This window comes from Ceratotherium simum, chromosome 12 (assembly GCF_057802395.1).
Source record: "Ceratotherium simum simum isolate JZ-2026a chromosome 12, ASM5780239v1, whole genome shotgun sequence".
NCBI classification, from domain to species: Eukaryota; Metazoa; Chordata; class Mammalia; order Perissodactyla; family Rhinocerotidae; genus Ceratotherium; species Ceratotherium simum.
This window is the reverse complement of record NC_141911.1, coordinates 2072486-2213085: the sequence shown is the minus strand read 5'-3', so window position 1 is coordinate 2213085 and position 140600 is coordinate 2072486. Positions and strand designations below refer to the sequence as shown.

Sequence of the window (140600 nt, the reverse complement as noted above, 5' to 3'; positions counted from 1 at the left end):
TCAGACGAGTAGACATGGCAGAGTCAGATGTGGGTGGAGAGGGAGAAGTTCAAGGTCTAGGATGATTAATTCTATGTGTCAACCTGGTGAGGCCACGGTGCCCAGATATTGGTCAAACACCAGTCTAGGTGTTCCTGTGAAGGTGGTTTTTAGATGAAATTAACGTTTAAATCAGTGGACTTTGTGTAAAGCAGATTACTCTTCACGGTGTGGTGGGCCTCATCCAAACAGTTGAAGGCCTGAAGAGAAAAGCGATGAGTTCCCCTGAGGAAGAGAGAGTTCTGCTAGTGGATGGCCTTCAGATGTGAGCTGCAACATCAACTCTTCCCCGGGTCTCCAACCTGCTGGCCTACTCTGCAGATTTTGGATTTGCCAGCCTCCACAATTGCATGAGCCAATTCCTCTGTTTCTCTGGAGACCTCTGACTAACACAGGGTCCTGTGGGAGTGCATGGGAAGGGGCTGGGGGCATGAAAATCTTCCTGGAGGAGGCAGGCTGGGCTGTGACATGTCTGCAGTTAAGGAAGAGGAGGGAAAGATGTCTGCGGCAAGTGCGCCTGGAGGGAAGGAGAGGCGTGGTTTGAAGAATGCCAGTGGCTCAGGCCAGCTGAGTCTAGAATGTGTGTAGTTACTGACTTGACTTCTCTAAACTTCCATGACCTCCATTATGAAATGGGAATATTAGCTCCAACAACCTCCTTCAAAGAGCTTTGGGGAGGATGGGAATGAGACGGTGGAGGTGACCAGCGCAGTAGATGGCGAGGAGCAGAGGAATGTGAGGGGGTGTGGGGTCCCTTTGAGGCTTTAGCAGGGCAGTGTGCTGGTGGTGGTTGTGCAGGCGGAGGGCCTGGTGGTGCTTCCTTTGGGCCTGGAGCACACGGGGCAGCAGCAGAGGTGCAAAGGGGTCGGCCTGGCTGAGGGGGCAAGAGAAGGAGGTTCTCCCCTGACCTGCTGCAGGGACCCCCTGGGCCTCAGTGTTCCCATCTGTCAAACGGGGGTGGACAACCCTTTAGGGTTGTCTTGAGAATCAAACGAGATAATGTGCTGAATGCGGATAGGCTGAAAATGAATCAAGTGATAGAACGCAATGTGTTGTTATTGTTGGTGGTCAGGAGGAGGAGGAGGAGGTGAGCAGTGCTGGGCCAGGGCTGGGGCCAGGCAAGCGAGGCCCCTAGGGTGCAACATTCGAGGAGGCGCGCCCCTCAGGTGCAGCCCATGCAGTTTTTGGCCCCCAGAGGGAGTGCCTCCTTAACTGTCCTGCGTAGGGGCCTCACTCCCCTCCCCCTAGTTCAGGCCCTGGAGGTGAGAGCTGGCATTAATTCATGCAGGAGGGATGGGTACTTTGGTGGCCAGCTGGATTTTAATGTGCTTTGAAAGGTTTGGTTGATGTTTTTCTAGGTGGCTTGGGTGGTGAGTTCCTCTAATGCAGAGGTTCTCAGAGCGGGGTCCAGAACTGCAGCATCAGCACCACCTGAGAACCTGCTAGAAATGCAGACTCTCGGCCCCACCCAGACCCACTGAATTGGAAACTGGGGCTGGGGCCCAGAGAGCTGGGTTTGAGGAGCCCTCCAGAGGATTCCGATGCCACCAGCGTGTGGGAACCACTGTGCTGTGGACCGGGCACTGGGCAGGCCTGAGGAGCCTCTGTTGACTGACTGGAACAATTCAGAAGACAACCTTTGCCTTCTCTGCTTCCTCCTCTGCCACATTTTCCCTCCTTCTTCTCTGTCACTCCTTCCTCTTTTTCTCCCCCAGATGTGAGATTAACCCCCACCAGAGGTGGACCCAAGACTCAGACTCTCCGGCTTACCCTGGGGAGTGGTAGCCTGTTTCTAACACTGCTTCCTCCTTCGGGAAAAAGACCAAGTGACTAACAAGTATCTGAAGAGAGGTTCAAATACTACGAATCAGAGAAACGTAAACAGTGGATATGACTTTGTGCTCATAAGAATGGCCAAGGTCAGAAAGGTGGACAAACACAAAGTGGTGAGGACATGTGAGGACAAGGCTTCTTCCGAATCATGGTGGAGTGTAAACCAGCATGATTATTTTGGAAAGCAATCTGGCAAATTTAGTGCTATTTATTTTCTTGAATTATTTTTATTGGACACCCCTCACATAGTACTTACTGTGGTTTAGACACTGTTCTAGGCACTTTACAAATACCAGCTGAGATAATTGCTAACTTATTTAACTGAGGATGTGCATGCTTTACGATCCAGTGACCCTACTCCTAGGAATGGATCCCAGAGCAGGTCTCCCACAGTCGATAAAGGGACATGTATAGAGTGTGTTGGTGGTGGCAGAGGGGAGCGGAGGCCCCTTGGTGTCCATCAGTGAGGGATGGAGACTGTGATGGGTGCATCCTGCGGGATCCTACACCATGTTGGGATCACCTAACCAGATACCTACAGCATCAAGGATAGATCTCAGAAAAACAGTGTTGACTGAAAAAAGTAAAATGCAGAATAACATTCATAACACAATACCATTTATGAAAATTCAAAACACATACAACAACGCTCCATAATTTGCAGGGATATACGCATCTTTAAGAACACACAGCAAATACATGGGAGCAGGCGCCTCTCTGGGGGAGACGGGTGCGGAGTGGGGACGGTGATGAAGGGAGAGGAACACTGGGTGCAGTCTGAGTAATGTGCTGTGTGCTGACGAGTGTGGCGAACCTGACTGTCTGAGCCTGTGCCCAAAAACACAGGAGAAAGATGAAGATGGTTTACAGCTCAGGAAAAACAGGCCTGAGGCCAGTGGGCTGAGCACACAGGGCAGGTGTGGAGTTTAGCCAGAACTGGACTCTAAAACCAGTCACTTGATCTAGGTAAAATGGGAATAATAATAATAATAATAATAATAATAATAATAATAATAATAAACATAGTTATGCAGCTGTGTCCCACGTTCTAACGTGACGGGCCTGTAGGAGGCATCCAGCAGTGACCTACTTTCTCATATGTGCACAAGGAGAGAGAACAGAATAATGACCCACCCCCACCAGGTTCAGCAAGTGTCAACATGTGGCCATTTGTTGAGAGAAGGGACCATAGATAAGAGTAACAACCACGCCTTACATTTATACAGAACACCATCAAGTCCTGTACACAGCGTCTCTTACATGCAGTATTTCATTACGTTTTCACCACAGCCCGTGAAGCAGATGTTGTTATTCCCATTTTAGAGATGGAAAGACTGAGGCCTGGTACGGTGAAGTGACTCGTCTGAGGTCGCTCTGCCAGGGCGACCCTGGGACTGGCCCTGGCAGTTCTGGCTTCCAGTCCAGCCCTCTCCTCATGCCCCACGAGTAGAAGCACCGTAGGCAGGGTTGCTAGTCCACCCCTACCACTTGGTACTGGGGTGGTCTTGGGGGAGTGCCCCCTGCTACCTGACCCTGAGAGGCCCTTCCTTGGCCTGGGGGGTTCTGTGCATCCTGCCTGCCCCTCTTGGAGCTCAGGGCATCACTCCCTGGCGTGTCCTACTTAACGGGAAGTGGAACAGTCTAGAAACAATCCAGAAAGCAGAGAGAGGCATCCCATGTAGCCCCACAGTCCCCACTCCAGGGGCCCAGCGCTAGCTTCCGGCCAGTGGTTGGAGACAGGAGCCCTCCGGAGGTGGTGGTGATGGTGGGTGGGCTGGGATGGAGGCCCCCCGGTGTCCCTGGTTTCTCCCCAGAGCTCATTTTGGCTGCTGGGGCCCAGGGACTGGAGACCTGGTGGCTCACGCGAGGCCAGGGAAGAAAACAGGGAGATCTCTACAGCTCCCTCAGGTGCACTCAGCTCCCAGCCAGCACTGAGACCGACTTCCAGAAACAGATTTCTTCTTTTTTTAATCACTTTTTCCCCCACGGTGACCCACTTTTGTAGCTGAGGCCCCAAGGCACATGGCCACCTCACTGAGTTGTTTTTCTGAAGGACAGGCTCCCTAGCCAGTCCTTCCTCCCTGCACTGTGGTTGGGAGGCAGGGCCACCAGCATCTTCTGGGGTGGGGAGGGCCTTCCAGAGGCGTGGGGCTGTGGAGCAAGTGCTCCAGGTTCCTGGAGCCATCACTCACTTCCTCCTGTCTGGAGCCTGGCTTGGTTTCTGAGACACAAATGGAAACTTCTGCTCCTGAGCCCTCAGTCTCTTGGCATGCTGCCTTCGGGAGGTGACCATGGGTGGGAGATGGCCACGGAGGCCATGGTGCCGGCCAGAGACACAAGGTCCAGGGATCATCCAGCATTTATGTAGTGACCACTCCCTAAATGTCCAGCCTGGAGGATGCGGAGGGCCTCAGGGAGCTGCGGGTGTGGAAGGGGGCTCACTGGGGGTGGGGTGGGAGTGGGCGGTTGTGCCCATGGGGGCAGATGGGGAGAATTCCTGTTTTGTGACTGTGTGACTGGGAATACTGAACACTCAACGGGAACAGGGCCACCTGCTGCCCTCAGGGATTTACAATTTAGTTGTATATGAACACACATGCACACACACACACAGACATGCCATACTCTTACACAGATAGATAAAGACACGCACAGACACACACACAGAGACGTGCCCATACTCTTACACAGATAAATAAAGATGTGCACACGCATGCACACACAGACATGCCCATACTTTTACACAGATAAAGATGCGTGCAGACACACACACACACACACACACAGAGAGATGTGCCCATACTCTTACACAGATAAAGACGCGCACACACGCACCGATATGCCGTACTGTTCCACAGACAAAGACGCACATGCACGCACACACACAGGGAAGTCATTGAAGAACAATGAGCACTTGGGTTGTTTTGTGTAACTGAGACATTCTGAGAAGAGATGAGTCCAGCTGGGACAAATGAAGAAGGTCTCACTGCGGGAGTAGTGCATCTTATACTTTGTGTGTAGGGATGTGTAGTGACAGCATTCCAGGCAGGGGAACAGCATGATCAAAGGGGTGGAGACTTGCAGGAGCCTTGTTTGCTCAGAGGACCCCAAAGGAGTTCCATCTGCCTGGGACCGTGGCATCTCCTATAGTCATCTCCATGTGGCTGCCGAGTACCCAGCGCCGGGGTTGGGGGGAAAGGCTGGCAGAACTGGCTGTTTCCAGACTCAGGGAGCCCGGGAGACCCTGGGTTGCGAACGCTCTCACACGTTGGTTAGTTTGGGCCCAGGGGCAGGTTCTGAATTACCTAGTCAAACCCAGAGATGGAGCAGCTGTGGGAGGGAGAGCGGACATGGTGCTTCCCCGGTGCAACCAGCAGCGCCTCTTTCCCTTGGTTGCTGTGAACCAAAGACGCCTCTTCCTGGCCTCTCCCTGCTTTCCCCTGCTCGTCAGCTCCTCCTGGTCCACGGAAGGGATAAGGATGGCTGCACCTCTGAGGGCTATTGCGGAGATTAAATGAGGAGGGCACCTAACTTCTTAGCTTGGGGCCTGGCACTCAGTCGGAGTCCAGTGACGGAGAGCCTTCCCTCATCACCTGCTGGACACCTTCGCTTCCCTTAAGCTCTGCATCCCACCCTTCCCAGACACACCTGTGACACAGCCCGAGGGTGATGCACCCACGAGGCTGGCGCGGTGTCCCCACAGGAGCAGGGGCTGTGGCTTATTTGGTCTTTGTATCCCCAGTGCCCAGCACTTGCCTCACAGGAGAGACTCTGGAACGTTTCTGAATGACTGAACGAAAATGTGTAAGTGCTTTGTAAAGGTGAGAATTTACAAAAGTTAGTTAACATGCTTCTCCAGAGAGTGAGCCTTGGGCAAACACATAATGAAGTAAATGGAGCCCGATTTCAAGGCCAAGGCAGATTGGAGCCCGGCCTGCAGGACGGTTTGGGGTGGGGAGGGCTGGGGGCCATCCCTGCGATGCCCTCTCCTCGGTAGCCCCTCTGCCAGCCCTGGCCCGGGCCCCCCTGGCACCACAGAAGGCAGCCTGTAGCAGCTACACCTCCATCTTCATTTCATGGGAAATTTTCATCCCCCACTCATTTAATTTTTTTGTCCTTATTATAAAATCAATCATTGTAAAACACTGAAACATCAAACAAGAAGGAAATATTTGACATGAAAAGTAAAAAATCCCTTCTTATCCATCCCTGTGCCTTGTGAGATAGCTAAGGTGTGTCCTTACAGATTTTTGCTGGTTTACTAACTTTGTTGTTTTATTAATCTTTAAATTTATATTATAAAAGCAGGACCCTGCTAAGCATACTTCTCCAACTTCCTTATATCACCTAGCAATGTACTGTGGTTTTTTAAAAATCCATACAGCATTCTTTCTAACGGCCATGTAATATTCCGTGATGTGCAGGAGGCACCCCTTATTTCACCAGTCCTCACCTGATGGATTCGGGATTGTTCTAAACGGAAATGGGTTTGAGGGAGGACTGAGTGGCAGGGCAGTGGGCAAATGACGAAGGCTCGACACTTTTAGGATTTCAGGCCCAACGCTTTCCTTCCTTTGCCCATCTCTTTCTCCCAGTGCCTCCATTATGAGACGGCAAAACCACCTCTCCCCCACCCCCATCCATGCCCTGCTCCTCTCCCGGGGTGGGGAAGGGGGCGAGAGGACAGCTCAGGTCTCAAGCACAGCCCCACCCACCTCTCTTCCTTTTATGGCGCTGCCATCCTGATCCAGGTCTGTTGGTCAGCCCACCTGCCTGGCTCAGACCTCCTGGTTTGCTCGGCTTGGGGGCTTGGCAGTGGAGGGTCCTGACACGTACTGGAGCCCTGTGGAGGGCCTGGCTCAGGGCAGTGAAGGCCAGGGTGATACGAGGTGAAGGAGGTGGGCGCGTCCCAGGTTGTCCCCTTCCAGAAGACTGGCAGCCAGAGAGGCTGCTGTTTGTTGTGGCATTTGGGGAATTTGGACAATGCAAACGAGGCCTCTGGTGACTCTGAATATTCATTGGGAGTTCTCCCCTCTGGCAGTGGGAATTCCTCCAGGCTTTCTAACGAACCTGGCAGGCAAAGGGTGGGATGTGGTCCTTCTTCACTCTGCCTTTCCTCCCTCCACCCTCCTCTTGCCCCCTGCTGACCTCTGGAGTGTGGCAGAGGCAGAACCAGGGAAGCAAGGCCTAGGTTCTATATTTGGTTCCCAACTTGCAGGTTTCTGTCTGACCTGTCTGAGCCTTGAATTCTTCCCTGGTCCATCTCTTCTCCAGTGAGAACCGTGACCAAGGCCACCTCTAGGAAAGAGCCTGAGGCAGAAGCAGGCAAGAATCAGAGGGAGCTGGATAGAGTCCTGGGTACTGTTTAACAGATAGAGAAACTGAGGCTAAGAATGTAAACGGCTTGCCCAAGTTGTATGGTGATTAGATGACAGAATCGGAGTTAAGAGTAGGCATTCCGACCTGAGGTCTTGACCGCTTACCTCCCTGCTCACCCCTGAAGCCAGCTTAGCCCGTTTGCTGAGCCCCACATGCCCAGTGTAATCCCACTTGGAATCTTTGTGTCCCTGGGCCTAATATACTTCTTCCAGGAAGCCTGCCCTGTGCACCCCAGCCCATCGCCACCTCAGCTTCCTGGATCCCCTGTGATCCTTCTTGGCTAAAACACTCACTCCACTCTTGGTACAGCTGCCCTGGAGGGGCTATTTATCTCTTCAGTGGGCACCTGTTCTGAACTTGAGAGTGGGGCCCATGTCTTATATACCCAGCAGAGGTGTGGGGGCCCTACCTTCTGAATCCAAATCAGGGCATGAGACCTGGTTACTACAATGATCTCCTAGGGACCACAGGAAAGAAGATGTGAAATCAGACTGTCCAGGTTAGGGTAGCTGGGAAACTATATGTGGAAGGATTGAATCACAGGATGAGACAGAGAAGAAAGGAATCCAAGAGGTCACTGCTAGGCCAATGGATTTAAGCTTTTTTTTCCTTTTTTTTTACAACCACCAAAACTTTTTTCCAATGAAATCTTACCCGAAGCCTCACGAATGACAGAGACAAAAGCAGGGCTGCTCACGTGCAGGATGAGGTGAGGGCCTGGGTGTCCTTGCTGACACCTCCCCTGTCTCCTCAGCAACAACCCGCGGAGCTCACTCATTACACAGGGAAAGAGACTGAGGCCCAGAGAAGGGCCGGGTTGCTGGAAGTCACACAGCTCAGTAGCAGCAGAAGCAGAGTAAGAAATCTCGTCTCAGGTGCCCCTGGGCCCTGCCCACCAGGCCCTGAGTTTTTGAGGTGCCCCTTGGGTAAATTCTGGCTCAGCCAGGCAAGTGGGTCTCTATTCCCCTCCACACGCCCTTGACAGCCAGGGCCTTCTGGATCCAGTGGGCTGCAACTTTTGTCTCCATTGACGTTTTTAAGAGCGGAGTGGGAGAGGGGGAGGGTTAGAAGGAGGTGTCTGGGCAGAGTGGAGGGAGAAAGAGAGAGAACTGTTCCGAGTGGAATTTGATCTGGGCAACAGCGCAAGGCCTTTGGATCTCATTTGGTTTAGGATGAGGGCTGGGGAGAGAGGCGGACAGTCCTGCTGCTTTGTCTCACTGAGGGAGGGGAAGGAATCAAGGATTTTCATGGACCTTAACCCGGCCCTGTGCCTCTACAGACTTGACTGTGACTGTTAGTGCAGCTGGAGGACGGTGCTGGCCTTCTGTGGCTCCTCTCACTATGCTCCTAACAGGCTCCTGTGGGCATTTACAGGCTCTGATCGCACCCCCTGCTGCTTACACTGAGTGCCTCTGCTTCCCTCCTTGTGTCTTCAATTGCTCCTTCTCAGTTTGGGGGCCCTTCCCAGCCGCCCCCTTCTTCTAGATCTTTTGGGGGAATTCCACTTGAAGTTTTTTCAGGGGCTCTTGAGCACTCGGGGATGAAAATAAGTAAATAGGAGGATGTGGAACTGGAATAAAAGAGGAGGAAGGACAAATATTGTCTCTCAGGGATGACTTTCTTTCAGCTCAGCTGCACCTCTGGGGTTTGCTGAGACCCAGAAGGAAGGTAGGGCTGGGTCAGCTGGGACCGAGGGGTCCAGGAGTTCTGGTTGCGCTTCTGTTTCCTTGTTAGCCTGGGCACATTGCCCAGAGCTGCTCAGTGCCTCAGTTTCCCCACCTGGAATAAGGGTGGTGTTCTCACTTTCCTTTCCTGCCTGGCGGAGGTGTTGGAGGCTGACTCACTGTTTGGAATCAAATCATGAGGGCCCAAACACAGCACAACAGATGTGTTTGGACATAGTGCCTGCGCCCCCAGGAGAAAAGGGCAGAGTGCAACCACCACACAAGACCGGACCTCGGGCAGCCTGGAGAAGCAGACTGGGCCTGGGCTTGAGGTAGCCTCTGAAAAAGGAGGCACGTGGAGCAGATCAGAGCCCTTCCCAAGCAGGCCAAGAGACAGGGCCACACGTGGTCCCCTAAGTGGGCTGCACTGCCAAGACCCCTCAGGCTGGGCAAGGATGTCAGCAGGGAGAGGGTGCAGCCCTTGCATGCCCTGGAGCTTGGTGGTCAGTAGCCCTTGCTGTCCAGGGACTTCTCTTGGAGCGCACTTACCTACGGTCCCCTCACAAAGGGTCTCTGAGCAGCGACTCCTCTGTCTCAGGACACAGCATTGAATACCAGCTATTCATCCAAAGGCACTTTGTTTCTACAGAAAGTGAGTTTCTGGAATCACCTCCCTGTGTGATATGGCATGCCATTGTGTCTTCCTGAGTCTCAGTTTATTCATCTGCAAAATGGGAGGGTAGGGGTTATGAGAGTTTGGACCTCATTATCTCTGAGGATATTCCAGTTCAATGCTGATGTTTCAAGTCTAAGAATCCTTGTCACTTGCTGAAGTGGCCCTCTCCTGCTCTGGTGGTGTAGCAACTCTCCACCCACTAGATTCCAAGGCAGCCCCCACCATGACCTTTTTCCTAAGGTTCTGTTGAGATGTTGCTGGTGGCTGATCATGGTTCCTGGAGTGATACTCAAACCCCACTCTACAGATCTGCATGGCCTTTCCAAGCCACTTCTGCCTTCTCAGCTAGAGATATCATACTCTTCTGTCATCCATCCATCGATCCAACCATCCATCCATCCATCCACCCACCCACCCACCCATCTATCCACCCACTCATTCATCCATCCACCTAGTCATCCATCCCTTTACCCACTCATCCAGCTATCCACACACTCATCCATCCTAAAAATGTTTATTTGGAGGGCTCATTATGAACCAAGCGCTCTGCTAGGTGCTAGATATGCAGAGACAAGCAGGCATAGCCCTACATCAAGGAACTTACTGCCCAAGAGGTCGTGAATGGGCAATATATAGCAACTATAATACAAAGCACAAAGGGTTTTAGAGTTAGCCCTAGATTTGATTTCTGACTCCAACACTCACTTAATAGTTAGCCGTGTGATCTTAGGTGAGTTACTTAACCTCTCTGAATCTGTTTCTTCATTTGTAAAGTGGAGATCATAATACCAGGCATATTGAAGGTAGAGACCAATCTCAATAAATGTTATTCTCCTCTCTCCATAAGAGAGGTACAAAAAGTATACCATGGCAGTACAGGACAGAGAGAGCTTCCTGAGGCCTGGGAGCTGCTATCCGAGAGAGGCACTGAAGGGACGTGGAGTCCAGTGTGAACCAAGACGGGAGAGGTCAGAGTGTCACCACCCAGCACAGAGCAGCTTCATCAGGGACTTGTGGGCAGCACGAGTGGGAGGTGAAATGGACAGCAGGTTGGAGCCAGGTGGGGAGGCCACTGACTGCCAGGGTCAGGAGGGAGCCGAGGTTCGGGGGGCCATGGAGGGTTGTTGAGCAGGAGAGGAGGCGTGGCTTCTCAGCTCCCAGGGCAGAGCTAGACTCCCAGCCTCTTGGTGACTAAGCCATGTGCTTCCTCTTGGGCCATAAATCAGGATCTGATGATGAGATTGCCATGGGAGGACCCCATCTAATGTGGGGACTAGCTGAGGACCTTGGGTGAGTCCCTTCACCTAATCAAGTCCTTACAGGTAAAAGTAGAGGCTTGGATGAAGTCATTCCTCTGGCTTTGAGTTCCACTGTTGGCATCTCTTCTCCAGTGTCTTTCCTGCCTACCTCTTCCCGCTTACCCTCCTTCTCGTTGAGCCTCTCCCCTGCCTCTTTGCCAGTCCATTTCCTCTGGAGAGAGTGGAGCAGTCAATTTGCTCTCTCCCCTGCTGCACCAGAGTGGAGTGGGGTGGAGGGATCAGCACCTCCTTCCGGGGCACCAAGATTCCCAGCTTTGCTGTTAGGAAACTACTGCCCGTGAAGATGCAACCTGGCTCCCGCCTCCCTTCAGGGCTCCTTGCAGAACTGTCCAGGAGCTGAAATGGGCACCCTCTCTTTTCCCCACAGAGGGCTGTGGAAGTGCTGGGTGGGGCAAGGGGCCCTCATCAGACCCTGGTAGCCATCTGGCCAGGTCAGAGAGTGCCCAGCAACTAGGCTGGTGGGGCTTGTCCCAACCTGAAGCCCCATGAACCCTGACAGAGGGCAGCCAGGGAGGACGGCGGAGCTCCTGCGGTGGGCGGGAGCAGTTGTCTGTGGTCCCCACCAGAAGGAAGGCCCCTGCTCCTGGGGAGAGGGTGGGTAGTCTGGCCGGCAGAGCCTTCCAAGCTGGTGCCTGTGGCTGAGAATCTTCCACGGGGGAAGAGGGAACACAAAGGCAATAGGTGATAAGCATCCAGATATCTTTTCTCCCAACTTGGACAGAGCAGGTCACATAGCCGGAAGTGGCTTGATGAGCACGTGTAGGAGGAATCTGCCCAGGTTGGGTAATTAAAGGTTACAGGGAATCCTTCCTGCCCCCCAAATGTCATTCCTGTTACACCCTGAGCCCTATGTTAAAATTAGCCAATCCTGGCTGAGGTTATACTTTAAAATGACATCAGCCCACACTGTTGTGTAGATTCTAGCTGAGAGTTGGAGGGGCCTATGCAGATGGTGAGGGGAAGCACCAGGGTCTCAAGAGAAGGGGACAGAGACCAGGAAAGGTGAAAAAGACAGTTTCCTGACCACACTCCATGCCTGCAGCCACCGGAAGTCCTCTGTATCCAGCCAGCCTGGGGAGCCGCCAGCCTGGAACAGATTCACCTGGAGCTGAACCCAGGAGAGGCCCCCATTAGTGCAGTGGTGGGGGGCATGAAACCAGGCCAGGCCTGGGTTCAAGTCTGGCTCCTTTGCTTCTGGCTGGGAGTCCTTGGGCAGGTAACTTATACTCTCCAACCTCGGCTTCTTCATCTGTAAGATAGCATGTTGTGAGGAATAAATGAGATAATGAGAGCATTTAGAATAGCACCCGGTACACAGTGAGGGCGCAAAGGAACGAGGACTCTGGCTATTTCTGCAGGAGAAGGCTCTAGATCCATGCTCCAGAAAGCTCCTATCTTCCTGTCTGCTTATTCCTCTGGCTGCCCATCACTCCGTCTTTCTTACTAAGCTTCTTTTTATCTGCCCTTTTCCTTCCCCTCATTGCTCAGCTCATCTCTCTATCTCTGGCCGCTGTCATGTTATCTCCCCACCTATCTTGCTCTCATCTCCTGCTCTCTGCCTGTCTTCAATTCTCCCCACCTCCCATCCCCATCCTCCCTCCTTGCTCTAGCTATCTCCTTGCCATCTGTTTGGCAGTCTGGCAAACACTCAGTGGCCCCCTGCCCCTGCCTGTCACTATCACCTCCTCCCCACTGCCCCCTCTGGGACTTCCCTGGCTGAGCCCCCCTCCCTCTGCCCATCTCCCTCTGCCCCCTCTTTCCCTCCAGCAGCCCTGGCTGGAGCCCCTTCCTGGCACTCCCAGCCCGGGGACATAGCCATGGAGTGCAGCAATGCAGGCAGATGAGGGCAGAACGCAGTCTCCCAAGGCGAGGGTCGGGCCTGCTAATTCCCCCGCTCTGGGTGGAGGACGCGGAGGCCTCATTCAATTATGTCACATCCACTCAACTGCTCTACCCAGATGATACAGAGCAGCCCGCTCGCCCTTCCCTGCCAGGACCTAATGGAGAGAGATCTCCTTCGGCCCAGCCGACTGCAGGGGTCCCCCTGGAATGGGGATGGGCCCGGCCTGTCTGGCCCCGGGGTTCTCAGCCTGCCGTGATTCGCTGTTCACCCTAATTACACCCAACAACTGGCCTCTGGAGTTTGTCCCTCTCTCCATAATCACTGTGGAATTGGATCTCAGAGCCTCATTCCATTACTGCCCGCTCCCCTGGCCACCGCCTGCAGGAGCCAGGACGGCCCTGCCTCTTCCATGAGGTACGAGGCTGGGGGTACACAGACCAGGGAGGTGATGGAGGGACCCAAGGGCTGGCTCCAGGCCCAGGCTGCCTCTTCAGTCCAAAATACAGACACAAGGGCACTGCCGTGGTGTTCACTCCCGGCGTCAGGTCTCTGCTGACTGAGGCCATGCCGGGTACTGTGAGGGGTCCCAGAGAAGCCTCGCATCCTGTCCCTTCCTCAGATGCTCAGCCCGAGGAGATGGGCTAAATAGAATGACACAGTTAAGGGCAGCGCTGACCATAAATAGAACTGGGTTCAGAGAAAGGAAGGAGAACAAACATTTAGTGGGAATTTACTGGATGACAGATGCTTCCATGTGCGTTGTGCCGTTTGCTCCTCAGCAATCTGTGAGGAAGGGATTTTCTCCATTTTCAGGTGGGGAAACTGACGCCTAGAGACATTGAGAGGCTTGTCCAACCTCAAGAAGTTGATAAGTGACAGAGCCAGTGCTTGGGGCCTTGGGCCAAGTCCTTCTTTTCCCACGGTCCCTCAGGGGCTGGGGTGACCGGAGAAGGCTCTGAGGCAGGACCCAGTGGGCAGAGGGAAGGAGGAAGGACACCTCAGGTGGGGGGACAGCTTGAGCAGAGTTTAGTACCATGAATGAGGACACTGAGGGGAGAGTGAGAGGTCGGCTATGTGGAACATAGGGGTTGTGCTGTGTGGAACATGGGAAATGGGGCTGGTAAGGAAGTTGGGGGGCTTGATAATGCACAGGAGAGTCTGGACCTCGGTGTTTGGTTGGGGGATTCACCTTCAAGGGAATGACGAGTAGACCAGTGTAGTGAGATGAACTGTGTTCCCTACAGAAATATGTCCAAGTCCTGACCCCTGGTATCTAGGAATGTGACCGTATTTGGAAATAGGGTCTTTGTAGATGCAATTAGGGATCTTGAAATAAGATCATCCGGGCTTTAGGATGGACCCTAAATCCAATGATTGGTGTCTTCATAAGAGAAAGGATGGGACATTTGAGACAGAGACACAAGGGAAGGCCATGTGAAGATAAGGGCAGAGATTGGAGTGATGCTACCACAAGCCAAGAAATGCTAGGAGCCATGGGAAGCTGGAGGAGGGAAGGCAAGATTTTCTCCCAGAGTCTTTGGTTGTGGCACGGCCCTGCTGGCACCTTGATTTTGGACTTCTGGCCTCCAGAATTATGAGGGAATATATTTGTTTTTTGCCACCCAGTTTGAGGTAATTTGTTACAGCAGCCACAGGAGACTGATACAACCAGAAATTCATCTGTCTAACACGAGGACACTGACAAGCAGTGAAGGCTAGTGGGGAGCTGCTTTCCCAAGGGCAGTCCCACCACATTCCCCACTGGAGACCCCTGAGGTCTAGCAGGGTCCTCCACACGTGGCTCATGGAACGTGTGGACAGCAGGACTGGCCAGAGAATTCAGTCTTTTGCCCCTCGCCTTTGCTGCTGAATTGCAGAGCGAGGGCTCCAGGGAGCCTGAGGGAGGCAGTTTTAGGCCCAAGAGAAGCAGGCCCTACTTAGACAATGAGTAGTGAGTTGTTACCCTTGAGTTGTCAGTGAGCATGTCACCCTTGAGAGGAGACCTTGATGGAATAGGTCCACTTGGAGTTCACTCACTTTGTGGGTGACGGCTCCATGACATGATATTAAAGGAAATGAAGGAGGTTTCCGGATGAGAGGGTGGAACAACCACCACCCCCGACGTGTTCCCTCCCGAAGGTCATCCTCGAGGCCACTTCTTGGTGTAGAACCTGGGCTGGGTGAAGCAGGGTTTCACCTCAGAAGGGAAATTCTTGAGTCCCCCAGAGCAGTAAATACAAGCCAGGCACTGTAAGAACGAGTTGTTTGATTTCCCCCACCCCACCTCCTCACAGGCCCCAGCTGAGGAATGGGGCCCATGTCTCCAAGTCCTAGGCCTGGCCACCCCAGTGGCTCCTGGGCTGCATTCCGTGGAACCATTTGGGGAGCTTAAAGAGCAGAATTCAACTAGAGCGGCCTGAGTTTCGTTTGGAGAGAAGTTGGTGATGGACTGAGAAATCTCCGGGGAGGTCAATGCCAAACAGTGAGGTCTGCAACGTGTCCGGGAATTAAAGGAATAAGACCTTAAAAGGAGGGAGCAGTAGGAATACAGAGGTCGAGGGCTCGAATTACCCTCCGAGGCTCTTCCTTTCCAAGGTGGGGCGTATGGAAATGTACACCACCAGGGCGAGGAGATGAGGCTGCTGCCAGGCCATTTATTTGACCACAGGCCTCAGTGCCCAGAATGCTTCTCTCTTTCCTCCCTGCTGATGGCAGCTCTGTTAGGCTGTGGCTTTTTCCTCTATAAAGGACAAGATGTTTTCCAGCACATCCTCCATCTGAGCCATCTTCATTCACCACAGTCTTCGCCCTGCCGGTCAGTCAAAGTGAGACCCAGACAACTGTCAGCACCTGAGGCTTCCCTCTTGCTTCCAGTTTGTTCCTTAAGAGAATGCTCTTACTGAGGGCTGCCTTGGTTTCTCTCTGTAAAATGGGGAAAGTTATATAGCTTGTGCAGGACAGAAGCAGAGCAGGGTCTCCCTCTTTTCCTCTGTCGTTTCCCTCTCTGTACTCCATCTCCTGTCGAGCCCCTTCCCTCCTCCTCAGCTGGGAAGGCACATGCAGGGCAGGTGTACATGTGTGTGTGCACATGCATGTGTGTGCGCACATGCACACAGTTGAGCTCAGCATCCTAAGCACATCGTCTGGCTGCCGGTGGGCCGCATTTGCAAGGCCACTGTCCTGCCCCCTTGCAGCACACCCTTATCAAGCTTTCCGAGCAACAAGCCACAGCGAGGGTTTCTGAGCTGCACCTGACCAGCAGTCTCTCTTGCTCTCCCCAGCCCTCACCTACATCTTTCAGTCCCCCACAAGGCCCACCTTATGCTCAGTCCCTTACAGCTGCCCCTCCCAGAACGTTACTGCTGGAAGGGCCTGGGAGATCCAGCCCAGCCCTTGTGTTTCAGATGAGGATACTGATGCTGAGGAGGGATGCAGCTGTCCAAGGCCATACAGCTAGTGCTTGGCTGAGCTGGAGCCAGGGCCCGGAGCAGTTATGTACACACCAGGCAGGTTCTATTTTGGTGCCCTTCAGACTGGCTTTGTGAAATATCTGTCCCACGCTGTTTTAGTAAGGTTGGAGTTGGTGCCTGAGAGGAGTGTTGGGGGGTTCCTACCTGAGCCCTGTCCATTTCCCTGGGAGTGGGGATCGAGTTACTGAAGAAGCTGTGTGTAGAGACCTGAGTTATTGAGCACCATTTTACTTCTCTGTCCCATTGATGTTTTTGTGTCCTTCATAGACTTGTGCCCAGCTGACCTGCCCCTTAGTGCAGCCCAGGGGCACAAGAACCCCAGGTCCCTGACTCACCTCTTGGTGCTCTTTCCCTTAACCCCGGCATCCCATGTGGGCACCAGGAGACTGTGTGCTGCAGGGACCCTTGTCTGCAGGAGACGCCAAGGTGACCTTGTGCTCACCGAAAGCTCCCTTTCTAGTCCCTGTCACCTGGTTTTCCTCCTCTTCCCGCTGCTCCTCTTCCACCTCTCTTCTCCACTCTGACACCTACCTCTTAGAGCTCTCTGGCCTAGCATCTTCCACTACACTTTCTCCCCACTTGTGTCTCTAAAGATCATTCCTCAGACCCACCCATTCCCAGAGTGGTGACAATGACATCCGCATCTAAGTCTCAGCCATATTTCCAGTTCCTCCATGCTGCCTCTCTGGTGCCGTCACCTCCAGGTCCCACACTCCCCTGGAGTGGAACGTGTGGAATGTGAGAGGGGGCGCTGTGCTTCTCACTGTGTCTGACTACCTGAAAGTTTCTCATGAGAGACTCATTTCTTTAGCTTAAATGCAAATGTCCCTGGGAGTGGTCACATACGAAGCCAGTGTTGGTGTCTTGAAGAGGAGGAAGGGCTTTCTCCATGAAAATGAGAGGGCATCTATGTTTCAGCATGAGCTCAGACCCAGCAACAAGAAAGTGAGGCATGGCGTCTGGGGAATTTGTAGTAAGTTCAGATTGTCTAGGATGGGGGTTGGCAAACTTTTTCTGGAAAGGGCTGGAGAGTAAATAGTCTACAGACAGTAAAAGTCTATCTATACAGTCTTTGTGGACCATGCAGTCGCTGTTGCTACTGCGCCCATAGGCAATGTTATGGGCTCAATTGTGTCCCCCAAACCATCTGTTGATGTCCCAAGCCCCAGCACCTCCGAATGTGACTGTATTTGGAGATAGAGCCTTTAGAGAGGTGATTAAGGTAAAAGGAGGTCACTAGGGTGGGCCCTGATCCAAGGTGACTGGTGTCCTTATAAGAAGAAATCAGGACACAGACACATGCAGAGGAAAGACCATGTGAAGACATAGGGAGAAGACGGCCGTCTGCAGAGCAAGGAGAGAGGCCTCAGAAGAAACCAACCCTGGACTCAGACTTCCAGTCTCCAGAACTGTCAGAAAATAAACGTCTGTTGTTTAAGCCCCCCAGTCTGTGGTACTCTGTTATGGCAGCCCTAGTAAACAAATACGGGCAGTATGTAAACAAATGAGTGTGGCTGTGCACCAATAAAACTTTATTTATGAACATTGAAATTGGAATTTTGTATTATTTTCATGTGTCACAAAATATTATCCTTTTGATTTTTTCCCCCAGCATTTAAAAATGTGAAAACTATTCTTAGCTTGTGGGCTGTGCAAGAACAGGTGCAGAGCTGCATTTGGCCTGTGGTCTGTTGCCTGCTGACCCCCGGCTAGGGCACCGGATGTGGCGGGGCTGGGGGTGGAGCCAAGGCTGGGTGGGAAGCCAGGTCCATGCTGGCAGGAGCTCACTGTGGAGGAGGGAGCCAGGGAACGTCACAGAGCTGGAGAGTGACGGGACTAAAGCTGGATTTTCGCCTCAAAGCTCATTCTCCTTGACAGAGAAGAAGATGGGGCTTACCACTTCTGCTTTCTCCCTGAAGCCAGGGAGCTGCCAGCGAAGCAGAAGTGGCTATAGTGTTCTTTAGGTTTCTCTCTGCTCGCTCCCCTGCTGGAATGTCGAGCAATCGCATTCTGAGAGTCTTGTCTCTAGGAACTGCTACCCATCTTCATTGAACTGTCGTCCCCTTCAGAGTGTCTGGTCACAGGACCATAGCCACATTTTCTCTGGAAATTAGGCTTCCTAAAGTCGTTGACACACGTCTGTCTGGACCACTGTTCTCTTTCTGGGCTTCCCTGAACTCTAAGGCGGCGTGTCCGCGTCCACAGCTCCTGTCCCGTCTGCCCACGGGTCCTGTCATTTCCAGTGCTCACTGGTTTCTTCTTGGGCAGTCAGAGTTAAACCTGAGAGGGCTGCTGCTTTGCTGCCTTCTAAACCTTCTGGGGATGAAATTGTGAACAAAGTGAGTTAGGAGGCCGTGGAAGGCTCTGTTTCCAGCAGAGCGAGACTTATGGGTGTTTGCACCGTTGCTAAAGAGCCTGACCCTGTGCTGGTCTGGGATCTGTTTTAGGGAAGCACCATTTGTTTTGATCTCAGAGTTGTGGAGGAAGAGTCCACGGATACTCCCTGTATCCCGCAACCTGGCATGTGGTACCATTTGGCACTGATCTGGTCCTGAAAGGTAGGCTGGGGGGAAGCAGGGATGAGGAAGACCCTCCCCACTTCATAGAGGGAAGAGAATCTGGCTCAGAGAGGAGGCAGCCTGCCCAAGGCTATACAGCCAGTCCCCAGCAAAGTCAGAAAGCAACGCAATCTCAGTCTGCTGCAGTGTTTCACAGCCGCCCACACTCCTAGATTCCCTGCAGGGCTACAGGATTCCAGGATCCCAGAGGTAGTCCAGACTCCACCGCCAGCACTCGCTTCCTCTGATCAACAGGCTTCTCTCGCCCTGTCTTCTCTACCCTCTTAGTGACCCTCCACTCCAGGCAGAAAGGCATTCTTACTATTTCCTGTTCTCGCTCTGTTTCTAGACCTTTGCATATGCTGTTCTCTCTTCCTGGAATGCGTCTCTTCCTCCCGTCTTTCTAGATGGAATCAGTATTTGCGGCCCAGCACAAGTCCTGGTTCCTCCACGAAGCCCTTCCTGCCCTGAGGCTCCTGTTGTCTGGAGCCCTTGCTGGCACTACCACACATGGTCTCATTACATCTAGTGCAGATGCTCGGCATTTTGTGAGGCCCCTCGCTTCCACCAGAAGATCACAGGGGCAGGAGTGGAGTCTTATAGGCCTTCGTGTCCCCATCACATTTAGCACAGCCCTAGAATGTGGAGGCTGCTCAGTGAGCTCTGTGGGCAGCCAGGAAAGAAGGAAGGAGGAAAGGAGGGAAGAAGGGAAGGAGGTCAGGAGGGAAGAAGGGAAGGAGGGAAAGAGTGAAGGAGGGAAAGGAGGGAGGATGGAAGGAAGGGGAGAAGGAAAAATGCTCAATGCTGAAAACCTTCATGTCTGTGGACAGCAAAAGTGCTGTCTCTAGGAAAGGAAATGAGTGGGGAATTGGGACTCGGGGTAGGTGGGCAGGAGGGATGGTGGCTCTAGATGGCAGGGAAACTGGGAAGGACCAGCTCCGTTCTGGCAGTGATAGGATCTGAGTGAGAGTGAGGGGAGATGGGAGAGGGAGGTCCCCTTCTCCAACCACTGCCTCTACTGTACTTCTCCGGGTGATGGTGAGTGGAGCTGGGCTGCATGCAGGGGGTGATGGTAGGGGCTGGGCGTTGACACCTTTGGTGACAGAAGATAAATGAATCCATCCTAAAGAGTGGCTCCTTTTCTAGAAATGAAGCAGTTCAGCTCTTGACTTCACTGCCTCGGGGTTTTAATTAAATGTCAAATATAATTTAGGACTGGAGTGCTGACGGGTGTATGAACATGAAGTCCAGCGCCTCATCTTTGTGTGTCTCCCCAGTATGTACCTAATTTGGGGGGGTCAATTGATCACTCTTTATTTGAATACCACATGAGGAAACGTCTGATTTCCCCTCTCCCCTCATCCTTGGTTTTGAAATCATAGTTGGAAGAGTAAAAAAAACAACGAAACAACCTTGCATGTATGTTATAGAGAGAGCCACATTGAGACCTGGGTAATTTGACACCTACAGAAATATATATATTTGATCTGCAGTTGTTCTTTCCTAAATCAGGTTTGGGGGGCGTTAGCTATTGACCCCTTTTCTTGGCTCAGTGCTTGGTGGCCGAGGGCCTTGACAAAGCCATCCCACCAACTTCCCCCGACCATTTTGTGGGAGTAAAGTGGAGGGGCCCAGGACACCTCTCCTGGCTGTCGGATGCAGCCAGTCACAGGACTACCACCGAAAGGGAGACGAAGTTCCTCCCTTTCCTTGTGCAGATGAGGATGCTGAGGCCCGGAGAGGGAAGTGACATGGTGAGGTCATCGACTGGGTTAGTGGCAGAGCCAGAAACACACCCAAGACTTTCCTGAATCGCTTTAGCAGTTGATGGAAGCAGAGTGTGTCACGTGAAAACAATTAGGGTAACTTCATTTCAATTCAATTCAACAATTATTACATGGCGACTGTATTAGAGGCTGTGGATAATGCAAAATCCTACTGGACACTGCTCATAGATCACCCACGACTTTAAGGGGGTGAATGTTCTACCTTTACGTGATTGATGCAGTTATTTTTCTCAAACACAAATATGATCACCTTACTCCCTTGTTTGAAGCTCTGGAAACCTCTCCCTTGAGCTCTTCTGCGTGGCAACGTGGGCCTCTTATACTTTGTCCCAGACCTTCACCTGCAGCTTCCTTCCCCCAGTCCATAGCGCACACCGCACCCTCCAGTCACAGCGAGCCTCTCACCAGCCCCCGGCACGACTCACTGCACAAGGGTCCCTCTGCCTGAAATCTCCCACTTGGGGTGCTTAGGATTGTGTTGGGCTGCAAGCAGAGGATGCTGGAGTAAGCGGGGCTTAAATCTGTAGGACCTTAGATTTCTCACATGACAAGGAGACAGGCGGTTGCCAGACATGTTCGGCAGTTCAGTGATGCTGCCAGAATTCCAGGTTCCTTCTCCCTTTCCACTCCACCACCCTCAGCTTGTCGGCATTTTGTTCTCCTGCTCAATACCTGATGGTCTCGAGATGGCTCCCGTGGCTTTAGGCATCACGACTGCATCCAGGGCAAGAGGAAAGGAAGGGACAGCAGCAAACCCATCTGTTATTTTGTTCAGGAAAGCCAATGCTGCCCCGGAATCCTCCCTGGTGGATCTCCTTTCACCTCTCACTGGCCAGAACCAGGTAACACGACCACTGCTGGGGACAAGGGAGGCTGGAAAACCAAGACTCTGGCCAGGGGCATGAGGATTTCACAAGTGGCTTATGGGAATGGGTTGATAAATACCTCAGTCCTCTCAACCCTCAGATGGGGTTAATTTTGAAGTGTGCTTCACACTCTTTCCTGCAGCTTCTCCATGGGATTGAGCTCCAGACACTCACTGAGGTAGCCACCTTAAGACACCGCGTCTCCTGGATCATTCCCCCCACTCTGCTGGTGCTCCCTGCACCCCCTAAGTTGTGCGCTCTGGTCCTTGGCTCAGGGTCTGCTTCCAGGGGGATCCAAATTAGCACAGTGTCTTCATCATCTCTGTGTTTCCAGAGATCAGCATAGAGCTTACTTGAGAGCAGATCCCAGAAGCTCTGTGGGATGAATAACTGGGTACCTGAGAGGGAGGCACCTGCACAGAGCTAAACAGAGCCGAGTAACGAGGCAGTGCAGCTCACGCAGCATTGTGGGAGAGACACTTACTGCTCACCAAACAGCTAAGTGCTTCTCTACATTTCCCGTCCTCCTTGCAGTTAGGTGGGGGCTATGTGACAAGACTTGGCCAATGGCTGGGAGGGAAAGTGACAAATGTCACCATGTGCAGCCCTCTAACTCTCTCTCCTGCATGGCTACCTGGAATCCATGCATTGATACAGCAGGCCGTGTGACAGGCTGCAAGCAGCCTGGATGTCTGCGCTCCTGCGTGGAGGACAGCTGACCCAGCCTGGACCTCGTATGATGGGAAATAAACCACGGCACGCCATGGAGACTTTCTGTTTTGTTATCACAGAGTAATCTAGCCTAACCTGTGCCATCCATTCACCAACACTTACTTTTGACTCCTGCTCTTTGGTTCTAGGTGCTGGGAGAGAGGGAAGCAGAGACGCTGAGCCCCTGCCCTTGTGAGCTTCTCGTCTCATCACTCCTGCCAGGTGGTGGGCAGTGCTGACAGTGTTTTGCCAGCTCAGGCTTTCTCTCCCAGGCGGGAGTGGCTCCATCTTGGCCCCCCCTCCTCTCATCTCCATGACCTCACTCTTGGCATCTTCGGTGGACAAGTTAGGCAGATTACAGGTTTGTGGTATTATTGAGGATGGAAGGCACTAATATCCAATGTTTTTAAAAAAGTTTTGATTGCAATTCACAGTGAGAAACACATTTGACACTTATCAGTACGCAGCACATATAAATATACATGGGTATACTGGGATCAATATTTATCACTGGAAGTATATCCTGATATTTTGTATTCTATTCAATTTTGTTAAAGAATACTCAGAGTGACCCACTGACTTGATTTCCATGACCCTCTAATGATACACCACCTGCAATTTGAAAAAAATCAGTCTACACAAGAGAGACTTTAGGGAACTAGAAGATGTCAGTAAACACTGTGGGCCAGGGATGGTCTAGGAGGGCTTACTGTGGGAAAAGGCCCTTGACCAGGGTCCAGGAGGATGGGCAAGAGTTGGGCCAGTGAGGGAAAGTCATTCTAGGAGAGAAGACTGAGCAAGGCCTTGGAGGCTAAGCCTAGATTTTTGGGGAATGGTGGTCAGCCTGCCTGTAGGGGAGTGGGCTTCTCTGGGTCGTGGGAAATACGGAAACAGGCAGGGGTGATATTCAAAATAGCTAATACCTGGAACAGCTCTGACACTTGGAAGAACACGAGCTTTTTTTTTTGAGGAAGAGTCACCCTGAGTTAACACCTGTTGCCAATCTTCCTCTTTTTGCTTGAGGAAGAGTGGCCCTGAGCTAACATCTGTGCCCCATCTTCCTCTATTTTGTATGTGGGATGCCTCAAAGCATGGGTTGATGAGTCGCATGTAGGTCCGTGCCTGGGATCTGAACCTGCAAACCCAAGGCCACTGAAGTGGAGCACGCGAACCCAACCACTATGCAACCGGGCTGGCCCCGAACATGAGCTTTGACCAGAATATGCACCAGCTGTGACCCCCTTCTCCCCCTCAACCCCCTCCCTCCCACAGCAATAGTACCAGTGTAAGCCTGATCATCTTTCTGGAAGCAGGATGGGCAAGGAAAGGGGTTAGTTGTGAACAGGGGTGGGGGCAGGTTGGGTACCAGAAGCCCCTGTGGAATGGAAAACATTTCTGCATTATGCTCCTTTTAAAAGAGCAGTCTTATTATGTTTGCGTATAGTTCCAAACTCCTCAAGATTCTGAACATCTCATTCCCAGGCGAGGATCCTGTCTGGCTGCAGCCTGGGAGGGATGTAGGATTCAGCGAAGATCAGGGGCAGGTCACAAATAGGAACCCCTGTGCATGCTGGGGTGGACAGGCAGGCAGCCTCCTGAGCCATCTGTGCTCGGTGTTGCTGGTCTGAGGGCTGAGCGAGGCATCAGGGACCTGGCTTTAGGTCTAGCCAACAAACTTCCTCTACTATGAGTTTCAGGATCTAATAAGGGGAGTGCAACAACATCGGCCCCACTGACCTCAGAACTATACCGGGAGCACATGGTGAGGAGCAGTGAGAAATCACCTTGAAATGAAAAAGTGTTCTATGAGCATAGGCACTGCCTGGGGCTGGAAGAGGGAGCACTTTCCTCCCAGCCTGCCTGAGAAGGAAAATTTTTGTTTAAATAACACAAATGTAATAGAACTGTCTAAAGTACATGATTTCGGCAATGAAATTTGTGGGACCTAACTTGTGGTTCTCTTAGTTTTATAACAGTGTAAAAATACATTTTTCATCAAGATAGAAATAAAAACAATAATAAAATCTAACATTTATTGTGTGCTGATTATGTGCCAGGAACTATACCAGGTACTTTGCATCTCATTTAATTCTCACAACCAACCTGTGCGGTGCATACTATTATCATCCTCATTTTGCAAAGACAAAGGATGAGAAAGTCGGTATAACTCAAAGGACGATGACATGGCAATTCTTCCACCTCACAGAGAGAGCTAAGAAAGCAGTCATGCTACACGTAAATCCACAAAGGCAAGGCATTATGGGACTGGTCAACCCCTCTGCCCCATTCCCAAGTCGTGTAGGGCTATGTTTTCCCCACAAACAGCCACCTTCTGCTCCCACCCCACATTTTCTGTCCCTCTGATTTCTCTCTGCAAAGCCTCTTAACTTCCCAAGAACTTGGGTAGGAGTGTGGTGCATGGAACTAGTGTTCCAGAAGCAAGATAATCCTGTCACTTTCTCTGAGGCATGATCAGTCCTCCTGTTAGTCCAGGGGTGGGGAGATGGAGAATGAGGAGGGGTGGGCAGACATCTGGGAGCTAGATTGGGAGCCTGAGTCACTTCTCCCTCCAATATGCACAGGCACCAATACCCAAGGGAGGCTTATGGGTCTTACTAGGTGGTTTTTGAGATGCCATCAATTCCAAGGAATTCCCTGCTTTCGTCTGCCTTTCTAGAGCCTCCTCCTTCAAGGTCAAGCTCCAGGTGTACCTTCTCCATGAACCCTTTCTCCATCTCTTATACTCAGGTGTGTCTTTCCTTCTAGGCACCGTTTTTGTTGACATTTGGCCACAGGTGGTCCTTACTGTTCAAGCTGTGAAGGACATGTTGGGTTGAATGTTATCAGTGGAGACCCGTAGCTGGGACATTCCAAGAGGTAACTTTCAGGGCTTCTCCTGTTGGGATGCTCTCATGTGTTCACAAACCCACTTAGACTTGCTTCCATGTGTCCTCGATGGATATTTATGAGAAACAATGGTGTAATGAGCTTGAATTCCTCATCTACCACTTTCTATCTGTGTGCCCTTGGGCAAATCATTCCATTTTCTCAACCCAAATATGGGGATAATGTTATCTCAAAAAGTTGCTGTGAAAATTAGAAATAATTTGTGTGCACCTAGCACAGTGCCTGGCTTCAATAAATGGCTCTGGGGTAGCAGAATAAACCAGGAGCAAGAGAACTGAGTCCTCCTCCCGGCTCTGTGACTGTTCAGCTGATACTTTTCTCTTTGGAGCCTCGGTTTCCTCATTTGTGGAATTAGCGGGTCTGGATGGTATCTGAGGTCTCTTCCAGTTCTGATATTGTCTCTGGCCCAGCTCCCAGCCCCCACAAGGCCTAGGAGAGCCAGCTCAGTGAGACTCAGCTGGCTCCCGTAGAGCTGCATTTCAAAGGTGGCTGCTTTTCTGGTTGGCCTTTCATTTGTGATTGGGGAAAGTCGGGCCCTTGACTGTTTGAGGCCTGGCTTGGAGAGGAGAGAAGGGGCACGAATGAAAGAGGAAGTGCATTTGAGAGGACAGAGTGACCTTGAAGTTGGAGCCTTGTCATCAGCCCAGAAGTGACAGGTTAAGGAGGGACTCTGGCATGCTGCTCTCAACTTTAATTACTATAATTATGAGAAGACTTGAGTCTCAGCTTTAGACTTCCTCCGTGGAAAACTGTGTCTTTGCAGCAGCCACAGACAAGGATGTTAGCGAACTGGCAGTCAACGTTCCGTTGACCCCCGACTCCCGAGCAGGGAGGGCCATGGCCCAACAGATGGAGGCGTGTTTGCAGGCGCTGCTGGTCAGAGCGCACCTGAGCACTTTCCCGAGTGCCCGGCTCCCCTCTCCCTGTGGTCACACGGCTACTCAGCCACAGTCACAATGACAGATCTACGAAGACATCTATCACCTCCTGGGTAGGGGCAGAGGTGGTGGAGAGAGAGGACAGTGATTCTGAATGAGGCGAAGAGAAGAAAAGACGGGGGAGAGTCAGGGATGTTGACTCTGGGCGCCCTTGTGCTGGATGGTGTGTCCTGTCAGAGGGCGTGGGGTCCTCTGAGTGTAGGCTGGGGGGGTGCCTTATGTGTGTGTGGGCACACGTGTGTGGATACACGTGTGTGGATCATGATGTTGGGTGAGAGGGGAAGGAACAGCTGGCAGGGCTTGGAGAAGCCTGGCTTCCATTTAGGGATCTTCCTCATTCATCAGGCCCTGATAGCCTGGAACTTTTCCTGATTCTGGAAATGATCATTCAGTAATTTCAATGTTGATTCTTGGCAAAATTGCAAAACAGATGACTGAAACTGATGATCCGTGAGGTCTTAGAAAAGAAAGGGGACTGCTAGAAGCCAGCATGAGTTCACTTAGAACAAAGCAGATCAACCCACCTTCTCTTCCTCTTTTTGACAGCTGTTAGGTGGATAGTCAGTGTGGCAGGGTGCTTCGGCATGGCTGGGGGTGGTGGGTGAGGAGGTACGCTTCCCCTGATATTATCTGTGTACACAGGGGATTTAGGTACTGCAGGGTGGCCTTGTGGGGTATCCCTCTCTTATGTCTCTATTTTTACCCTGAACATGCACAGGGATAGTCGGGGAGTGGGTCCCCATGCCCACATGGGTGTGTTGGAGGGTTGCAGCTGAGGCGAGCAGGCAGGAAAGCACAGCATGGCTCAACGGGTGGAATCTCACCAGTGGAGGAGGGGAGTCAGCCCAGGCCAGGCCTCCAGGATCATCAGCGCAGGGGGGTGGGGGCAGCTCGGGAACCCAGAATGGCCCAGGGCCAACTGAGAACTCTGGGGGGCCTGGAGAAAAGCTTTATACCTCTGATTACAGGTGCAAAACTCGGGCCCTGGGGGATCTGACGTCTGCCGTGTCACCTCAGAGAGCCATCGCAAATCAGGCAGACGTCTAGGCAAGGCCACTGAGCAGAACTCGCCTCTGAGTTTCTGTTGTCTTTGGAGGGAGCAGCCAGGTAGCCTTGAGGAGGGCTGAACTCTAGACAAGTGCATACAATCCTGAGTATTCTTGGGAATATTTGGGAACCAGATCCTCGGTTAAGTGGGTGGGGACTCAAAGCCATTGTGACTTGAGTATCAAAAGAAATGTAAATGCATTTTATACTTAGAGCTGATGGGCCTTGCTACTTGGGCTGCTCAGTCCTTGAGTAGGCCGCGTAAAAATCACTCATGGCAACCTTGTGAATAAATGGAACACATGAAGCCCAGCTGAGAGTCCACTTGGGTCGACTTAACGGCTACTGAACAACTGTCCTCAAAGGGGATTGCTTAAATCTCAAATCTCAATCCAGAAGGGGTGCTCCTAGTATTGTGCTGTAGAACTGAGTCCTAAACCCTGTTCAATCCAATGATTTCATCTATGACGCGGGTTGAGACACAGAGAGCAGGATTATTAAATTTTTAGATGACAGAAGGGATAATTGAGGTCCAGAGAGAGAGCTGAGGGTTTGAAAACATTCCGATAAGCTGAAACAATGCCTGAAACAAACAAGATGAAATTTAACAGGGACGAGTATTAAGCCCTATATTTAGGTGATAAAAATGAATTATGTAGGCACAGTATAGGGAAACAAGACTTGGGAGAATTTAAAATTGAAATCCTTTGGCCAGGGCACTTTGAGTGGCAGACTGCCTGACTGGGGCAGCAGAGAGCAGCTGTTTTACAGAGCTCACTAGGGGCGTGGACCACGCAGGTGAGGGGCTCTGTCCAGGATGGCAGGAGGCAGGGAGGCGGAATGGGACGGGAGTGAGCAGGCAAGCGAGGACTGGTTTGTGGCACACAGGTTCCAGGTATGTGGGTTGTCTGAATCTAAAGTGAGGCTGGGCTCCTTGTGCCTTGGGCCACTCCTGTCCCAAGACTGCCTGCTCTGGTCAGTCCTCATCTCAGCTTGGATCTGCCCAGGCACTGAGGTGGTTTTCAATGGCCACTAGCTCAGTGGGGGCAAAGACTGGAAATGACACACTTATAGAGATGGAAAACAGATTAGTGACAGTCAGGGGTTGGGAAGAAGAGAGGGAAGGAGGGGTGTTTGAGGGGGGGAAGGAAGATATGGGGACTTTTGCAGCAATGGAATGGCTCTGTCTCAATTGTAGTGGCGGTTACATGAATCTACACCTGTGAGAAAACGGCACAGAACTACATATACACATTGTACCTTGTCAGTTTCCTGGTTTTGATATTGTAGTATAGTTATAGAAATTGCAACCATTTGGGGAAACTGCATGAGGGTTCTATGAGACTGATCTGTACTATTTTTTTACAACTTCCTGTGAATCTATAATTATTTTTTAAAAGTTTAAGAAAACAAAACAAAATAAAGCTAAGCCAGACTCTGCAATGAGTGCCCTAGGGATGGGGGTGGAGGGGCAGATCTCCATTTACTTCTGGAGAAAACTAGCTGTTACAACAGCCTGTGGGTGGAGGAAGACCCCACGGTCCCTGGCAGTTGAAGACCCGTGGCAAGAGGCCAAGGACTTTGGGAATATGAAGCTTAAGCAAGAGGGAGACCCGAGCTGCTCCTTAAGCCCACTGAGTGCCCCAGGTAGATGGGGGGCTGGGGAGACTCCACATACTTGGGACCCTGTCATTGAACTTGGTTAGTGGTTGCCAGGGAGAGAGGCTTTGGGATTTAATCCTGGGAGGGGCACTCAACTGTCAGTCTGATCCACGCTGGGAATATCTGCCCCAAGTTCGCTAACAGCTGGAAAAAGTGGAAAGTTAAGGTCTCCTGGCTTGGGAACTTAGAAGGGGTTAAAGACCTCACTTGGGACCTCCTGCAGCACCGGATGAGGTGAGGACCACCTGGGAGGCCACCTTAGAGGGAGATCAGCTCTGGCTTCTGTTCTGGGGAGGCGTGAGGCAGAGAGTGCAGAGGGAGCTCCCAGGAGCCTGTGGGGCTCACAAATTCTCCTTGTTGAGCTGAGCTGGTGAAAAAACCACGGCTTGTTTATTCTGTGCCTATTTCACACCAAATGTTGGAGGATGATCAGGGAGGATAAAAAATGTGGTCCACTTATGCCTAGGACTGTAGGAGAAGCAGCATCTGGGGGCTTAAGGCGCCAGACTCTATCACCTGGTGTGGGGTCTGTCTGACCTTGGCAGAATTATGTTGCTGGGTGAGGTGATGTGTGGTTTGCATTTGCTGTTCCCCTGCTCCTCTTCCTGAGCCCTGTCTCGTACCTAAAGAGCTCTCCCATCCCTGACACCTATTAGGCTGCCCAAGGAAACCTCCTACAAGGCTGCTGTTCACAGACCAAACAGGGGTTGCAAACTCAAAAGCCATTAGCATCCTGACGGCAACATAAACGTGGACAGCGGGACTGACTCAGTAGGTGTGGTGGGGCCTGTGGGGGACTGGGGAGTCTGCACCTCAACAGAAGTCGCTCAGATATAAATTGTTTAAAAACTCTGTCTGCCGAAGGAGATACATCTGCAGACAGAATCTGGCAACTGCTGGTGCAGGCCTTTCTCTTTTGCTCCTGCCCTCAGAAGGGACCTCTCCTGTTTCAGTTCCTCAGGGTTGCTCCCATACCAATCCAGTGACCCAAGGAAAGGGCATGGAATGCGAGTCAGGGCCAGCTCATTAACCCGCTCCTTGTATGACTGTGGGCCAATACTTGACCTCTCTCTGCCTTGCTTTACTCATCTGCCAAATGGGTACAATATCCTCTTTATCCACTTTGAAGCATTGTTCTGAAGATGAAATGAGATAACGTATTTTAAAAATTCATACCTTCTTCATTCCACAGCAGATTTGAGGCAGCTTCTAAAAATGCCCATGATATAAAGGGATAAAAATAAATAATATGTGAAATCATTTTGCAATTGTACCATAAACATGTTTTCCTTATTGTCACTGGGAGCAGAGTGAAAGTGATAATAGATATGTTATTTCCCAGACTCATTTTCAATTTAACCTTGGCCTTCAGGGCCTTAACTGAGGAGCAGGCCAGGGTGGGAACCTCAGACACCGAAGCTGCCCATCTCCCTGGCCCTGGGGCTGGTTTTGCCCGAGGGTGCTTGTTGGGGGTGGTGGTCAGTCCTGACTCTTCTGTGTCTTGCTGCTCCAGGCAGAGGCTCTACCCACAGCTCCATTTCACTAATGCCAAACCACCCTTGAGCATCCCTTCCGTGCTGTCGGGTGCTCAGACACAGAGAAGAAAATAACAGAGTTGTCCTCTCCGGGCTCACAAGGAAGGGACCTGGGAGTGAAAGCTACACACTAGGTTTAGCTTGAGTTGGAAAGTTAATCAATTCCTTCTCAATTCAATTCTTTGTCTATAAGATGGACATCATAGCCCTCCTCATCCCCCCTCAGCAACACTGGGAGGATAAAGCCAGAATGTACTCTGATAAGACAAACTGCTATACAAATGTGAAGAATCATCGTCTCTATTCAGTGCTGCTCTAAACTGATTTCAAAAACAACAGAGCTACTAGGATTTGGGAGCTGACATGACCAAGAGGGTTTACCTTAAATCCTCCACCACGGAACTTTTCAGCAATCTGTGTAGGACTGGGAACCCAGGCCACAGAGATGAGCCCCTCCTTCAGAGAAAATGGAATGCCCATCAACTTTGGAGCATGTATTGAATATTTAATATGAGCCCAGCACTGAGGTAGGCATTGTGGGGTGAGAAGTTATGGGCTAAATTGTGTCCCACAAAATTCCTGTGTTGAGGTTCTAACCCCCATTGCCTCAGGATGTGACTATATTTGAAGATAAGGTCATTAAAGAGGTAATTAGTTAAAATGAGGTCCTTAGGGTGGGCTCTAACCAAATATTTCAAGGGTCTCCTTATAGAAAGAGGAAATCTGGACACACACACAGACACCAGGGATGCGCACACAGAGGAAATGCCGTGTGAGGGCACAGTGAGAGGGCGGCGTCTGCACGCCAAGGAGAGAGGCCTCAGGAGAAACCAACCCTGCTGGCACCTGGGTCTTGGACTTCCAGCCTCCAGAATGTAAGGAAATAAATTTCTGTTGTTTAAACCACCCAGTCTGTGTATTTTGTTATGGCAGCCTTAGCAAAAGAATACAGACTTATACAGAAAAGTATGAATTATTCACTCTTTACTAAATACTTACTGAATTGTGCGCTATGTGGCACACGAGATACAAGGATGAACAAGAAAGATGTGGTTCCTGCTCTAAGGAAGCTTAGAGTCCAATAGGGATAGTGTAGCTGCCTTGAAGATGGGGGCACAAGACCAGAACTCAAGAAAATATGAAGGCATATAATGATATGTGTATGTGTGAAGTTTAAATTGAGTAGTACTGACTTCAAGTGGTGGAAGCCCAGTGAAAATAAAAATAAAAGAGAGTCATCAGGGGAGGCTTTGTTGGAGAGGGGGCTTGGAAGATTAGGGGAACAAAGATTTGGGCTGCCCTGAACATTTGCAGGGAACTTACAGGTCCAGCAAGAGGTGCCCCTGGACTGTCAGTGCTGGCTTACCTGGAAGGTCCTGCTCCCTGGAGACTTCTCAGTGCTCTGGGTGACTGGCCAAGACAGGCTTCTCCCCTGGGAGCCACTGCCACCACCCTCTCAGGCTGATAGCTCCTGCTTTCCAGCGGCCGGGGCTTGGCCAGCCCTTCTGTGGTTATTTGCTGCCATTTCTCCAGGCAGATGGGGACTTCTGGCTGTTCATCAAGTTAGCAATTAACAAGTAATTCATTAGGTGCCTAACGAACAAATTATTAACCTGGCAAGCCATGTCCAGCCACTGACTAGGGGGAGAGATGGCTATTAATAAGGTCTTGGAGTGGCAGCTGTGGTTTAGTGGTTAAGGCACAGGCTGGGCGACAGGAGATGTGGGTTCTGGACTCTTGGGCCAAATCGCCTTACTTCTCTAGGCCTTAGTTTGGCTGCTCATGTGGTGGGAGTAATAAAACGCTATTAGTGGGTAAATTAAATGTCAGAAACAGTCTGTATAAATGCAGGGCATTGGGTTATATGAACTCCAAGGCCCCTTCATTCTAACTTCCTACAATTCCAGCTTCCCACAATTCCAGCTTCCCAAGCCAATGTAAGGTATGGCAGGGCCATCCCCGTGACTTCTGCGCTCAGTAAGTCTCACTCACAACTTCATATGTGCCTGGAGCCCGAGTACATGCAAAGGGCTGTGCACGGGAGGGAGATGCATATCATGTGTCCTGCTCTTGTGGTGCTTATGATTTGGTTGTGGATATCAGACATTCACACACAGCAAACTAACTAGAGTACAAAGCAATTTGTGATAGGGCTGAGAGCTACAGAATTTCTGAGGAGAAAGATACTGCAAGCTGGGGTGGAGGGCTTGCAGGAGGGCAGGGAATTGAAGCATGACTTCATTGTGTTTTTCTGATTATAAAAATAACATGTGCTCATTTCCCCAAATCTCTGAATAGAGAAAATTGCAAAGAAGATAATCTGTAATCTCATCAGCCAGAGATAACTACTGTTGACATTGTCATGTGTATCTGGGGAGGATTTTGACAGGCACAGACGGTGGGAGGAAATTCTAGGTGGAAGGCACATCTTGAGTAGAAGCTCCGGGGTGAGCAAGGCTAAGACCTGAGGTGGGTGCTCTGGCGGATGGGTGTGTGGGCCGGGCAGGCTGGAGCAGGGGTTCTGGGGCAGAATGGAGTTGGGGGCCGGATGAGCGGGAAGAGGGCTGGAGAGGGCAGTCAGGGTCAGACTGTTGTGTGGAGGCGTGTGCATGTAGGGCACCTTGTGCATTAGACCAGAAGCACAGCCAGCCACTGTGCTCTTCAGTCAGACTCATGATGCAATGGAACTTACTGACGTAGCCGCCCTCTTAGAGAAATACTGCCAAAACCTCTGCAGGAAAACCCATCAAACATGAAGCTGTGGCAGAGTGTCCAAAGGCAGCGGTGGGACCAGGGGAAGAGGCGAGGAAGGCCTACGTCCAGCTGTAGGTGGCGGGCTGTTGCAGATGTGACAGCAAGGCTCTCAGGGGATAAGGCACCTGTCCTGCTTCAGCCCCCATCCAGCGGTGTGACCTCCCTTCAGACCCTTGCCTCGTCCCTTGGGGATGTCCAATCCACAGCTATTTGTTATCGTGTAACAGCAGAGAAGTTTATAGTTGACAAAAACTCTTTTCTCTGAGATAATTAAGAGATAATCTTTTGATTCTCTCAGCAATCCCATGAGATAGGTGTTTCTATAATCCCCTTTCACAGACGAGGAAATTAAGGTTCAGCAAGGTGAAGTGACTTACCCAAGGCCATGTGGCCGGTGACAGAACCAGGCTGAGAATCCAGATCATGGGACTGCAAATTGTGTGAGTGTGAGTGTGTGTGTAATTAGTTCTGCTGTGGGAGACAGTACAACTCGGTGGTGAAGTGAGTGGTTTTGGAGACAGGGTAGGTCTGCCCTCAGCTTCCTGCTCTTATTTTCCTCACTGAAGGGTATGAAGAACCTTGGACTACTATATTATCTTCATGTATCAATTGGGGCTAACAATACCATTTACCTCCTTGGGTTATTGCAAGGCTTAAATGGATCAATACAGGTGCTATGGACTTAGCACACAGTAATGCTCAATAAGCATTAGCTGTGATTATTACTGTTTTAACTCTGAGCTCATCACAGAAATAACTTGAATCTTATGGCTGTTCCTTAGTGCTCTGCCATAGCCAGTCACCTTAGAGTTAGGAAGAATGCAGGTCCGGTCTGGTGCCTCCAGGATCGCTTCATCCTGAGAGGACCAGATGCAGAGTTCCCTAAAGGACTCTCTGATTCGCAAAACACTCAAGTTTTGCAGGGTGCAGAGAGTCCTTCTTCGGCCCCGTGATAAAGACATTGATGGCCACCAGACACCCCATCTCTTTCCCCACATCTCCCAGTCCCAATACTGTGAGGCAGGACCATGTAACTGGTTCTGGCCAGTGATTGTGGGTGAAAGTGACACACATCACTCTGGCCATCTCTTCACACTCCAGCTGTCCCTCCTCCTGCCTCAGTGACCGAGGAGGCCTTGTGTTCCAGGAGATGGAAAATGACAGCGCATCAGTCAGCCTGGACCCTTGAGCGACTGTGTGGAGGAGAGCCCCCTGCAAACCCCTGGATACAGAGTGTGTTGCATGAAGAAGAAATAAACCTCTGCAGTGTAACCCTCGGAGACCCTGCAGCTGCTTTTTGCTGTAGCATAACCTAGCTTAACTAATACACCATTTTGGTTGACTGAGGTCTGACATTTTTACATTGATAGTAAGACTAATACCTTGCACTGGACGGCTTTCCACATTTTATTATAGAGCAGGTTCACACCCATCATCTTTTTTGATCCTTGGAACAATTACGTATATGCGAATGCCCCTGGTAAGAGCTCCGTAAGTGTTATTTCTTTATGTGATGACTTTAAAATTCCCATTCCTACACACGCCCGTTTTCACTCAGTCTCTCTCCCCACTGCCCTAATCCTACTTCTGTATGTCCAAACTTGGCTGCACTGACTTGTTCACCCATCTGCCTCCCCCAGCCAGGGGGAAGCTCCTCATTCGGACTTACAGCAGCCGAGGCAGTGCTGTTGATTTTGGGTGTCACTGTCGATTGCGGCAGGTGCTTTGATGATGCGGAGTGAGCCACCAACGGTGTGGGGGGGCCAGGGTGGGCCTACTGTCTCCATTTTGAGACACATCGAGGTGAAAGAACTTGTCCAAGGTCACACAGCTAGTGAGCGGTGGAGCCAGGGGCGAGCCCCTCTTCTGACCAGAGAGCCCACCTGACGATGCTGGCCTGTTTGCGCACAGGCAGTTTTGAGGGTCTGACAAGATCGTATGTGACAGGGTGCTTTGTAAGGCATGTCCGTTACTCTTGCATTTCCTATTTCCAAAGGCCAGTAAGGAGTCCCTTATTGGTCTCCTAACTGGAGAAGGGCCTGCAGAACTAAGGCAGCATGTTGAGGAGAGGACTGGGACGGAAGCTCCCTGGGGAGGGTCCTTGTCTACTATCCCTTCAGCAGCAGGACAGTGCTCAATCTGGTGCCCCCTGAACAAATGGGAAGGAGGAGGCAGGGGAAGGGAGGCAGGAAAGGGAGCTCTGACTTGAATTCTGAGGGCATGGGTCTGTGACAGTGTGTGCGGGCTGGGGAACATGTGCAGGCTTCCTTCAGCCCTCCCTCTGGCTGCATGCATCTCCTGGGGTGCACACGGTGTCTGTCTCCTGTGGCGATGCCTGGCTGGGTTGGCTGCCAAGCAGGTGATGTGTGTGTGGCTGCCTCATTGCTGCACCTGTGCAGCCCATCTACGTGCTCCCGGAATGCTCATTAGCAAACACATCAGACACGCCCTCCAGCCTCCCCACTCCTGGCTCCTCATGGGGGGTCTGAGGCGGAGGCCCTTTCTCATCCTCTGGTGGCCTGGGTCCCATCCGAGGAGCTGATGGTTGAGCATCCGGGTGTGGTAGTCCAGCAGGGGCTGTGAGCAGCACCCTGGGAAGAAATGCCCCTCCCTGAGGGCTGTGGGGAGGTGGAAGCCCTTCTGTAGTAGAGATTTGTTGTAATTAGTCATCAGATCCCAACAGGGGCCGACTGCTTTTTTTGGCACAATAGGTCTCCTCCAACAGACCCTTCCCTGTTCTCCTTCGGGAAGTGGGAAGGTCTCTCTCTTTTGAAAAGCCTTTTGGACACCCCACTGGACACTTCTGGCATGGCTGGGTTCCTCGGGGTCAGCCCACAGTGTGATTTGAATGGTGCAGGGAGCAGCTTCCCAGTTACCTCCTAGCACCCCAGATCTTAGACCTGGAGGACACTCAGAATTCATCGAGCACTTGCAAACAGATTAGATGAAGTTGTGTGCCCACTGCAAGCGACTGTTGTGGCTGCCTGGAGCACTGCATCGAGAAATCCTAGCTGCGATTAATTAACAGTATCTGCCACGGTTAGGAGAGGGGAGTGGCACATGAATGCAGGAGATTTGCCTTCTCTGATCTCATTTGAATCCCTTTCTTCTGATTTCTACTGTTAGAGAGTCATTACCTCGCGTTAAGGCCTTGTCTCTCTGTTCATATTTCTTTAAAATGCATATGTGTCAGAAAGATAGTGAAGAATTCAATCATTGATTGATTGGGATTGATTGCAAAAAAAGAGAGCATTATCAGTTTTTGCTAGTTCTGGAAAATGCAATGCACTGGCAACTCTTAAAATACATAATCACTCGGCTTAGGATCCGTTTATCAGACTGCCTTCCAAAGTGGCAGCTGCCTGACAGGAAACCGGAGAGCTGATCAGTTTGGCGGAAGGTAAGTTCAGAAACTGGAGGTCCCCCGTCACAGTCACAGGGTGCACACTGCAGTGGGGACAGCAGGGGGCCAGAGGTATGGAGGCGCTGCCCACCTGTGGGAGGGCAGGAGACCAGCTCCACTCTTTCCTGTTCGGAAGCTCCTTCTTGGGAGAGCCCCGTGCTGCTGGCGCTGTCACCCGTTCCCTGTGGGCTGTGCCTCTGTCACCCTCTTCAGGGGGGTTGGGCTGGGGGAGAACGGAGGTTGCAGCTGCTTCATTTCCTCAGACTACAAACTTATTGGGGTCACTGGGCCGGCGTGCACAGGGTGGGGGATTACACACTGACAAGTGCGAGCCAGGCAGTTCGTTGTGTCAATGGGGATATCTAAGGAGTCTGACTCCCGTTAACGTACGAATTCCTTACAGAATTAGACTTTAAAGTGAAGAGCATAAGCCAAACTAGTTTGAATTAAAAGAACATAAATGGCAAAAAATCCTCTGGTCAGATTTATCAATTTTTCCTAAGGAAAACAGAATGGGAGGAAAGAGAAGCGTTTTTTTTTTTTTTTGCCAGGAAGACGTGCCGTGAGCTAACATCTATTGCCAATCCTCTTCCTTTTTTTCCCTTTTTCTCCCCAAAGCCCCAGTAGATTGTTGTATGTCATAGTTGCACATCCTTCTAGTTGCTGTATGCGGGATGCCATCTCAGCATGGCCGGACAAGCGGTGCGTCAGTGCGCGCCCGGGATCCGAACCCGGGCTGCCAGCAGCGGAGCGCACGCACTTAACCGCTAAGCCACGGGGCCGGCCCCAAGAGAAGCATTTATACAGGGTCAGTTAGACCCTCGTGAGTCCAGTCACAGGGGTAAGTCAGCAGTCCCGGCCTCCACCCCTGCACTAAGGTTATGTCAGGTGAGAGGCATCGTTTGTTCATTCATTCATTCCACAAGCACTCACTGAGCAATTATTACGTGCCAGCCTCTGACACTATGGGGATGAAGACGCAGGTCCTGTTCGCATAGAACTTTGAGTCCAGTGAGGAGTGTAGGCAAGAAAACAGGCGTTTTCAACAGAGTGCTCAGTGCCGCGCTCTGAGGCCTCGGTGTTCCCGTCTGTGGGAAGAGAATGTTTCTCTTCACCACAGAGCTCCAAGACACCAGAGCAGTGAGAGCTGTCCCAAGCAGTGTGCTGGGCGTGGGCCACTGGGTCCTGAAGCAGGTGGGGAAGGGTGACCCCAGAACTCACCATGGGGTGCGGGCTGCCCCCAAATGCCATGACTCCTTGCATCTGCAGAGTGTCTCATACATTTCAAAGCACTGTCCCTTGCAGTGTCTCATTTATCTCCCTTCTCCTCTGTGAGGCTGGCAGGGTGGGGATTATTATCCCAGAGGACCTAGGTCACATGCGTGGCTGGGGACAGAGCTGGGGGCCAGAACCCAAGTACACCTCCCGGGCTCATTCCATGGGGTGGACTGGGTGGAAGACGAATTGGGGAGTTAGGACAGAGCACAGAGACGAGGAAAGGACAGAGATTCTAACAGTACACAAGCCTGTCCTTCCTTCCTTTTTCTTTTGTTCTTTCTTGCAACTAAGAAATCCTTACATGGGGCTGGCCCCGTGGCTCAGCGGTTAAGTGCGCGCGCTCCACTACTGGTGGCCCTGGGTTCGGATCCCGGGTGCGCACCGACTTACCGCTTGTCCGGCCGTGCTGAGGCGGCATCCCACATACAGCAACTAGAAGGATGTGCAACTATGACATACAACTATCTGCTGGGGCTTTGGGGAAAAAAATGATAATTGGCAATAGATGTTAGCTCAGGGCCGGTCTTCCTCAGCAAAAAAGAGGAGGATTGGCATGGATGTTAGCTCAGGGCTGATCTTCCTCACACACCAGCACACACACAAAAAAATCCTTACTGAGGGCCGACTATGTACTGTGCTACCCCCAAACAGTACTGAACTCTCTTCCGACTGCCAGCAAATCTAGGTCAAAGGCAGAACTCCAACCCTAGTCGGGGCCTCATTCCCAAATGCCACGCTTGCCAGTTGTGGTATTGCCCCAGGAGCCAGATAGCAAGAATTTGGAGAAATGGGACCACTCCAGGGCTGGGAAGACTGCAGGATCCTAAAGTTCCCATTGAAGTTCCCATCAGCAGCACAGATCCCTAGTGCAGCCAGCCCCCCGTTCCTCCTCAAGGAACAGGGACTCACCCAATTTGGAGTACGGAGGCAGTAGGTGCTTGGACCTCTGGAAATGGCCCACCCAGGAGCCTGCTTTGCGGGTGTGATGACTTCTTCCCCGTGGTGACCTGGGCTGGGCAGTAGGAAGGGGGACGTGTACCTAATGGCTATGATGGGAGCGGCCTCTGCCTGCTCTGCTGAAAGCAACCAGCATCCAGAACTGGCCTGGCTGGCGAGGCCGTGGGAGCCGCTGTCATGGCGTGTGCAGTCTGAGGGCTCCTGGAGAGTCCATACTGCCCATCCTTGTGGGTCATGGGGAAGCGAATCCCATCTTGGCATAAGGAAGAACTCAATTATCCAAGCTGTCTGGGGCTGTGGAATGGGAGTCCTGGGAGAAACAAGCCACCTATCACAGGAAATATTTCTGTGAAATTGTCTTAGTTTTTACAGTTAAAAGGTATTTTCTGTTACTGAAGTGTTTAAGCAAAGGCCACCTCACAAATAGGGAATTTGAATCAGATAGCACTGTTCAAGTCCCAGGCCAGCAACTCACTGACTACGTGACACGGACGAGCCACTTGATGCCTTGACCTTAAGTTGTCTCACCTGAAAAACGCCCACCTCAGAGGCTGTTTGGGAGGCCTAAGGGAGCCGAATTTATAGAAAAAAGCTTTGTAAGCTGTGGAGTGCTATGTACTTGTTGTGGAAGGTTCCTTCCAACCCTAAGAGCCTGAGGCTGGTGATGAAATTCTACTATTAGTAGATCATTCTTTGGGTTAAACATTGCCCCTCCCCCTGGGAGCTGCATCGTCTCCTACTTTCCTACCCAGGCAAGGGAGAGAGGATAGCAGGAAAGCACTAGTGCGTGGGGACAGTGGGGTTAAGGAGAGAACGTTCTGGATGATGGGAAAAGTCCCCAGAACGAGAGTCAGGCTGAGGGAGGTGGGCATGTGGGTAAATGTGCTCATTCAGTCAAACTCCAGGTTGGGCCCTGGGAAGGCATGTCTGCTCAGAGAGGGACACTCTGGTCCCCATTTTCTGCACAGAGTCCCCCGTGAGCTGCCTTCTAGCCTCTGGAGACCAAGCGGGCCCTTCAAGTGACAGTCCTTCTCAGACCCAGCTCTGGTGCTCCTCTCACCTGGCCAGGCTTGGCTAAATAAAGATATGGTCCCTGTGGGAAGCCACTGGGGCTGAGAGCTCTTCTGGGGGGCTCCGGGCAGCAGGATCCAGCTCCCCACAGCTTGGCAGGAGCAATCACTGTCCCTCTCCCTGGACGCTGCCTCTGACCTTGGGTGACCTGGCAGATTGCAGTACCTGGGAGCTGGGGTGGGTGTGTGTGCCCGGGAGAGAGGCTGTGGGGTTGTTCCAGGCAGCTGGGGTCTGCTAAGCACAGTGCTGGCACTCCACCAGCACCAGGGTGTGGCCGGGATGGTGCCAACACAGCAGAGTGCAGCGTGGTCAGGCCAGTGGGGAGGAGGCTTGACAGTGAGCTGGGATATTTTAAGCTGACAGCAGCTCACCAGAAGGGCCCTTTATCAGCACAGCTCCTGCGGCCATGGGGGAGTTATGCAGGGGGCAGGGCAGGAGTGGGGTTCATGGTTTTCTCAGGACACCTGTGACTTCTGGTGAAAGAGGAGTTTAGAGAAACAACCCTTCCCAGGCCTGTCCTGGCTGAAACAAAGACAGTGCCAAAACTTGTTGGCTGCCTTCTCCCTCTCCTCCATGATCTCCGGGGAAGGAGCAAGCAGTGCCTGGATGCTCAGTTTCTGTGTTAGAAGGGGAAAGCTCACTAAGCCAGGGTGCGGAGGACCTACTTTTGAGTCCTGGCTCTGCCACTTGCTGGGTGTGTTGTGACCTTGGCCATGTCATGGGCCATCTTCAAGCCTGAGTTTGTTCATTTGGAAGGGAAGCTAATTCTGCCTCGCCTTCCTCCCAGAGATGTTGTGAAGGCTTCCAGATCATGGAGGAAGAATTTGTGAAACTGTGAGGTGCTGTACCCATGTAAGTTGGTATTGATGGCTTCCTGCTGAGTAACTTCCCATTTGCCTCCCCACATCCCTGCTGCAGCAGCAGCTCCCTCCCCCTCTAATGGGCTACCCTGGGGCTTGGGGCTCCTGGGCATGGGTGGGGCTACAGAGAGGTCTCTGAGGCCTTGGCGAGAGGCTAAGTAAAGCCAGAATCCCCCCTCCTGCCAGTGCCTACCTCTAAAGAAAGTGATGAGGCACGAGGCCTGGAGAACACTGATGGAAATCAATTAGAGAAATCAATGCCCCTGCGTGCAGTTATGTATTCCTTCCCTCCCAGCGGATCCCATCCACCCTGCCCCAGCAGCCCTGTTCACTCTTTGGGAGTCAGATGGTTTAAGTTAAGCCCCTGCTGGTCTCCATACCTAGACTAGTTTGCTCCAGCCAGGTGGGGCCTTGGGGATCCTGAGTGGCCCTCTGGTGAGGGAGTGTTATTGATGGGGTCAGCCTGCCATTAGGAGGGAGATGGGGCTGGACCAGGGCTGGGAAAGCCCGTGGATAGGCCTGGCACCTTGGGGCTGCGCCATGCTAGACGGGATCCTTTCTAGGCTCTAGACTTGAACTCCAAGGATTAGGCCAAACAAAGCCCCCAGGAAAGATAAAAAAGAAATTTCAGTTCTCATGATTTCTTCACACTGTTGCTGGACAGGGCAGGGAGAAAGGGCATATTTAAGATGTTCTGAATTGGGACATCAAAATTTATAGCCTGGGAGCCATTGCTTTGCTTATTTATTTATGGCACAGAGGCTACCAGGGCAGGACCCTGGATCCCAACTGCCAGAGTTCAAATCCCGGTTCTGCCACTTAAAATATGACCCTAGGAACTTAAGTCACTTTTCTTGCCTCAGTTTTCTCATTTATAAATGGGGCTATAATAGTACCTACCCCACAGAGTCGCTGTAAGAATTAAAGGAATATCAACATGCATCTTGCCATAAAGTTGGCTACTTTATTTTTTCCAATGACAAGACCTGAGAAGTCAGGGCTGGTCACTTTATCCTGGCCTGCCCACTGTCTGAGTGGAAGGCGGTTTCCCTCCTCCCTGTCCCCTGTGTTGAATCCGTCACCAATATCTTGCCAATTCATCTTTACAACGCCGCTGCCCACCACCTGCTCCTGTCATGCCCACCACCTCCTCCTGCCCCTGCCTACCACCTCCTCCTGTCTGTGCCACCATCTCCCTTGCCCACGCCCACTGCGACCTCCTGTCCACATCCACCACCTCCTCCTGTTTTGGACCTTCATTACCTCAGGCCGAGACTGTTACAATCACCTCCTAACTGGTGTCTTTTCTCCATTCTTCACAGAGTTGTCAGATCAATCTTCCCAAAAGACCATTTTTGTCCTGTCACTCGCCTGCTCAAAAACTTTCAGTGGCTCCTAGAGGAGCAGGTCCAAAGCCTTCGATGCTTGATTCTCCACTGTGCTTCCCAATGGACCTCCTAGGTCTCCCCCCAGCAGGCCTTCCCCACCAGTGGGCTTGGTCCTCTCGACTCTAGGATTGTTCCTCAGGCCTTCCTTACCACTGTTTTTGCCTGTGCTGCCCCTTACTAGAGGGCCCTCCTCTGTGTTCAGCCAAGTTCTGCCCATCCTTCCACGCCCAGCTCAAATCCCACCTCCCCCAGCAAGTCCTCCATAATCCAGTGGCACTGACTCTTCCTTTCTCTCACTTGACCCCAGTGTGCCTGTGGGTTGCTCACTATCTTTTCATGGGGACATGCCCGAACTCCATCTGTAAATGCTTCCATGGCAGGGGCAGTCCTGCTCAGAGCCATATTCCCTACAGCCTTCGGCACTGTGCCAGAGCAGAGAAGGGATCTGATGTCTGTGCTGGTTGACTGACTGCGGGAGGCCTGGCTCAGCCGCTGTCTCATGGCTGAGGGCACCTCTGCTTGCCAGCTCCGTGGCTCCTGACATGTCTTAGCTGGCACCTTCTATTTGTTCCTGGTTGGTTTTTATCTCTGAGGCAAGGGAACCCTCAGCCTTCTTCGCCCCACTGCAGGAGAGGAAAGGATGAGATTTTGCTGGGAGCAGCACACGTCAGTTGAGCTCTGTGGCTAATACGTGTGTGCACATGTGTGCGTGTGCATGCACGCGTGTGTGTACTGGGATGGGGCTGCAGCCCTCTTCCCCTCCACTAGTCCTTCTTCCCTCTCTCTCTTTTCTACTGCTTTTGCCCTCCAGAGAACTCACTCCACAAGACGAGTAGGCCTAGAGAGATGAGGAAATGGAAGAAACGAAGGGTCTCAGTGCTGCCTCCCCCTGCACATCATAACTCCTGGATCTGTGGTGAGGAGGGGCCGTCGCAGGTGGGCAGGAGGCTGATCTGCTAGTGAGCTCAGGAGCAGCTGGGAGGGCCCCATGAAGGCCGCTGAAGGACACAGTACTTGAGGTGTGTGGAAGTGTACCCGTGAACCTCTGGGCTTTCCTCTGCACCTGCTGAGCAAGTCTCCTTTCTCCCATGACTGCCTCTTGCAAGATCTCCTATCCTGATCCTCTACCAAGTAGTCTCTATTTCCCTGAACCCCCGGAGCCTTTTAGCTCTGCTTCTCATTTGCTACTTAGGTTTTATGCCTTGTCATAGGTTCCTAGTTGTTCTGGATCCTAAGGATCCAGAGGAACGGGGTGACATTTTATGAACACATTTCTCTGAACCAGGCATCTGACTAGCTGCTCTGTGGACAGTATCTCACCTCATCTTTACAAAGTTGGTTTGTTGTTAATCCCCCCATTTTATAGATGAGATAACTGAGGTTCAGAGAGATTCAGTGGCCTGTGGCTGCTGTGTGTTCATCTGTGTTTCCTCTACAGGTCTCAGCACAGGGAGCCTTACACGTAGACACTCAGGAAACAACAGTGTGGCATTTGGACTCTGCCATCTCTAAGGGCAGCTCAGGTGGAGGGTTGGGATCAGCAGAGAGTGGGGTGTAGTGGGAGACGCTTGTATAGACAGCACGGAAGAGAGGGCCCAAGGTCAGGTGCCCCACAGCCACAGCAAGCTGAATGCTGGTGGTGGCTGGTGTTGTCCACTGTCCTTGTGAAACCTGGGTGATCTCAAGTGCCTGAAGGGCCCTGGCCACTCACTTCCTGCTACCAGATTCCCCTTGCCCCACTGTGGGAAGTCAGTGGGAGCCACCCCTGGGTGTCCACTGCTGCTTTCTCAGCCCCTTCACTGGAAAGGAGGCAGGGCAAAGCTCCTATATGTTCTCTACCTTATGCCTAGCCAGGGTTAAAAGAAAGTTTAAAAACTTTTTTGTGGGGGGAGAAAGGAGAGGGATGTGCTAAGCACTAATCTTGCAGCCTGGAGTAGGGCGCTTGGAAGAGGGAAGACCTGGGTGGGATACCAAAGTGCCAGGCAGTGCAGGGTATTTCCCCAACCAGAAGGCCCAGAAAGAGGGGAGGGGAGGGAGAGAGTTTACTTAACATCAGGGTCCCAGCCTCTGGCCTCCAGTGCAAGACTATCTGGCAATATAGTTCCTAGCCAGTTTTCATCCTTTAACCTACACTTTTCTGAAGCCGGTTCTGTAAGTCCCCCAATTTTTGGAAAGAAGCTAGGAAACCTTGTCGGATGTGAAGTCATTTCCTAGAACCGGAGAGGCCCTGAGAAATGACAGGGAGGGCAGCCCGGAGGGGGCTTTCCTCAGCTCCAGTCCCCAACCCCTCTTGGGCTAGGTTCCTCCAGTAACCCGCAAATGGGAGACGGGGTGGAGGCGAGGATGGGGCGAGGGCCGATGCCCTAGGATGGGCCAAATGAGCGCCATTTGGAGGAGCCCCGGGCTGAGTGCTCCCAAGACTGGAGAAGCCGCGTTCCCGCCTAAACCCGCAAGATGGAAGTTGCTCTCTCTAGCTTTCCCACTAGCAAAGGCTGCTGGTTTTATGAGTGACCCCTCCCTTGGCGCCCAGGTCGATTTCTAGCATTTGCTCTTTTCCAGAGTCTTGTTCATTTAAAAAAGCATCTTAAAAGGCACTACCAGATACACCTTAGACCCAGCCTAGACTCGGTTTTTGGTAGCGTGGAACGTTTATGAGGCATTGCGTGTACCCCACCCCAGCACACGCGGTGCGCGCGCGGAGCTGTGTGCAGGAATGTGTGCGCCAAAGCCGAGGAATGCAGGGCCGCTCTAACGTAGCTGAGGATGTGTCGGGGCGAGCGAGGGGCTGGGGTGCCCGGTGTGCGTGGGTGTGTGCCCCATGCGCACCGCGGCGTGTGCCCCTGCGTATCCACAGCCCCGCCGCCTCGCCCCGTCTTGCCGGAACGTGTTAGCAACCTCACCTCTTTCAGCCCTTTCCCAGCCAGACGCTTCCTTTTTGGTGTTTCTGGGCATTTACTGTAAATTCCGTGACTAAAACAGGCCGGTGAGCCAGCCCAGGCCATCGACAGATGGATCAATCGCCCCCTTCCCAGCTGGGGGAGGGGCACCCCACCCAAAGCCTCGGAAGCGGGGAGCTGCCGGCTGCCTTGGGAGAGCTCCCCGGAGCCTAGCCCGCCGCCCAGCCCTGGTCCGGGTCGGTTTCGGGACGCTCCCGCCGTGGGGGTGCGAACCCCCGCCTGATCCCTCCGGAGGGGTTCAGGCAGGTTCGCCGGCCTCGGAGGAGGCGGGACAGGGCACCCCGGAACCGTAGCCTCCTTCGTCGCCGGGGGAGGGGAGACTACTGGCAAAGGAGAGTCTCGAAGGGCTCCGACGCTGGAGCGTGCGGGGGGCGAGCGCCCGGCGGGCGTGCGGGGAAAGTTCTCGGGCCCCGCGTGGAGAGCACACGTGTATGCATGCGCGGGGCTAGACCTGGGCAGGCAGGCTGCGCGGGGACGCTAGGCGCTGGCGCTGGAGGGGGGTCCTTCTTTTCACTTACATCTTGGGGAGACGCTTTGCTCCGGCTCTCTGACCAAGGGCGCATCCGCCCGTAGAGGGCGGAGCCCCCTCCCCAGACTCCGGCCACCAAGTCGGGCGTTTTCTAGCGCCCCTCCCCCACGCTCCCGGGGTGGCTCGGGCGCCCTGGACTCCACGCCCTCGGGCCTCAGCTGAGCCTCCCCAGGCCTCCGAGACCGTTGGCCGAGGGAGCGGGGGCCGGGGCATGGGGGTGGGAGGGCGCAGCCCTCTCGCGGCGGGGCAGTGGGTGGGGGCGCGCTTTGGGGGAGGAGGAGGTTGCGGAGGCTTTGGTGGGCTTGAGCCGTAGCGGCGAGGAGCCGGTCAGTTTCCGGCAAGGCAGCAGGTCAGTCCGGGGAAGGGCGGGCGGCAGAGCAGAGGGAGCCAGCGGCGGGGCTCTCCTCTCGGCCAGCGTTTCCCAGTGCCACCGCCATCGCCGCCGCCGCTGCAGAGTGTCGCTGCTCCGCCGCGCTCCCGCGCCGCCAGCCGCCTGGGAGCCGGAGCGCCGAGCCCCGGGCGGAGAGGGGCGCGGGCGCGAGAGCCACGGCGAGGGAGCCGCGAAGGGGAAGGGGGTGGGCGGAGGGAGGAGCAGGGAGAGAGGAAGAGGGGGAGGGAGAGAGGAGAGCGAGGGGGAGCTGGAGAGAGCGAGAGCAAAGAGCGAGAGCTGAGGAGAGGAGAGGAGGGAGAGCAGAGAGAAAGACACACGCACGCAGAGACACACGGTCACTGGAATTCCATTAGAAAAAGTGAGACGAGCAAGGGTTAGCGGGAGAAGAATTTTTTGAATCTTTTCTTCGTCTTGGTGCGAAAGAAGCGACTCGGGTCTCTCGTCCTCAAAGCTCCCACTGGATTGTTCCTTGGCGCTTACACCCGTCGGCGGATTTCTTTGCTATTTGCATTTTATTCTGACTCCGACCCTCGCCGCCTCTTTCCAGCCCTTCACCCACACATCGCCTCTCCCCCACCTCCCCAGGCCCCTCCCGGGAAGCGCTGGGGGAATTGGACCCGCGGGGACTCGCGCCTTCCCGGACGAGCGAGGGACGGCAGACCTGAGGACCGGCTGTCGGCTGTCGAGCGGATACACACACATACGTGTGTGTTGGATTTTAGTGGGCAGGGGCGTCGAGAGGCAGCCCGCCGCACTCTTTTCCTCCCACCCCCTCCGGCCAGAGGGGAGAATCGCAGGACTCGGGAGCTTCACCCGGTGGACTAGCTGAGATCTCCGCATTGGATTAGGGGCTGATTAGCTCTGCTTGGCTATTATTGTTATTATTATTATTATTTTTACCCAAGGGAGAAACAGAAAAACTGTGGGATTTATTTAACATGATCTTGGCAAACGCCTTCTGCCTCCTCCTCTTTTTAGGTGAGTACCTGCGGACGGCGAGGGCAGCTTGTCCGCCGGAGCCTGGGGGGCGGCGCGGGGCCGCGCGCTCGGGCGCCGGCGAGCAGCCGGGAACGCGGGGGGCGAGCAGGGCGCGGGCGGGCGGGAGACGGGCGGAGAGAGCGCGCCGCGGAGCGAGTCGGGCCTGGCGCTGCCGAACCGAGCGGGCCGGGCGGCGGGGATGCGGGCGGAGGGCCGGGAGCCGCGGTTGGCTGGTTACGCGGGGAACTGGGAGGGAGACTCCCAACACCCAAAGCGTCGCCGCACACCCGCGCACACACACTCGCTCACTCGCACAGTGATAGGACTCATTTCCCTCAAAATAATGGGTTCAAATTGCAGCAACTAAGAAAAAAATAAATCCAACTCTTGATCTGGAAGAGGAGGGAGTGGAGAGGCTTTGTGGCGGGGAGAGAAAAATCGTGTCAGTCCCTTTTCCGTGGGCTCCCGAGGCGATTGTGGTGGCGGGCGAGGGTTTCTCCAGAAGCTCCTGGTTGGACGTCTGTCGGGGGGAGCGCTGCCAGCCATCTCCCACCTGCCAATCAATCTCTGGGAAATGCACCCGGCTTCCCACTCCCCAACCCCTTCCCAGCGGCTCCACTCCCTGGAACACTTTTCAAGTTTCTCTCCACCCTTTGCGCTCCCTGCGGCCCAGACCCCAGCCAGATGGGCGGGCGGGAGTTGGGGGTTGTGAGCAGCCCTTCACTGCCTTCCCTTTGCTGCCTCTGGGGGCCATGGACCCCGTAGCTGGTGGGAAGAGGAGAGAGGGAGGCCAAAGTTTGCTTCCTCTGGTGAAGAAGGAGAGTGAGGGAAAAAACCGGATCTGAGCAAAGCCCACTGCTCATTCTGTGAGCTGCCTCCTCCACGCGGAGGAAGGAGGCGCTGCCTGGTGCCGGTGAACCCGGGCAGTCTCTTTCCCACCCAGAATTCCCTGCCCGTCGCCCCCTTTGATGCAGCTGCTTGAGAAACAGTGGTAAAGAGAGCATTCTGGGGGTGGAGGTGAGGAAAAGAGGGTGTTTGCAAGGCTGTGTGCTGACCAGGAGTCCCAGGCAAGGCTGGTGGCCAGGAGTAGATGCTCCAGAGAGGGGGGCAGGTAACTTGTGTGTGTGGGTGTATGTTGAAGGAGCACTCATCTGCTTCAGTGTGGGTGCTGTACCTGCCACCCTGGCTTGCTGTGTAGCCAGTGGTGAGCCAGGCTGCTCAGCTGGGTCATGAGCACCCTTTTCCTCCTGGACCAGGAGAGAGAGGAAGGCTGGGGAGGTAGGTGCTTGTCACAGGAAGATGTGGATATCTAGAGGACGACTAGGACAGGGGAGACAGTCAGTGTTGGTCGGGCCCTGGCCCTTTGTCCACCCCCCTCCTCTGCCCTCTCCCGAAGGCCGAGTTCCCCAGGGGGCAAGGCCCTGATCTAGGGTGTGGCCTTCACGCCTGCCTCCCTCAGCCTGAGGGTGAGAGGGGCTGAGGGAGGCAGCTGTGAAGGTGCTCTGGGCTGCTGTGATCTTGCAGCCTTTCGCTGCAACCCTCTGCAAGCGGACTCTCATTCTGAAGGAGCTATTATAAAACCTGACCTTTTCTCCCACTGCTGGTTTGAAAACCTGGCTTTTTGGGGCCAAGAATAAGCAGGGTGAAGGAAGAAAGAAAATTGTATTTCAGGAAAAGCAGCCAGATTGTCCACTGCTGAGCTGCACACACCCCGGGCCGCCAGAGCTCCCAGGTGTGGGTGCCTTCTGAGGTCTGGTGGAGGAGGGCAGTGTGGGCCCCTCAGGCACCTCCAGGCCCAGACCCCCATGTTGCAGGCAGCCTTTTCCCAGCTGAGGCGGCTGAGGAGTGGACTCTGTTCCCATGGTGTCTGTGGGGGTGTGTGTGGGGGCATGGTCAGAGACGCCTACCCTGGGGTCTGCCACTCTGGGGGCTGAGTGCTGAGAGGAGGAGTGAGAGCTGGAAAGGAATAGGGGGCGGCCAGCTGCCCCGGTCACAGCCCTTCAGTTCCCTTCTCTTGAGAAGCCCCTTTCCAAAGCCAGGGTGAGGGGTTAGCTGAGTGAGCACAGAAGTTTGCAAGGCTCTGAGTTAGGCTTGCCACGGAGGAAGGGATAGGTTGCTGTAAAGGAAACTTCAGCCTCAGAGCCCCTTTCCCAGCAAGGAGCCCACAGTTGGGAGTTGGTTGGAAATTCCATTTGGGGGTGAGGGTTTTCTGGACCTTGAGACTTGGTGGGCAGTTTCAGTTGGGGGCTTGGTGAAGCATGTTCCCAGGAGCAGGGGCCTTCGGGGTGCTCCTCCCGAGGTTCTGGGCGAGGTCTGGGGGTGGAGAGGCCTTCCTGGCCCAGCCATCCTGACTGCCAGTGTTGACATGGTCGGAGAGAATGAGATGAGGAAAGTGGTGGGGGGCGGGGCTGATCAGAGGGCCCACTTCCACTGTAGCTCTTGGGGGGACATCCGATGCAGGAGGGTCCTTGTAGCTCTGTGTGGTCTCTCAGTCTCCTTGTGTCTCTAGAAGCTGCTCTACATGTCTTTTCTTGATGGGTGTGAGTTTTCCCCTGATCTGGAACTTGGACTCTAGGATACCTTCCAGCCTTTACTCTCCTGGAATTGTTGGCGAAAGGCTCTGAGTTGCTGTGATTTATTTCTCTGGCTGGCTTGATTAGTTCCACGGGTCATGACGCTAACTAAAAGAGTCAGGGATGGGTGGCAGTCAGGGAGTTTGTGTGGTGACAGGATGCACCGAACCTCTGCAGAGCATCTTCCTGCCTGGATCACATTTGCCAGCTGGCAGGATGGGGGAAGCCCTTGCTTTTGGCACAGGAGTCTAGGCTTCTGTAAGGACTTTCCCTTGGGGCTGTAGACCCCATCTGTAGAGCAGGAGGAGTAAATGTTCTCATTGTTCCCATCTCCTGGGCTAATGTCCTGACCTTTAAGCCTGCCAAGGATGGCCCTTTCGCAGTCTTTCTCCGACAGTGCAGCCTCAGGGGCAGTCAGGGTAGGAGGGGAGAAGCCTGCTGGGATGCTGGGATGCCAAGTCAGTGGGAGGCCCAGGACTGGGCCATTCTTGAGGCTCTAGCAGGCTGGCTGGCAGTCTGGCTGGGTGGGGGCAGCATGTGCCAGGGAGTCTGGTTAGCTCAGCGGCTCCTGGGTGGCCCAGATGCACACGAGTCCTGCTGAGGGACCTAGGAGTTTGCTGAAGCCGGGGAATAAAGCTGCTGCCTCAGCTTGGGCGGAGGACATCTCTCCAGCTGATGCCTGAGCGGATGCCCCGCTGTCCATGCTGGCACTCCATGCTGGTTTCTTTTCTGGTCTTGTCTCTGCCTGGCGACAGCCTTCAGCTCCTCCTGTCCTGAGGCAGAGGTGTGTCAGTGGGAGAAGGAAATGCCTTTTGCTCTGGACCCCGAGGACGTCTCCACTCCAGGCCCACTTCTGCTCCTCTTTTCCGCCTTCTTGTGGGCTAGGCCCGGTCCCTCTAGGAGGGATGCCGGCTCTGTGGGGAGTGACAGGCTCTCGGTGCAGCCTTCTGCCTCCAGGTGTCGCTGTCTCCCTGCGGTAGCTCCCCTGAGCAGGGCCTCCTAGGGGAGGAGTCAGAAGTGGTGGTTCTGGGTAGACATGGGGAGATTCTGTGGGATTCTGAGGAGGGGACTTCTAGCCTAGGATCATATTATGTTTCGGGGCAGGATGGAGTGGAGGAAGCCTCCCCGATCATTCCTTGGGTCTTGGAAAAGCCAGTCTTGGCTCTGGGCCGTGGTCTGGGTCTTTTCTAGGGCAGGATCTGGAATGAAAGGCTGTGAGAGGGCAGGGAGACTGAGAAGAGGTCTGTGTCTAGAGGAAACCATTTTAGAGGTTGATTTGGAAAGGACCAGGCGGGCTTCTTCCTGCCCTTCACTTCTAAATCTTTTTCCCCGACCCCTCCCCTCCGAGGACTGTGGGTTTGGGCACACTGGGGACTTGCAGTCAATGGATGAGAAGGGTGCCCTAATTCCTGCTTGCTCTTTTGGAGGGGGAGGCTCCATGTGTGGGACCAGCGGCTGAGGACCAAAGCTCTTTCCCTTTTGCAATTGATTTATTGTTTGGCTTTTGGAAAGAAGAGAAAAAAGGAGAGACAGACGGGAAGAGGGTTTCAGGGGAGGGCAGGGAGGAAAGGAAAGAGAAAAGGAAATAGGAGGTGATGGAGAGAGAGAACACAAGGCCATTTGAAGAGACAGGGTGATGGAGAACTAGACCTCTTAGGAGGAAGTCGGAAAGAGAAGTGTGTGAGAGAGACAGGGAAAAGGCACGTTGAGAGGGCTAGAGGGAGAGAGGGAGGGAGAGAGAGAGAGAAAGTGGAGTTGTTCGGCAGGCATTTTCTACAGCAGTTTCTTTTGGCGGGGACTGGGGTGGAATATGTCCGTGGAAGGCACGTTTTCAGGTCCCGGCTGGAGTGAAGCTGGGCTGGAAGGTGTGGAGGGGCTGGGCTAGCGAGGGGTGGCTCCTCCCTTCTGGGGTTGCCTCAGACCACAGGGTTAGGTTGGTCTCTCTGGGTCTTCTCTTAACCTCTTGGAGCTCAGAATGAATAGGCTAGGGGTCTGAGGGGCCTTTTTGGCCTTGTGTGTGATCTTGAGTTGTCATCTCCCTTCTTTGGGCCTCAGTTTCCCCCCAGTAAAATGTGGGGGCTGGACTGTGTGGTCTCTAAGGTCCCAACAGGCTATGAAAGTTAAATTATTTGCTGCTGCTTTCAAGGCTCAACCCAGCGCCTTGCCTGGCCCTCTGGTTGGACCTGAGGTTGGGAGAAGTCCCGGGTAATATGAAGGTGCGATTCCCCCTCTGCACATGCTGGAGGGCCCTGCAGCTCCTGGCCCTCTGCTGAGGCTGTGACATTCTTCTCTGGCCTTCTGGCATCTTAGATCTCTGTGGTCTTGAGCGAGGGCCTTCTGACTTTACTGTGCTGTGCTCCTGGGACCGTGGCCCGGAGCCACGGGCTGGAACCGGAGGAGAATCTGGTAGAGCCAGGGCAGAATGGCAGCTTGAGTCTGCTTTGGGTTTGGGGAGGGGTGGTGGTGTCTTGGGATCCTTTAGCAGCCCTTCCTCTGATCTCTCTGTTGGGGAAGGCAGCATGGAGCTGGCCTTGACGTGCTTTGGAATAAAATGGGTATGAAGTTCCCAGAAGGGCCCAAGCCCCCAGGCTTGCATCTTGGGTCAGAGGTTGTGGTGCCCTCATTCATGCTTGTCTTCCCTCCCCACCACCCAGACGAGACCCTCCGCTCTTTGGCCAGCCCTTCCTCCCTGCAGGGCCCCGAGCTCCACGGCTGGCGCCCCCCAGTGGACTGTGTCCGGGCCAATGAGCTGTGTGCGGCCGAATCCAACTGCAGCTCCCGCTACCGCACGCTGCGGCAGTGCCTGGCGGGCCGGGACCGCAACACTATGCTGGCCAACAAGGAGTGCCAGGCGGCCCTGGAGGTCCTGCAGGAGAGCCCGCTGTACGACTGCCGCTGCAAGCGGGGCATGAAGAAGGAGCTGCAGTGCCTGCAGATCTACTGGAGCATCCACCTGGGGCTGACTGAGGGTAAGCCTGGGCGGCCCTCCAGGGGAGGCGCGGTGATGGTGGTGGTGAGGGTGTGTGGGGGCCCAAGGTTCAGAGCGAGGACTTGGTGATGGAGTGAATTGTCTCGCTCTCTATCTCCACCTGCCAGGGGTACCTAGAACCCAGAGGAGGTAGCTGCTGACCTAGGAGGGCAGCTGTTGTTGGAGGAGGCCAGGAGAGACGAAGAAGAAGGAGGGGTGACAGCTGAGGAGGAGAGGGCCAGGCGGTGGGAAAAGGAGAACAAGACTGGAGAAAGGAGAGGGGAGCAGAGGTTGGGGGAGAGGAATAAACCAGGGAAGGACAGATGGACGGACAGCGGAACGGAGGAACGTGTGAAGTGGTAACAAGAGAAGGTGAGGCAGGAGTTCCAGGGCGGATGGGGTGGTGAGAAGGAGGGGGGGCAGACGGCAGGCTGTGCACATGCAGAGCTGTGCCGCGAGAGCAAACCGGCCCCTACTCCCCGCTGCCGGGCGCTGAGCTGAGGGCTGTCCCTTCCCATTCTTCCTGCTCCCAAGAGGCCTGCCCCTGCACGTGGCTTCCTGACCACAAGGCTGGCCTGGGCACCTCCTATGGGGCTTGGAGCAGTGTGAGGGCAGCGGGGCCTGCATCCCTTGGCAAGCCCCCTCCAAGTCCCAAGGCAGAACCTGTAGTCCCCCCACCCTCCAACACCCACCTCCCCCCTTTCCTCCCCCTCCAGACTGGAGTGTGGAGGATTTGCAGATACTGTGGGAGGGTGGCCACTTGGGTCAGACGTTCATTTATTAATTCAACAACTGTTTATTGAGAGTTTACTGTCTGCTAGGCATTTGGGAACAATCAAGAACAAGCTGGGGCAGCCTCCGCCTCCGTGGAGCTCATAGTCTGGGGGATGTGGATAAGTCAGCGGCTTTCTGTCATCTGGTGGTGTGAGGGCTGTTGGAAAGCACCGGGGGCTGTGGTAGCACTGAGGAGGGGCACCTTCCTGGAAGACGCAGCCTCGGAGCTGAGACTTGAGTGAGCTGCAGTTATGGTGAAGGCATACGGGGAGAGCGTGGGAGGTGGGGGGGAGCCTGGGCGAAGGCCTGTGTGTGCGAGAGCTGAACTTGCTCACAGACCTGCAAGTAACTCAGTATTGTAGGGGGGGAGTAGGGGCTGCAGTGGGGTGAGGAGGGGGGAGCGGGTATGGGGTCTGGCGAGCAGCGGGGAGCCCTGAAGGGTTTTCAGTGAGATGATCCATCTCTGCTTCAGGACAGTGTTCACGTGGTTCCAATGAAGAGAGTAGACTGGAGAGTGTTTGGAGGCCACTGTGAGATACAGGCCAGGAATAACGGTGGCTGGACGAGGGCAGCGGCAGGAAAGAAGGGTCTGAGAGCTGTTTAGGAGGTAGAATCAACAGGTCTTGGTGAAGGGAGAGAGGAGCCAAGGACAGCACGTGTCTTCTGTCTTGGGCGACTGGGCAGGTGGTGGGGCCGTTTACAAGAAGCAGCGGAGGTGTGAGTGAGGGAGGGCCGGGAGATGCTGAGTTTATTCTGGGGCCTGTGCCTCTTGTTGGCCGTGCCCTGCAGATAGCTGGGCCTGCAGGGCTGGAGCTCAGGAGAGGAAGTAGGACTGGACATGGAGATTTTGGAGTTGCCAACAGCCTGGTTAGGTGTTAACCAGGGCCAAGGGAGTGGGTGCTGTCACACTGGGAGGAGGGCAGGGACAGAGCCCCGGGGCCACTGACATTTAGAGATGGGCAGGGGAGGGGGACAGCCCGGTGGCGCAAGTGGTTAAGTGCGTGCGCTCCGCTGCGGTGGCCCGGGGTTCGCAGGTTCGGATCCCGGGCGTGCACTGACGCACTGCTTGGCAAGCCATGCTGTGGCGGCCTCCCATATAAAGTGGAGGAAGATGGGCACGGATGTTAGCCCAGGGCCAGTCTTCCTCAGCAAAAAGAGGAGGATTGGCAGATGTTAGCACAGGGCTGATCTCCTCACACACACACACACACACACACACACACAAAAAGAGATGGGCGGGGGAGGAAGGGAGGCCTGCAGGGGTGCTGAGGAGGCTCTAAGGGAAAGAGGGAGGGCCAGTGAGACACCTCCAGGGGAGCTCATTCTCACAAGAAGGAGAGTCACAGCCTCCAATAGTTCAAGTCCAGCAGGAGAGGGTGGACAAGGGTCCCTGATGCCATTGGGTGAGCTTCTTAGTGGCTGCTGGGAGCAGAAGCCTGGTTGGGGGGTGAATGGGAGCCTGGGAGCTGGAAATGATGACTGTGGACAACAGCTTCTACAAGTTTGGTCTGAAGAAGAGAGAAGAACGAAGAATAACTTTTACTTTTTAAAGATTCGAGAGGGTTGAGCAGTTTAAATTCTAAGGTAGGAGAGTGGTGATGGAGATGCTGAGGTGAAGAAGAGTGAGGGATATTCTTGGAACCGTGCCCTTGGGAGAGGGGAGAGGTGGGCCAGGGCACTGGGAAGGGGTTAGTCTTAGGTTCGAGGAGCAATACCGCCCTCAGCTGCTGGAAGGGAGGATGGAAACGGATCAGGTGTGGAGGCTGTATGGCGAGGGATTCCTGACCAGTGGCTGAGGTACTTGGAACATGCCCTGAGTATAGGAACGAGCTGGGCATGTAATTATTAATAGTGTCACCACCACTAGTAACAAAGTAACTGCTCGTGAATCAGGTGGTCACTCCTCCCACTTCCAGCACCCTTGAGTCCTAGACCCAGAGTGAGCAGAGGGACACTGCCCCAGTGCCCTGCTCTTGACTCTGAGACGAGGAGCTGTCTTCCTCCTGAGGCTGACTCTGTCATGCACAGAAAGTTAAGGTCCCTGATTCAGCGAGCTGGGTTGTTTAGTTTCTTGTCTTCTTTCTGGCAGCCTTCAGTTTCAACCCAAGGGAGATTGGGCAGTAGGCTGGGGTGGGTGTGCCTCGGGCTGCAGAATGGACAGGGAAGGGGACGGGAACTGCCAGCTAGACGAGCCAGTGGGCCGCCTGAGGACCGTCCCACCTGAGTGGCTCCCTCCAGCATCACTGCATCAGAGCACAGAGGACCTGGCTGGAGAAGTGAGGCGTTTTGAGGATAACGATACGCATGTTGTGCATTTATGCTGCGTACTGCCGTGTGGTCGTCATCGCCCTTTCCACCCAGGAATGCCTGACTGAGATGGCTTCGTTCTGAGTCTTGAGATGGTTTGTTGGTTCATTCACTCCACAAACATCTGTTGAACACCGACTGTGTGCTTCAGAGGGTGAGGGCACGAAGAAGCCATGTTCCCTGTGCCAGCCAGCGTGCAGGCTGGGAGACCCTTCTCCTGGGCCCGCTCTAGAAAAGCAGACCCTGCTTTCCTCCTTCCTCAGAACCCTGCCTTCCCCCTGCTGGGATCCCACAATCCCTGCCCCCTGGGTGCCAGAGGTAGTTCCTGCCTGGGGCTCACCAAGGGAAGCCGAGGGGCCCTTTAACAGCAGGTAATGTTCCTATGAGTGACAGGATCCAGCTGAGAGTGAACTATTCATGGTGTGGCGGAGTGGTCCCCTTGGGGGAGGCTGCACGCATTTCCTCCCTATTCCTTAATAACACTCAGTAACCTGCTTTTGCCTGGGGTGGGGCGAGGATCTCAGAGAGGAGAGAACCCTGTGGGTTTGCATTTGGATTCTGGCTTCTGCTTGGCCCACTGGTGGGCACATTCCCCTGGAAACTTGGCCCCACCTTCTCCCTCTACCTGAGGCTGAGCTCGTGGTGCAGAGTCTGAGCATGTGGACAGAACTGGTGGTGACAGGAATGTGGCCTCTGCTGAGCTTCTAGACAGTCCCAACTGCAAAGGACCTCGAGGTCATTTGGTCCCACCCCCATTTGGATGGGGAAGCTGAGGTGCAGGGAGCCCGAGTGGCTTCCTCGGGCCCCCGACTCCTTATCTAGACTGCTTTCCACTGCCCTGGGGGAGAGCCTGTGGCCTTGGTCCTGTCTTCCCCTTTTGTCATCACCCCACCATAACCACCAGTATTTACACGGAGGGGCTGTTGCTGTGGAACCTGAGCCAGGCTTCTTGCCTTCCCCAAAGGTGGCACTGAAGTTCAGGATCACCCTGGCCCTTCAGACGAGAAGAGCAAAGGCTTCTCCTGCGTGTCCTCTCCCTGGTCGTGGCCCGGGAATCTGACATCCTGGGTTTGGTGCCAGGGTGCCTGAGTGGCCCAGGTCTTGGATTTTCCACTGGTGAATTCTACTGCAGGACCAGGTGACATGAGTTGACTTAAATTCGATGGGCGCCTCCTAACCAGTCCTGGAAGAGGCTGTTTTTGCCCAGAGCTCCCCACACCCCCCCAAGTCAGTCATACTATCTGATCTGTGCTCAGGTGCATAGCCGTGCCAGATGCAGTAGGGAAGGACTGGCCCTGCTCTGGGCGAGCGTCCTGGGGCAGGAGGCTGATCCTATGAAAAGTTAAACAGCAGTAGTATTTGTTTAAGAACAATTTGGTTTCAATAACACTTTTTATTTTTGGTGATAGTATTCATAATGGTTAATACTTGGACTCTGGGGCCAACAGCCTGTGTTTGAAACCTGGCTCTGCCACCCACAGCTGTGTGGCCTTGGGCACGTTACTTAGCGTCTCTGTGCCCCAGTTCCTTATCAGTAAGATAGGGAGAATCATGGTGCCTACCTCATAGAGAAATCCAGAGGATTAAATGGGTTGGTCCATCTAAAGCACTTCCAGTAGTGCAGGCAGGTAGAAAACACAGTATAACATCGTTTTTATGATAAAAGTGCTTCCTAAGCTCTTACATTATTTGGCCCCAACAAATAGCAATGGCTGGTGACCCCCCCATGGGCCATTGGGGAGAGTGGAGGACATTAAGACCATACAGGCCCCTGAGGCCCTGCAGGCCCCAGGGGGAGGTGGGACTGGAGAGGCCTGGAAGTATGGGTAACGTTTGGAAGGTCAGTTGGCAAATGGCAGCGGGGTACTGCCTGTGTGTAAGGCACCCTGTGCGCTAGGTGTTAAGGGCATAAGGGTGCTGCTTTGAGGTAAAGTGAAGGGTGGGCCGTTTCTCCAGGGGAATGCACTTCCTCTGTGTCCCCAGGGTCTGTGTCCTTTTCTGGGGATCTGCGGGGTATGGCAGACAGACGCCTTGCCCTGTGCACGAGCAGAGTGCTAGCCTCTGGGTGACCTCACGGGCCTGGCTGAGCCAGCTCCCCATGGTGGAACCTGAGGCCCCTTTTCTGGGTGGCAGGTGGCCCCCATGGATGCTGACCCCCCGATGTGCTCCCCCTTAGGGGCTGCCTGCCGTGGCGCTGGGTTCTGGGTGGATGGGAAATCGATGTGGAGGCTGTGGGTCATCAACTGTCTCCCCGCCCCTCGACACACGCGCGGTCTGAGTGACTCTCCATTGATTTCTCCTCATGAGTGTCTCAGGAGCATGTTTCCCTTCCTGCTGGGGTGTTGGCAGGGGGGCAGGAGTCCTGAGGAGGTGGTGGGGCATCTCCACAGCAGCCCTGTGCCACTTATCTCTTGTCACTCACTTGCTTTCCCATTTGCTGAGCCTCTGATGCTCCCTGAAGCCTCAAGGTGAGGTCTGAGAAAGACAGCAGGTGGTGGGGAAGACAGGAAGAGAGTGGAGGAGGGGCCGGGCAGACGGGAGCTGGGCTCAGGCCTCGGCTCAGTGGACCTTTAGCTCTTCCAGCCAGATTCTTCTGGTGACAAGCTGGAAACAAAGAGGCCATTCTGTCCCCTTGAGTGGCCTGGGCAGAGCGAGCCTGGTGTGATGAGAGAGAGTGCCGGTGTGAGGGCCAGGATACTGGATTCCAGCCCTAGCTCCGCCATGAGTAGCTGTGTGATCTCAGGCAGGCTGCCTCACCTCTCTGGGCCACCTGGGAGCCCTCTCTTGTGAAATGCGGCCGCTGTACTGAATGATGGTGGAGGGCCCTTCCGCTTCCATCCTGTGCTTTGTACCTGGTCTTTCGCAGGCTATCATGGTTCCACCTCCTCTGTGCCTTCTTTCCAGAGGCATTTGGAAGTCCTTGGAAGAGGGCTGCTCGTGCAGGGAGGTCGTGAGAGGGCAGTACGAGGCATTCTGCCCTGCTCTAGTGGGAGAGCGGGGGCACGCCCAAGCAGTGTCCAGCATTCTTGCCAACACGTGCCGGCTTGACAGGCGCTTCCACTTTGGGAAGGAGGGGCCTGGGCTGACACCGGCTCTCTCTTCCAGGTGAGGAGTTTTACGAAGCCTCGCCCTACGAGCCGGTGACCTCCCGCCTGTCAGACATCTTCAGGCTTGCCTCAATCTTCTCAGGTAAGTGGGCTTGCGCTGGGGCCTCGCCAGTTCTTCTCTCGTCCCCGCAGCCTGGTGAGTGGAGTCCGGGGCTTGGCGCTGCCGCTCACCAGCAAGCCCTTCATGTGTCTGGGCCTCGGGTCCTCCTCTGTGAAAAGGGAGACACAGGGGCTGGCCCGGTGGCCTAGTGGTTAAGTTCTGCACACTCTGCTTTTGCAGCCCAGGCTCAGGCCTACACCACTCATTGGCAGCCATGCTGTGGCGGTGTCCTGCATACACAATAGAGGAAGATTGGCACAGATGAAAAAAAAAAAAAAGAGACACAACATATATGTATATGGAGTAAAGTGTTTCTGGGAATTGTCTAGCATGAGCCTGCCACGTGGTAGTTCTTGAGTCTGAATCCTGATGTCACGCCCCTATTTTGTCACCTGTCTTCCCTTGCTGGGTCCTTCTTTCCGGTTCCCTAACTCTTCCGCTTCGGAGCTCTTCTACTTTGGTAGAGTTGCTCAACCTCCCTGTGCCTCAGTTTCCTCAGTTGTGCAAGGGAGGAGTACCTGCCTCGTTGGACTGTCATGAGGTCTAAATGAGCCAGTGGGTGAACAGGGCTCAGCGTGCTGCCAGGCACGCGAGCATCCTGGAACCATTGTTGTGGTGGCTGGTGTCAGCGTCACCAGCCGTTCTGCTCTGGGTTTCCCCGCTCCTCTGAGGGTCTACTTCTTGAATCCCACTGAGGGGCCCTCTGAGGGAGGACTCTGTCCCCAGCCACTGGCACCTCGGCTTGCTCCAGGAGTGAGAAGGCCCGTGCTGAGCCCCAGCTTTGTTTGCGTGATCCATGCTTGGGAGTCTGGTGTGTGTTTTGGTTCTTTCTTCTTGGCCTTGTTCCCTCTGGCATTTGGAGGACCAGGGGGCCCAGGGCAGTCCACCCCTGCTTGGGCTCTGGGGAGGGGCTTCTGGACTTGGGAACCTCTCTGTGGGGGGTGGGGACAAGCTCTTCCTGGAGTCACCAGTGGTGCTCAGAGGTGGCCAGAGCAGGCCTATTCCCTAGGATCTCTGAGTGCAGGGGCCTGGGCCTCAGGTTTCCAGGCAGTTTTGTGGCAGTATTTGAAGCTTGCTGAGGTTTCTTTTGCTCTAAACCAGGGTTTTTCAACAGTAGTACTGTTGACATTTGACCTGGATAATTCTCCCTTGTGGGAGGAACCGTCCCGTTCATTGTAGGATGTTTAGCAGCATCCCTGTTCTCTACCCACTGGATGCCAGTAGCAACCCCCCAAGTTGTGACAACCGAAAAGGTCCCCCGACATTGCCAAATGCCCCTGGGGCACAGTTGCTGTCAGTTGAGAGGCACCCCTCTAAACTGTGAGAGCAAGGACTCTCCGGTGACAACCTAGTCCTTACTAATGAAGAATTCTGTAGGACAGTGTTGCTCAAACTTTTTTTTTTATTATTACCCCTGCTAAGGAGAAAAACTAATTCTCTCTAACTAGAGAAATACTGTTTTAGTCAGCTTGGGCTGCCAAACAAAATGCCATAGACTGAGCTGCTTAAACAGTGGAAATTATTATCTCCCAGTTCTGGAGGCTGGAAGTCCAGGATCAAGCTCCAAGTCCACAAACAGCAGGCTCGCTTACTGGCGAGAGCTCTCTTCCCGGCTTATAGATGGCCACCTTCTTACCGTGTCCTCACAGTTGCGGGGGGCAGATCTCTTCCTCTTCTTATAAGGCTACAGTCCTCTTGGATTAGGACTCCACCGTAATGATGGTCATACTTCATTTATCCTTAATTACCTCCTAAAAGCTGTGTCCCCAAATATAGTCACATTGAGGGTAAGGGCTTCAGCATATGAAATTTTGGGGGCACAGTTCAGTCCATCACAAATGCCAAGGAAGGAAATTTTGTCAGATAGGGTTGAGTTTTGGAGGTCCAAAAACCACTGTAATATCTACTTTTTTGCCTATCCAAGAACCAATTTTTGTTCCCTTGGGGGTGATACCCTCTTATCCTGTTGAGAATGTATGCTCTAAGGGATTGAGATGGGATGATTTACAAGCCCTGGTGGGAGGATTCCCGGACCCCCATGAAAAGGAAGGCGCTGGGCAAAGGGCATCTGGATATGGTGGTGGTTGGGGTTGGTGGTGAATGGAATGGACACTTCACAGATGGTTGGTAGGTTGAGCACCCTGCTCTGGGCTCTCACCATCATAACCTGCAGTGGGGTATAGCAGAGGTATTGGGCTCAGAGCAGGTTCCCATCCTAGCTCTGCCTGTGGGCACTATGATCGCTCTGTGATAAGTCTTGCTCATCCGACAGGGCTGGACTGGATTGTGGGCTGACTTGAGGTCCCTCCTAGCACAGACATTCTGATCCTCACATTTCCTGATTAGCTTCAGATAGAAATTCACCTTGGACTGCTCCTTTCGAGACAGTGCTTAGGGTTCAGATGCAGGTTGAGGATATTATTGGCATGTGGATGCTATGGTGGGGATGTCCTGGCGGCCCCAGATGTACCCATTTCCCACCCTGCCAGTAGCTCAGGTATCAGCTGAGTACTACTGCATGGGTGGGAGGCATCTGGGTTTCCTCCAGTGAAGAAATAGCTTTGGCTTGCTCCCTGAAGGTTGAAGATCAGAGGTCCTCACCTTAGCTCAGGCTCCTGCTGCTTCCCTGACTAACATTAAGTGTCTTCTTAGCAGAAAATCTTTACGTAATGGACTTGACGCTCTGCGAGACAAGGGTGTTGACAAGACAGATGAGGAGATTACTGGGTCTGCAGCTCGCTGAATCAGCTTCCTTCACCTACTGCCCAGATGTAACTGGGCCCCACACGACCCTGGATCCCTGGGCTCTGGGGACTGCTCCCCACAGTCAGGGCAGGGCTTTGGGGTCTGTGACAGTTCCCTCCTCATCACCCCTGTTCACACCACTCCACCCAGAGTGGTCCTAGAGTTGGTGTCTGGGCAGCTCTGTCTGGGGAAACTTGGGTGCATAGGTGGATGGGGAGGCCCTGGCCCGGCCACCAAGAAAGCAAGTGGGCCTGGTGGGTGTGCAGCAGAAAGAAGGCTGGGTGAGGAGCTGGGAGGCCCGGGTTCCGGTGTGTTCTCTGCCACAGGTCAGCAGGGGCTCCAGACCTGACGTTTCTTTTCTGAGGAAGGAAGAGCTGGGCTGAGAGCAGCGCTCCCCCGCCTTTCCCATCAAGGCACGTGGAAATGCAGTATTGTTGGCACCCTAGGGTGCACAGAGAAGCTTGGAGCTCAGGCAGTGACAGGCCCCTGCAGGCTGAGGGGCCAATATCTGGGCACACGTGTCACCACCTGTGGCTCACTAGCTGGGAAGGCTGGGCCTGAGTGACCGAGGATCCTGCACTGATGCTTCAGGATGAGAAGGCTGCAGCATTGCAGGACTGTGTGGAGCCCTCCCCACTTCCACACCCCACATTTAGCTGCATGCTGCCCCCTCCATCATCTCTGTGTGCAAAGGCTGTGGGGGGGCTTGGTGGCCCTTCTCCGGGCTGCAGCAGCCCCAGTCAGGGCCGCAGGGACTCAGAGAAGGATGCTGTTGTATCTTTGGGGCTCAAGTGCCACTTGCGCTTACCGTCTACTCTCTGAGAATTTGTGGCCTTGTTGCGGGGGCCTCCTGGAACACGTGTTCTTCTTTATCTCTAGCCTTCTCTTGCTGCTGGGCTTCTTGAAAAGTCCTACTGGGGTTCTGTCGGCAAAGAAAGCTGCCAGGCTTTCCCCAACCCTCTCTGACAGCAGAGGCACTGGGGGAAGGGTCAGTCCTGCCCCGCTCTCTTCCTGTTCAAACATGGGTCCCGGGTTCTGTGACAGGGTCTGGGATTCCTGGTGTGCAGTTAACCCTGAGTCCAAGGCCAGGAGGGGAACAATCGGCTCTGTCCTGACCCACGGTGACAGAGATGTTGGAGGCATTCACTTGTCCTGCCCTAGCCTTATAGGTGAGAAGGGAGATGTCATGGAGAGGAAGTGAGGTTTGTCCTGTTTCTAGCAATTCAAACTGCCCTTGAAAACATGAAACGGAGTTTTGAGGGAGGCAGCCTGGTGCACAGGAAGAGTGTGGGCCTTGAGCTGCACAGTCCTGGGTTTGAATCCTGACTAGTCATCTTAGGGGAGTGTGATCTGGGGCCTCATTGTGGCCTTTGTGAGCTGTAGTGCCCATGTTTGTAAATGGGAGTGTGTCCCTACTAACAGGTTGATAAAGAGGATTCAGCACGAGTGGATGTAGGCAGAGTGGCAGTGAGTCATCCTCTTTCTGCTGAGGGTGTTCAGTGGAGGCAGGATGCCTTTTAGAGGGGATTCAGGGGTGGGAGAGCTGAGGCTGAGAGTCCCTCCATCCCCAGGTGGCCATGACCTGGTGAACAGCGGATCCTAGCTGGTTCATTGGGGAGGCAGGAAAGGATGGAACAAGGCAGAGAGAAGAGAGAAAGGCTTCTTAGGGAAAGCAGAGATTGTTCAGGCAGAGAGAGGTCACAGAGGGGTGACATGGAGGGTGAGGAAGGCCATCAAAGTGAGGATGAAGGGCCTGGGCGGACCAGGCAGCAGTTTCCCTCACAGCCACTGGGCTATGCATAAGGGACGAGGAGAAGCTACAGGAAGGTGGCCTTGGCTGGGCTGTTAGCTGACACTGCCTCTGCCTTCTTGGTGAGGGGCAGGAGGCCTCCAGTGCCTCTGCGTCCGTTGCAGGCATTGCCAGACACATGGGCATGGAACATATTTATACAAACATGTCTTGTCTTTTTTTTTTTTTTGTGAGGAAGATCAGCCCTGAGCTAACATCCATGTTAATCCTCCTCTTTTTGCTGAGGAAGACCCGCTCTGAGCTAACATCTATTGCCAATCCTCCTCCTTTTTTAATTCCCCAAAGCCCCAGTAGATAGTTGTATGTCATAGCTGCACATCCTTCTAGTTGCTGTATGTGGGACGCGGCCTCAGCATGGCCGGAGAAGCGGTGCGTCAGTGCGCGCCCGGGATCCGAACCCCGGGCTGCCAGTAGCGGAGCGCGCGCACTTAACCGCTAAGCCACTGGGCCGGCCCCAAACATGTCTTTTCTGTAGCTGGAAGGGAAGTTAGAGATCATCAAGATCCACTGCTTCACCTGACAGAAAAGGAAACTGAGGCCCAGAGAGAAGGTAGAGACGTAGACCGAGGTTTAGATCCCAGTTCCGCCCCTGCTAGGTGTGTGCCTCAGGCTGGTGCCTCTCCTCTCAGCCCTGCTTTCCTCTTGCCCAACGTGGGGCTGCTAGGAACCCCTGCCTTCTAGGGGTTTGTGAGGACTGAGATTCCGTGGGTGAGCGCCGGCCCAGCGCCTGGCGTATTGCACTGAAGAGGGAGCCATTGCATACTTACCATGGGAGCGACTTCTCACGGTCAGACGGCAGGCAGTGGCCCGGCCGGCCGGGAGTCTGGCATTTGGGAAATAGCCATGTGCCTTTTGGTGACGTGAGGCTGCCTCCCACCCATGATAGTGCTTGGTGGGGGAGGTGACCGGGCGACCTCCAGGGGCCAGTAGGACCCTGGGGCTCCTGCTGAACCTCTGTGGCCTTTGTGTGCTCCATTGTGGCTGGGTGGGGACATGTGGAGGCTGGCAAGAGGCCTGGGCTGGGGCCTTTTGTGGGTTGGAGGAAGAAGAGGGGGTGGTGTTGGCCTCAGTTGGCCAGCAAGCCTCTGGGGTGGCCATCTTGCTTGGATGGAGCCAGGAGAGGCCCAGGCGTGTTTTTGTTGGAGGCTCCAGGGGTCCCGTTTTTAGGGGCTCAGGAGAGGGGAGGCCTTGCAGATGGCCCCTGAGAGAGGGCAACCACCCTCCCCCTGGTGCCACGGTGTTGCTCTCGTGTGTCAGGGCATGTGTGATTGTGGGGGTGGCTCTCAGGGTCAGGTCGTCCCTGGGTGCTCAGCACTGTGCTGTGCTCCTCATACATATCCACAGAGGATCCTGGAATGGTGGGTGGGGTGTGGGCTCGGAGGCTGGCTGGTCCTAGTTTTGAATCCTGGCCTCGCCCTACCAGCTGGGTGACCACAGGGTGGGTCATGTGACCCCTCTGAACTTCATTTTTCTCATCCATAAAATGGAGCAGTTCGGCCTGCCCTGCAGGGATTGCGATGCCGCACGCACAGCTCTCCACACGGCGCTGAGCACTGGAGCACCCTGGCTGGTGGCCGTGGGCAGCACTGTCCGGGGCCGGAGCGAGCTGATGCTTTAGTGTGAGGTGTTAGACCTGCCTGAGGAAAAGTGACCAAGAGGTGCAAGCACGTCTGAGGTGTCCCGTGTGTGCTGTGTCTCGGGAGTGTCTGAGGTTTAGAGAAGGGATCCTGGCTGGGGTCCCCAGCACTTGGCGGAAGAGGTGGGGCTGGGGTTGGATCTCGGAGGAACATCGTTGTGTTAATCAACGTCGAGTGGTTGGTGTGTTCCAGATACTACGCGGGACACTGCTTTAAAGGGAGTCAGTCCACGTCCTCGCTGCCTAGCGGGGCAGACATACCCTCACTTAGACCCCCACTAGGAGGTTTACTGTTGGTGGTGGTGTGGACCACATGCTGCTTCGAGAGTTCGGGGGAGGCAACAATTGGAGGTGCCTGGGGAAATCAGGAAAGCCTTGGAAGAGGAGGGAGTGGGATCTGGGAATGACATTCCTGGCAGCAGGATGGCTCACAGGCCTGGCCGAGCTCTAGGTGATGAAGGAGTTGCACATCTTCTGAGCCTGATGGGCTCAGAGGACAGTGATAGAGACCCTGTGGCCGATGGGAGACTGGCCTCTCTAGGGATCTCCTCCGTTGGGTCTCCTGCCCAGGACTTCTTCCTGACAGAGCTCAGCATGACTGCCTGCAGGGGGCCTGGGTCCCGGGGAGGGGCTGAGCCCAGCCTTAAGAGTCAGTCTCCCATGAAGGTGGCTTCAGTGGCCGGAGCCAGGGAGGCGGGAGGACTGGGCCTGCCTCAGCTCTGCTGGATTCCTAGGGAGGCCTCTCCCTTCCCTGGCGCCCCTGAGGGGGTGCCCAAGCCTTTGTGCCCCCAGCTCCTCCTCCCCTTAGGTTGCTGAGCAGCAGACTGGCGAGCGAGCGAGGGCTTTACCAGTTCAGCAGGTTGGCTGGTGCCTCTCGGAGACCCCATTCTGAGGTGCCCCCTGTGAGGAGGTGGTGGTGAGGGTTTGGGGGTGGCGGGCAGGGGAGGAACTGAAGGAACAGGCAGCCTCTCTCCCTGCCCACCTGCATGGTGGCGCAGGCGATAAATTGCTTATCCTCAGGTAGTCTCCCTGAGCCGAATGCAGAAGCATGTTATTTAAATTTCAGAATCACAGTCGTCTTCTAACAGCTGTCAGAGGCTCTGAGTGTCGAAGAAAATTGGGCTTCAGCTGCAGCTCGGTCACCTCTTATCCCTCCCCTTTGGGAGAGAATTCTTCCGATGGCCAAGGAGAGGGTGTGGGGTGGGGAGAGCGGGACTGTGGGGACAGGGGGAAGTAAGGTGGTGGGACAGGGGGAAGTAAGGTGGTGGGCCAGGGGACTGGTGGCACTCACCATGCTGATCAGCAGTGGGGACCAGCTGGGAGGAGGCCAGCTTCCCCATCAGGGTGCCAAGGTGTCGCCCTCCTCCGTCTCACTTCTCCTCTCTCCTGCCAGTGCCTGCACTCCTGTCGGTGGGTGGAGGGAGTTGCTGGCACTAAGGTGTGAGCAGGGTGTTGGGGACTTCGTGTTTGGTTGCCTTCGTGTCCAAGGAAGAAATTGCTATGAAATAAAAAACAGGAGAGAATAAAATTTAACCCCAAAGAAAGGCTTTATACTGGTAGAATTGCACGTGCTGTGGTTGGGGTGATGGTGTTTTCTGCTATCCTCCAAATAGCGTCTTCCAGGGAGCACCTGCTGCTTCCTCTGGGGTCTGGAAGACAGGCTCTGCCGGCGGCAGGGGTGTGGGGTCATTCTGGGCTGGGTCTGTCTGCTCTCTAGTAGCTGCTAAGACCGCTCTACAGAGTTCTGTCCTCTGAGCATGCTCCTGGCTTAGCCACAAACTGTACTCACCTTATTTGTCTGGATATAAGGCAGGTCTGACTAACCACCCTGGGAACGCCCCTCCCAACCACATCGACATAGTCCTGTAAGCCCATGAGTGTGTAGAGAAAGGAACAGATCAGACTGGGGTCAGAGTGTGTACGTGTGTGTTGTGTGTGCTGGGGAGTGTAAGTATGTGTGATATATGCCTGGGTGGTGTGTGTGTGTGGGGTGATGTGTGTGTGTGGTGTGTTTGTTTTTGAGTGGTGTATGTATGTGGGGTGGTGTGTGTATGTGGGGTGGTGTGTGTGTGTATGGGATGGTGTGTGTGTGTATGAGGTGGTCTGTGTGTGTGGGGTGTGTATGTGTGTGGCATGATGTGTGTGTGTTGGAGTAGTGTGTTTGTGTGGGTGGTGTATGTGGTATGTGTGTGGGATGTGTGTGTGTGGGATGGTGAGTGTGTGTGTGGGATGTGTGTGTGTGGGATGGTGAGTGTGTGTGTGGGATGTGTGTGTGTGGGATGGTGAGTGTGTGTGGGATGTGTGTGTGTGGGATGTGTGTGTGTGTGGTGTATGTGTGTGATGGTGAGTGTGGGTGGTGTGTGTGTGGGATGTGTTTGTGGGATGGTGAGCATGTGTGTGTGTGGGGTGTGTGTTTATGGGATGTGTGTGGAGTGTGTGTGTGTGTGATGGTGTGTTATGTGTTGGGGATTGTGTGTGGAGGGTGGTGTGTGTGAGGTGGTCTATTTTTATGAGGTGTGTATGTGTGTGCGGTGGTCTGTGTGTGTGTGTGTGGCTGGTGTGTGTGTGTGTGGGATGGTGTGTTGTGTGTGAGTAGTTATGGGTTTTTGGCAGTGGCCTCCTCCCGCAGGTAGATAGGGAAGGGAGGTAGGCAGGGATGGAGGAGGCCTGAGTGGGCCAGTGGAGAGGAGAGATGTGGCCCTTCCCTCAGGGGAACAACCGCTGCCCTCAGCCCCCTTTCTTCCCTCTGAGGGAATCCCTGGGAACAGTGGTCCAGGGATGAATACAGAGATGGCAAGGCCATCTTTGTCTGATCAACAACATAATTGGTGGGCTGAACCTTTATGTGCATATTTTAGGGCTTCCTACAGTTTGGAGTTATGTCGTTGAAGTCTGGACTCTTAGGTACCTACCCTCTGCAGAAGCAGTGTGTGTGTGAATTCATCCCTCAGATTCGCTGAGCGTCCTTGGTGTGCCATGCTGTTTTAGGTGCTGAGGATACGTCAGTGAACAAGACAGAGAAGTCTGCTGCTCTTACAGAGCTCATGTTCCATTGGCCTGAGACAGAGAAAAACAGAAAACAAGCCAACAAACAAAAAGTCAGATAGCGATGAATGCTAAGCAAGGATTAAAATAGGATGATGGGACAGAGGTGACTGGTGGCCTGTTTAGATTGGGAATGCCAAAATATAACTCCCAAGAAGGATCGAGCAGTGGGAAGATTGGGGAATGGCAGAGGGGACAGCTAGGGAAAGGCCCCCAGGTGGGGACATGTGTGGTAGACGGTGGGATGTAGGCGGTATGCCTGGGACCCCGTGAATGGTGTGGAGGCAGTGGGTTGGGAGATGGGCACAGAGGCAGCCAGGGGCCAGATCACCGAGACACTGCAGGCAGGTTAAGGAGTTTGGATTTCATTTTAAGAATGATGAGAAACCTTTGAGAATTATAGACACTTGAGTAGCACAGTATGATTTATGCTTTTGAAAAGATTGCTTGAGCTGTGGGAGAGTGGATGGTGGAGTGGGGAGGGGCATGGGCAAGTGTGGAGGCAGGGAGAGTGGCTAAGAGGCTGTTGCAGTGGCCCATGTCCTAAGATGGAAGGGAAGATGGAGAGGATGCACAGATCTGGGATCTATTTTGGGGTGGAGTTGAGAGGGTGTGGGGCTGGAGTTGAGGATAACTGATAATTTAGGCTTGAAGAACAATGCTACTGCCATATACGAGGATGGAGGAGAGGAGGGAGGGAACAGGTTGGGGGTGGGGAGCAGAAATTGAGTGCTCTCCTGGCCGTGTTAGGACTGAGATGCTAGTTAGACCCCCACCTGGAAAGGCCAAGTAGGCAGTTGGATGTAAGCCTGGAGTTCCGGGGAGAGGTCAGGGCTGATATATAGATTGAGAGTCAATGGCATAGAGATGGTATTTAAAGCCGTGGACCCATGAGGTCACCTAGGGAGAGTGTAGACAGAGAGAGAGAGAGGGAGGCTGGGCTCTCCACGCAGAGGAGGAATAGCTAGCACAGGAGACCAAGACGAGGGCCATTGAGAAAGGGGAACCAAGTCAGGGGTGCCAGGGGAGCCAAGAGAAGCACGGGTCTCAAGACAGAGGAAGTGGTCAGCTGTGCCAACTGCAATCCAGAGGTCAAGTGAGAAGTTCCGAGAAGTGACCGTTGGATTCGGCAGCATGGAGGCCACTAAAGACCTTGACGGGAGTATCCTTAGTGGGGTGCTGGGTTGAAAGCTTGATTTGGGAGGATGGAGGAGAGAATGTGAGGTGAGAGGTAAAAATAGCAACTGTAGGTGGCTCTTGGGAATTTCTCTGTGAAGGGGACAGTGAAGTAGGAGGATGTGGGGTCACGGAAGGCTTTGCTGTTGTTTTTTATCGTGTTCTGAGATGGGCAATGATGGCGGGGTGTTGGATGCTGTTGGAAATGATCCATTGGAGAGGGAGAGATTGAAGGGGTAATTTCAGGAGTGAAGTCCTTGGGAAGGAGGAGAGATGGGACCCAGAGCACACGTGTCAGGGGCCCTTCCTCACTCACAACAATGGGAGGCAGAGCTGGGGGCACAGTACAGGGGACAGGTTGGTCTTGCTGTGGTGAGACGGGAGGGAGTTTCTGTCCAAACCTTCTGTTTTCTTGGAAAGTATGAGGCAAGAACAAGGGAGAGGAGACACTGTAGGAAGACTGAGGCAGGAGGAGGTGTGAAATGACCTCTTAACAATGGCATTTGAGGCGTGAGGTGGGGAATTTCAAGTGAGACCAGTCAGCCTGGTTGTATGTTTTTCTCCAGCAACATTCTGCTCAGAGGCAGGGTCAGAGTGGGAGGGGAGTAGGGGTAACCAGGGTTGGTGGTTACTGAGGAGGATGGAGGGGCAAGAGAGGCACTGAGGAGGTCAGGGTGTTTGCTGTGTAAGGATGGAGATGAGGACAGGGTGGGGGGGTGGTTGAGGGAGGGCAAGTGGTGGGGTCAGTGGGTGGGGTCTGGGGGAGGATGAGGGAGTGGGGTGCCAGAGAGGGAGCCGGAAGGAGCCGTGACTGGTGGCAGGAATCTCACAGGAGGAGAAATGGTGCAGAAATGGCCCCGAGGAGAAGGCAGGACTCCACCTCTGGGCCTGGAGGTCACTGTTCCTGAGCTGCCCAATGGTCTCTTCTTTCAAAATCAGTATGCTAAGTGACCAAATCACTGATTTTACCAAATTTATTGATTTACCAAAACTTGTTTCTTTCTACTATTTTTAAAGCTTTTAGAAATTCGCATTGAATGGTTTTCATGGCTTCTGAAGATTTTTGCAAATGGTTTTCAAAGCTCTATTTTAAGATATATTCCCTTTTTTGGAACCTAAGGGTCAGGAGTTGATGTAGACGTCTTATGGTGAGAAAAGTATATTTCATAATCAGTAAAAAAAAGTTTAGCTTATGATCGGTGCCTCCAATCCTACATTCATTCACCACAAATAAAAAAACGCTGATGAAGGATTTAGGTGAATTACATCAGTGTGAAATGCCTCAATTTTGGTTTTTAATTGTTACAAATACAAGATTAAAGCTGATATGCCATTGTGGGAATTGGTATGAGAATGGTAAAACTCCTAAATATAAAAACAAACCACTGAAACTATATTTAAAAGTAACAGAGCCCTCAAAAGTGGCTGGAAAAAGTCCCTTTAAAGGTGAAAGAATAAAATTTAAATTTTTAGTTGCTGGAATCACAAAATTAAGACACATATGCCTTTTGAGGAATTGGAGAAAGAATTCTGACAGTGGTTAAAATTTGACAAAATATAAAATGACATTCAAAAGCATCCAAATTGTTTCTTTTGAATTGATGTTCAGTGGATTTGCCATTCATCAAATTGACTTTTGGTGGGATGGCCTGCCTCCAAAAATACCACTGCCCCTGGAGAGTGCTGGGGTGGCCGCATGGGGCTGGAGGTGAGGGGAAGGTGCCCAGAGTAAGTCAAGGCTGTAAGGGAGCCTGGACTAGGACTTCTAGGGTGGGTTTGAGGAGGTGGGCGCCCTCGCCATGCAGGGCAGTAGGGGATGAAGGCTGGGGTCCTGCTGGATCCCTGGGCCTTGAGTGACGACAGAGGACTGGCAGGAAGGCATGCCGGGATGGGCCTGGTCATGTCTTGGGGAAGCTGAGGTACCGCTTCATGCCACACGGCGCGGGGCTCCTGGCCATCACTCCCAGTGGCTCGGGGGCCCACAGGTGAGAAAGACCCTTGAGGTCCTGCTCTCCTTGGCTTCCTGGATGAGCAGAGTGCTACCTGAAGGCCTTCTCTTGCTCACCAACGGGGAGACTGGGGATGCCGTTATTTTTTGGGGCATGGTGTGTGAGACTGGAGCAAGAGGTACATGGGCCTGGCCTCTTCTGCCAGCAGGGCCACGTGAAAACAGAGAGATGGAGGGGAGGATCTTTCCAGCCAGGAAACACATCCTTCAACAAACATTTATTGCATGTGTGCTCCGGGCCAGAAACTGCATGAAGCATTTTCATCTGCGTTATCCCGTCTAATCTTTAGCGTAGTCTTGGTGGGATGGCTGTTGTGTAACTATGTTGCAGATGAGGAAAGTGAGGCTCAAAGAGGTTGCATAACCGGTGCACACTTGCTGTGCCAGGCTGTGGCCCAGCCAGGTCCTCTACCTCCCAAGCCACTGCTGGGCCAGAGTCCTCACTCTGAATCACCAACCCAGCCCTGAGCAGGGATGAGCAGGGACGCTAGTGGGTGCTCAGTAAGCGACTGTTGTGTAAGTAAATGAATCTTGAGGGATTGATGGGCATGGATGGCCCAGTGAGGGTAAGAGCTGTGGAGGTGATGGTCGGGGTGGCTGCCACCCTACAGGGAACGCAGGGTCCCCTCGTGGAATCTCTTCTCCCTGCCTCTCCCTCTTCCTCCCACCCTTCCTGCCTTCCATCCAGCCCTGTTTGGAGTGTTTCATCTGCATCTCATTGCTGATTGCCTCTCTGCTCACCTTACACCCCTAATTGTTTGGACTCAGTCGACCATCCTCCTTTCTGAAAGTCTTGTCTTGGCCTCCATGACACCAGCGTCTCCTGATTTTCCACCACCTTGTGGTCTGCTCCTTCCCAGTCTCCAGTAAATGATGGCCCTGGAGCTCCATCCTGACCCCTTTCTCTTTGTCTTCACCCTCAGCCCAGGCAGCCTTGTTCAGTTATGTGGCTTTAAATAGCCTCTAATGTCCGTTGTGGTGAGTTTGTGTCTCTAGCTCAGGTCTCTCCTGAACTCCAGACTCATTTATCCTTCTGCCTTTCCGGCATCTTCACTTGGACATCTAATAGGCATCTCAAACTTAAATCGAAAACAGAATTGTCCATTTCTTCTTCCCTCCAAGTCTTTCCTATTTCACAAAACGATTCCACCATCCAGGCCAAAACCAGGAGTTTTCCTTGATTTCTCTCTTTCTTCGCATTCAGTATCCAACCCATCCTGTTGACTTTGTCTCTAAATTATGTGCAGAATGGACTCATTCGTTGCCGTCTCTGCGGTCACCACTCTTCCCAAGCCACACCCCTTCCACCTGCTCCTGCAGCAGCCTGTCACTTGTCTCCCCGTCACCCCCTCCTTGCTGTTACTCTGTTGTCCATCTGTCAGCCATAGTCAATGAGGCTGACTCCCCTCCTTCAAACTGTCCAAGTGCTGTGCATCTTAGAATAAAATCTGAAGTTTTTACCCTGTCCTGCAAGGCCCCATGTGATCTCCCCTGACTGTCGTCTGGCTTCCTCTCTCTCTTCATTCGGGAAGCTCTGGCCACCTTACCTTTCCTTCTGACTGCGAACATGCCAAGCTCACGCCTGTCTCAGGGCCTTTGTACCTGCTCTTTCTTTTGCTTGGAATTCTCTTATCTTGAATTTTTTGCATGTTTCAACCTGCTCGTCATTCTATCTCAAGTTAGATGTTGCTGCCTAGGACAGGCTCTCCCTCATCCCCTAGTCATTCTCTTCTGAATTCCCTTATTTTATTTTCTTCATAGCACTTATCAGCACTTTAAATTACCTTCTTTATTTGTTTATGTGTTTATTGCTAGTCTTCCTCTCACTAGGATAAAGACCCCTGGAGGGCAGGGACTCTGTCTTTCCAGCTCACAGCTGGATCTCTAGGGCATGTAGTCGGTCCATGACAATATTTGTTGGCTGACAGCTGTTTGGCCAAAGGGCTGTGGGTGATGTGTGTGGAGGAGGCAGGTGTGGTTGTGAGCCCTTGTGTGTGTGTGTGCGCACACATGCTGTTGTGTTTGCACGGGGCCGGGTAAACTCCTTTCAGCCTGCTTATGGGAACAGGGCGGGATGGGGAGCGTTGTCATTCCCTCCAGCCCTCAGAGTCTTGCACTGGTGTGTGTGGGGGCAGGGAGTAGGAGGAGACCATATAGTTCAAAACCTGTCATCTTTCGGGTGAGGAAATGAGGCCCAGAGAGGGTGAGGATTGGTCTGTGGTTTCACACAGCTGGGAGAGGCAGGGACTGAACTAGGGCCCAGGGCTGCGCCTCCCACTTTAGTGGCAAAGCTGTGGAGCATGGCCCAGGCCCCCAGGGTGGGCTTGAGGGTGGACACTGCATTGGGAACAGGATTAGGGGCAAGCGATGAGCCTAGAGGTTTCCAGGAAGGCCGGAAGGGGAGCTGAAATGCCCAGGGCCCCACTGGCTTGGAAGTATCACAGGATGGTGATCGTCTTATTTCTGCTCCTGAAGGGAGAGCCCTGTTTGTGGTTGGAAAGTCTCCCTTGATGAGCGCCTCCATTGGGGTGGGGGGTGAATTCCCCAGGGGACATGCTGTGGTGACAGCAGAGGACCATAAACTCCCTTCTGCCGAAGGCGGGTTTGGTAAATTGTGTGCTGGGTGGGGGGTGTGTATGTTTGGGGAGCCTGCCTCGGGCAGCTCGGCCTTTCCTCTAAGTCACTGGTCCTCCAGCTTTGGAAGGCAGCCTCAGCATCATGGGGAGCTTGTGAAATCCAGATTCCTGGGCACCAGCCATGGAGCTCCTAACTCGGAGGGTCCCATGTGGGTCTGCGTGTCTGTGTAACAGGCAGTTCTAGTGGGTCACAGTGCACCAAGGTTGAGAACCTTGACTCGAAATCTGTCACTTGTCTCCCAGTGCACGCACACTGCGGCAGGAATGGGAGATGTGCTGGAGAATAAATATTTTTATTTTAATAGCAGTACATTTTAACACGTGTTAGAAAAATTAGATGTTATATAGGACAAATCTAGATAGGTATTGAAAAATTTAAAAAGTAGGTCAGTTGAAGAAATTTAAAATTTTCATTTAAGAATCAAGGGATTTAAGGAAGAAATTAATTAGGTATTAGTACAAGTGGTTACTGGTAACAGGGCCAAAATGATATAGGTGGTACCTGGTGACTGCGGGTTGGTAAGTCAGCTCTGTAGGAGTGTCAGCAGGTATTCACAGCATGTCAGTTTGAAGATCTAGGGACAAAGGGTCATTAGCTCAGGGCAGGGGGGAAGGAGGGGATGTGGGTGAGGCGAGGCTGGGGTGAGGGAGCCCCTCTACAGCTGGTGCCCCTTGCCCTGCACTCGCCGAGGGAGGAGAGGGGAGGGACGCAGATGCCAGAGTGTGTGCCCAGGGGAGGATGCGTTCGCTGAGGTTTGGGAAAGTGCCAGGTGTGGTCAAATCCTGCCTCACTCTCCCTTGGGCAGCTGTTACCATTCACTCCTTGGCCCACCTAGGCTCCTCTCAGCAGGCCTGGGAGACCCCATGGGTGGGAGTGGGAATGAGTCTGGAGAGCTGGCTGGCCCAGGCCTGGGATGAATTTCTAGCTCCTGAGTCCCTTGCAGATCCTGTGCGGTCTGTGCAGGACTGGGGCAGGGAGCAGGGGCCTCCCTCCCTGCCCTTTGGAAATTTTTGTTCAGGGCTGCAGCCATGCTGGGTGATGCTGTGTTTGCAGTCCAGCACCACCTCCTTGCACCCCCACCCCACACCCCCTGGCCCCACCCCCTCCCTGGGGACTCTGGAAGATGCAAACAAAGCCTCCTGGACCTGAGGGAGGGGCGCCTTACCAGTGAACTGAGAGGCATGGATGGGCTGGGAAGGGCCAGTGCAGTTGGCCTGCCTGCCCCGGCACACGCCCTCACTTACGGGGAGAGCCAGAGCTGGGCCTGCTGAGGAAGGGGCCTGGACAGAGAGCCAGATTCCAGGCCAGCTCCCGGGGCCTTTCCCCACTGTGGAACGGGGGCCACCATCAGGCCACTTGCTTGTGACCCACCCTGGGAAGATCAGAAGGGGCATCTTCCTGGTAATGAGGCAATTGATGTTACTATTGCCACATTTTTTGTGTTTTTCTTTTTCTAGAAAATTTACCAAGTTTTGGCCCAGGGTTTTACATTTCCCACCCCCCAGCAAAAGCTTTCACTATTTAAGCTCTGAATGGAAGCCACCGAGGCTATAATTACACTGGCATCAGCTCAGGAACGTGCTGAGAGGAGTGGGAACCGAGCACCTGGGGACGGGAAAGCAGCCGAGGGCCTAAATTAGCGGCCGTTACGTTTGCGGCTGTGGCCCTGCTCCTCTCTGGGGTCCCTCTTGTCCTTGCTCTTCTCTGCCTTGGCCTCAGGCTGCTTGGCTCTTCCCTCCCCAGCCGGCTTCCTGACAATGGAGGAACAGCCCAGCTGGTGGGGACAGCCCTCCGCAGAGGTGGTGGCCCTGGAGTGGCCTTTGTGTAGAGACGTGTCCCTGGGTCCTTGCCTGGCCCCGGCAGAATGGTTTGGCAGCAGCTCAGGAACTGCTTGGGAGGCCACGCGGCCCATGGTGGCCGACAGCGTCGTCTCTCGCGGTCCCTCTCTCAGTCTCCACCTCTAGGCATGCTGAATTGCTGTCAGCTCCTCCAGGCCTGGGCCCTGCTGTTCCCTCTGCCTGGAACCCCTTTCTACTCTCTGTGCCTCCTCCACTCATCCTGTAGGTTTCAACAGAGATGGCGTGGCTTCTGTGAACCCCGTCTGGGCAGGATGCCTTCCTCTCTGCTCCTACAGCACCCTGACCCCCGACTCACAGTGGCCTCTAGGGAAGTGCCTGGCACATAGTAGGTCCTCAATGAAGATTTGGTAATGGAATGAGGAAGAAAACAAACATAGATTCCCTTTCTGCTTTAATTCTCCTTCTATTTTTACAATTGTAAAATTGTAGTGCTGTTGTTGGCTAGGCAGGGTGTTGGCGTGATGGGTCAGTCTTTGTTGACCGTCCCCGACTTCACTTCTGGGCCGGGCGGCATGTGATGCTTGATTGGACGTGGTCTTGTACTGACTGCTGCTGCGGCTCTGTCTCATGTGGCTTCCTTAATCATGTTAGCCAGCATTTTTTGAGCACTTATTATGAACTAGATACTGTTCTAAGTATATTTACTCTTTCACTCACCAAATACATATTCAGCAGCCACCCACGCACTAGACACTGGGAACTGTGGACACAGCAGTGAGCACAACCAACAAAGGCCCTGCCTTCACACAGCCTGTATTTGATACAAACAAACAAATGAGTAAGTACGTACGTACTGTGGCAGATAGTGATGGGTGCTGTGGGGAGAAGAGGTCAGAGTAGGGGTAAAGTGTTGTTATTATATGTAGGGTGGTCAGCAGGGATAAGGTAAAACGAGCAGAGACCTGGAGTGAGGAAAGGAGCCGTGTGGTCGTGGGACGGGGGAGAGCTTTTCGGGCAGAGGAGGCAGCAAGTGCAAAGGCCCTGAGGTGAGGGCGTGCCCAGGAAGAGCAAGGAGGCCAGTGTGGCTGGAACAGAGTGAGTGAGTACGGGGAAGGAGTAGGAGGTGAGGTCAGAGAGAGCAGCACTGGCTAATAGAAATACAATATGGATCACATGTAATTCTAAATTTTCTAGAACTGCATTAAAAGAGTAAAAAGAAGCAAGTGAAATTAATTTTATAATGCATTTGTTTAACACAGTTTTTCCAAAATATTATTGCTTCAAGGTGTAATCAAAGTTAAAAATTGTTAATGAAATGTTTACATTATTATTTTTTTCTTATTAGGTTTTCAAAACCTGGTGTGTATTTTCAGAATCTGGTGTGGACAGCTCATTTTTTTAAAAAATTTTTTGTTTATTGCAGTAACACTGGTTTATAACAGTGTATAAATTTCAGGTGTACATCATTATACTTCTATTTCTGCATTGATTACATCATGTTCACCAGCCAAATACTAATTACAACCCATCACCAGACACATGTGCCGAATTATCCCTTTCACCCTCCTCCCTCCCCCCTTCCCCTCTGGTAACCACCAATCCAATCTCTGTCTCTATGTGTTTGTTTGTTGTTGTTATTATCTACTACTTAATGAGTGAGATCATACGGTATTTGACCTTCTCCCTCTGACTTATTTCACTTTGCATAATACCCTCAATGTCCATCCATGTTGTCACACATGGCTGGATTTCATCGTTTCTTATGGCTGAGTAGTATTCCATTGTGTATATATACCACATCTTCTTTATCCATTCGTCCCTTGATGGGCACTTAGGTTGCTTCCAAGTCTTGGCTATTGTGAATAATGCTGCAGTGAACACAGGGGTGCCTGTATCTTTACGCATTGGTGTTTTCAAGTTCTTTGGATAAATACCCAGCAGTGGAATAGCTGGATCATATGGTAATTCTATCCTTAATTTTTTGGGGAATCTGCATACTGTTTTCCGTAGTGGGTGCACCAGTTTGCACTCCCACCAGCAGTGTATGAGAGTTCCCTTCTCTCCACATCCTCTCCAACACATGTTGTTTGCTGTCTTGTTAATTATAGCCATTCTGACGGGCGTGAGGTGATATCTCATTGTACTTTTGATTTGTGTTTCCCTGATAGTTAGTGATTTTGAACATGTTTTCATGTGTCTGTTGGCCATCTGTATATCTTCTTTGGAGAAATGTCTGTTCAGGTCTTTTGCCCATTTTTTAATGGGGTTGTTAGTTTTTTTGTTGTTGAGATGCATGAGTTCTTTATATATTTTGGAGATTAAGCCTTATCAGATGTATGGTTTGCAAATATCTTCTCCCAATTGTTAGGTTGTCTTTTCGTTTTGTTGATGGTTTCCTTTGCTGTGCAGAAGCTTTTTAGTTTGATGTAGTCCCCTTTGTTTATTTTTTCTATTGTTTCTCTTGCCCGGTCAGACACGGTGCTTGAAAATATGTTGCTAAGACCGATGTCGCAGAGCGTACTGCCTACGTTTTCTTCTTGAAGTTTCATAGTTTCAGGTCTTACATTCAAGTCTTTAATCCATTTGGAGTTAATTTTTGTGTATGGTGTAAGGTAAGGGTCTACTTCCATTTTTTTGCATGTGGCTATCCAGTTTTCCCAACACCATTTGTTGAAGAGACTTTCTTTTCTCCATTTTATGTTCTTGGCTCCTTTGTCAAAGATTAGCTGTCCGTAGATGTCTGGGTTTATTTCTGGGCTTTCGATTCTATTCCATTGATCTGTGTGTCTGTTTTTGTGCCAGTACCATGTTGTTTTGGTTACTATAGCTTTGTAGTATATTTTGAAATCAGGGAGTGTGATACCTCCAGCTTTGTTCTTTTTTCTCGGGATTCCTTTAGCTATTCGGGGTCTTTTGTTGTTCCATATAAATTTTAGGATTCTTTGTTCTATTTTTGTGAAAAATGTTGTTGAAACTTTGATAGGGATTGCATTGAATCTATAGATTGCTTTAGGAAGTATGGACATCTTAACTATGTTAATTCTTCGAATCCAAGAGCATGGAATATCTTTCCATTTCTTTGTGTCTTCTTCAGTTTCTTTCAGCAGTGTTTTATAGTTTTCTGTGTACAGATCTTTCACCTCTTTGGTTAAGTTTATTCCTAGGTATTTTATTCTTTTTGTTGCAATTTAAATGGGATGGTATTCTTAATTTTTCTTTCTGCTACTTCGTTGTTAGTGTATAGAAATGCAACTGATTTTTGTATGTTGATTTTGTATCCTGCAACTTTACCGTATTCGTTTATTACTTCTAAAAGTTTTCTGGTGGATTCTTTAGGGTTTTCTGTATATAAAATCATAGACATCTCATTTTGAGTTAGCCATATTTCAAGTTCCGTGGCCACGTGTGGCTAGTGGCTACCATATTGGTCAGCACAGGTATAGGGCCTCCCTCGTAGGCCACCCCAAGGCCTCTGAATGAGATGGGAAGTGATGGGAAGTTTTGGGACCCAGGAGTGTTATCTCTCTGCCTTAGGTTCTAGAAGGTTTGCTGCAGCTGTGATGAGAGATTGTTTTGGGCTGGGGATGGGGGTGGTGGGTGCAAGGACAGAGCAGGGAGACTGGGAAGGAAGCTCTTAGCAGCACACAGTGGCGGTGGCTTGGGCCGAGGTGGTAGCAGTGGAGGTGGTGAGACGTGGTTGGATTCTGATGTATTTTGAAGGTAGAACTGCCAGGTGTTTCTGATGTGGTGTGCGAGTGAGAGAGAAGTCAAGGAGGCGCCAGGATTTTTGGCCTGAGCTACTGGAAGGCTGCAGTTGTTTTCAGAGGGATAAGGAAGACCTGGGGTGGGGGCAGCCTTGGGGGGACATGTGGAGTTTGCCTTTGGGCATGTAAAGTTTGGGATGTGGGTGTCAGCCTTCCAGGTGGAGCAGGCAAGCAGGCAATTGGACCTGTGAGTCTGGGGTTCAGTGGGGAGGTCTGACTGGCGAGTCGACAGCTTATTGATGGTGTTTGAGGCCATGGGGTGAGCTGAGGGCCCTGGGGAGCGGATGCATATAGAGAAGAGGGGGCTGAGCCCTGATGGAGAAGACCGAACCAGCGAGGCAGGACGAGAAGGAGAGTGCAGGGAGGCAGCAGGAAGACCAGCAGGGAGTGGAGGCCGTGAGGGGGCCGGAGGGAGTGGCCAGCTGTGTCCAGGGCTGCTGATGGGCTGAGGGTCCCTGACCACTGACGGGGGGTTGTGGGGAGGCAAACGCCAGGCTGCAGTGGGTCCGGGAGAGAACAGGAGGGGAGAAGGAGACCACTGGTATCGACAACTTGTCTGAGGGGTTTTGCTTTAAAGGGAAGCAGAAAAATAGAGTGGCAGCTGAGTGGGGGGTGTAAGGTCACTAGGAGGTCTTTTTTTCCTTAAAGATGAGCGATGTAATAGCTGATGGGGATGATCTAGTAGATGCAAAATTATCATGTGGGAGAGAGAAAAAAAATGAACTATCTCATTCGTGCTCTCAGCAATGCTGTGAAGTAGGTACCATTTTGTGGACAGGGAAACTGAGGCAAGGCAAGGTTCAGTCACTTGCCCAAGGCCACACAGCTAAGTAGTAGCAGGGCCAGGAGTTGAACGCAGATGGCTCAGTTCTAGAACGCCCGGTCTTAACCCCTGTGCTGTTCTGCCTCCTGGTCTCTTAGCTAGATTTGTGAGCTCTTCCAGAACAGGGTCTCCTCTTATACTTCTCTGTCCAACACAGCCCCTAGCAGAGAGGGCTGTGCAGAGGTGAGACTTGATAGATCTTTAGTGACCAAGAGAGCAGAACACCAGGAACTGTACTGGAAGTGCTCAGGCACCGGGGCTAGCCATGGGAGGGTGGGCATGGTGTCAGCGTGCCTCACCCCGCGTTCTTCCCACCACCTTGCTGGCCTCCTGTGGAGGCGGTGGTGCTCAGTAAATAATGGAAAGCATTGGTTGGGTGGATGAACGAAGAATGAAAAGGCTATGGCTCAGCCTAAAACCTAAGCTGACGGTGCTGCCTGACATCCCCTGGTGTTGGCGTGATCTGGGCTCCGGCTCCGGTTTGCTGCCAGTGTGCTGGGTGACCTTGGGCAAGCCCCTGGCCCGTCACCACCTCAGTTTCCTTCTCTAAAATAAAGGGGTGGGGTTAGATGATCTCCCATCTCGCTCTCACCAGAACGTCTCAGGAGGCTTGTGCAGTCTGGCATCCTGCCTTCCGCTCTGTCACCAGGATGGACAGGAGACGTTCTGCAGGTGGGAGTTGCTGGCACTGGAGGGTCAGGTGGTCCCTGGGCTGTGTGTTCCCCTCAGAACAGCTGAGACTTATGGGGTGGGGCAGCCACCACAGAGGGAACCTGATGATTCCTGGGAGTCCTGCTTTGTGCCCAAGAGGGTGCACTCCGTGGGCAGTGGCACAGAGCTCAAAGCCACGGCAGTAACGCCAGAGTCCCAGCATCCAGCGTGTCCACCCTGTGGTGGTTCTACACTCAGCCGTGTTCAGTCTGGGCTCTACCTCACACTGCTGGGGCCCCCAGCCTGGAGTTTCCCGTGTGGGGGTCTCCACACTAACCAGCTGCGGTAGTCCCCCAACCCCCAGGCATTTTGAAATGTGTGGTCACAGTGTCAGGGGTCACAGTGGTGGGGGTCAGGATGGTGGCACTGATGCTATTTGCACCCTGGCTGCTGAAGGTCCCGTAATGCGAGTTGTCCCTCGCTGAATGCCAGCAGTGCCCCTGACCAGAAGCCCTGCTCAAGCGTGCCTCTGCTGGGCGCTCAGCTGCCACCCAGCTGTGTGATCTTGAGCCGGTCACTTTATTTGCCATTTCCCACAGCTGTGAACAGGCCACGCACACCTAGTTACTTGCCTTTTCGGCTCATGCTAAGTTTTCAACAAGACTTGAGATTAACAGTCCTCATCAGAGTAGCTCCCCATACCTGCAGCTTACTCTGCGCCAGGCGCTGCCCTGTGCGCCTTATGGACCTTCGTGTTCACTCACTTAACCCTCACACCTCCTCAGGAGGTGGGCCTGTTAAGTGATCCACAGGTGAGGAAACTGAGGCAGAGAGCACGCTGAGTGCGCGGGAGGTGTTCTCCCGTGCCCGTGCGGGCTCTGACCTGCTTCTCCCCCGGCAGGGACAGGGGCAGACCCGGCGGTCAGCGTCAAGAGCAACCACTGCCTGGACGCCGCCAAGGCCTGCAACCTGAACGACAACTGCAAGAAGCTGCGCTCCTCCTACATCTCCATCTGCAACCGCGAGGTCCCGCCCGCTGCGCGCTGCAACCGCCGCAGGTGCCACAAGGCGCTGCGCCAGTTCTTCGACCGCGTGCCCGGCGAGTACACCTATCGCATGCTCTTCTGCTCCTGCCAGGACCAGGCGTGCGCCGAGCGCCGCCGGCAGACCATCCTGCCCAGCTGCTCCTACGAGGACAAGGAGAAGCCCAACTGCCTGGACCTCCGCGGCGTGTGCCGGGCCGACCACCTGTGCAGGTAAGGGCGCCGCGGCTCTGCGGGGTCGCGGGCCGTTCCGTCCCTGCGTTCCCTGGTCTGCTGGGTTATGGTCGCGAGCCCAGCAAAGAGGGTGACCTGGACGTGTGCGGAACGCATCGTCGTCGTTCATTCACTCGACCGTTCCCTCACGCAGCACGGGCTTCTTGTGTGCCTCCTCTGTGCCCAGCCTCCTGCCGAGCACATGGGGGAGACCGAGATGAACAGGCCAAGGAGCTAATTTAAAATCGTAGACCCCGCCAGCCTGGAATGAGAAGGGAGTCCCGTGATCCTAGTCCTAGCTCTAAAGGAAGCCCCTGCCTGGTATCCCAGTGCGGTCCCGGGGCCATCGGGGCTCTGGCACATCATGAGGCGGCTCATCCCTCCCTCTGCTGGGGTGGAGCGGGGTCTGGAGTCTGACTGTCCTGGGTTTGAATCCTGACTTTTCCACTTACCAGCTGTGTGACTTGGAGCAGGTTTTAAAAATTTCCTGAGTCTCCATCCCTTCACCTGCAAAACAGGAATAAAAGTACCCAATCTCAGGGTTATTGTGAGGATTAGATGACATAATGTGTGTCCACAGCGTAGCCCAGAGCCTGGTGTACAGTAAATGCTTAATAGATGTATCCCTAATTATTAGGAAGGTATTTTGTTTGCTTTTTGCTACAGTGAGTTGAAATTTGCCTCTTTCCAATTCTTGTGTTTTTCCTGTTGGTTGTTAAGCATTTATCGAGCCCCTCTTACATCCAGCACTCAGTCCTAAGGCCTGAGCATGCAGAGGTGAACTGATGCTCTCTGAGGAGCACCCAGTCCAGAAGGGGAGACAGACAAGGAGAGCAGTGGTCCCAGTGCAGTGGGATGGGGGCTGTGGCCTCCCAGAGGAGGGGCCTTGAGCTGAACCTTGGAAAATGAGAAGGAGAAAGCCAGAGAAAGAGTCAGCCGGAAAAGCATATGAGAAGGCTGGAGGGTGGGAGGGAGCCTGGGCTTGTGGCCACTGCAGGTGGGGTGCCATGAGGGAGGGAGGCTAGAGGTGAGACTGCTGGAGAAACAGGGGTAGCAATGGGGCAGAGATTCAGAGATTGCTTACTACACAGCAGACACTGATCTCTTATATGGTTTATGTCATTTAATCCTTGCAATAAGGCTACGAGGTAGGTACAGTTATGATCTTTATCTACCAAATGAGGACATAGAGACATAGAAAGGCACTTGCCTAAGGTCACCCTGCTCATACATTTCAGAGCTGGGGTCCGGTCTATACTGCTTTCTTTCCAGTAGAGCATACTGGCCTGGACTAAGGTAGTGGCTGTGGGGGTGGAGAAAAGTGTGTCATTTCAGAGATGATTGGTAAGTAGACTTGACAGGACTGGATGACTGGCTGAATGTTCCCTGGAGGCAAAAGCCATTTCTCTTTTGTTTACGCCACGCCTCGTCCTGCACATAGAACCTGGCATGTGGTAAGCGCTTGACAAACGTTACTTGAATGGATAAATGAATGGTGACCACCATGTTTCCTAGGGGAATAACTAGGGGGCGATGGAATCATTCAGTAGAGGGGTTGTTGGATGTGTAGCATTTGAGGTGCCTGGGGGGCCATCGCCATCCCCACAGCAGTGTCTGGGGGCGTTTGGACTTGTGGGCCTGGAGCTCAGTAAAGAGGCTGGAGTGGAGACGTGGGTTTGGGATTGTTGGACGCCTGGTTGGTGATGAAAGCCACTCGGTGACTGAGATGTACAGGGCGGGTTGGGAGAACCCAAGAGGGAGTCGGGCTGGAGATCCCTGCAGATTTGGGCATCCTCAGGTTTTGGTGAGAAGAGAAGCCGTTGGTGTGGACAGTGAGGCAGGACTCTGCTGGAAACACCAGTTCTTAAGGGAGGGGCAAAGGAAGTGGAGGCTGTGACAGGGAGGCTGGGAGGTGGAAGCACAGCCGGTAGAGAGTGGGCCAGAGTCCAGAAGAGAAAGGGGTTCCTGAGGGAGGGAGTGGCTGAGGCATGGTGCTTTTCAGAGAGAGAGAGAGAGAGAGGGAGGGAGTGAGTGTGTGTGTGTATGAGAGAGTGTGGAGTGTGTGTGGTGTGTGAGCGTGTGTATGTGTGGGGGAATGTGTGAAAATGTGTGTGCAAGTATGTGAGAGTGTCATAGTGTGTGAGAGAGTGTGGGAGTGGAGTGTGTGTCAGCGTGTGTGTGTGTGTGAGTGTGAGACTGAACATGTTAGAGTGTTTGTGAGTGGAGGGTGGGAGCGGCCGCAGTGGGTGCAGGCCTGGCAGGGAGGCAGGAGTGGAGGCAGTGGGGGCCAGGGGCTGCAGAGGGAAGGGGGCTTCTTTGTGTCCTGGAAGCGCTGGGGTCCTGTTCGTGTGGAAGGAGAAGCAGGACTTTGGTTTGGAAAAGAAGCGCTGCTGAGTTCAGAGCAGGGGCTCATCCCCAGAGCTGGCTGCCGGTTGGGAAAGCCGTGGAGAAGATAGGCTTTTCTCTTTTGCTTACTTAAAAAAATATACCTTATCGCCTACAAAAACTAATCGAGGTGATTTGAAATAAAACTGCATACAACAGGAGGACGCTTAGAAGTAAAAACTGAGACCCCTGATAAGGAAGTCTGGGAGCAAATGCTGCAAGTATGCGCTCTGGCAGGGTTACTAAGCGGAGCTTCCCGGCAGCTGAGATAAAGCAGACTCATGGGCCACTTGAGCCCAAAACACGATGGAAGGGAGCATACTAATTCTTGGGTCAAGATGCATTCTCTCCTTGTTCTAAATGCTAAGAGGACCTTGTCAGGCCGCGGCACGCGCAGGGTATGAGGAATGACAGGATGGATGAGGAACTGCGCCTCGAAGGGAGCTGGAGGGCCAGCCTGAGTCCAAGCCCAGTGAAGACAAGCTGGGGCCTGCGGACCCCGTGCACACGTGTGGGCTGGGTGCACGGCGGCCACCAGGCTACAGGGGCATGGGTGAGCCTCCCTCAGACGTCTCAACAAGGAGTCTTGGGTTGAGGAGCGGCATGAACGGCAGCACCCCCTTTACTAGTGGTGTCTTAAGGAAGGACAGTGTGCAGCTCCTAAGGGGTCTGCGGCCCTGAGTGAGACGGGAGAGTTTGGAGCAGGGCGATTTGGTGGCTTGTAAGAACATCTGTGTCTGTTCAAAGAGCCAGTGGGGTTTGTTTGTTTTTCTGGAGGCAGGGGGACCCAGGAAGAGGAGAATTGGAGGGTAAGCTTCACAATGTAGAACCAGAAAGGGTATTTAAACAAGACTAGGTATTGGGAGGGTTGAGAATGAGGTGTCCTGGGAGCTAAGTGCTGACAGTTTCTGAGAGGCGCCGAGCCGAGTGGGGGAGCGCCAGGCACTGGGCGTTAATGTCCGCAAGGGCGACTGCAGGACCCACGCACGTGCTGTGTCTTGGTATTGAATCAGGTCCTTCGTGGGAAGGTCCGGTGCTCCAGCGTGTGGCCAGGTGAGCTCCTGGTCCAGAGCCAGGATACTGCTGTAACTCATCTCCCACAGCCCGTCCCACCCGCCCCCACTCAGATTTTCCACCACCTGCCAGTAGCGGGTAAGGGATGAGGGAGAGCCTGCGTTCAGGACGAGTTTGGCAGGACCTGGGGATTGTTATAGCATGGCCAGCTGTCCTCTGGGGAGCTCTGCCTGGACTCAGAGTTCAGGTGGGAGAGCTGCACTGGGAGAAACAGGGACCAATGGGTGGTGGGTGGAGGTGGTTGCTGTGGTGGCCTGGAGACAGGAGACCTGCCTTTTGTGCTCGCTCTGCGCTGGGCTCCGTAGTGGGCCTGGAGGGATCGTTTCACTCCTCATACCCTCAGTTTCCTCGTTAATCACACAAGGATGCTCACCTGTCTCCAAGGACCCTTCCAGTTCTGTGGACCTGAGTCTGTCAAAGCAGCTTTCCCGTCTGCCTTCTCCCCCTGCACCCGCACTTGAGGTTGTGTTCCTGGAGAGGAGAGCTCTCCTCGGCACAGGGGAAACGACCAGAGATGCCCCTTCAGGGTAGATGGTGTGGGGGTGGATTTGAAGGAGAGGAGCTGACTTCTTTGCACACTTTTGCAAGCCTGACTTACTGACTCATGGACCTGTCCCTGTGGTCTGTGGAGGGGCCCGGGAGGTGGCGGGTGGCTGGAGGGGAGCGTCTGGAGAACAGGACATTCTCCACCATGCCTGGGAAGGAGGGCTCTCCCTTCCCTTCCTGGCCTTGGCTTCCTCCAGGTTTCCGCCTGCCAGAGTGGGCACCACGAGTGGAAGTCTTGACTGTGAAAATGGGGGAGCCCAGTGCCACGGTGTTTGGAGCAGGACTGTGGACCCCCAAGCCTTCCTTTCCTGGATACATGCATGGACAAAGCTGGCCTCGATGGGCGTCATGGGAAAGCCTCTCTGGGCTGAGCCTGTGGGAATGAGGCCCTTGTCCGCAGTGTCTCCCAGAACATGTCCCGTGCTCCAGCGCTGCAGTGCCCAGTCCTCATCACCGGGCCTGCCTGGCCCCCTTCACCCTCTTGCTTAGGGAGTTGGCCCAGCTATGCCCAGCCTTCTCCCTGAGTGAATCTTGGCCCAGGAATCCTGGGGGACAGCTCTGCCAGAGCCTGCCTCACCTGGTGCTACGTGAGAGCGAGTCCGTTGAGGTGCCGTGTGACTCACCCAGTGGCGTGCTCGCACATCCCGTGTGCCATGTGATATTTAACAGACTCGGTTGTGCTGTCTGATGAAATGTCACTAATGACAAGGTGTTGGCGTTAGACAAGGGCGTCTCCGTGCTGGGGCCCACGGGTTATTGGAAGCCCTTCAGAGCCCTTTCCTGCTCTTCAGACCGGGGTCAGTTTGGGTGAGAGTGGAGGCTCCTGTTCTACCTTGGCTTCCGGCTGCGCTTTTGCCTTTGTCTGGGTCACATCCCATGAGCCTTTAGGGCTGTGGACTTAAGATCAGGAGAGGCTTTTCCTTTAAAAGGCTTCTGATATGGAGTCTGGAAAGCCCAGAGAATCTCTGGGAATGAATCCATGGAATTTGGCTGAATTCTCTCACCCCAGGCCTCCAATGGGCCATGACCTACCTTTTTTTTTTCTTTTAATATAATCTGTTAGTTTCTACTCTCTCAGTTTATACGCATTGCAAGGATGGTCCAGATTGTGTGTGTGTGTGTGTGGTGTGGTTGGGGGGCTGTGGGGAGGATGATTCTGTTGTCCTGCAAATTGTGTCCCTTCCAGGCCTTGTCTGGAAGAGGCCCTCTACAATGCCCTGCTCCTCTTAGTCTGCCAAGAGGATATAAATAACTCCGCGCTGGCCCTGTGCCATATCCTGGGCTGTAATTTAACCTGTGGGTGCTGAAGATGTGTATAAATAGATTCCAGCCTGGGGCTACCCTGGCTGCCTGGGCCCCTTCATGCAGTGGATCCTGTCCTTGTCCCAGAGGATTGCTGGTGAGGGGTTCCCTCCCTCAAGACTGTCTGCAGGGAGTAGGGAGGAGTCCCTTCAGCAGCACCCTCCTTGCCCAGCTCGGGGCATATTCAGAGTCTGCAGGCAGTGTGGAGGGACAGGTCTGGGTTTGATTCTTGGCTCCTGGGCTGTCCCTTGGCTTCTTCTGGAGTCTCTGTAGGATCTGTTGGCTCATGTTTTTAGCGGGTTATCTCTAACTGGCCGCAAATGATTATTTGCGTAGGAGTAGATGGGCTGTGGGGCTTCCAAGCCTTCACTTCTTTTAAAGGAGAGGTCTTGAGTTTCTTGAAATCGTATGCAAAGTTTTATGTGTATATTCTAGAGAGAAACTTGTTGCTTTCATTAGATTCTCAAAGGGTCCCTTGACCTCCCAAAGCTTAGGAACCTCCACCTTCGATAGCTGACCAACTTGGATTGGCTGCCTGGAGAACTGTGAATCAGCCTCCTGGCTCCGCAGCAAAGAGGGCTGTGATTGATTAGTGATGCCTGCCACAAGCAAGGGCGGGGCAGAATGGATGCCCTCCTGGAATCCAGCCAGTCATTCCTGGGGCCAGTGGGTCACCTGTAACAGGAGGAATGGGGTCTTGGGAGGCCATTCCTTTCTTCATTTGACAAGTGTTTATTGATCATCCACTCTGGGCCAGGCCCTGTGTTGGGATTGGCTGGTTAATGAAATAGGTAGGGGTCCTTGCCCTCCGGGTGCTTACAGTCTAGTGTCAGGACACTGTTTATTGCCTCTGCAATGGAGATGGATCCACACGATAAACTGGATAATAGCATTTCCCCTCAGGTTCTCTTGAAATCCCAGTTCTACTCTGCTACCTACCAGGTCTTCCCTGGGTCACTCTGGTGGCACTGGAGAGCAGCCCCTTCTAGGGGGAGACGAGCCACAGACAGATGAACCTCATTCAGGGGCCTGCCTGACCTTGAACAGAGCTTAGAGCCCGACAGTCCCATCCATCCTCAGAGCCAGGCTGTGGCAAGGGGTGCCATGGGGTGAAGAAGTCACCGTCTTCCTGAAGAAAACCTAACTAGCAAGATTGCCAGTGGCGGGAGACTCTCTATGTGGGGAGAGGCCATGGGATCCTCAGCCCTGCCAGAGACCCTGAGACCCATCTTCTCCTTGGGGATCCCATGCTGGCTCCTGCTGCTGGCCTCAGTAGGGGCCCTGCTTGACCTTGAACTCTGGGCCAAGGGTGCCCAAGTGACTCTTCCTGGAATTTCCTATGGCAAGTTGAGACAAGGCTGGAATGTTGAACATTAGTAAAAGCTCTGGGGAAATAAACACAGGGGAGCAGATATCTAGTTTACAAGATATGGTTTACGTATCTTTCTGTCCTTGCCACTACAGGGATAGCAGCATGGTTGGGCAGGGAGTGGCTTTAACCTTTATCATCCAGGCTGCTCTCTGGGCATCTGGGCTCCTCAGAGTTCACACCCAGAGAGACGAGGTACACTCCTTGTTCAGTTAAGGCTCCCATGTGTGGAGTTCTGCCTGGAGACACATTCCATCGCTGGATGATTGGCAGGAGGAAGGACCCATATGGATAGATGCCACTTATGCAGAGAGAATCAGAATCTAAGTCAGTGAGGTTTGTTCATACCAGAGGCATCATCTGTAGTCGTGTGTGTGTGCTAACACAAGGCAGGGCGCACTTTCAGCTACCCTGATCTCCTGTTGTTCCACCAGGCTCCTTGATTACTTCTGCTTCCACTCATTGACCTGGGCTCTCTTCTTGCTAGTGTCTTAGTCTGCTGGAGCTGCCATAACAAAATACCACACACTGGGTGGCTCAAATGACAGCTTTTCTTTCTCATGGTTCTGGAGGCTGGGTGTCCAAGATCAGGGTGGAGCGTGGTCGGGTTCTTGGTGAGGGTCCTCTTTCCGGTTCTGTCCTCACACGGCCTTCCTGGGGCATGCACGCAGAGAGAACTGGTGTCTCTTCCTCTTTCTGTGAAGGCACTAATCCCATCTTAAGGGCTCTATCCTCATGACCTGGTTACTTCCCAAAGGCCCCGCCTCCAAATACCATCACACTGGGGATTAGCGGTTCAACATATCAGTTTGGGGGACACAGATGGTCAGTCTGTAGTACCTAGACTTACCCTTCATCCAAAACCCGTTTGGTCCTCATCTCACTGAGCCCTCTCCTATCTACTTCTTCCACTGGTGCTTTCTAGAACTTGTCTGTATCCTGCATGTGGCACTAATCATGTGGCTTTCCTTTAATATTTTGTTTATCTTCCCAATTAGGTCTGTGCTTCTTTATATTGTTATATTATGACTGTGTCAATTTATTTATTTAACAAGTAATTATCACGTGCCAGGCACTGGGCTAGACTCTAGATATTTATTTACTGGAGAACACAAATAGAGATGGTCCCTGACCCCTTGGAGCTTATAGTCTGATGGAGGAGCTAGTACTCAAGAAAACAGACAAGTATATAATTAACAGTTTTGGAATGGGCAGGATGTGGAAGTAGAGAATAACAAAGAAGGAAGGGGTCCCTACTTGCATGGGGGGTCAGGAAAAGTTTATCTGAGGAGATGACATTTAAACTGAGACCTGAAGAATGAGGAGCCGGAAGTCAGGCAGGTGGGAGAAAGAACAGTTCATGCGGAGGGAATGGCGTGTGCAGAAGTTTGGAGGAGGGGAGGATCTTGGCATTGCTGGGGAGGGAGAGGAAGCTGGTGTGGCTGGAGCACAGGGAAGCTCAGAAGGGAGGTGCAGGAGGAGGTTGGGGGGCAGGCAGGCCCAGATCACACAGCGCCTTGCAGGTCACGGCAAGGAGTTTGGATTTATTCTGAGTAGAATTGGAAGGAAGCTTCCAAAGCCAAGTAGTGATATTAAAATTGTGTTTTGAAAAGGTGACTCTGGCTACTGTGTGGAGAATTAAGAGGAGGAGGTGAGAAGGACCTCAGAGAGGTTACTTTAGTAACACCACGTCAGAGATGGTGGCACCTAGGCCAGGGGTGGGGTGGCCATGTGGAGAGAGATAAGTGGGTAAATTTGAGACATTTTGGAGATCGAAATGATGTACCTTGATGTGGGAGCAAGGGAGACGGAGGAACGCCAGGATGGCTGTGGGCTTCTGGCTTGAGTGTCTTAGTGGGTGATGGTGCCATTTTCTACAATGGCGAAGGCTCAGTGGGGAGAGATAAATTGGGAATTCCATTTTAGGCATGTTAATTTTGAGATGCCTTTGAGACATTCCTATCTGGAGCTTGACTGGAGTTATAAATTCTGGGGGTAGTTAGCATATTTATGATATTTAAATCTAGGGGAATGGGTAGGATCTCCCACAGAGAGACTGGCTTGAGAGGAGGCACTCAGAATGTGCCTGGCCCCCTGTAAGTGCCTGACGAGTGTTTGGTGGTGTTGTGATGGCACCCCAGGAGTCAAAAGGAGATTTTTGAAGAAGAGGAAATGGACAGCTATGTCAGATGCTGTTGAGAGGTCCAGAAAGATGAGGGCACACAGGTGACCACTGGATTGGGGAAAGTGGCGGACAGTGGGGACTTCTTCCACAGCAGTTTCGATGAAGTGGTGATTGTGGAAACCTGATCAGAGCTAAGGAAACGTTTGTCAGTTGGTTGGTCAGAGCTTCCTGGGAAAGATCCTCCTGGAAAGGGAATGCGTCCCATGTGGAGAAGTTGCTCATCTTTCCCCTTGGTGGAGAAATGACTAAGGAGAACCCAGGGCTGGCTTGGCTTTGGGAAGTGTGGGGTGGAGGTCATTGCCGCTGTGGGCGATCCCGGGTGCTCTGTCATGGCACTCCGCAGGTCCTAGGACTACACCCTTGGCCAGGTCATTCTATGATCCTGAGGCCCCCAGCCTTGGGGGCAGCCCATGGTGTGCCTGATGGTCTTCGATGCTGAACCATACTCTGCAATGTGATTTGGACCACAAACATTCTCACCTCCCATGTCCCTGGGCTCTGAGGGGCCACGATATGGTTTCCACTGATTCAGCTTCTCCAGCCATGGCCAAAAGAGTCCTTAAAATGTGGGAAGAGACCTTTCTGTAAGCCCCATGTTCTTCTGAGCAACCTAGAGGGCCTGCCCTCCCAGAGAAGGCAGCGTGGGGCCGCCCGGAGGAGCCTTGCTTTTTCAGCCTCCTTCATGAGGAGGCACGTAGCATAGCTGAGCAGAGCTTAAGAGGTGCCCCAGGCTACCCGCACTGGGTTCCTGGCCAGGGCATTTCAGCGGGTGGGGTGTGACTTTTCCATTGTGTTTGTCTTTCTGGGGCAGTATCCACAGAGGTGAGGCAGGCCTGCTCCTCTTCTTATAAAGTAGCATTAGCCTGGTGTCCTGGAGCTGGTTGTCCATCTCAGGGCCCTTTCGGGGGCTGTCTTTGAAGACTTAGGGACCTGCAGGTAGCCCTGTTATCCCAGGGACTCTGAGGTGGGTGAGCATATCAGACAACCATTGGCGCCCTCCCCCTGGAGCAGAACCAGGATGTTGAGTTAATGACAAAGGAACAGTAAGATATTGCTCCTCATAAGAGTGGGAGGGAGGGTTGGGATAGCTGCTCACGCCCGGCGTGGCCCGGGCTCCTTGCTGTAGTCCAGCAGGAGTCCTCCTGAGTGTGCGATTTCTCTGTCACTCGGCCCCCGGGGGGCTCTCTGAGCACCGTGAACGTGCTGCAGGACAGAGTCCCAGCTGTGTTCTGCAAAGGGCGGCAGGAAGAGGCTGGAGTCTCGGCCTGGCTTCAGAACCCCCCTCGGCAGTTCCATGAGCTTGGGCAGGTTCTGTAACATCGCCGAGCCTCTATGCTCCCTTTCAAAATAAGGACAGTAACTCCTTCCTTGGCGCTTGGTAACCTGGTCAACAGGACCTCCATGAGCTCCATTTTTAGGTGCTCAGCACCCAGGGTGCCCCGAGCAGCCCAGGCTAGCGCTGGCTGCGAGGTGGGGGGCTGCCCCTCCGAGGCTGGCTGGGGCCACGGAAGGCAGCTTGGTGGTGGTATCTGAGCGAGCCTGAGGAGTAGGCCTATCCGAGGGGTGGCCCTCTGGTCCTCACAGGGGGAATGTGTGTGTTAAAAGGGGGCGAGGGAGGCAAGGGGGAACCAGCTCTTAAAACTCTTGGTGCATTTTGCCAAGGGGTCTGATTTTCTCTGGAAGACAGTGGGGAGCTGTGAAATATTTTAAGCAAGGTAGTAATACAATCCAGTTGGTGTTTTAGAAAGATGCCTTTGTCTGCTGTATGCACCATGGTCAGAGGAGAGCGAGGCTGGAGATGGGGAGCCCCACTGGGGACCCACTGTGATGGAGCTGAGGTCAAGGCAGAGGGGGAGTGGGGAGGCCTGATCCGAGACAGCTTCGGAGGCCTTCAGAGCTCAGTTCCGGGGACTTGCTGGATGCGGACCGTAAGGGAGGAGTCCAGGATGATGGCAAGGTCTCTGGCCTGGTGACTGGCTGGCTGGCAAAGCCATCACCTGAGAGAAGAGAGGAAGAGGAGGAGGTCTGGGCATAGAGGGAAGATGTTTGGATTTCTAACCTTTGTTTGAAAGTCTTTGGAACACACAAGTGGAAATGTCAGCAAAGTATTTGTAAATGTGGGAGTTTGGGAGGGAGGCTGGGACTTGAGATCAAGATTATGGGATTAAGTGAATAATGCAGGAAAAGCGTCAAGCGTGGGGCCCGGCACACAGGCCCCTGCCAAACATTAGTTCCTTTAGGGAGCTTGTAAGCTCATTTGGGGAGGCAGGGCTCACGTGTGCCAACAGTAAATACTAAGAGGAGGCCCTGCTTAACTAAGTGTTGTAAGGATTAAACCACTTGCTGTAGCATTCAGAGAAGGGGAGCCGTGTGGCTGGAAGAGTCCCGGAAGGTGGCGTGGAGGGAGTCAGGGTCCTGCAGCTTGGCAGGAAGGAGGCTTCCAGGAGAAGGGGACAGAGCAGGGAAGCAGGACTGGGCATGGCTTGTCCCAGGCAGGGAGGGATGTCCTGCTTGGAGCAGAAGGCGCCAGTGGAGGGAGGAGAGTGAGTGTGCGTGTGTGTGCGATTGGAGCTTTGAGATGTCCTGGAGAGACACTGAGCAGATAGGGTCTCCCCAGCCCTTCCCGGCTCCCTGCCTGTCAGTCCCCAACTCCAACAGACTCAGGGTTCTCCAAACTTGTTGCTGTTTTAATAAGAGGAAGAAATAGAGTCAGGTGAAGGGTCCTGGATGAGGAGTTACACTAAATCCTAACACACCTGCAGTCCTGTTACTACCTGTGCCCATAACTAACTCTGTGATCTCGTCGGAAACTGGAATCAGTTACCTTGTTAGGTAGTGAGTGCCCCATCCTGAGAGGTATGGAGCAGAGGATGGAGGCCCCTTACCAGGCCTCAGGTGAGGATCAGGTTAGTGATCTGTTTAGGTTCCTTCTGAGAGGTGTAAGTGGATCTGCTGTCTCTAGGGGTCAAGTGAAGGGAGTGGATTTTGTGATCTAGGGGGCTCCCTCTGCTCCTTCCCCTCCCCTCCCCCTCCCCTTTCTCTCTTTTCTTCCTAATTTTCAAAATCAAATTCACTTTACTGTTTTTGCTGACTATAAAAGCTGTGTGCACTCACTATAAAACATAATTCAGGCAAGACAGGACGGTCTGTTAGAGAAAGTAGAAATCATGCACAATCCTCACACCCTGAAATAAGCCACGATTAACTTTTTGGGGAATATATACTTCCAGCCCTTTTAAATATGCATACACATATTTAACAAAAATTATGTTGTGCGGTGTGCACTGTTTTGTAGGCTGTTTTTTCCTCTAAATACATTGTTACCATTTTAGCTTTTGTTCACATCTCCGTAAGGGTGGGTTTGCTGGTTTGAATGGCGGTCTGGTTTCCCCTGGGGGTTTGGGTCCCTGTGGGTGACATGCAGAGCCTGTCTTCCTACACGTATCCAGTCATGCTCATCGTGTGTCTGGATGGGAGCCTGCGGATGGGGGAGACAGCACAGTCTAGGCTCTCAGAGGGAAGGAGTACTCAGGCAGCAAGACCCTCGGAGAGCCCTTGGCTCCCGGGACGCAGTACTATGAGGTGAGGTGGGGATGGGGAGGGGAATGAAGCAGCGTCTTCACAGTGGGTGGGAGTGTCCCTGGGTAGTCTCCATTTGTGGGTTTGGGTTGTTTCCCGCTGGGGTGCGTCATTAAGGAGAGTGTGGTCTGTTTGCTCTGACTTCTTAGGGCAGTGGCAGTGTGCAGGGCGAGGACTGTAATGGAGCCAGTGAATTTCAGAATGGAATATGCGGAGGCCTCTGTAGCAGCCATCCAGAGACAAGGAAAGATGGTGCCCAAAGAGGAAAATTTTAGAAATCAGTATGTGTGATGGCAACGTTGAAAAATAAGCTGGCTGGTGAGGTTGAGAGGGGCTGTGGGGCCCAGTGGAGAGGGCTGGAGAGTGTTGGCGGCTGGGCCCAGAAGGAAGGCGTGGGCTGGTGACATATTTTCTCCACTTGGTTTTCCTAAGTGTTTTGTTTCTCTGGGGCACTTTTAAGTAAACCAAGCGAGGATCATTGCCAGCTACTTGCTAATCTTCCCCTAGTTCCAGCAGGAACAATTGGAAATCCCTAAGAAATCAACAAGTAGTAGCTACGGAGTGGTAACTAGTGAGCTCAAAGACTTGGGGGTTGCGGCAGGGTAGTGAGGCTGCCAGCCCTCCCTGCTGATGGCAGGAACTGCGAGCTGCGCTGGGGGAGGTGGGCTCCTGTCTCCTGGAAGGTGGGTGGGGCAGGAAGAAAGCTGGGCAGGTGAACAGGTCTGGGGGTCCTCCCCTACCCCCTGCCATTGGAATCTCGTCCACAGAAGCCCAGCGAGGAGGCACTTGGGCCACCTCTGCTGCCTGTCTCCTGCTGCAGGCTCATTGTATTCTAGTTGCTTTAATTAGGGCCTGTGTCTTTATGGAGCTTGCGGGTAGAGGAGGTCTGGGAGAGAGAACCAACCAGAGCAAGAAGGTGGGGAAGGGAGAGCCCTGGAGGTCCCGACCCTCTGGCCTGAGCACCCACCTCCCTGTACTGCGTGGAGAAAAGATGGCTTGGAGGGACCCTGGTATGATGGTGTATAACAAGGGGGCTGGCAGGGATGGGGCCGTGGTTTCTATGTCTCCAGTGTGCCTCAGCCTTATTCATGATGGGTGAAAGGTGTGCTGTCTGGAAAGGTGGCAGCTGTGGGCAGAGCAAGACATCACTGTGCCTGAAAATGTGTCTGGGTGGAGTCCTAAGTCTGCGTGATTTCACCTTGAAACAGAGCTAGAGGAGATCTTGAAGCTCATCCCAACAAAATTTGATTTTATAGATGAAGAAACTGAGGCCCAGAGAGGTGACATTATCTGCCTAAAGTCACACAGCTAGGGAGTGGCAAGACTCAGGCAAAAGGTCAGGTCTTGCCTCCCTGGGTAATGCGAGGCATCTTGGCATGGCAGAGGGTAAACAGGACAGGGAATCAAAAACCTAGGACATGAAGCATCTCTGAGCCTCAGTTTCCTTATTTAAAAAATGGACAGTATCAAATCTGTCCTCTCCACCTCCTGGGGCCTTTGTAGAAAATGAGAGAAGATCGGGGAAGGTTCTGGGAATGCTGCAAAGAATGCCCCTGTCAGCCCTCCCCCCATGTTTAAAGGGTGCTGTTTCCCAGCACGGAGTGCTGGCCTGTAGACCTGGGGAGAAAGGTGGGGCAGCGATGGGTAGATGCCCCCAGAAGGGGGAAGGGGCAGAATGTCAGGGAAGGCTTGGTGGTTGGGTGCATGCAGAGCCCTGGAGATAGCTTTTGGCTTCTGGCTGTGCACAGAAGGTCTAAAACCCGCTGGATGACAGGCTAGACCCAGCCTCCGCTTCCCTCCCTTTCCTTCCATTCCCTTCCCAGGAAGCCCATCAGACAGTCTCGAACCCCCGTAGTCCTGCCAGAAGCCCGGCTGGTCCGTGGTGCCCTGAGCGCTGGGAAGGAAGGGGTGTGGGCCATGGGACTGTCCGTCACTGGCGTCCCTAGGCTACAGCCGCTCCCTCACCCCCCCTTCTGTAGGGGCTCAGGCCTGCGCTGCTCTTGTCCCCCTGCCCTTTGGATCCACCTCCCGGAGGTCAGTGGCAGAAAGGCGCGGGGAGAAACAGAAACGGTGACGACTTTGGTTTTTCCCTCCTGTCGGAGCCTGGGGAGGGTGGTTGTTTTGCTTCCTGGACCTCAGTGGAGAATTCTCTGCCAGACAATCATCTCGGAGCTTTCATTGCTTTCTGATGCTCCTCTAACTGCACAGGGTCGGCTATTAAATGGTCATCAAACCTCAGCCTCTATCCCATCAATAGTCATAAAGTTGGGGAGATAAAAGCCATCAGTTTTCCATTATAGCTGAAAGCAATACTGTAGATAGCTATTTTCTGAAAGCTGCAGATAGATGTATTTTAACTAGAGCAGGGTTTCCAGTGGCCCCCAGCTTAGCCGTGGGCCCTGCTGGGCCTGGGATACCCCACCAGGTGGTTAAAGTAGAGGAGGGGCCAGGGCTTTCTCTTTTCATCTCCTCTCTTCTCAGAGCACTGAAAGGGCACATCCTCAGGTGGGGGTGCTGGGCAGAGGCCGCCGTGGTGGGACTGTGGGCATGGATCCTTCCTTCTAACCAGACACTGTAGATAAATGCAGGGGTTGTAATCTGCTTGTTCTAAGGAGAAATGACCTTCCTCTTCCTGGTCTTGGGCTGTGGGCGGATGGGGGGCTGGGCCCCGGGTAGGTGCCTGGTGATTTGTGGGGAGTTTGGGGAGGGGAGGGGTCAGGGCCTGCAGGCTGGGTCCTGTGGAGGCTGGGAGGCGGGATGCGGCATGTTGGGAGGGGTGGCACTCCTGATGTGCAGTCCCTGTCGCCTCTCATGGGTGAGCAGGTCATTTGGAAATGGATTTTGCAATCAAACAGCTCGGCAGTGAGCAGCCATCAGATAAGTCCTCAGAATGAACTTTTAAAGCACTCAAACCCCAGGGCCCTCCTGCCTCTGGTTGCAGAAGAATCTGGGCTCTGAGACCCCCTGCCCCGGACCACGCAGCCTCTTTTCTTGACACCCCTTCCAGGCGCCTGCGCCAAGCCTCCCTGGACGGGCTCTGCTTTGCCTGCCTCTGGGATCTTACAGGGACAGGGTCCCTGCCTAGAACGTCCTCCTGACGAAACGGGAAGTGCCCATTCGTCTTAGAAGACCCTTCGAGGTCACTGCCTCTTTGGAGCTTCTCTGTCTTTCTGGAAGTTGTGTTCTGTTCCCTGTGCTCTGACACCACTTTGTCCCAAGGCCCGTCACAGCTATTCTTAGGATGCGTCGCACGTGTCAAGTGTCTGCACCTTACTCCACAAGGCTCTAGGGTCAGATCACATCTCCTGACTTCTCTAAATGGGCTGCAGTTTCCCCCTCCCCGCCCCAGCCGGCAGGAAATGCAGGCCCAGTTATTGAGCTTCCCCTGTGTGTGGCCTGCAGGACCCCTCTCTGCAGGGAAAGACTGATTTCAGCCTGTGGTGGTGGTCCTTCTGCCAGCCTCACTGTGGGACGGAGTCCTTGAGCATCTGCTGGGCACCCCTTTTCCCCACAGTTGTAAACTCGACTCACCCCAGACTTGCCCAGAGAGAGCCTCCAGGAGCTTCCGTCAAGGCCGTTCAGCAGCTCCCAGCGTCCCTCATCTGGGCCCTAGGGCAGTGGGGCCCAGGTTTCCTCTAGCTTGGGGAACCGGCCTTCTCTCCCGCCCTGTTGGGCTTCTCTGCTCTCTCCATCGCCAAGCCCTGGGCATCTCTGGCTCTTGGCCTGCCTTCACGAGGCTTCTGTAAATAAGGCCTCTTGTGAGTGACAGGGACACCTAGGTTTCCAGGCTTCAAAGTCATGCTCGCCTTCTAGAAGGGGCCCATGGGTGTGGGGTGGGGAAGAGAAAACACTTGTCATCATTTCAGTTCTTTCTGTTCTGCTATACTCTCTGCCCGAGGATGAGACACAGCTGCCCTCTGCACCAGGCTGTCCTGCCTGCAGTGGCCCATGTGTCTCTCTCGGTTACACCTTGCTTGTTCCTTTACTCCTGCACCCCTCCCGGGCCTGGCACAGTGCATGGGCAATCAACACTTGCTGAGTTCTTGAATGCTCTTTGTCTCCTTAAACAGAGACTGTGGAAGGTAACTTAACCTTTCCTTGATGACACAAGGAGGTGGTACAGCTCTCCTTGACACCCAGTGAAGTTGCACAGATGTTCGATTTCAGCTGTTACTGACTTGTATAGAACTGAGCGCCCCCATGCTCATGAGCCCCAGATACTGTGAATTTTGACTCATCGTGTTTTGCTTTTCTAGTATTTCTATCTCCTTCACTGTGTTTGCTGTCACTTCTTGCTGAAGGTTCTGTCTGCCCCTGGGAGTTCCCTTCTCTCACCCTTTCTCTTTTGCTGGTTTTCCATGGAAGAGAAAACTAGAGCACCCATATTAGAATTATGTGTGCTCTAGGAGCCACTGGCCTCTAAGTAGAGAGATGAGGGATTTTCCTGGAAGTGAAGTATCTGTGTTAGTGTACAAACGTTACCTCTGTGCAGGCGGTGTGCTCGTTCTCGGCAGGCTGCCAGAGGAGTGACCTACAAAAGTGCTGTTATGGTGGAACCTTCCAGATTAAAAATATATATTCTAAGATGACTTTGAAAAGGGACAAGAGAGTGTATTTAGGCCTTTTGGAATTAGAATTGGCTACTGAGATGGATAAGGATAGGGAACTCGCTGTTTCTCTGCAAAAGAAAATGACCAAGTCCTCATGGTCCTCAATTTTCCCTGATGACCTTGGTGACAACACAGTTTCACTGTCTTTTTGTCGCTGACTGTGGGCCCGGGGATTCGGATGAGGGCGGTTTTGGTCTCGGGAGTGGGGTTGTGGCCCAGCACAGGACCCGTCTCATCCTCCTCACTGTGGGATGGTAACCACCCGGGGTCGGTGATGGGGGCAGTAATGCCTGTCCTGAGCAGGGGTGCTGTGAGGACCAGTGGAGATAACGCACAGTGAGGGGTGAGGGCTTCTTTTCAAATATCACGAAGTGCGAGCTGGGATAGTGTCAGCCGCTTGATGGAAGGGACAAGCCTTAGGCCAGAATTCCTGGCTCCTGCCTGCAAATCGGCCGCATGTCATTGGGGAACCTCAGGGACGCCATGTAACCTCTCAGAGTTTGCTGTTTTATCTGAAATCAAAGGGGCTGAATGAAATGATGCTTATTCCAGCATCTGTGTTCCATAAACTGTTATTTGCCTTATTTCTAGGATTGAGAGCAGAGGAGGAGGGAGTATGTGGTCCGAGGAGAACCATGGGCTCAGGGCATTAATAAAGTTCCTGCCACCCAGCGAGGTCAGAAAACGGAGGGCTGTGCACTGTGTCCTGTGCCTCTGTGTGTTTGCCCGAGAAGATGCGGGTGCTGCGTGTTTAACAATGCTGTGCATGTGTGAGGTGTGAGGTGTGGGGGACCGAGAAACACCCAGGGAGACGTGGGCCTGCAAGGCAGTGCTTGAGTGGCTGAGCTGTCAGGAGAGGGTGTTTCACTGTGCGTGGCCGTGCAGGGCTCAGACTCTCGCCCTTCTGGCGTGTAGACAGGAGCGGCTTCATTTCTGTAGTGACGCGTCTCGAAGGTCCCTCTTGTGCCACAACACTGAGAACCCTAGAAATACCTTTACAGTCCCTCCTCCTCCTGTCAAGGGAGGACGTGGGGGGTCTCCCTGATGGCCCATCCCATCCTTGAATTCTCTGGGTGGGGTGGCAAAAGATAGGTCATCTCTCCAGAGCATTCTGGGCACAGCCTCTCTAATTCTAGGTTTTCTGGGTCTGGGCCCACAGGCTGTTCTGTGTGGCATTTGGGCTTCCGAGGCCCAGAAGCACGGGGGCCAGGCAGGCTGGGGGGGGATGTGGTCCCCTAATTCTTGTGGCCAGACGAACAAAGAGGAGAGAGTCATTCCTTGGTGACTCCACCCAGGGTCACTGAGCCCTTTAGGGGTGGCAGTGGGAGGAAGGGAGACTGGGTGTGTGTATCCTTTGGGGGATGAGTGTGTATTCAGATGAGGGTGCGTGAGTGAATGAACGTGTGTGTAGCACGCAAGAGGTATTTTCTATGTGAGCGGGTCTGTATGTTGTCTGGATTTTGTCAGCATGCTCCGCCAAAATGTTTCTGAACTGTAGGTGCTACTTCTGTAAAGAAATTGCCTTCTTCTTTAATAATAACAGAACTCAGGCTCTCCACACTTGTAAAAAGGGGGAATCTGTAAGTGGAAGGAGGGGCAGGCGGGCCCCTTTCCCTGGAGGGTCTTTCGTGATGGCCACCACCATCCCCGTGTGTGAAGGGGCGGGCAGCCCTGCCCTGTAACACTCAGGATCCAGAGAGAATGTCTCTGTACTTTCTACTACCCCACAGCACAGCAGGGGTCAGGCCCAGATGGGTATTGACACATACATAAAGGCTCCGGGGAGACACAGGGAGGTAAACGCAGAGAGTAACCTGTTTCCCCGAGGCTGGCATGCTCTTCAGGCCAGCCACCCCGACTACTCTCCCATGTGATAGGCTCCACTTGGGATCTACCCGGGCACAGGCCTAAGTACCTGACACTTTGCTGTCCAGACCCCAGAGAGCAAGGCTGCCAGAGGGGATCTGTCCCTTCCCCTCATAGTTGACGCTGGGAGCCCCACCCCCTTGGGGAGACCAGGCTTTCCCCAAAGGACATGGCCCTCCGAGGTGGAAGAGGCTCTCGTGTCAGGTACTGTGTCACTGTGAGGAATTTTCATGCTCAGCCTCACATGCTCTTGACAGCCCTTTGAGGCGGGCACTATTATTATTTCTCTGTGTTCAGATAAGGACACTGAGGACCAGAGATTTTAAGTGACTTGCCCAAGATCACACAACTTATAGGGTGGAGCAGAAGCCTGAAGCAGGGCTGACTCCAAAAGCTGGGTTTTCGCTGTTATTCTGCATTGTCTCTCCAGATGTGGCCCGTGGGCCCCAGATCCGTCAACTGCGATGCTTGTTAACATGCTGATTCCTGGGTCCCTCCTAAAACCTATGGATACAGACTCCCTGGGTTCGGGGCCCAGGGATCCAATTTTCCCCGGCTCCTTGGGTGGTTGCCTTCACAGTGAGGGCTGAAAACGGATGCATGCAGGCACACCCTGGCACTGGTCGGGCTCTGGGGCCCATGCCTGGAATCAGTGCCGTGCGGGGGCCTGAAGAGAAGGTCCTGGGCTGGGCAGCCTGACAAACTACTCTGCTTCCGTGATCCAATGTAGGGAGTTTGTGTGCTGATGTCTCCACCTTCTCTGTGTTCTCTAGAACTCTTCCAGTGGTAGATGGAGTGCGCCTGGGCTGGAGAGTGGCCCAGATTTATCTGCCACTGACTTGTGTGGAGCATCCAAAACTTTTGTTTTAATATCCAGCCAGCACTTTTACTATTAAAATGACCCCTCCTGTTTAGCCTTTGGAAAACAGCCCAAGTGTTTGCCATGAATGCAGACAGTCGCTGGAAATGGGATGTCAGTGCAGAGACCACTGTGGTGTGATGGAACAGACGGATGGCCCAAGCCTTGGAGACTCAGTTAGGCCCAGCATGGAGGCCAGTGCTTGTGGTCAGACTAGGAGGGGAAGCGCTCACTGCATGAGTCTGGCTGACCCCCATTACAGCAAGTCAGCTGACAAACGTGGCATCCTGCACGGCCTCCCTAACCCCTTGCTGAGGCATGCCTGGCCCTGGGGGGACATAGGATTGGAGCCTGGGAGCCTGAGGAAGCGAGGCCAAGGCCCTGCAGCTGTCCTGCCCTGATAAGACAAAGGGAGGGGGGAGAGAACAGTGGGAATCGCTCTCCCAGGGTGTTGCTGCAGGGGCAGGTCCTGGGGATCTGGTGCTAGAGGGGCCCTGATCCTCTCCCCATGGCAGCCCCCAAGGGCCTACCCAGAGAAGGCCCCCAGCAGGGCCAGGCAAGGCCCTGTCTGTCTCCCATAGAGCTGGGCTCAGCCCCAGATGGGCACCAGAGACTGAGACCCTGGAGAGTAAAAACCTGTCCTTGGAGGAGAGGTCACCCAGGCTGAACATGCAGAGGGTCTCAGCCTGCATCTGAACCCAGCTTGGGTAGGGATGAGGGTGAGGTCCAGTGCCTGCTGCAAGGGGAAGGCGATTGATGCATGTAAGTGGGTAGAACAGTGTCCCTCCAAAAATTCATGTCCACTTGGAACCTCAGAACGTGGTCTTGTGTGAATAGGGTCTTTGCAGATGTAATTAGTAAAGGCAAGGTCACACTGGATTAGGGTGGGCCCTGAATCCAGTGACTGGTGTCACTGTAACAAGAGGAGAGCAAACAGACACGCACAGTGAGAGCCCCGTGAAGACAGAGGCGGAGACGGAGCGATGCAGCTACAAGCCAGGGACAGCACGGGTTGCAGATTGTGGGAGCCACCTGCGGCTGGGGAAGGCAAGGAAGGCTCCTCCCCTGCCCCCTTCAGAGGGAGCGCGGCCCTGCCGACACCTTGGTCTCAGACTTCCAGCTCCCAGAACTGTCAAGAGAATTAATTTCTGTTATCTTAAGCCACTCAGTTTGTGGTGACTTGTCGTGGCAGTGCTAGGACACTAACACACTGAGGCAGGGTGTCCCGCACTTCTCCAGGGTGTCACTGGCCAGACAAAGGCTGTCCAGCTGCTGTCACTGTGACCCCCAAGGCTGGCGGGCCCTGGCAGAATTCATGACAGTTAATACCCCATGAGAGGCCGGTGGGAGGGGGCTCATGTGGGCAGGTGCTGCTCCAGAAAGGCTGGGAAGTGCTAGGGTGGCTTTCTGAGGGAAGGGAGAGGGGCTGGGATGGTGGGTGCCAGAGCACTTGGTTGGGAGGATGGGCTGAGGTCTGGGGGAGGGTTTACTAGTCAGAGAGAGGAGCTGGAGAAAGACCTTGATTTCCAGGGCAGATGCCAAGAGGAGGTGCACTGTAGGCCTGCAAGGGGCCAGCTTTCCTTGTGGCAACAAAGTCCAGTGCCCTCTGGGTGGACTGGATGTGAGTCTTAAGGAGAAAGGGGCCAAGCATGTTCAAGGCCAGGCAGTACTCACTTTGCCCTTGTGACCATGACTGTCACCCCACTGTGGGGCCTCGCTTGGATTCTGCTGCCACCATCATACCCACCCCCCTGAGGACGATGTCCGTCCCACATGGGAACAGAGGCCCGAGCCCATCTATATCTCTGAGAGGATGGCGGCCTTAGGCTTGCACCGCAGACAGGCCTGGGGTCAAGTCCCAGCCCCAGCGCTCCCCAGCTGCCACAAGTCGTTTAGTCTCTCCAAGCCTAGGTTTACTTCTCTGTGAAGTGGATTTTGTGGTACCTGTCTCAGGATGTTTGTGAGGATTAAACACGTTAATTCTTTTAGAGGTGCTTAGTGGACACACAGTAAAAACTCAAAATTATTAGCTCTTATTATTTAGTGTTAGTTTGATAAGTCCCAGTAAATGCAAAGGCAGGACTGAAAGGAATAATTATAGAAAACATAAACAGCATAAAAATATAGGTTTCAGATCCTGAGCGGCACAGGTTTCAGATCCCGAGCGTCTGGGCTGGCTCAGCACCCTTGTGGCTCTCCCTGCCCCGGGCTGGGCATTGGGCTTCTTCCCTGGCGCCCTTCCCGGGGAGCTTCTCGGCCTCTTCAGTCTCCTGTCGCTGGTGGCAGCAACCTGTTCCCTGTAGTGGGAGCAGGGCTGCAGGTCTTGCTCCTTGTCAGGAGCTGGATTGGAATGACCCAGCTCTGAGGTCTCAGTTTTTGGAGGAACTCAGAAATGTCCTTTGCGATGAACTAGCTGGTATTAATCCATGGGTCCTCAACTTCCCCCAGCTGGCTGGCTCTGCTCTGAAGATGCAAGCTTGGGTGGCATCCTGTTCTCTCTTGTGTCTGTTGCTCCCCCTCTGCTCCCTTTCAGAGCAGGAGGGTTTTGAGAAGTTCTGCTGTATGAGGTGAATGGGAGCAAGTCCTAGCCTGGAAGGCTGATGGTCCAGAGATTGTGCCTGGGCTATGATTCCATTGCAGCCTAGTCAAGAGGTTGACTGTGCCCCACGAGGAGTAATACTCTGTGATACCATTATGTGTTCTGCCTGCATTTGAGCCTGGGAGGGGGCCAGGGGACCAAGGAGACTGTTGCATCCTATGTCTACTCCCGGATGCCCCTTGGGATATGATTATTTTTTATTTCATTTATGTTCAGTTCTATGCACACAGACTTACCATTGTCTTGGGGTCCTAGACACCTTCATTAAAATGGCACATTTCACCTCTTGCAGATCCTTTGCCTGCAGGTCACCAGCCACCTGATTGCAAATTGCCATTCATATTTTGCCTCCTGGTTTGGGAGGGTTCTGCTTAAGGCCTTCCAACAGCATGTTTATCTATCCACTATTTGTAGACCTGCCTCTGCAGAAGAGCATATCAGCTGGGTATTCAGAGAATATTCCTCTTATCAGCTCTACAGTCGGTCTGTCTTCCTCATGACCACAGATTCACATATATCAAAACTCATCATACCCCTTTCCAGAGCAACCGTAGATTCTACTCTCTCTTTCCTTTGAGCACCAACATCTCCACCACCAGCAATATCCAGGTGAAAATCAGGTTGCCTGTGAGGACATCCAGTACATGTCCAGTAGGCCAAGGGGCAGCCAGAAGGAACACCATGAAACACGAGGCCCCCTGGAAGACCATCTGTGGGAGGACACCGTCAGGCTCTCCCGCTGGGACACGTTACCTCCCTGTGCAGGAGGCGGGCTCTCTGGGGCCCGGCGTCAGACGTCATCAGCCTGTTGACTTTTCCCCCTTAGGCTTTGTGCCTCTTAGGCTGTAGTCCCCTCGTGGCTCTCTTGGGGCAGAACCCGACCACACGCGGCCCCTCTTGTTTCCTGGTGGGTCTGGAAACCCACTGTGTCCACCAGCTGCCATTTCTTCTGCCGTTTGACTCCCTGTACTGAGGCCTTGTCTGTTGAGTCAGCCCTGCCGTCTGCCAGCTGCCGTGCAGATCCACCTTGGCTGACATGCTGAGGGGCTGCCTCCTACCTGGTACCCTGGAAGCTGACCACGGGAGTAGGATTAAGGAACTGGAGTTTGTCCTACAGGAAGTGCTGGATGTCCAGTAGTGTTATGGCCAACCCACTTGCTAGCCTACTGGGAGGAGGACTGAGTGACTGGTCTTGGGACCTACCTTCCACTTCAAAATTCCCTTGGAGGGCTTAAAGCTTTCCAACGAGACCTGGGGAGACCTGTCCCTTACACTCACCAGATAGAATGAGAGGTTGGTGGTGAACCCTGTCTTGTTCCATTTGGGCTGCTGTAACAAAAATACCATAGATGGGAGGGCTTATAAACAACAGAAATTTATGTCTCACAATTCTGGAAGCTGGGAAGTCCAAGATCAAGGCACCAGCAGATTCAATCTGGTAAGGGCCTGCTTCCTGGTTGATAGACAGCCGTCTTCTCAATGTCCTCACATAGTGAGGGAGCTCTCTGGAGCCTCTTTTATAAGGACACTAATCCCATTCATGAGGGCTCCACCCTCATGATCTAATCACCTCCCAAAGGCCCCACCTCCTAACACCGTCACATTGGGGATTAAGTTTCAACATATAAATTTTAGGGGGATGCAAACATTCAGTCGTTAGCAGGCCCCTCAGGGGCTTTCTTTTGCCCAAGGCTGGTGCACAGGTGCGCTGGAAAGGATCCTTTTCTTTTCATCCAGACTCTGGGGCATCACTCTAGATTCTGCCTCAAGAACCTACTCATTCGTACTTTCCAGATGCAGGATCCACTTCCTGGTCTCCATTGCGCTATTGGCCATGATGGCCTTCCCTCTCTTCCTGGGTCTACCCCTACCTGTGTCTCGATTTTGACTCAGGCTTTTCTTTCCTTTGTACCTTACACTCCTGTGTCCTGTCCCCCATCCCTTGAACCTCAGCCTTGGCAGAGTCCTGCAGGATATGTGTGCGAGTCAGTGGAAGCAGTGAGGCATGTTACATGGCCCCAGCATCTGCTTGTTCTAAGATAAATGTGTTCGAATGCTTGATGAGCTAAGAGTCCTCTGACTCCTTGCCTGGTGTTATGTCCTCACATAGGAGTTTTCCTTCTTCTGCCACATGGGATGGTCTACCTGCAACTTTATCTTCTCCTGGGATGAAGCTGGAGGCTCCAGGGTTCTGATGTTTCACTGATTTGTAGTGGAGGTTTCCAGAGGGCCAGTGACTAATCTGGGGGGACCCAGTGATCATCTGCTCTTCCTGAGAGGTTTGCTCTGTCCCCTCTGATTTCCATCCACCCACTCCTCACGGGAGGCACTGGTGGAAGCTGACCCCTTTGGAGAGTGCAGCTCCGTGTAATCAGCGCTGGGGCACGCACTGCCCACACAGGAGGGGCGTGGCTCCTGGCCCTCTGATGTCAAAGGGACGCCTGAAGTTGTCCCTTGTTTTGGAGTTGGAGGGTAGAAACTAGGAGGACCTGCCGAAGATTCAGGGCTTAGGGGGGGCCTGTCACTGGGAGGAATGAGGACTTTTTACCTGAGGGGCTGTGGGGCCTTGCATGCGTCTCTCAGGGTGGCAGGGCCTTCACAGGGGCGTGCATGTGGGGACGCGTGTGGGCGAGCAGCCTGCTTGCAGGTGAGACAGATGGGCTGTGTTCTTTCCTCCCCAAGTGCTGCATCCTGTGCACTTCACCTTAAGCTGACGGGCTGGAACCCCCCAGTTTATAGATTTTATTTTTTATAAAACCCTTTTGTAAAACACTAACCTCAGTGAAGCAGAAAGAAGGAAGAAAAAGAAAAAAAGCTGAGTTCAGCAGCTGCAGTTTGCTGTATTTTTCATCTTGCATCAGCAAGTTGGGACCACAAATAATCTGGTCTTATATGCTTCAGCGATGCTGCCGCTTAAGACTTCGCTCTCCTCCTAAGGCAGTATATTCCTGGGAGCCAGCATCACTCCCCTTCCCCAGCCTGCTGGCTCAGGTGGGGGGGAGGTGGGTGGCCAGGCAGGGGGTCCACACGGGAGGAGGAGCTCAGAGAGGAGCACTGGCCAGCCATGGAGTGGGTAATTAATTTCTGAATGGTTTTTGGAATCAGCTAAACATTTCCTTTTAACCAGTTTCCCTAGCCTACATCCTTTGTTAGTTCAGGAAAAATGTCATTTATAATGAATGTTGCCTTGATAAATTGTTCCCGAGAAGCACAGTGTTCTCATTAGTCTGTATAATAAGACTCCTAGTGGTGGCATAGCTGTGCAGATATTTGCCTGATAGGAAAAATATTTGTCTATGTGCTTGCTCTAGAAGGCCTGGGATGGAGGCTGGTCCCCTGCAGCCTCAGTGGCTCTGAGGGTGTGTTCCTCTAGGACTCGTTAGAGCAGACTCCAACCACGCCTGGTCCTTCGTGCGTCCTGCTGGGTTGGGGCTGCGGTGTGCGGGTCCTCACTCATTCTGCCACACCAGCCTCCTGCCCCTGCTCTGGCTGTCTGCACTGGGAGCTGGTCTGTTGAGTCAGCTGAAGAAGAGAATTTTCGTGCAATAGTCCTGTTTTAGTCTCTTTTTTTGTTATTCCTAGGGAGAAAGAGCATAAACATGTATGCAGCGAATTCTCTTTTTCGGGAGTACTTTTGCATATGTGGTTTCACTCCAAGCACTCTTCTGTGTAGGTATCAGAGTCACTCAGGCACCGAGAGGGACAGTAGTGTTTCCAGGATTTATGGCTTGTAAGCAGTGGGCGTTCTGACCCAAATACTCTGCCCTGTCACTGATTCCCTTTGCCCTTCTACTGTTTGAGAATGGACAGTTTCCCCAGCCTTTCTCCACAGACACCCATTGGATTTTCTTCTGTAGGTCCCCAGGGCACTTTCTCATGTTAAGAGTGGTGCTTAAGGATGTGTGTTAATTCTTGCAGGCCACTGGGGCCTCCCTTAGCAAATGGCTATTACCAGAGATATCAAAGATACTTTTCCAAATTCCTAACAACCACCAGACAGGATCTGAGGAGTGGAGGAAGACAGGCTTATCAAAGGGCATTTTGGGGGGCTGAGCTATCTTGGTGACCAAGTTAATGCAACATTGGTGCATTTTGCTGTGCTGCCAGCTGGAAATCTGCTTGTAATTTTATTTTTCAAGAGGATGTGTTAGGAGAGTTTTTGGCTTTCCTCCTGCTTAGAGGAAAGTCTTCCATGCCTCCAGATATAGTCCCCATCTACTCATCCACCCATCCACTCATCCACCCATCCACCCATCTACCCATCTATTCATCTATCCACCCACCTATCCATCCACCCACCCGTCCATCCATCCACTCATCCATCCATCCATCCATCCATCCATCCACCCATCCACCCATCCACCTACTCACCCACCCACCCAGCCACCCATCCATCCATCCATTCTTTCCTCCATCCTTTCTTTCCTCCTTCCGTCCAATGGCTTTTGAGTCCCTGTTAGGTGTGAGGCACTACTCTGGACATTGAAGATTCAAACATGAATAAAATGGTTTCTGTTCTGAGAGAACTTATAGTTTAATGGGAGAAACATAAAAAATATAAATTACGGTTGGTGGTGCAGGCATAATAATTGGAGTTTGTGAAACATGTTCAGAGTTGGTGCAAGGCATTCACAGAAAGTTTTCTGGAAGAGCTGGCACTGGAACTGGGTTGGGAAGAGTGAACTAGAAGAGGTTTTGTGGAGGACGAGGTTGGGGGAAGGCATTCCTGGCAGGAGCAGCACCACAAGATAAGGATGTAGATGTCATGGTTGGAGAACATGTGCTATTCAATATTGCTACAGGGGTTTGAGGTGGGCAGAAGGGAGGAGGAGGAGTGTGAGGAGAGATGAGATGATAGAGATCAGCAGGGTCCCAATGGTGGGTGGGGGTCAGGGTGGAAAGTGATGGGCTGTCAAAGCCCAGGGAGTTCTCCTGTGGGGGCGTTAGTGGGGATGTAGTCACCAGAGTCAGAATGGGCCCCTCAAAAATCCAAGGCCAGCATGCAGACACCGTCCTAGGTGCTGTATGGGGATCTTGGTTACTCTTGCCAGAAACGACTAGACCTTTTTCTGGATGAGGATGCTCACAGACCGGTGAGTAACTTGCACAAGGTTGTACCCCTTGTAATTGGCAGAGCTGGGATTTGAACCCAGGGGGTTTGGTGCCTGGGATTTTGCTCTTGGTCACTGTGCCTCTCCCGTTGGTCTTCAGTTTAGGCTATGCATCCACCTCTGGACTTTGGTTCTCCATATGTTACATTTCAGGAAATGTAATTTGATGTAAGAACGTATCTGAATCTGTGTAACAAAATGCCGTAGAAAAATAGGGTTTGGATGGATTGCGAAGGCCGAGAAACACATTCTGTGGAGGTTGAAGGGAGGGGAAAGGCTGGGAATAGCAAAGGTGGGGAGGGATCCAGGTATCGGGATCAGTACTGGGAATGGGGAGAGTACAGGTCGGAACTGCTCCAGCTGAGAACAGAAGAACGAAGCAGTGAAAGCTTCGGTGTCAGCGTCTCAGGACTAGTTACTGGGCTTAGGAAGACAGTCTGAGAGGCCAACCGCTGGCAGCTGGGACCTTGCCTGTTCCTTGGCCGCCATAGGATCACCTGCCACCCCTTACTCGAGGGAGATGGACTGAAGCTTTTTGCTTTAGGGCAGGAGGGAGGGTGGCGGTGGAGAGGGAGAGATGGAAGAAACCTAACCTCATACCCCCAGCAAGAACCATATCAGCATTCAGAGAAAGTTGAAAGAAATCTTTCAGCTGGCTGGCTACCTAGCTCAAGGCTAACCACACTCTTAACACAATAATAAGTCAATCCTCACTGAATAATTAAATAGAGAGCCTTCATAAGTATTGACTTAATGTGACAGCAAGTCTATAGTGACTCGGGGTTTGCTTATGTAAACACAATCTCTTGTTCAGCTTACTTAGCAGTTCAATGAAATAGAACAGTCCTTCAATTAAAATCAAATGATGCATATGTTTAATTCTTTTCTCCTCTTACTGGGTAATAATAGATTTGGAACATAGGTGAAGGGATTGGGGAAAAATGGAGAAGAAGATATCTGCTCATTTGCCTGTGTTTTCAGAGGACATGAAGGAGAATAACCAATGGCGGTCTCTAGAAGAAGGAAGTGGTCTGGGTTCCCATCTCTGGGCCTGGGTGGGAGATCCTTGTGGGCTCTGGTTGGCTTCTGCCCCATCCAGACTCCCCTGATCCTCTCAGGCTTGGGTAGGCCACTGTGGTTGGTGTGTTGGGCCCTCTATCATGGCCTTGGTCTGATTGATTGCTTTTGGTCAGCTGCGGTCCGGGGGCTCCGACCACAGCCCTCTCCAGGTCATTTCCTATGGACACCCTCATGGCTGGGAGGGTTCCAGACTGGATGGAAAAGGGGGGCACCCCACTGGTTCCCTGGGATGACACCAGAGTGCAGTAAACCTCCCGGGATTCTGTGGCTGCAGAATGTGGGGAGGGGAGCAGTGGGCTGGGAGAGAGATGGCTGGGCAGGGACGGGGCGGCACGGTAGAAGGGAAACCCACTGGCTTTGGAGCCAAGATTTGAAGCTAAATCTTCTGGCCTCACTGCTGTGGTATTAAGCGAGTTAATTAACCTACTGAGGCCTCTGTTTCCTTATCTGTAAAACAGGGGGAATCATGCTGACTTCAGAGAGCTGTTGTCAGAGTGCAGTGTGGTGGCAGTGGTTGAGGCGCTTTGTGTGACACTGTGCACGTGCGGGGTGCTTGTAATAGATCAGAGACACTATGTCCCTTCAGCCTGAAGGGAAAGAGCTCCTGCCTTCCGCATGGTGTTCCATGCGCAGGAGTGGCTGGCGGAGTCCCCTAATCTCAGTGAGAGCGGCAGTAAGCATGGATGGGGCACCCGCCAGGTGCAGGCAGTATCCAAGCACTTATGCACATGTGCCCCTTTGATGTGTCGGTCGATCCTCACCACGACCATGTGAGGGAATTACTATCGTTATCTCCATTTGGAAGATGAGGAAATGGAGGCCTGGAGAGGTTTAATGACCTACTCAAGGTCACACAGCTAGTGAGTAGCTGAGCCAAGGTTCCAGCCCAGTCAGCATGATGTCAGAAAGTGGACCTCACAGCTGGGCGAGCTTCTGTGGAGGGCTAGGGTGGAGGGGCTGGGTTCTTGCGGAATTCAGGTCCTCCTGTGGGAGGAGATCAAATGTTTCCATGTGAGCAACCTGCCCTGGGGTCTTGGTCGTGTCCAGGAGGGTTCTGTCCACATTTCTCAGCACGGCACCTGGCTCTGTCTCCAGCCCACAGGCTCCTAGGAGTCGGAGCTGCGTGGAGTGTGGAGCCAGTTCTCTGAGATGATGGCTCTTCTCTCACTGCCTCTTTGTCTTGGGACAGAGCGTCACTTGAGTTCACTGATGCTTCTGTAACCAATAACATTTTCTCTAACCGAAGGCTTAGAAAAATCATTGTTTATAATGGCTCAGGATTCCTGAAGCCTTTTCAGTTAAACTTAAAGAAATAATTATAATCTTAAAGCAACTTTATTAAAAGAGAACATAATGAACAGTGTATTCTATTAGTATCTTTTGAAATTTACTTCTGGATCTCATCAGTCCATACATTTACCATATTTCCCTGTTTTAACCAGGATGCGTTAACTATATAGTCTTCAGCTTTTTATTCCTTAACATGATTTCACATTTGAATTTTCATATATCGGCACAATCTACGTCCTTGTTGTTTTAAATAGCGATGTAGCTTTCTGTGGCTTGTCCATCTGAGCCATAGCTCTCTAGTTATGCTGGGGAAAGAATCCAAGGCTAGGTCAGTCTTCCTTCATGAATTTGACTATCATCCGTTTTCCAGGTTGCTCTCACTGAAGCGCTGCTGCAATGCTGGCGCTTTCGCGTGGTGTAGACAGACTCTTTGTGGGTTTCATTTTTGGTCTGTGTCCTTTTCTGTGTGTGCCTTTTCCAGTTGCTTTGAACTTGGACAAGAAGATCATATAAGATCAGAGAGCGAAGCTAAATAGCAGTCAAGAATTCTTCTGTTTTAAGTGACAGAGACCCAACTTAAGCTAGCTTAAGAAAAATAAAAAAGTAATTTATTGGCTTACAATGAAATATAGAAAGGGCAGGAGTGTATCCAGGACTCAAACACAAATAGGCCTCTCTCTGTCTCCCTGTCTCTTGTTTCTGTTCTCTCCACAGGGTAGCTGCATGTTTATTCTTAGTGTGACCATGAGGCCAGAACTATGGTCCCAATTTATCTGGCTTACATCGTGCTGATTCCTTGCCTGCTCCATTAGGAAAACGTCAGGGAAGGCCCCTGTTTTGCTGGTTTGTATTACATCCTTATCCCTAGAGCAGTGAGTGTGCCAGAAAGAGAGTTTTACGGTTGGCCCAGCGTGGGTTATGTGTCTACCTGTGGCCCAGGAGGGTGGAGTGTCATGGTTGACAGCCTTTTTTAGAACTGCCTGGCCAGAGGAGGAAGTTCCCCTCCTCCAGTCCACCCTCAAGGGAGCAGCTATTTTGGGCAGAAGGAATAAATATCCACCATACACTTAAAGAATAAACAGGAGGGAGGGAAGCCAGGTTGGTTCTTGAGTTCATGAAACAAGTGGTGGCAGTCTCCTGGAGGAGGCAGGAAAGGACGGAGGATCAGGCTGTCCACAGTGAGTCCTGGAGGTGTCAGAAAGCAGCCATGTGGGTGAAATCTGTTTTCCCCTTTCTCGGTGTCACATAACATTGAACCCAGTTAACCAAGCCCTGCCCTGCTGGAGGGGACCTCAGAAAGCCATTCCAGAGGCACTTGGGTCTATTAAAGCCATTTTCTCTGCATTCCCATAAATTGTCTATGAAGCCCATCATGAGTAATTTGCACTTCTTGGGAGCCCTTTTTCCCCTCCATGAAATATTCAAGTGCCATGTTCATTTGCATGAGGCAATGCTGGTGGCTGCCTCTGGAAGCATCATTGTTCACAGTGGTGGGTCATGGCAGCAGACCCGGAGAAAAGACCCTGTCCTCGTTGGTGGGTGCCTGGCCCTGGTGTGCTGGCTGTGGGATGTGTAACTGTGCGACCTACCTCTTGGAGCTGCTGTGTCCTCACTGTGAAATATGTTACTTTGTGGGATTGTTAAGAAAGTTAAATGAGATAACTATGCCTGGCACGTAGTAGGTCCTCAATAAATATCAGCTCCCTTTCCTCCTCCACTTCATCCAGTAGGAACCCATTGGTTTCCATGGAAGTGGCATAACAGGTATATCCTGATAAATGGGAACTTTGAGAAGTTGATGAGAACTTCAGAGCAAAAGCCGTGTGTTGGCAGCACTGGAAAGCTTTGGGGTTGTGGGGGAGCCTTTCACCCAGCATTATTCTAGGCTAGACAGATTTGAGAAAGTGTATGTGTTTTGGAAGGTGTTTACGGTCTGGACCAAGGGAGTGTCTTGTTGGTGCCTGGACTTTCTCTTGGTTAAGACCAAAGAACAGAACTGAGGGGTGTGTATCCAAGTGTAGCTGTGTCGATGTGGGGATAAGGGTGTGTGTGTGTGAGTGTATGTACAAACACGTGCACTCTGCCATGTAACCATGAGCCTTCTTGGGCTGCTGCCAGAAGCATTACTTTCCTCCATGGGTGGGGTGTAAAGTGGGGATGTTTAAAGCTGAGACCAGGGAGTGGGGTCTGAAGGGTGTACAGATGGCCATATCCCCAGACTTCAGCCTGCCTCAGAACCGCCTGGCGGGCTGTTCAGGCAAGACTGCTGGTCCTGACCCAGGAATTTCAGAGCTCGTATGTCTGGGGTGGTGCCTGGAGGATTTCCATTTCTGCAAGTGCCCAGGTAATGTCGATGCTGCTGGCTGGTGGACCGCACTTTGAGAACCACTGACCTGTAGGAAGTCCACCTTCCCCTCCCCGGTCTGGATGATTTCTGCTTGTGTGGGTTGATCTTTGCACGTCCAGCCTTGCCACTTTTTCCCTTTGCAGGAGCACATCTGCCTGTCATGTAGGGTTGCCAGAGCTAACAAATAAAAATACAAGATACCCAGTTAAATTTGAATTCCAGAGAAACAACATTATAAGTATGTATAAGTATGTCCCAGATATTGCAGGAGACATACACTAAAAAAATATTCATTGTTTATCTGAAATTAAAATTAACTGGATGTCCTGTATTTAATCTGGCAACTGTTTAATCAAATTGGGGGTCAGGTGTCTCTCTGCCTCTCCTGCCGCTTTCCTGTGATTGAATAGGCCACAGCTGCTGATGAAACAAGCCCAGAGAGGGGTTGTGTGTTTCGGACAGATCCACCTGCTGCCCTGAGCTCATTTGGCAGTCTTCGCTTGATCTCGCTGAGATGGGCTTGGCTCGTGTTCCTATTGGTTCCCTTGCTGGCTCTCTGTTTTTCTCTTTGTCTATCTCTTTCTCTCATGCTTTCTTTCATGCCATCTCTCTTACGGGGGCTCTTAAAGGCAGAAATTTGCAAAGCTATGGGGCTGATCCAGGAAAAGTCTGTTCCTGGCAGCAAGAGCAGAGTCTAAGAGACCCGTGACCTCACAGTGTCTGCAGGGAAGAGTGGCATCTGGCCTGGAGATGGCGCAGAGATCCCCAGCTGGCCCGCCGTGTCTTATGAAAAGGATAACATTTGCCTTGGAGACTGCACCTACAGGATAGGCTGAGCACCTTCACGTGGCTGGTTGGAGTGGAGCGCGTGTGGGCTTGAAGGAAATTGACGCCACTTAGTCTCTGATGCTGACAGAGGAGCCGGCTGCGTGGACTTCAGCCTGTCCTGAGGGGCGGAGAGAACTCGAGCAATCAGAGGCCTCCTGGAGACTTGGACGTGGCATCCTCCTAAACGGGCCCCATTTATCACTCTCACTTGCCAAGGCCACTGTGATGCTGAGAAGGAAGAGATGGAGGAACAGAGGCCTTCACTCCTTTCTGCCATCTGCTGGTCTCGGGCCTACTTCCTGCCCTCCCTGTGCTCTGAATAGAGCCCTCAGGTCTGCTGTAAAGGAAGTAGGCCCCAGCCTCAGAGGAGCGGGGTGGCCCTTCCCTGCTGGTCAGCCCAGGGTTGGGCACAGGGGCCTTGTGCATGTTGCCGAGCTTCAGGGACCTGTGCTCCTCCTCTGTGTCCTTGGTGTGGCATGGAGAGTGAAGTTGGGGTGGGGAGGCCGTGGTGCACCTGGGTCCAGCAGGGTGACACTGTAGCCTGGTGGTGAGGGAGAGGTGCTCACATTGCCCTGCGTGGGACCCACACCGCCTTGGCAGGTGAGCAGGTATTTTTCCTTCTATGTCAGACATAGGAAAAGTTCCGTTTGCGCTTGCCAGTGGCAGCCACAGTGCTAGGGACGAGACGTCTGGGTAGAGAAGATAGGGGCCCTGCCTCCTCTCTGTGCCCTAGCTCTCTCATATAGCCCCGTGAGGGAGATAGGTAGGCGTGGATCACCCCATTTGATAACTGGGGACCCTGAGCACAGAGACATGACAGGCCTGCCCGAGGTCACATGGCAGGTGAGTGACGGACAGAGCATGGCTGTGTGACAGACACTGTCTCCCCTCCCAGCAGCTGAGTCTGCCCCCTCCCCTCCTCACTGGCCTGCTCACCTGGCTTCTGAACTCTTTCACCTTCTGCTTCCTGGCTTGCTTCCTCTTCCCTACTCCTCCTCCGGATGGCCCTGTCTCTCTGTGGGCTGTCATATTCTCCTCCTTCATGCTTTCACACCTCCCCCAGCCTGGGCCCAGCGACATTTTGAGGGGCCTCGTGGATGGTGTGGCCAGGCAAGGTCCTGAAGGTTCCCAGTGTTGGTGACTGGAGAACAACCTTGCAGAAAGGAAGCGAGGCCCTGTGTGCAGGGAGGGGAGTGGGGGCTCCCAAGCCTGCAGCTGGAGCCCCCAGGTCTGCTGTGGCGGGCAGCATGCTCCCCCGGGAAGGTGGCCTCTTGTGGAGCCCTGGCCCGGTGGGTGCTTTGCCCGCCCACTTAGCTGGGATTTCCTTTCTGACATTGCACTGAGTGCATTCCCGTCCTCAGTCCTGCAAGCACATGGCAGGGGCTCAGTACATATTTGGAGAAAGGATGTGTGGGTGTCTACCACTTCCTCACTGCCCACAGGGGTTTGGAGGATGTGGGTGAAGAAATGAGTCAAGTCTGCCTCTCTAGGAGCATATGTTCCATTTGGAGAGACCAAACAGAGCGACATCAGCACGTCTCTATGCAGTTAAGTAGGAAATTGTCTGGTGCAGACGGTATGTGCAGCTGGAATACAGAGATGGGAGGCATCCATGGGGCTGGGTGGTCTGAAGGACTCCATGGAGGAGGACTAGAGGTGGGCCTCGGGAAGGCGGTAGGAGGGAGTCGGACCTGTGTGTGATCAAATGGGCATTGAAGTGGACTCCTGTATTTTGGCTAAGAGACAGTATTTGGACGCCAAAGAGGCGGGAGGAGATGATAACTAGCAGCTTTGCTTGTAATCTAGCAGCCTCCTTGCCCCACACCCTGCAGGAGCTCAGTTCCAGCTTTATGCTGCCCATGTGCAGCCCTCCTCAGTGTGGGGCCTGACCGTACCCCTGACTCCTTCTGGAGGGAGACATTTGGCCAAAGCAGACAATGAAGACTTCGAAGGTGCTGTGTTAGTTTCCTGTGGCTGCTGTAACAAAGTACAGGTGTACCTCGTTTTATCCCACTTCGCTTTATTGTATTTTGTAGATATTGTGTGTTTTGTAAGACCCTCCACCAGCAAAAAGATTAGGACTCGCTGAAGCCTCAGATGGTGGTTAGCAGTTTTTAGCAATAAAGTATTTTTTAATTAACATATGTATGTTGTTTTTGGTATCGCAAAATACCGATACATAACGTTATTGCACATTTAATAGACTGCAGTATAGTGTAAACATAACTTTTATATGTACTGGGAAACCAAAAAATTTGTGTGACTTGCTTTATTGCGGTATTCATTTTATGCAGTGGTCTGGAACTGAACCCGCAGTATCTCCGAGGTATGGCTGTACCACAGGCTGGGTGGCTTAAAACAAAAATTTATTCTCTCACAGTTCTGGAGACCAGAAATCTGAAATCAAGGTGTTGGCAGGGCCGTGATCCCTCTGAAGGCATGCAGGGAGAATCTGCTCTGTACCTTTCTCTTAGCTTCTGGTGTTGCTGGCAATCTTTGCCCTTCCTGGCTTGTAGGCACACCTCTCTGGTCTCTGCCTGTCTTCATATGCATTCTCACTGTGTGTGTGTATCTCTTCTCCTCTTCTTATAAGGACACTGGTCATTGGATTGAGGGCCCACCCTAATCTACTATGACCTCACCTTGGTTCCATGTGCAAAGAGCTTGTTTCTAAGTGAGCTCACATTCACAGGTACTGGGGATTCCGAGTCAACATATCCTTTCTGGGTGACACAATTCAACCCACAACAGCTGCCTAGAGATTTTGTTTTGTTCACCTCCAAATTCTTTGTACTTGTTAAAGTCTCCATCCCCTCTCAGGTCTCTGGAGGTCTGGGCAGAGACCACGCCCCACTGATCCTTTCATGGTACCTTCTCTCGTTTGCTGGGCAAGTGGGACATGAGCTGGGCCTGCCATTCAAGACCAAGTCTTGTTATGCAGGGGCTGAAGGCTGGGTGGGAAAGGCCGCTTTTCCCTCTTTTGGGGCTGGCTGGTGAGGGGATGGAGGGTGTATTCACGGCAGAAGGGTGGGCAGAGACACCGGCAGATTTCCTTTTGACGGAGATGCAGAACGTTGGCCCCGGAAGGACCTTTAAGGGCTTTTTCACGGGGAGTGGGCCCTGCCAGAAAGGACGCCCCCGTGTTGTTGGAGCTCTGGGACGGAGTCCTGGCCCCACTGCTCGGAGTTCTGTGATCCCGGGTTAGTCGTCAGGCTTCTTGGGGGCTCAGCCTCCTCCCCTGTAAATGGGTGGTATTGACCCTGCTTGTCAGGTCTCACAGAGCGCAGATCTCACCCAGTTTCTGTGGAGGATTAAGTGATAAAAGATGTATGCGAAAGGACCTTTTCTTAAATATTTTTTATTGTGATAAATTACACATAACATAAAATTTACCATTTTAACCATTTTTAAGTGTACACTTCAGTGGCATTAAGTACATTCACATTATTGTGCAACTGTTACCACCATCCATCTCCAGAGCTTTCTCATCTTCCCAAACTGTGAAAATACCTGTTAAACTGTGAACTGAGAGCACTTTTTATTAGTTTGCTCCTGATGAATAAGGAGACCGAATTTCCTAGCAGCAAGGACTCGCCTACCATCCCCTGCTTAGTTAGGGCACCACTGAGTGAGAGTGCCGGCCCCTGCCAGTTAGTTTGGCGCCCATCCTGCTCCATCTCCTGCACTGCGCTACCTTGGGGTCTGCGGGGGTCTGGGGATGCACAAGGCACTGGTGGGTCGATTCCCTCCGGAGAGTTTCCTCCCTCTCCCAAACACTATCCTCAGGACCATGGGGCCTCCAGAATTTGTCCTGTGGTGGGACCCACGCAGCCGCCTGCTTTGAGGGCGTTCCTCTCAGGCTGTCCCTCTCTCTCTCTTTACCTGCTCCTTCCTCAAATGGGATGGAGTTCTAGTGGAGAACCAGGAGAGCTGAATCTGGGGTGACATTTGGGATGGCTTTGTGAGGTGTCACATGGTGTGGACAGAGCGGGGCAGGGAGTCAAGCTGGGTTCTGGTCCTTCCTGTCGCTACCATGGTGTTCGCACTGTGCACGTACTTGTAGATGTCCTGTCCTGTGCCCATCATTTGGAAAATACCAGGGAACAGACCTTATTACTCACGGCTTGCAGCGCTGGGAGACACAGATGATATGCTACCCAAGGACCCCGTGGCAAAGGGCACTCGCCTATAGGAGGTGGTGATGAGGGGGGATAGGTGGCCCCCAGCCCAGGCTGAAGGTAATAGCACGTGGCCAGGGCACTAGGGCAGGAGGAAGAGGAATGGGAATTGCCGCGCCAGCTAGACGTGGGTGCCCTGGGCTCCATGAGACTCCATGTCCAGGTGCTGGGGCTAGGGACAGATCCAGGTCAGACGGCTCCTGTTGAGTGGGGAGCAGAGGGCTGTGCACGTAGTTATGATGCTGCGTCACTGGTGCCAACAGAGAGGTTCTGTCACCAGGGGAAGAAAAGGCTGATTCTGCCTGGTGGGGTCGGGGAAGCTGGTGGAGGTTTTGCTTTGATTTGATGCAGAAGACACTGGTCAAGAGTGTCCACAGGGTATCTCAGCCGAGGGGACTCTCTTACCACTCTGGGGGCTGGCTCGTGTGACCCTCAGACGACCCTATGAGGTGGCAGGAGCAGTGATTGTGGTACCCATTCTGCAGGCGGGAAGAGTGATGGGTTGAAGGACGTGGGCACCCAGGAATGGGGCTGAGCAGAGGGTGGAGCCCAGCTTTCCTGCCGTGGTCCCAGGCTTCCTCGGCAATCCCACCACGGGTTCTCTGTGTTCCTCTGACTGGAGAGATCCACTCAGAGATGGCTGTGCCTAAACTCTGCGCCTGCTCTCTGGGAAGTCCTGTATCCAAGGAGCTCCCAGCCTGAAGGCCGCCAGGGCTCGGTTCCCCCATGTTCCTCCTCTTTGCCTTCCTCCGCCCTGGGAGGCTGCGGGGAGCAGCCCCCTGCTGCAGAGGAGGCCGGAGGGCAGCCAGACTAAACTGTTCTCTCCCGACACCAGGTCCCGGCTGGCAGACTTCCATGCCAATTGTCGCACCTCCTACCAGACGCTCACCAGCTGCCCTGCCGACAATTACCAGGCATGTCTGGGCTCCTATGCCGGCATGATAGGTAAGCCGCCCCCTGTGCCTGGGCTCACAGTGGCTCCTGGCTGCCCCCATCTCAGTGGGCATCGGCCGAGGCCCCGCTCAGGGCCCGTGGGTGGACAGCCTGAGCTGGCCCTTCTCTGTGGCACTTTCAGATAGAACTGTGATGGAAACCAGAGGAGAGGCCAGCTCTTTATCATGGGGAGGAGGGCCCCAGGGGCCTTAGAAGGCTTTCAGAATAAGAAGAAAAAGTAGCGTTGATTACACCATTCTGATATTCCAGGTACTGCACTGGACAGTTTACATGGACTGTCTTATCTAATTCTCACCACGGCGCTTACTAGGGAGATGTTGGTATCTCCATTTGTAGATGGGGAATCTGAGGCTTAGAGAAGTTGAGTGACTTGCAGAGGTTTACCTGGCTCATAAATGTTACACTGGGGTGGAAACCCAGGACGTGAACCTCAGTCTCCCTGACTCGCAAACACACGCTCTGCTTGTTGGTGAAGGAGAAAGCAAGAGCCTGTGCTCAGTGGGGAGCTCCTGGGTATTCCCTCTGCCCCTGATTTGTCCTCTATGTGGGTGCCTCTCTGCCCCTTGCTGACCCCATGGTTGCTGGGGTGGTAACGCTCAGAGTTTGGATTGCAATTGGGATGTGCGTGTGTTTGGCGGGCAGGTGGAGGGTGGAGGGTCTCAAGCCTCTTCTCATTTGTCTGGGGTCTGGTAGCCCAAAGAGAAGGCCTCACTGCTCCTCTCTTCTTTGCCTCCCTTTCTTGCTGCCCAGGGTTTGATATGACACCCAACTATGTGGACTCGAGCCCCACGAGCATTGTGGTGTCCCCCTGGTGCAGCTGTCGTGGGAGTGGGAACATGGAGGAGGAGTGTGAGAAGTTCCTCAGGGACTTCACTGAGAACCCGTGTCTCCGTAAGTCCTGCAGGGTCCTCCCCACACCCGGAAGCCCCTCATGCCCTTCCTATCCCAGAGGGGCCCTGGAGGGCTGCCCTAGCCACTCCCTTCTTCCTCCCGTGGGATGGCCAGAGATCTCCATGGGGCTTCTCTAGCATGAGTGTCGCCTACGGAGACCTTGGGGTTTTGTGCTCGTGGAGATTCATGCCAGAGCTGTCAGTAGGCCAACCTCAGTTTACCATGGGAGGCCCGAACCTATGTCAAGTCAAGGCTGAAGGCTTCTGGTCTGTTATCCTGACAGCTTCAGCCAGGTTCCTTCAGGGACAGCTGGGTGGTGAGGATCTCAGCTGTCTGTCACTTCTCCCTTTAAGGGTCTATCTCCCCTTGGACTCGGTGACTTTCTTTTCAGGTCATCAAACTCCTAATCTGAAGGCTAGAGAGAGGGGAGCCACAGCTCTGTCTGCCTTGATCTGTCCAGTCTGACACTCTTGCTACCCACACCCGTCTGAAGATCTCTTCCCCTTTTCCTTCCCTCCTTCCCTCCTTTCTTCCTCCCGTCCATCTGTCCATCCTCCCTTCTGTGTGGCACTGGGGATTCAGAGGTACAAGTCACAGTGCTGTCGCTGAGCAGCTTGCAGTCTGATGGAGGTGGACCAGGGGTCACTGTGATCAGAGCACGGGCTGAACAGTGCTGGGTGGAGGTCTGCACAGGGCGCTTCAGGAGCCCAGGGTGTGGATGGTCAAGTCGGAGGGCCCCGAAGGCTTCTCAGAGGCTGACCCGTGGAGGGATAGCTGAAGAGGCGGGGAGGCGGGCAGAGGTGGGTTGCGGGAACTGTAGACTCCTTAGCCTTGCTACAGCACAAGAGGGTGCCTGGACCTCTGGACAGGTGGGGAAAGGCCTCCTCACGAAGGGCCTCGCACACCTGAAGGCATTTGGATCTTAGGGTCCTGCAGGTGGTGGAGGTAGTAGTGCAGGTCGCAGAAGGGGTGTCGGCAGGTGGCATTGTGGTGAGACCTGCATTTCAGAAGGCTCATTCTCTGGTTCTGGTGTGGAGGGGGTGGGGATAGGGATGTGGTTCTGACAGGTGACCAACACAGAGTCCTTGGAGGGTGTAGTTGCTGCTCATGGGAGAGGACAGTGTGCCTGTGAGCCAGAGCAATGGCAGCGAGGAGAGATGGAGTGGAGAGATCTTTAGGAGGTGGGCTCAGTTGATGGCAAGTGGGTGGTTAGGGAGGCATCCTGGGGGACTTGGCGGGGAAAGATGACACCTTCAAGACTGGAAACGCGGGGGAAAGCAGTATTGCGATGGGAGGGGGCGCTGCCTAGTTTAGGGGCAGACATGATGAACTTGAGGTGCGCCTGGGACTTGGAGGTGGAGATAGCTGCAGGCACTAGGTTATAGGGTCAAGTCTTGGGGTGACAATTTGTCTAAGAGGTCCCATTATTTAGTCCTCAGTGAATTCGTGCTGATGGTGAGGCCAACCAGGGAGGAGGGCTGAGTCTGGGGCTCTTGGAATGCCAGTGGCGGGGCCCTGGAACCATCTGAGGTCGCAGAGGAGCCAGGAGCAGCCGTGCCTAGGGGGCTGGGGTGTGAAGCTTCTGAAGGGGAGTGGTCTGCAGACTGAATGACACAGGGAGGAGGGCACTAACTTGCCCTGGATGTGGCCCGCCGCACCTTCCAGGCTCCCACGGTCCCACTTCTCCCTTCCTCTTCTACATTCCTCATTGCATATGTTTCTTTCTATTCTGGTTTCTCTGTCCTTTTCAACCTCCCTCTTGCTATTTTCTTCTCTTCTTGTGAGACCTTGGTAGGGATCTGAAAGGGAGCTTCAGCAGAGTTAAGTTTGGACAAGCCATACTCTGTCCCCAGCTCTGGGCTGTTCTGGGGAGGGTAGCTGTTGGGGTGGCGAAGGGCAGGAGTGATGGAGGTGGTCCCTGATTTCTCTGCATCTGCCTGCTCTCTCCCCCACAGGGAATGCCATCCAGGCCTTTGGCAACGGCACAGATGTGAACTTGTCCCCTAAAAACCCCTCATTCCAGGCCACGCAGGCCCCTTGGGTGGAGAAAACGCCTTCTTTGCCAGATGACCTCAGTGATAGCACCAGCCTGGGGACCAGCCTCATCAGCACCTGCACATCCATCCAGGTGAGGGGACATGGCTCTGCAGCGGGGAGGTGGAGCCAGGGGCAGGCTGAGGGCCTAGAGAAGCACCGTGACGCCAGAGGCCGGTGTGGGAGGTTAGCAGACTGGGGCATAGATGGGGCGCACAAGTTCCTCCCTATGGATTGGGACCCCAGAGTCAGGGAGAGCTGACGGGGGCTCGATTTTCATGTATTCATTCACTAGGCATTCACTTTGCGAGTGTTAAACACCTGGTCTATCACAGGGTTGTACTAGATACCTGGGGGAGCAGAGAAGTGTCGTGGTTAGTGTTTATTAACCATCTACTAGTTACCAGGTGCTGTGCTAGTAGCTTCTCTACCTTTTCATTGAATTCTCACACAGTGTGGTGTTGGTACTCTCGTTTTACACACAGGAAACTGATCTAGAGGGGTAGGCAGCATATCCAACACAGCTGGTTAGTGGTGGAATAAGATTTCAAACCTACATCTGACTCCAAACCCATGCTGTGCATTTGTTTGTTTATCTGTACATCTGTCCACCCATCCGTCCGTCCATCCGTCCAGCATGTGTTATGTACGCGCTGTGTGCAGGTCTTATGTGAGATGCTAGGGAGACGTTGGGGAATGAGGCTGACACAGTCTGGGGTTTGTGGTCCTTATGGTCATGTTGAGGGTCAAACAATTTAAGAAGCATCAGACAGGTACTGCGGTCAGTGCCACGATAGGGGACACACGCAAGTGGCACTGCGGAGGCACATCACAGGGCTCCCCACTCAGCCCTTGTCTCTGCTGAGCTCCCCTCGGGCCGGCACGCCATTTGCTACAGTCGATTCTTCACTGAAGAGGTTGGTTCTAGTGAGACCCCCCCCCCCCACACTCTCACACACAAACACACACACACACACACTCTCTTTCTGACACACACACTCACACACCCTCGTTCTCTCTCACACACACACTTTCTCTCTCTCTCACACACACACTTTGTCTCTCACACATTCTTGTTCTCTCTCTCTCACACACACTCTCTTTCTCACACACACACTCTCTGTCTCTCTCACACACCCTCGTTCTCTCTCACACACACTCACACACACACTCGTTCTCGCTCTCTCTCACACACACTTTCTCTCACACACACTGTGTCTCTCTCACACACCCTCATTATCTCTCACACACTCTCTTTCACACACACACACACTCATTCTCTCTCTCACGTACACATTCTCACACAGGCACACACATTCTCTCACACACTCTCTCACACACACACTTGTTCTCTCTCTCATACACACACACTCTCTCAGACATGCACACACACACTTGTTCTCTTTCTATCACATACATTCTCTCACACACACACTCATTCTCTCTCGCACACACACTCATTCTCTCACACGCATGCACACACACACACTCTCTTACACACACACTCAATCTCTCTCTCACATACACACATACACTCCTAGAACACAGAGTTCTAGAAGACCTAAAATAGAAGTTTAAGAAGACCTAAAGCAGAAGATGAGGGAGAGCAGAGGAGGGAGGGAACAGTGAGATCGTGGGTGGTGGGGCACAGGGGGATGTTTCAGGCAGGAGTTGGGACTAGAATTGACAAGAAGGTTGGTGGGGTCTGCAGTACAGTCAGCGGGGGGCACAGCCTAGGCATAGGTGTGGGAGCAGGGGGAACAGGGCCTGGCTGTGGATGAGGCAATGAAGACACCAGTCTGATGGGGGCGGCGGACTCCTGGGATCAACAGTGGGCATTCACTATAAAGTTTCAGTCATGCAAGATGAGTAAGTTCTGGAGTACAGCAGTGTGACCATAGTTGACAGTATTGTACTGTGTGCTTGAAATTTGCTAAGAGAGTAGACCTTAGGTGTTCTCACCACAGAAAAGAAAAAACAAGGAAAATGGTAAAGGTGTGAAGTGAATATTTCACCATGGATAAGTATACCGGGTCATCAGGTTGTACACCTTAAATATATACAGTTTTTGATGGTCGATTATAATTCAGTAAAGCAGGAAAAAGAAACCAGTGGGCATTCACAGTGGCAGGATGAGCACTCGAGCACGGGTGGGGCCTGACGGAGATGTTCTGGTCCTACAAGGCACCCGCTGCACCAAAGGAGCAGGTGCTGGTGCCCTTCCCTCTCTGGGGGCTCCCCTGCACTGTAGCAGCTGACCTCCAGGTGCCCTCCTGTCAGGCTCAGCGTGGGCCCTTCCCTGCCCTGCTCCCCTCCATTACGTCGCCCTCCTGGTTTGGGCTGAGTGCCCGTGTCACCCTTGGGCAGCTCCTAATTACACTGGGCATGTTTGAGTGGCTGCCGGCGGGGGCTTGGGGCCTGCTGCACAGACAGTCGCCAGCTCAATTTCATGCTAGAGTGGCAGGCAGCTCAGCAGGTCAGGGCTGTGCCCCCTGTCAGGTGACTGCGCTCTGGTGTGATTCTACCCACGTGTCCCTCAGGGCTCCACCAGCTTCCCACGTGTCACACTTCTTCCCTGAGCCCCTCACAGTGGCTCAACAGGGAGATGCTGACTCAGCAGGTGGCTGCAAACCTCTCCCAGGATTCTCATTGTGACTCACCGTGGACATGGAAGAGTTGAAAGCCGTGGCCTCGTGCCCCTCCTGCAGCCCCCTGAGTGCCTGATGGCTCTGACTCCCCTTTTCCTGTTCTGTTTCTCCTCAGCAGTTTGCTAGACGGTTGCCTGGTTTCTTTTAGCCCCAGCCTGGTTTTCTGTGGACTCACCATCTGGGGGCTTGTCTTACACTTGGTTTGATCCAGGGCGTTAATGCACGATTTGTATGTGAGATGATGGATGTGAAAGTGCCTGGCAAACTAAAGAACCCTACGTACAGGTTAGGTGTTACGAATCTTGGGTGCTCTCTGTGAGGCTGACTGGCAGGGGGCTCCCCCAGGCCTGGCCCTGGTGACTGTCCGCTTGGGTTCTTTTGACTAAGTCACTCTGGGCAGGACAGCCAGGGACGGCCATCCCAGGAGGAAAGGAAGAGAAGCAGATCCTCAGAGGGGGGGTCCACCCCCATCACCCCCATTACCCCTCGTTCCTTCTCACAGAAACTGAGGGGGAAGGGCCCCTAGTTCTGTTTTGATTACCATCTTTATACTGAGCACCTGCCGCTCCTGCTAGATGCTGGGAGGGCAGAGTGAATAAGCCCTCGTCCCCAGCCTCAGCTGGGCTGGAGGCTGGTGTGGGTGGTTTGTCCCCTCCCCAGCCATACCCTTCCCCTCAGCTCTGCTGGCTTGGAGGGGCTCCATGGTGGCTCTTGTGGGGCCCTTGGGATGACTGCAACCCATGGTTACAGGAGGGGGCCTCTGAGTGAGGGCAGAGATGGGAGGCTGAGGCCAGGATGGGGGAGGAGGCTTTGTGCCCAGATACCCCCTGGAGAGAGAGGCAAGGTCACTTTCCTTATCTCTGTCCTCCTCCCCATCCACAGATCTGGACCCTTGGGGAAGCCTTAGGGACCCCCTTCACTGACCAGAGATGGCAGCCAGTTGGGGACCCCATGTGAGTGATTGGATGTTAGGACCAGAGGGCTCTCTGAGATCTCCTTCTCAAACACCAAAGGACGGAAGCCCAGTAAGGACAGTAACTTGTCCACAGCCCCCAGCCCCTGGCCCCTGGACAGTTTCCTTCTGGCTGCACTGTGCTGCCTCCTTCTCCCAATCTGCTCCCCAAAGGACTTGCCTGCGCTGGGGTGGTGCTGGGACTGGGAGAACTCTTGTCCTCATCATGGGGCTGCTGAGCAAAACTGTGGGTGTCTTGGACACCACAGAGGAGCCAGGAGCTGGGAGACCCCCAAGTTGGCCCTGTGTTTGGTGTCATTGATGCTGTCTTGAGTCCTGCTCTCACATGCTTTTACTCCTTGCAGTGGCCCCCTCTCCAGCTGGCCCTGCCTGCCTGGGACTCGCTGGAACTTGGAGAAACCATGGCAGGATCTGCAGAATGGTCTCTCCCCTCTCCCTCTGGCCCTGCCTCTATGCATGAGCACGCACGCATATCGCCCCCCACACCTGTGTGAATGCCCTCCCTCCTTCCCACTGGTCCCTAGAGCAGGAATCTGTAGGAGGCAGGTCAGTCTTGGACACTCAAGCCCTTTGTTTCTGAGCCCAGCGAGGCGTCCCACGGCACAGGCCTGAGGGCTGGGGCGAGCTCTGTGCAGCCTGAGCACTCGTCAGTCCCTGTGAGTCAAGTGCCTCTCCTTCCCCCCACCGCCTGGCGAATCCTCCTGGATGTCACCCTTTGGGGTGGTCTCCCTGACTCTGCTCAGGCACAGCTGCCTTCTGCTTTCTTTGGGCTCCCACTTACCTCACTTGAGCCCCATCGTGATGTGTCCTGCCTACCCCCCACGCTTTGTAGGCCTGTATAACTGAGTGCACAGTGCGTGGTGCTGAGTAGGTGCTTCATATAGGTCGAGGGGAAGAACCGGAGTCCCCAGTTCACTGGATCTATTGGAACATCCTGCTCTCCATTCCAGAACAGGGTCCGTGTGCTTTATGGCTCGCAGGCAACTGCTGCTCTTTCCTCCCTCTCACAGATGGCCTCTGTGCTGGGAGGTCCTGAGGTGAGGAAGGCTTTCTATCTGGGATGCAGGAAGATCAGTTAGAAGGCTCTTTTGTCATATGATGGGGCCTGGCACAGGGCCGTGCAATGTGGATGGGGAAGCTGGCAGTGGGGGGGCGCCTTCCCTGGCTATGGTTTATTTCCAGTGACTTTGGCATTCCCTCTGGGGTGCTCTGGGCCGGTTTGCAGGGCCCCATCAGATCAGCTGGAGTTTCACCTTTCCCAGGGCTGCAGAGCCCCAGCCCAGCAGAGCCCCAGCCCAGCAACAAAGTCTCCTCTGCTCTCCTGTCTCCACCAGCCAACTACTCTTACCCTCAACACTGCCCACACATCCGGGGGAATTAAAAATGAGTTTGGACGGGTTGCTGCAAGCCCCCCTCACCATACACCTCCCCTAGGCTCAGCAGGCCCCTCCTGTCTCCTCCTCGTCCTACCTGTTCCCTGGATGGGTCTCTTACCCAGCACCTGGGCCCGTGGGCGTCGGGGTTTGGGACCCAGAGGCCCGGCAGTGGGTCCATGTGTCTAGCAGGTATATGCTTCTGATTTACAAACGTGGCTTGCTTCGAAGCTTTGAGGGACTTGGATGTATTCCTTCTTTTCTTCCCTCTCTCCAGCTCTCCCTTGTAGTCATTCATTTATTCATCCATCTGTGCATTCATTCATGTATTCAACACAAATTCTTTCTGCATGTCACTCTATTCCAGGCACTGAGGCTGACACCCTTACTAGGCAGTACCTCGGTCCTCATACCGGTAGGATGGACAGGATGTATGCTCAGAGAATTAATTATGGGGGAGGAAGTGATTGGCCTACCAAGAGGACTGATGCAGTGTTCTGGGATCCAGAGGGGGAGGGCTGCTTTGGGCTGGGAGTGGAAGCAAGGGACTCATGGACGAGGTAGACCCAGCTGGGCCTGGAGGAACAGGGAGAACTGAGTATGTGGGGATACGGAATTGGGATGCATCGGGCGGAGGTCCCAGGCAGGGGGCAAGCGGGAACAAAGTCAGGGAGTCAGAGCAGCACAGAGCAGGTTGAGTAGAGGGGCTGCTGGCCGAATCTGGCCTGCTGCCTGTTTGGGTAAAGTGAATTTTCTTGGAACACAACCAAACCCAATTGTTTGCGAACTGTCCGTGTGCTGTAGGCAGAGCTGCCATGCAGAGCCTAAAATAGTTATGATCTGGCCCCTGCAGAAACTGTTTGCCTACCCCTGATCTAGAGGAACAGTAGGCCACGGGTTTGGGGGTTTGGGGAGAACGCAGAGTACTTATATGCCGGCAGGGGTGGGACTGGGGTAAAACCTGACGAGCAGATTGAAGTGGTGAGTGTGGACAGGGCACCGAAGGCTTTTTAACGGGGAGTGTTGTGATGAGAAGATGAGGACCATGATTTGGGAAAATAATCTGACAGCAGGTGGAGATTGGTTGGCAAGAGAGAGAGACTGGAGAGACAGAGAGGCCTGTCAGGAGATCTTTGCCATAGGTGATAGATAGATAGATGGTCAGAGGTAAGAAAGGAGGGGTTGAACCAGGGGGGTGGCAGGGAGTGGAGGGGCAGAGGTGTGAGAAGAGGTGGGTGTGTACAGGAGGGAGGAGGCCAGTGCCAGAAGCAGGGGACACAGGAGAGAGCTGGCCAGCTCTGGCCGGCATATTCCCATAGAGACAGCACTGGCCTTGGTCCTAGCACTTGGGCCTGACTGGCTAGGCTCTGGGACTGCCAGACTCAGCTCTGGTAGTGTGGAGAGAGGTGGGCAAGGAAGAAGAGGAAGACAGTAATTTCCTTTCAACTTCCTTGGCAAAGGGCCTGTCTAGGAGAAGTTTCTAGAAGGATGAACCTTGCCTTTGCTGCCATCCTCCATCCATGTCCCCTTCCCTGGCTCTGGTTCCCCAGTGCCTTTTGCACAGCCAGTTCTTTCTTGCTTCTGGAGGCACCCCACAGCTGGGTCAGCTCTTCCCACAAAGTCCCTGTGCCCGCCTCCACATCAGAGGATTTGCTGTTAGAAGCCCTGCCTCCTGCCATCTCAGCAACCCAGGCCTGGGCCCTCTGGGACACTGCAGACCCCCAGTCCCTGAGCTCCTTAGAGGGGATGAGAGCTCAGAGCAAGGTCGAGGGCAGGGGCTGGAGCCACCCACTTCTGTTCCCTGAAACTCATTCCATAAGAGTCCAAGAAAACCAGGTGAGATGGGCATTGAGGGCGGCCCTCGGGGAGGCATGGCTTTAGGGGACAGCCTAGAACCTGGGGTTGGGAAGGAGGCAGCCTCTTCTCCCCTCCCATTGCCTGACCCAAAGCAGAGGTGACCATGTGGATGTGTGTTTCTTTCACTAGAGCGTGAGCAGGCCTGGGGCTCACCCGTCTTTGGAACCCCTGCGGAAGTGGTGGGAAGAGTTCACAGTGAGGGAGGGAGGCAGTGAATTTGAGTCAGGGGTGGTTTTGGCATTAGGTCCCGGAACCTCTTTCTTGCTCCACCTCCGCCATATGGCACTTTCAGAAAAGGTCAGCTGATGGCGAACACTGGCACTGTTCTGTGTGCTCCTGACTGGGGGGTGGGGGGCGTCTTGGATTGGCCATTGGGGGAGGTTGCTGCAGCCTTCACTGCCTGCTCTGTGTCGTCTGGAAGTCAGGTGTCCACAGGGTTGAGGGCAGAGACTTCTCCCTGTGCTCTGCTTTCTAAGCTGTCGGGGCAGAGGAGAGGCGGGAGGCCTGTGGGTTTTGCCTCACAGCCCCCTTCCTGGGCCATCTCTGCTTTTTTCATAGGCCCTGCCCTAGGATGCAAAACTAAACTTGACCCACTTCATGCCTTGTGGAACTAAGGAGCGCTTGTATTTGTGCAGAGCGCAGCTGTGCACTGTCTCGTATAATCGTCTCAGTGGGTTGGTGAGGCCCCTTTGTCTATCCCTATTTTATATAAAGATGAGGAACTGAGGACGCAACAGGTGGATGGACTTGCCCCTCTCTCCCTCCCCTCTCCCTCTGCTCCCTCCCCTCCCCCTCTGCTTCCTCACTTCCCTCCTCTGCTCCCTCCCCTCCCCTCCCCTTTCCCCTCCCCTCCCCTTTCCCTCCGTTCCCCTCCCCTCTCCTCCTTCCCCTCCCCTCTCCTCCCTCCCTCCCCCTCTCTCCCCTCCCCCTTCCCCCTCCCTCCCCTCCCCTCTGTTACCTTCCTCTCCCCCTCCCTCCCTTCCTCTCCCTCTCCTCTCTGCCCTGTGCTGCTTGTCTCCTTGGGTGCTGCCTTTCTCTTTTCTCTCTGCTTCTCTCTTCCTCTTGTTTCCTCTCCACCTCTACCTCTTTCCTCCTCCATCTTTCCCCCATTTTTCCTCTCTAATATGTACCCCTCCCTTCTCCTTAAGAGGAGCCTGTCGAGTCCAGCTCACTATTAGGAGCAAAATCCAGCCAGAGGCCAGGCTGCTCCAGGGCGTCTGCATTCAGATTCATCTCCTCCCCGGGCTGAGCTGCCAGCCTGTGAAGGCCTTGGTCCTCGTGCTCCTTTCTGCCTGGGTGACCTGGGCACAGCCTTCCAGAGTCGCTGGTGTCCAGGTCTGTGTTGAGGACCTTGGGCTCCCTCAGAGCTGGCATCCAGTCACAAGAGGTTGTATGGCCAGGCCTCAGAGGTCATCTAGTTTGGTTGTTTTCTCAAACCTTATTTATTTTTAAGCAGTAGACTGTTTTTAAAACAGTTCTGTGCATAACTGCAACATACAAAACAAAAACAGCGGCTTTGGTAAAAGTGGGGGTGAGGACCTTGATCTGGTCTGTCTGCCCGTGTTCTACACAGGCTCCTTATTTAGTGAGCAGTATGGGGAGGGGGCGCACAGGAAGAAGAAGACATGGACTCCGGAGGGCAGGCGGATGGGGGGTGAGCAGAGACAGACCTGTCATACCTGGAACACTTAGAGCAGGAAAGGATGCTAGGAGAAATAGGTGCAGGGGTGTGTGGCACAGAGCCCGACAGGCCACAGGACGTCCCAGGTCGGGACCTAGCAGAGGCTGGGAGTTGCTCAGGGAGGCGACCAGTCAGAGGAGACAGTGGTGAAAGCACGGCCTCTGAGGCAGGCGAGTGGGTGGGCTCTCTTCTGAGGCAGGCGAGTGGGTGGGCTCTCTTCTGAGGCAGGCGAGTGGGTGGGCTCTCTTCGGCCAGGGCCTCCCACTGCCCTGGCTGGAGCTGCCCTTGGTCCTGGGCAGCAGAATCCAGTCCTTGGGTCCAGAAGGGCCCTTCTTCAGGCATGCAGGTTGGTGGCTGGGCCAGGCTGGATCTTGGCCAGAGTCACTGGTGCTGTGGTCTTGAACAGGATCCTCCTGGGTCGGGTCCCTGGCTCCATTCCTACTGTGCTCCTCATCACCGCAGTCACATCTTCATCGTTGGTAGTGACTCTGCTCTTGGCTGGGGCCTCTGTGTGACAGCTGGGGCCTTGTTTAGCTGACCAGATGCCCTGGGTGGTAGGTTGCCTGTGATGTCCAAGAGATTATTGGTACTTCTGGCCAAGAGCAGTGATTTAGGCATGATTTCTTGGGCTCCCTAGTTGCTTCTGGTTGCCAGAGCTTCCCCACAAGTGCCTTGGGAACCAAGCCATTTGAAGCCAGGATAGAAACACCATGTCCCCCAGCTGGTTCCCATGGATCACTGTGATGATGGCGATGATAACGAAAGACTGTTCTTCATGCACACCCTCTGGTCCTGCATCCAAGTGGTTATGTCAGGAGTGGTTATGCTAGGAGGACCCTGGAATTGTCACCAAGCCAGCCTTCCTTTCTCAGTGCTCACCTTGACCACAGAGCTCCCAGGTGCCACACATCTGTTTATGGTGGAATGACCAACCTCTGGCACCATTGCCTGATGTCCACTTAACGTGCACCAGTGGCAGACATCACTAATCACTCACAGTTCTCTTCCCCCTTGAGCCCAGGTGAGGGCTCATGGTCTTCATGGAGCTGTGCTCAGATGCCAGTTCTGATCTGTGGTATTCATTCATTCATTCATGAGTCTAGTAAAACATTTATTGAGCTACTGTTATGACTCAGACATTCAGTACAAGGAAGAGAAGACATGGTCCCTGCCTTGTCAACAGGAGCTCTGAGTATGGTAGACAGACATGAGAATGGCTCATTACTACATAATGCGGTCAATTGAAGAGCAGAGTTAGAACTCTCTTTGCCAGGAGCACAGAGGAGACAGGACCTAATCACCGAGGGTGTCAGGAAGGGGCCAGAGTCTTTGTGCTGCGTGGGACTGAGCCAGCGCTCTTCATGTGTACCCTGTGCTTAATGATGCCAACAGTGGATGGGAGGGCCACAGAATGGTCTCATCGGAGTTACGGGACAGAGCCTGGCCAGAGACCCAGCCCTGGTGACCCATCCTAACTAGGGCCTTCTCCCCCACAGGAGCAGGGGCTGAAGGCCAATAACTCCAAAGAGTTAAGCATGTGCTTCACAGAGGTGAGTGAGGGGCAGGCTGGGGAGTGGGTGTGGGGGACTGGGCCAGAGGGGGCTGTTTCCCTGGTAAGCCTCTGACTTGAAGCCCCAGATCCCACTGCAAGGGCTGGGCCAGCTGAGCTTCTGGCCCGCCTGGACCTGGGTGGTCACTCACTCTACTGGAGGGGGGAGGGCGGGTGCAGAGTCTGCATTCAGGACCCTGGGCTGTCTCCTTGGGTGACAGACAAGTGGCTGCTCTGAGCAGAGGCCCTTCCAAGCCTTCCTGATTCTTTAAGACAAGTGTACCAAGCACCTGCTCTATGTTGGTTCTATGCGATCGAGGGGATAGATGGAAAAGGACACAGTCCCTTCTTGGAAGAAGCCCCAGCACAGGAGTATACCTGTGACTACATAGGTATAGTATATGTGTAACTTTGATGAGAAGAGAGGGCAGTGTCCGATTCCACAGAAGGAGAGAGCTCAGACAGAGATGTGCACGGAAGCTGCAGGGAGGAGGAGGGGGATTCAAGCACATTTAGGAACAGGAAGAATGGAGCTTCTCGGTCCTCTCCTCTCGAGAAGCAGGTCCTTGTGGACCCCAGGACCTTCTTGAGATCTTTATACCGTGCACCTCCTTGCCGGACACAGACCTTCTTCCCTACTTGCCAGCATCAGCCAAGGCGGGAGAGCAGCCCATTTTCTTGGGGACTGCTGCCCTGTCTCCCTGAGTGAGGGCTCAGCCCAGCTCCGCGGAAGCCTGGCTTGCCTCTGAGCGAGCGCAAGGAGAGTCCCCCTGGGTGGACTGGAGGGCAGGGGCTTGAGGAGTCCCCTTCCCAGTCCCTTTCTTTGTCTGACCCCAGCCCTGCTGTCTGTGGTTCTCTTTGCTGCAGCTCACGACCAATATCATCCCAGGGAGGAACAAGGTCATCAGACCTAACTCAGGCCCCTGCAGAGCCAGACCCTCAGCTGCCTTGACTGCTGTCTCCCTCCTGATGCTGAAGCTGGCCTTGTCGGTGCTGGGAGCCGCGTCGGGAGATTGCTGAAAGCTACACAAATGAGAACCCCTGCCTGACAAAATGGAAACACACACAGACACACACACACACCTTGCAAAAAAATTTTTTTCCCACCTTGTCTCTGAACCGTCTCCTCCCAGGTATCTTCTTTGGAGAAGTTTTTCTAAACCAACAGACAAGCAGGCAGGCAGCCTCAGAGCTGGCCCAAAGGTCCCCCAGCAAGGGGAGCCCAGTGCAGAGGAGGGCACAGGAGTCTAGAAATGCCCTTACTTCGTCCTGGTGTTTTCCTCTCTGGACCCTGGTGACGTAAGAGACTGAGGCGCCCCGTGCAGCCCAAGGGACTGTGCCTGTGCTGATGTGGGCTGGGGCAGGACGGCGACAGCTGCTCCTCTCAAACTGCCCACTCGGGGGACCCGCCAGGGGACTGGCAGAGGGTGTTGGGCAGCAGAGCAGTGAGGCTGGCCCCTGGGGGTCCAGCTGGGCACCTTCATCACCTCCGCTTGGCTTCAAGGATGGAGTTGATTTTGTCCTCCCTGTCTGCGGACTGAGTGGGTCTGCGTCTGACCTGGGAACCCCCAGGGCTGCCTGTGGAGGGGCACTGCCCCCCCTGAGTAGCACGGAGGGGCAGGGGCCAGCTCTGCGGGGGGGGGGCTTGGGAGCTCAGCCCGCCAGGAGACCCCGTTGGGAGGAAGGAGCAAACTGGAGCACCAGCTCAAGGCTGTGTCTTCCTCCTCCGTGGCAAGAATTTTGAAATCAGAAATGATTCTTTGTTGGCTCTTTTGGTTTCTCATAGGTCCATTTGGCGGGTCTCCCTTCAGGGAGAGGGGACGCTGAGAGGGGCAGAGAAGAGCAGGGGGGACGTCTCCCTGCACCACGCTGTGGTCTCGCAGCTCTCTCGTCCTCTCTCCTCCCTGCTCCTCTCTCCCACCTTCTTTTTGCTATTCCTGAGACGTCGCCAAGTGTATGTACATAACAAGGCTCCTTTCTCAACATATATGTATATACACATCCATATACATATATCGTGTGGTCTCCCCTTTCTTTTCTTTTTTTAAAGAAACTATCGAAATAATACCCCAGCAGATAAGCAAAATGTATTATTGTAAAGTTTATTTTTTTTAATAATGTTGTCTATAATGGCAAAAAAAGGAGATTGACTACTCCCCGTGTCCCTGCCCGAGTCGGGCTGACTGGGCTGTGGAAGGGGCTCCTGATCCGTATTCATGCTTAGCCAAGGCTCCAATAAACGTACTAGGAGGCAGTTTGCCTTCTGCCGCACTGCGGTGTGCCTCTCCTTGTTTTGTTCTTGGCCCAGTGCCACCTCTTGGCTGCTTACCTGGGGCCCCCACTGGCCTTGGGGAGAGTGTGTGTGTGTGCGCGTGTGTGTGCATGCCCAGGTGTCTCCACCCATCACATGTCCTCGATGTGGGTGACGGGGCTCTGTGAGGAGGTGGGTTTATACTTGTAGGGTCTGAGGGTCCTGGCTGAGCTAAGTCTGCTGGGCCGTTCACCCTTCATCTCCCACCTCCTCTTCCCAATCAGAGCCAGTTCCCATTGGTCTCAAACTGGAAGAGAGTGAAAGTAGCCATGGGGAATGAGGGAGAGACAGCTTGGTGTTACACCTCGGGTATGTTTTTGTTTAAGACTGCCTGGGTGACCCTGTTAGGTGGCCCTGTGAGTCTTATGTAGATGGGCTGGTGTCTTCCTGGTGGGACTTCTGGTTTATGTAGGGTATGTGATTGTGAAGGCAGGGACCTGGACTCTTGGGTCCCACCAGAGAAGGAAGACAACTGTGGGTGTTTGGGGTTGGGGTCCAAAAGAGCAAAGTTTTTTTTTTGTCTATCTCCATCCCTTCCTTCCACCCAGACACTGGGCATGCTGTATTCTCTTGGAGGGGTTCTCCCCAGAGAGGATGAGGAGGATGGCTGCTGGCCAGGTGTGTGCACGTATGTGTGTGGGCTTGTGAGTGTTCACGTGCACGTATGAGTGTATGCATGTGGCAGGAGGGAGGAGGGAGGACTGCTAGGTGAGAGGTGTTCCCACTGTTAGCAAGGCCTCCAGGGCTGCACACGAATCCATCCTGTCACCATCGGGAGATGGGAGGCTATTTTCTAGGCTCCCAATCCTGGGTCCCCCCAAGTGGCCCTCACTTCTGGTTGCGCACGCACTGGGACATTGGTCCATGGTGGTGATCACTCTGGTGTGCTATGTTCTGGCCTCTGCATAGAGGGACAGTGAGCTAAGCCAGCCCTCATCCCCACCACCGCTGGCCTTACTGTGGGTAGAGAGGGCCATGGAGTCTGCTTGGGAATCCATATTCTTTGCAAACAGGAAAGACTGGTTAACTTAAAAGGCTTTGTGGGGCGGGGGGGTGAGTGGGGGCGGCCCTGTGGGTTAGCGGTTAAGTGCGGGCGCTCCGCTACTGGCGGCACGGGTTCGGATCCCGAGCGCGCACCAATGCACCGCTTCTCCGGCCATGCTGAGGCTGCGTCCCACATACAGCAACTAGAAGGATGTGCGACTATGACATACAACTATCTACTGGGGCTTTGGGGAGAAAAAGGGAAAAAAAGGAGGAGGATGGGCAATAGATGCTAGCTCAGAGCCAGTCTTCCTCAGCCAAAAAGAGGAGGATTAGCACAGATGTTAGCTCAGGGCTGATCTTCCTCACAAAAAAAAAAAAAAAAGTCTTTGGGGAAAGGCGGCTCACAGAATCAGTGGGAGGAGGGGGAGGACCAGGGGAGCCTAGGGGCAGGAACCTAGGATATCTGAAGGGCTGGGAGGCAGGATCTGTAGGGTCAGCACACTGCTGCCTCTGTGATGAACAACCACCAGCCATCATTCAGCTGGCTGAATTGGGTCCTTGTGTCTACCTCTTGCTGTATTTGGGTGGGAGAGGAGAGTATGTCACGTCTGGCATCCGTAATGGGAGCAGCCCCTGGATTGCATAATGGGGAGAGAAAATTTCCCAAAAGGAAAATGGAGGTGCCATTATGAAGGAGGAGTGGCGGCTGGTGAGCTTTACTCTGCCTTAAAATATCTCCCAATCCAGGTATCACAGAGCTGAAATTTTACCATTAAATATTCATTGCTTTGGTTGAGACGATTCCTGTCCTCTATGATTTTCTCAAAAAATGTAAATAGAATTGGGAAGAATAAAATGTTACTATTTTAATGCTAATTAGTTTAATGGTTTGAATGAATTTAGTGACATTAAGACACTTGGGCCTAGATGCTGAGATTGCGGTTGGGGGAAAGGGAGAGGAAGGGAATCAGGAGAAGGTGGTAGGCACGAGAAATGGAGCTGAAATTATGTCCGAGCTCTTTTGGGGAGAGTCAGCCACATGCGGTATAGGCCCACTGTTCCTTTACCCCAGAGTCAGCGAAGTCTATAAAATTATACTTTCTTTGCCACTGGCCCCCTGGGGATTTTTGATCTGGGGCTGGCATCTGTCTGCAAGGCTGTCTTGTCCTACGTTTTCTAGGCTCCAGTACCTTGTCGAGACTGACACCGCATAGGAATGCTTCTCCCTCTCAGGGCAAGCTCTCAACCTGGGACAATTTTGCTCAGCCAAGAAGTCAGCCGTCAGCTTCCCACCTGGCTCTTACCCCTGCCGCCCTCCTCTCAATGCAGCAAGGACCACTCGACCTGGGCTAACGGCCCAGCGGAGCCCCCCGGTAGCGAGGGCCTAAGGAGGCCGGGTCAGAAGCTCAAGGACTTGGCGTTGAGTGAGCAGCGCCCTGGTCCTGCGCTGACGTGGCGGCAGGCCCCACAGCTGGGCCTCTGCCTTGTTGGAGACCAGACACGGTCGTGATCTCAGTCCCTTGCACCCCAGGCCCTGCCTTCATAACCTGCTTGGCAACACAGGTTTCCCAGGACTGAGCCCAACGCTGTTCTCGCAAGTCCTTCCAAGACACAAGCCCTGACTTGATCCTCAGGTCCTAGCTGGGTCCTGCTGTCTCCACCAGACTTTCCTGAGTCTAGGCTGCTCCAGGCCTGCCAGGATGGCCATTCTTTCCTGCTCCTGGGCTCCTGCCCGTGGCTTACCTGCTCACTGAGAAGCCCACCCAGGAGCCCTGCTTTAACCTCCCCACTGCTGGTTAACTGCTGGTCCCTGGGCTCCCAGAGTCTGATGGTCCATTTGCAATGGCTTAACTTCACGCCAAAAGACCTTGTGTGTGTGTGTGTGTGTGTGTGTCCATCCCTAGTTCCCAGCCAGGTCCCACGGACCTCCAAATGCCTGAATAAGACGAAGACTTTCCTTTACTCACATAAGGGCAAGGCCCCAGTGTGACCTGCCAGCTGGAGGGATTCTTTGCCAGCCTTTTCTAATCTGTGAAGTGAGTTTAAATCGGGACTTCGCTCTCAAGTCAGCTAGGATGCCAGGAGACGCAACTGGTCACGTACTCTTTGTTAACACAAGTAAGCGAATTCATAGCCTCTTGCTCATTCTTTTGAAGCTTCTCAGTGGGGGTAGATATTTGTCTTTTAAAAATAGGTTAAATTTTTTAGGAAAAGCCAAAGTCATTTGGACCCCAAATTTACCAAATGGTAAATTCGGTGGGTAACGTTCTTGGTGGTGGGTTAGTGGTGGTGAGGCTGGTGTCTGGTCACCTTATTCAGCCTTGATTACCTCACCTACAAAGTTCTACTAGATGGTAATTAATGTCCTTCTCAACTTGAAACAAGCTCTGGAGGGGAGGGGAGGAGAAGGGAGGAGAGACACACAGAAAGACAGAGACAGACAGGTGAGGTGGTCTTCCTGCCCAGTGCCTCCAGTGTTCTGAGTAATGGGAACGAGCCTGTCTGCCTGGGGAACCACCTTGCATTTCTGAGTTCTGATATATTTTCTAAAAACCCAGCCCTACTACTTCATCGTTACACCTCCTACGTTCAAACAAGTGGGTAAATAGAAGGGCTGTGAAATCTTCACAAAGATGTTGGTTACAAAGTCAGGGCTGTGTAGCACATCAATTAACCAGAGCGTTTCTCCACATTCCACTTCTGGAGTGAAGTGCTTATTTTGTGCAGTACCTTCCAGAGCAGAAAAAGGAGAGTGAACTAAAAGTTTTGGAAGGATTTTGATAGCATCACTGAAAACCAAGACCAAAATCCAATGTAGACATTTTAAAATATGTATATTTAAGATTTAACTAATGCTTTCATAGCCCTCACCGTGTGCCAAGCCCTGTTCCAAAATTGCATGAGTATTAATTCCTTTCATCCCCACTGGGATGCAACGAGGTTGGCGCTGTATCCCCATTCTACAGATGAGCAGACTGAAGCACAGACAAGTTCCTATCTTGCCCAAGATCGTACAGAGTGTAGGTGGCAGTGCTCAGACGCAAGCCCAGGCAGGCTGACTTGTTGGTCTGTGCTTTAACCGCCGTGGCCGTGCCAGGCTGCCGCCTGAACTGAGCTGCCGTTTTGGTGCCCTTCCCTATGCTGGCCTGCGGCTGCCCAGACAAAGGCAGCCACTTCCCTGGGGGCTTCAGTTAATCTGGGCATCTTTGTTGCACTCTCCTCTCCCTCTCCAGGGAAAATGGTAGCTCATTAAATCCAGTATGGTGTGGACTCAAGAAAGGAGAGAAGTGCAAGGAAGATGCTACCCCACATGTGGCCCTGCCCCAGACCTTTGTGGTGGGGTAGTGGAGGACTGGGGTGAGCATTCCACCGCGGTGTTTGCCATCCTGCTTTTGCTGGGATGACGATGACCTTGTCAGGAAACAGCTTTGGCTGGAAGGTGGCCTCTCCTGGAAGGAGACTGACCAGCTGGGAACCAGCTTGCCTGACTCTGGACTGCTCTTGCCTTGGGGGCACCATGGTGATGAGGAAAGAGATACATTTGGGGGTCAGGCAGACCTGGATATGAATTCCAAATCTGCTGCTCACCACCTGGGTGACCACACTGAATCTGCACTTCAGTTTTCTCATCTGTGAACTGAGGACGGTGGTCTCTGCCTCATAGGAAGTGTTAGGATTAAATGGGATACTCATCAAGGGCCTGGCACACAGTGGGGGCTCAGCCACGCCCCTCCCTTCGCCCAGTGGGACACTACCCTGGGCCTCTGTGGATCTCGACACGAGCCTGGCGGGGTTGACAGTAGGCGGAGCTGTGCTGGGTTCCGTCCTCGGAGCTTCTCCCTTCCGCCTCTCTACGCCCGGGGAGGCTTTCGCCGATTCTCTGTGGCAGACACAAGAACATGACTGTTACCAGGCCCCCGGACTGTGCTCTCGGAAGCATTGTCAAGTGGAGTTAAGAGGGCAGGAGAGGTGAGAGGAAAAAGGAAACTTCCTTGTATTTGTAAAGCAAAATTGATGTGATCTGCAAGTCGCTGGGGACAGTGGCTACAGAACATCCCAACGTCACACTATCTGAGTCCCTTTGGCCACCCCGTCTCCACACATGAGGCAGAGGATATGCCGCTGCATCGAGCACACCAGCTCAAAACCGAGAAC

General features: G+C 53.3%; 1 protein-coding gene across 3 annotated transcripts; it reads left to right on the top strand.

Moving 5' to 3' along the window:
• The first annotated feature begins 46099 nt into the window (after positions 1 to 46099).
• Positions 46100 to 135418, top strand: GFRA2 (GDNF family receptor alpha 2). 3 transcript variants are annotated; one of them, XM_004442322.3, is made up of 9 exons: positions 46100 to 46800; positions 52028 to 52342; positions 58528 to 58611; positions 81625 to 81979; positions 120023 to 120132; positions 120892 to 121032; positions 122988 to 123160; positions 133095 to 133148; positions 134015 to 135418. In XM_004442322.3, exons 1-9 carry the CDS (start codon positions 46761 to 46763, stop codon positions 134165 to 134167), a joined length of 1425 nt encoding a protein of 474 aa, XP_004442379.1. In that variant the 5' UTR covers positions 46100 to 46760; the 3' UTR covers positions 134168 to 135418. The 3 variants fall into 3 exon arrangements, with proteins under 3 accessions (XP_004442379.1, XP_087293391.1, XP_087293390.1); XM_087437265.1 differs by lacking the exon at positions 120892 to 121032; XM_087437264.1 differs by lacking the exon at positions 46100 to 46800 and having other exon boundaries at positions 51931 to 52342.
• Positions 135419 to 140600: the final 5182 nt, after the last annotated feature.

Coding starts and splice junctions, on each gene's coding strand:
- GFRA2 (XM_087437264.1), top strand. CDS start 51,931: ATGAAGTTCCCAGAAGGGCCCAAGCCCCCAGGCTTGCATCTTGGGTCA. Junction 52,343..58,527: donor CCACCTGGGGCTGACTGAGG/GTAAGCCTGGGC, acceptor TCTCTCTTCCAG/GTGAGGAGTTTTACGAAGCC. Junction 81,980..120,022: donor CGGGCCGACCACCTGTGCAG/GTAAGGGCGCCG, acceptor TCCCGACACCAG/GTCCCGGCTGGCAGACTTCC.